General features: G+C 55.6%; 2 protein-coding genes and 1 long non-coding RNA gene across 9 annotated transcripts in view; 2 read left to right on the top strand and 1 right to left on the bottom strand.

Moving 5' to 3' along the window:
• The window catches only part of JPH2 (junctophilin 2), a 60,090-nt gene extending 44,242 nt beyond the window's left edge, over positions 1-15,848 (top strand). Inside the window, exons 3-6 of one of the 2 annotated variants that reach the window (XM_084887556.1) lie at positions 9,160-9,278; positions 10,464-11,095; positions 12,367-12,461; positions 14,262-15,848. In XM_084887556.1, coding sequence (XP_084743682.1) covers positions 9,160-9,278; positions 10,464-11,095; positions 12,367-12,447 — 832 coding nt within the window. In that variant the 3' untranslated portion in view covers positions 12,448-12,461; positions 14,262-15,848. Of the gene's footprint in view, positions 1-9,159; positions 9,279-10,463; positions 11,096-12,366; positions 12,462-14,261 lie in introns of those variants that run through there. The other variant, XR_014795302.1, reaches the window with a different exon arrangement.
• Positions 15,849-26,754: 10,906 nt separating this feature from the next.
• Positions 26,755-130,814, bottom strand: TOX2 (TOX high mobility group box family member 2). Of its 6 annotated transcripts, none has more exons than XM_084887558.1 (9): positions 130,697-130,814; positions 81,558-81,623; positions 58,852-59,097; positions 34,411-34,650; positions 32,284-32,511; positions 31,805-31,885; positions 30,327-30,716; positions 29,251-29,378; positions 26,755-27,686 (listed from the first exon to the last, which is right to left on the bottom strand). In XM_084887558.1, exons 1-9 carry the CDS (start codon positions 130,793-130,795, stop codon positions 27,650-27,652), a joined length of 1,515 nt encoding a protein of 504 aa, XP_084743684.1. In that variant the 5' UTR covers positions 130,796-130,814; the 3' UTR covers positions 26,755-27,649. The 6 variants fall into 6 exon arrangements, with proteins under 6 accessions (XP_084743684.1, XP_084743683.1, XP_084743688.1 ...); XM_084887557.1 differs by having other exon boundaries at positions 26,755-27,519; XM_084887562.1 differs by lacking the exon at positions 130,697-130,814 and adding an exon at positions 113,747-113,853 and having other exon boundaries at positions 26,755-27,519.
• LOC311624407 lies at positions 129,731-132,165 on the top strand. Its single transcript, XR_014795315.1, has 3 exons — positions 129,731-129,829; positions 131,281-131,455; positions 132,034-132,165. It is a non-coding gene; the product is annotated as an uncharacterized lncRNA (long non-coding RNA).
• Positions 132,166-142,008: the final 9,843 nt, after the last annotated feature.

Here is a 142,008-nt window from a genome sequence, read left to right as displayed (position 1 = left end):
CAAAGTGACCTGGCAGCCAAGGGCAGGGAACTGCAAGAGCAGAGAGCTGGCTGTCAAGGTGAGCTTTCCCCAGGAAGGGTTTTGAAGGATGAATAGGAGTTGTTCACCCAAGGAAGAGGTAAAGGATGAGGCTGGGGACAGGAGTTCTGGAGAGGAAAGATCACGTGTAGAAGCCCCAGCGGTGTCAGCAGCGGGGCACACGGGAAGAACTGTTTTCTGACCGTCTGGAGGGCCGGGTTTGGCAGGAGCTGGGTCATGAAGTCGTATGTACCTTTTCATGTTGCCCTTCAGGCACGGGGAAGGACAGAAGATCAAGTTCAGATGTCCTGGGGGTGGCCTCTGGGAAAGGCTTCCGGGACCAGATGGGGGATAAGAGGGAAATGTACATCCAGAGTTAGCATTCAGCGGGACATTCCAGTCTCACCACGCCAGCTGTTAGAAGCCCGAAATACCCCAGTTTGAATCGGTTTGTAGTCAGCAGCTGCCCTGAGCCCCCTCTGCGCTCCAGCCACCCCGTCACCGCCCTGCTCACCGGGCCTCTTGCCCGGGACCTTGACCTCCCCGGGACCCAGCACCTAATGAACCACACGGCCAGCAGGGGGCCTCCACACCATTCCCATTGGTTGGCTGCCCCCCTGCCCCCCAACACCGTAGCAGCTGCTGGAGATATATATATATATATATATATATATATATATATATATATATATATATATATATAATATTTAATATATTTTATTAATTTTTTACAGAGTGGAAGAGAGTGGGATAGAGAGTTAGAAACATCTGTGAGAGAGAATCATTGACCAGTTGCCTCCTGCACACCCCCCATCGGGGATGTGCTTGCAACCAAGGTACATGCCCTTGACCAGAATCGAACCTGGGACCCTTCATTCCGCAGGCCGACGCTCTATCCACTGAGCCAAACCGGTTTTGGCTGCTGGATATTTTCAATATCACCCCAATGCCCACATTTCAGTCCAGCCCTCCAGCTCCAGGAAAGCATTAGAGAACTTCAGACAGAGCAGGACCCGCTCAGGAAATCCTAGTCTTAACCCCGGTCATGCCCTCTCCCTGCAGGGTGGCAGGGGTGAGGCTGGAATGCCCCCTGAGGCCCATTGCATGCCGGGCGGACGTGGGCTTGGGACCAAACCAGGACCTGGGGCCCAGCCCCAGCCCTCACACTGCCTGACATGTGGCCGCCCTTCGGCCATGCTGCCCCTCGGAGCCTGGTTCTCCTGTCTGTTTAGTGACCGTGGTAATACCCTTAGGGTTTGCCCAAGTGCAGCCGACCTCGGTCATAGGTGACGGACTGGCCTTTCTTCAGCGGAGTGAGGCATCAGGGCTGGTGGTCCAGCCCAGGGCCCTCCCGCTCAGGCGGTCGGGACGAAGGCTGGGGATGTAGAGCGAGGCCACACCGCGCCCCAGGCCGGGCCGCGGCCAGTCCCAGCTGACGGGCCTCTGGAAAGCGGCTGGAACCGAAGCAGCCTGGCAAAGGCGTGACTCAGCCGCGGCTTTGGGACCAGACAGGCCTGGCTTTGAGGTCCGGCTGGCTCCGGCACTTCCAGGCTGTGAGCCTCGAGCAGAGGGTTTTCTGAGCCTCCACTCCTCCTCCGTAGAGGGGGCTGTCTTGAGGATGACAGGAGATCCATCCTGTTGTTCCCATAAGCAACGGCCACACATTGGGAGGCTCACGATGACAGAATGTATTATTTCTGCCGGTTCCGGAGGTCAGGAGTCCGAAGTCGGTGTCTCCAGGCTGACATCGAGGTGCTGGCAGGGCTGGTCCTCCGGAGGCTCTGGCAGGAACCAATTCTTTCAGCCCCCGGTCCCTGGCTCACGCCCCCTCCCTCCATCTTCCAAGCTCACCGCCCCAGTCTCTACTTCCATCCTCACCCGCCTTCCCGCAAGCCGTCACACCTCCTTCCACCGCCCTCTTCCAGGGCGCTGTGGGTACCCCGGGCCTGCCCGCGTAATCCAGGCTAATCCCCGCGCCTCCCGATCCTCGCCCAATCACATCTGCCGGCCTCCTCTGCCGTGTAAGGCCGCACTCGCAGGTTCCAGGGGCTGGGGCCTGGGTATCTTCGGGGCCGCACGGGTCAGGTGTGGGCCACGCCCTGGACACTTGGTGAACAGCAGCGCTGCTGCTCTGTGTCCCCCTCTCAGGCAGTTTCCAATAACAGACCATCTTATGAGTGAGGATTTACATGACTATCAGCTACTGTTGTCTCAACTAAACAGTCCAGTGCACAGCTCTGACCTTTGCTAGGGCTCAGGCTCACCAGCATTCAGCTCCTGCTCCACACCTCTCTGCTGGTGAAGACCATGGGCGGCTTCCACGGACCATCATTTGACAATAGACAGGCATGAAGTACTGGTATGTGACACAGGTGGGTGAACCGTGAGACAATGTTTGCATCCGAACTCGTTGGCAGTCCGTAGAATTTTGGAAGGGAATTGCTGGTAAGCGTCGCTATAATAATAACAAACACTGCAATAGTAATGATAGCCAGCATCTGTGAAGTGCTCAGTTTATGCTAAGCGCTTCCGTGTCATCTCATTTCAGGCGCCTAGTGAATTTGTGAAATGGCTGTTATACCCATCTCACAGTTGAGAAAACTGAGGCCAAGAAAGCAAAGGTCAGGTGGTGCCACAATTTGAACTTGAGCTTGTGCCCTTAGCCCTTCTGGGGAGGGCCTTCTGGGCAGGGGCCTAGCACACATTTGCCAAATGGGGCCCAGGGGTGGAGGTGGGGAGGAAGGGCTCTGTCAGGACTCTCTCACTGGGCCCATGCCCGCATCCTTGGGCAGGTAGGTGTTTTCTCCCAGGGAGCTCTGGGCAGGTGGCTAGACACCCCAGCTGTGGCTCCTCCTCGGGTTTACTCTGACCCCGGTTGTTCGGGGAAATGGCTGTGGCCAGCCAGAGCCAGGGCGAGAGGCTATTTTGGGAGAAGGGGGGGCGGGCAGTGGCATCTGAAGCATCCCACCTCAGGAAGACACTTGGCAGCCCTGGCCCTGCCAGGCACCTCTGCAGCCTGCAGATTATCGCCTCCACACCCACCACGGACAGCTTGTCCTGAAGGGCTTTTTTCTAATTTTAAAGCCAGCAAATCAGTGGCATTGAGTCCGTTCAGGATTTTCCTTTAGCCTTCCTTCTCCAAAAACACGTACTGTTATGTGCTTCTTATGTACTTTATTTGCATGCACCTCTGTAGCACATCCTGTCCTGGCCACTGTGCTAAGGGCCATAGGACTGTTCGTTTATTTTTTATAGCATTTTCCCCAGGTGGGTGCTATTATTATCCCCACTTTCCAGACGGAAGGCTGGGGCTCAGGGGACTCAGATGGGCCCGAGGATACTGGAAGCAGAATCAGGTCTCGCACCCAGGCCACCTGGCCAGAGCTGCCCCTTCTTAGCCACTCCACTATGTGGTCCCGAGGCCGGGCTCCATGCCCCTGTTCATCCGTTGATTTTCGGAGAGATTGCATGGCTGGGTCCTAGTCCTCTCCACACATGGTCCCAGGACAGGGAAGACCTGGCCAGAGTTAGTAACTGTGTGACCTGGAGAAAGTGACTCCAGCTCTCTGAGGTCAGATGTGAAAAGGCGGCCATAGCACAGAGCCAGGCAAAGTGCTCCAGGAAGAACAGATAATTATCTATCTATCTATCTATCTATCTTTATCTATCTATATAAAAGCCTAATATGCTGTTGACTAATTAGTCGCTATGATGTGCACTGACCACCAGGGGGCAGATGCTCCAACTGGTAGGTTAGCTTGCTGCTGGGTCCGGCTGATCGGGACTGGGTGAGATGAGAGCAGACACTCCCTGGAGCCAACCCTGGGTCCCTCCTTAGGTCCCTCCCCATCACCGGCCCTGATTGGCCTCAGTCAGGGCTGGGCGAGATGGCCCTGATTGGCCCCAATTGCCGGCCAGGCAAAGGGACCCCACCCATGCACAAACTGGTGCACTGGGCCTCTAGTTAACAATAGAAGAGGAGACAGTCATTGAGTAAATACATGAGAACAGGGGTCGACAAAAGTTTTCTGCAGCCGAAACCGGTTTGGCTCAATGGATAGAGCGTCGGCTTGGGGACTGAGAGGTCCCGGGTTCGATTCCGGTCAAGGGCATGTACCTTGGTTGCGGGCATATCCCCGGTAGGGGGTGTGCAAGAGGCAGCTGATTGATGACTCTCTCTCATCGAAGTTTCTAGCTCTCTATCTCTCTCCCTCCCTCTCTGTACAAAATCAATAAAAATATATTAAAAAAAAAAAAAAGTTTTCTGCAAGGGCCGAACTGTGACTTTTCTTAAACAGGATATTCCCTTCAGATTTTAAAATGCTATTATTGATTTCAGAGAGAGGAATGGAGAGGGAGAGCGAGAGCGAGAGAGAGAGATACATCAATGATGAGAGAGAATTATTGATTGGCTGCCTCCTGCACACTCCCCACTGGGGATCAAACCCAAAACCTGGGTATGTGCCCTGACCAGGAATTGAACTGTGATCTGGTTCATAGATTGATGCTTAACCACTGAGCAACATCAGCTGGGCCAGAGTATAAATATTTTTGAGTTGGCAGGTCATACAGTCTCCATGGCAACTATTTAACTCTAGACAATAGAAAAACAGACGGGTGTGGCTGTGTTCCAGTGAAACTTTATTTATATGGACACTGCAATGTGAACGTCATATGAAATTTTTCACGTGCCAGAAAATATTACCCTCTTGTTTTTTACCCCCAACTGTTTAAAAATATAAAAACCATTACAAGCTCACAGGCGGTATAAAAGCAGGCAGCTGGCTGGATTCAGCCTGCCACTGTGATCTGCACAAGAATGGGAGTTTTACAGGGATTTTTAAAAATATATATTTTATTGATTTTTTACAGAGAGGAAAGGAGAGGGACAGAGAGCTAGAAACATCGATGAGAGAGAATCATCGATCAGCTGCCTCCTGCACAACCCCCACCGGGGATGTGCCCGCAACCAAGGTCCATGCCCTTGACCGGGATCGAACCCAGGACCTTCCACTCCGCAGGCCAACGCCCTATCCATTGAGCCACACCGGCTTTGGCCACAGGGATTTTTCGGTGCCTGGTTGGTTAGTGTGGCCACAGGGCCCAGGTCAGTGCCTGCCACAGGCGGGTTCTTTGTGAAGCTGTATGAAATGAATGAATCCATGCACAGAAGGGTCTTGGGCGGGTCTTTAGGGCTGGGCGTTGGACGGAGGGGAATAGCATTCAAGGAGGAAAGGCGGGGAGTGGGGGTGAGCCCAGAGAAGCCGTCTGTGCCCGGGGGACAGCGGGGCAGCAGGCCAGCTGTGGCCAGGCCGCGAGGGGTCCGGGGTGGGACGGAGGCAGGCGAGGGGGTGGGTGCTCCGGGAGTGGTTCCCTGGGGCTCAGACCCTGCCCCTGTCCCCCAACCGCAGGCCTTATTTTTAACCCTGCTGACGGGAGAGAGGAAAGCTAATCCCGATGAAATCAAGAAGAGTGACTGATCCCTGCCCCTCCCTCTGCCCCAGTTAGGGCTCCGTCCCTGCGCCCCGCGGGGTCAGACACCCTCGTCCAGAGGACTCCTCCCGGACTCCGCGCGTGGTCGCAGCAGAAGAAACGGTTCCTGCCAAAACCGGTGTGGCTCACTGGATAGAGTGTCGGCCTGGGGACCGAAGGGTCCGGGGTTCGATTCCTTTCAGGGGCAGGTGCCTTGGTTGCGGGCACATTCCCAGTAGGGGTGTGCAGGAGGCAGTTGATGGATGATTCTCTCCCATCGATGTTTCTGACTCTCTCTTCCTCTCTGTAAGAAATCAATAAAATATATTTTAAAGAAGAAAAAAAAATGGTTCCTGCATTTGCCCAGCAGGACGGGGAGAGATCCTGGCGCTTAAAGAAACATCCCCCCCACCCCCCCACCCCGCCCGGCTCCTAGGGGGTGAGCAGCTGGAACTGCGGAAAGGAGAGCTGGACTTGGCTCCGTCTGCCCCGCACGTGCCTCTCAGACGTTCGTGAGCAGCGGGAGCGCCTGCGGGGCTTCTCACACACAGCCTCCCGCACATCCGAGCCAGTCGGTCTGGGGTGGAGCCCGAGAATCTGCATTCCCAACCAGCTGCCGGTGCTGGGAGGCTGGGGGCGGGGGCGTGCACCACACTGCGAGGCATTGAACTAGAAGCAGGCTCCTGGGGTGACAGCCTGTGTTTCCACTGTGCGCTGCCAGTCACACTCCATCAAGACTGTCTCTGGCCCAGGGTGCGAGAGCCCGAAGGCCGGATAGGCAATCGGGGCTTTCCGCTGAGCACCACGGGAAGCCTTGCACACATTTGAAGCAGCAGGTGACTGGTTTAAGCCAGCTCACCACGCCCACCGGGGCCTCTGCGTGCAGTCAGTGGGAGGGAGCGAGCCCGGAGCAGGGATGCGGGCTGGGGGTGGGGGTGGGGGGGCGGGTAATGGGGGGAAGAGGGGGGGAGAAGTACTTTGCAGGAGAAGTGACGGAGGAATGGAGAGACAGGCAAATTCAAGAGCCATAGAGACAAGAGGTGGTGACGGATGGCCATGGGTGTTGGGAGGAGAGGGGGAGGGAGGGCGCAGGGCCTCCTGGCTCGGAGGCCGGGCCCTGGGGAGCCACACCAGAGATCGCGGGCATGATGAGGGGGCTGATGGAGGAATCCGCCGGCCAGACTGCGGGACATGGGCAGAGGAGTGTGCAGTGTGGCTGCCCGCTCTGGCTCCGTGGAGGGTCCACAGGTGACCCCTCCCTGTCCTCTCCCCGCTGCCCGCCCTGGGAGTCCTCCAGGGCGCAGTGTGAGGGCTGCCATGGGCCCGAGGAGCCCGCAGCAGAGCCCAGAGCCCCGGAGCCGGCTCACCCAGCTCACTTTACCAAAAAAGGGCATTTTCTCAGTTGGAAGGTTTGCCCAGCGTTCCCTGCTCCCCCCACCTGGGGTTTCAGGTTCCCAGGGACTTACGTGTCTCCGAAAAGTTCAGAACTGTGAATCACACACACCCACGGGCCGGCACGTGCATGTAGCACAGTGAGTTTTGGTGTCACAAATGCCTCCTCCTCCTCCTCCTCCTCCTCCTCCTCCCCTGTACCGTCCTCCTCCTGCACCACCACAACCACCACCGACAACACCACCATCACCATCATCGCCCTCCCTCAGCCCGTCCTGGGCTGTCACACACTCCCATCCGCTGCCTCTCGGTTGCACAGCACCTCCAGGAGAACTATTACCCTACAGTTAAAGAAACTGAGGCACAGAGAGGCAAAGAAGCCACACACCCAGGATCCTCGAGTCCCAGGGGTGCTGGGACAGAGTGAGGAGAGCGAGGGGGATGCGTGCAGGTGCTGGGTCTGACCCGGTCTTTATTTGAATTTGTCCACAGCGTAGTCATCAAGGACTTTTCTTTGCATGGATTTTGACTTTTAAAAATATCTCATTAAAATATTATGTATCTCGATTACCAATTTTTTTTTTTTTTTTGCCTCCCTCTACATTTAGAGCCGTGGTGGATGGCTTTTGGCGTCAGCCTGGCCCCAGCCTTGGCAGAGCCAAACCTGGAGTCCAGGGCTGCTTAGCTGTCCCCTATGCTGCCCACTTGCCTGTGCCTATGTGCATGGCGCATGCATTTGTGTACGCTTTCCCTCGGTAAAACGTGCTCTCCTTCAGTAAGCATCATCCTGGGGAGCGGGGAGGCCAGCGGCTTGGGGGTCAGGTAGCTCTGGGCTTGAACTCCACTACTTACTGGGTTTTTTTGTTTGTTTTTTTTTAATATATATATATATATATATATATATATATATATATATATAGCAAAGGTGGTGATTTACTGAAGAACAAGTACAGGCTCCACGTAGGGAGGGGAGAGGGAGAAAAAAATATATATTTGAGTTAGATAGAGGAAGGGAGAGGGGGTGAGAGAGAAACATCAGTGTGAGAGCAAAACCTTGACCGGCTGCCGGCTGCCTCTTGCAGGCCCCTGCCAGGCATTGAGCTGGAAACTGAGCATGCGCCCTGACCGGGAACCAAGCCTTCGTACATGGGATGATGCTCAACCAACTGAGCCACTCGGCCCGGCCCCACTCCGCACTGCTGAGCGGAAGCACAGCCCGTGGTTCAGGACACAGACTAGCTCCTGGCGCGCCTGGCTCAAACCCTCCCTCTGCCCCCTGCTGGCTGTGGAGGTGTGGGCGAGAGCCGTAAAGCACGGCTGTGCGGATTTCTCCTCTGTAAGGGGGGGAGGGGGTGGTAGTGGTGGTGGTGGTGGTGGTGATGGTGATAACGTCGGCCACAGGCCGTTATTGGGGGACTAAATGAGTGGATTTCTGGGAAGCCCTTGGCATACAGTAAACACTCTGTGTGTGTTCACTGTCATTTTGCATCCTGGGGCAGGATACCCGTCTGAGACTCGGTTTCCCCACCTGCGAAGCAGGGGCAGTAAAGACTACCTCCCAGGCGGTTTTGAGGATCGAAAGGGACACCATAAAGGGCTTGGCACGTGGCAGGAGCTTAGTAAAACTTACCTCCCTCGTCGGGGGCCCCATTCTGTGCTGGGGGCTGCGATTCAGAGACACAGGTGCCTCCTCTGGCGGAGGAATCAACTCGGCTGCACACGCGAGCGCAGATTTGACCGCGCAGATTTGACCGTTCAGCTCCCCAGAGCTCTCACCCCCTCTCAGGCCTCTGCACAGCTCTTCCCTCTCCCTGGCTCGCTGTCCCCGCCGCCCCCCTCGGGGGTCCATAGGTGTGACCGGATACCATAGGGGTCTGGACACAAAAAAAGATCAAGTACCCTGCTCTGGGGCCTGGGCCTCCTCTGCATTTCACCAGCAACAGGAGGAAAAAGATGAAGCAGGGAATCACGGGAGATGTTTCTATGGGCCAGGACAGGAAAGAACATACATCACTCCTTCCCACAATGCACTGGCTAAGACTCAGTCACCTGACCACGCCTAGCTGCAAGGGAGGCTGGGAAATGTCTACCTGTATGCCCGGAAAGCAGAGGAAGTGGCCTGCGGAACGCTCAGGATCGGGCCACAGGGCTCCATCGGTGTTCCTCCCGGCCTGGGTGGATGGATGCCCTGTCCACGGTGTCTCTGTGAGTCGGGGAGAAGGGACAGAGGGCTGGTTCTCGGGAAGGATGCTGAGTTTCCGTCGTGTTGTCTCCTAGGACCAGCCACGCCAAGGCCAAAGCTGAGGCCGCCGAGCAGGCCGCCCTGGCCGCCAACCAGGAGTGCAGTGTTGCCCGCAGTCTGGCCAGGGAGCTGGCGCCGGACTTCTACCAGCCAGGTAGGCCGGCCGAGGCGGGGACCGTCAGGACCGGGTGCCGGAGGTCCCCACGGGCGGACACGGTCCTCTTGCTTCGCTGGAAAGCCGAGGCGCCCGAGTTGTGTCCGCGATAGGCTGTGAGTCCTGGAAGCCGTGGGGCATGACAGGCAGGGGATGGCTGACACAGGCTCCGGCTGAGACTGTGTGGGGTATCAGAGGCCCCAGCTGCCGGCTGGCCCCGCTCCAGGCTGGCTCTTCTCCCTGAAGAGGAAGGAGGACCTCCTGGCTCTGACAGGGACCTTGTACTGAGAGTGACGGGACGGGAGCCCCCTACCCCCCCCCCCCCCCATGGGGTATTGTTGTTCTCTGCATGAAGGGTTTTAAGGTGAGCGGCCTGATCAGATTTGTTTTCTCAGCATTACCCTGGCTGCAGCAAGGAGACCAAGGGTAAACTGAGATAAAAGAGCCGGGAACAGGGGCACTGTGCCTGCGAGGCTAAGCTGCTTCTGGTCCCAGCGCTCCCCCTGCTGGTCCCAGGGAGAGTGACACTGGCTGGTGGTCAGGCCATCGCTGTCCCCGTGGGACAGGCCCTGCATCTAATTAATCCTCTTCCTAGTAATTATGAAATGGGCCTGATTAGGCCAATATTTCAGAGAAGGGGGTGGAAAGAGACCAGTGTGGCCGCAAGAGCACGGAGTCTGGAGCCAGACTTCCGGATGCTCGTCCTGGCTCTGCCCTGTGGCATCTGGTGCCCTTGGGCAAGTGGCGTCACTCCTCCAGGCCCCCCTTTCACAGAGAAGGAGAGAGAGAGAGAGAGAGAGAGAGAGGGGGGTAGAAACATTGAGGAGAGAGAGACGTTGATCAGCTGCCTCCTGCACACCTCCCCACTGGGGATGTGCCCACAACTAAGGCACATGCCCTTGACCGGAATTGAACCTGGGACCCTTCAGTCTGCAGGCCAATGCTCTATCCACTGAGCCAAACCGGTTTCGGCGAAGCCTCCCTTTCTTCCTCTGTAAAACAGGTGAATACATAACATGGACCTACAGGGTCACTGAAACCAGCAGGGGGTTAGTGTTTGGAAATAGGTGGGTGGTGGGTAGGCGCTGGCCGGGCCAGCCAAGGAGGCCCCGGGAGGTGGAGCGGCTCGCCCAGGGCGCCGGGGGAGGGACGGGGACTCGAACCCGTGGCCCTGTCGCCCCGCAGGCCCGGAGTACCAGAAGCGCCGGCTGCTGCAGGAGATCCTGGAGAACTCGGAGAGCCTGCTGGAGCCGCCGCCGGGCCGGGGCCCCCCGGGGCGGCCCCCCGAGGGCGGCGCCCCGTCCCCGGCCGGGACGCCCCCGCCGCCCAAGCGGCCCCGCCCGGGGGCGGCGGCGGCCACGGACGGCCCGGGCCCCGGCGCCTGGAACGGCGAGCGGGACGCGGGGGGCAGCCGGCCCGCCACGCCCGGCCGCCCGCGCCCCGCGCGCCCCGAGCACATGGCCATCGAGGCGCTGCAGGCGCCGCCCGCGCGGGAGCCCGAGCCCGAGGCGGCGCTGTACCGCGGCTACCACAGCTACGCCGTGCGCACCGGGCCCGGGCCGCCCCCCGAGGAGCCCGAGCCCGGGTCCGAGGCCTCGGGGTCCGACTCCGGGCCGCCCTCGCCGGCCGCCGCGCCCGCCGAGCCCGCCGCGCCCGAGCCCGCGCCCGCGCCCCCCGCCAGGCTGGAGCCCAAGCCCATCGTGCCCAAGGGCGAGCCCAAGGCCAAGGCGCGCAGGACGGAGGCCCGCGGGCTGAGCAAGGGGGGCCGGAGGAAGGCCCGGCGGGAGGCGGCCGGGCCCGACGCGGAGGTGGAGGAGGTGAGGCCGCCGCTGCTGCTGCTGCCGGAGGGCTGCGGGCCGGGCGCTCCCTGCGGGTGCTCAGCGCGGGCAGGGTCCCCAGGGTGGCGGCTTGCTGTGTGTGTGTGTGTGTGTGTGTGTGTGTGTGTGTGTGTGTGTGTGTTTTGGGGGGACGGGGAGAGAACACGGGATTGGGCCGGGGAACCCCAGCAGGGATGTGGGCTCAGGCATGGACAGCCTGCTCCCTGTAAGACATGGGAGCCTGGGACACTGCAGAGGCCCCCACGGTGGGACTGGCCTGGCCTTTTATATATATATAAATATATAAATATATAAATATATAAATATATATATATATATATATATATATATATATATATATATATAAAAGAAGGGAGAGGGATAGAGCTAGAAACATGGATGAGAGAGAGAGAGACATCGACCAGCTGCCTCCTGCACCCCCCCACTGGGGATGTGCCCCCAACCAAGGCACATGCCCTTGACCGGAATCAAACCCGGGACCCTTCAGCCCGCAGACGGACGCTCTATCCACTGAGCCACACCGGTTTCGGCTGGCCTGGCCCTTGGACCCTCATCGGATCAGCAGGGGGCAGTTCTTTGGAGCCTGGGGCAGCTGGGAGCCTGAGCAGCTGGCAGGGAGGGAGGGGTGCGGCTGCAGAGCCCTGGGGGGGGGGGGGGGATCCGCTTCTACAGGGTGTAGCAGGGAGGGCTTCCTGGGGGTGGAGGAGGGGCCCCTGGGGCGTGGGTTCTGGCCCCTCTGGCTTGTCGGAGGAGTTAGGTGCCCAGACGTCCTGTTTTGGGCGAGGCAGTCCTGATGTTTAACGATTTGTCCCGCGTCTCCCGGCGTTTTAAAAAAGCCGCGAGACAGATTGTTAAAAATCGGGACTGTCCCGCCAAAAGCGGGACGTCTGGGCACCTTACGGAGGAGGCTGGGATCTGGGTGGGAGCGGCAGGGACAGTGGCGCCAGGCTCCGGGGACGGACGGACGGGTGCAGCCCCCAGGGCTTCGGGGGAGGCCACGAGCCCGGCTCCCAGGCCCAGCACCACCCATCGTGGTTCGGCTCATTGTTTCCGAGAATTCTTCCCGCTCTGAGGGCCTGCCGTCCCGGTGCTGGTGGACACGCCGGGGAGCGGGCGGGGTGCTCTCTGGAGGGCCCCTCGGAGGGCTCCTGCTTTTCTGTCCGCCCCGTAGTGACGGGGAGGGGAGGGAGAGGAGGGAGGGAGGTTCAGAGGCTACGGGGACTCAGGCGGCCTCTCCCCCTGGCTCCCAGGTCCCCAACACCGTCCTCATCTGCATGGTGATCCTGCTGAACATCGGCCTGGCCATCCTGTTTGTCCACCTGCTGACCTGACCCTCGTCCGCCAGGTGAGGCCGGGGGAGGGGCTGGGGGTTCTGGGCGCCAGGGTGTGGGAACTGCTGGGGAAACGGCCTGCTGCCTCCTGGGCCTTCTTCGCCCTGTGGTTCACGGAGGCCCATCTTGATAGATCCTCCCTTCCTCCAGTTGATGGACAGACGTAAACCCCACCTGTGGCCAGACAGCATCTGCCAAATACCCTAAGCCCCCGGTTCCTAAGTCCCTAGGTCCTTAATCACCAGTCAGCGGGTGCTGAGTGCCCTAAGCCCTGCCCCCTATCCTTAAAGGTGCCTGTACCCCGGCCCTCGCTCTCTTCCGCCCCTCTCTGTGGAAGCAGCCGGCAGGCAGGGTACTCTTCCCTCCAATAAAGCCTGTGTCCTGCCATCAGGGTCTCCAGTCTACCTTCTCTATTTCATCTATCACATCCCCCACCAGAGGCAGGGATCTAGAATGTGGATTTGATAGGTCATGCCCTACACGCACGCACACGCGCGCACACACACACACACACACACACACACTCGTGCTCACTTGCTCCCCATGTGTGAGCACCTGGTTTCTGTCAGGTGAGCACTGGGGCTTCTCTCCCGTATCCATCCCTTTGATCAGCATTCACTGAGCGCCTGCTTGGCTGGGATCTCGGGGGGCAGCAGGGGCGCCCTCCTGTCCTGAGACGTGGGTGAGCCCAGTGGGCGTACACCCTTCATGTACAGCTCCTCATGGAAAAGCCTCCCAGCTGTGCCCCTGGCTCCCCAGGTTCTCACAGGCCTGGAGTGAGTTCAGCTGGGATGGCTGGGCCTCTTCTCTCTCACCCCCAGCCCCCAGCCCCCAGCCTTGCTGACACCCTGCTGTCCGTCAGTTGGTCCCGTCCACTGGTTTTCTCCCAGTGACGGAGCTGGGAGGGCGGTCTGGGCACGGTCTGGTGAGAAGGAGGGGACGTGGGCTGGGCTAAAGGCTAGATGGTCCTCACGGGTCTCAGGCTGACGTGTCTAAAAGACAGACAGCATCGCTCTCCTGCTAGGACCAGTCTTTCCAGGGTAAATCCCGTGCCTGGTGACGCTGACAGGGGGCCTCCTGCCTGCCCCCACCAAAGGCCCTCCTCCTCGGTCCTCCTCGGTCCTAGCTTGGTGTGGGCTGGGGGACCCGTCTCAGGCCCCGAGAAGGAGAGGGAACCCCTGTCCTGTCACCAGGTGCACAGCGATGACGGCAGGAGCAGCAGTGCCGCTGCCCGCGGTAAAGGCTGTGTTCCACAGGGGCTGGGAATGAGCCCTGCAGGGACCGGAGGAGGGGGCGGGGGAGCCCGTTGGCAGCCGGGAGGAGAGAGAGGAAGGGAAGCGGGAACCAGCGAAGGGGCCGCACCTGCACGTGAGCGGAGGCGGCATCCGGAGGACAGCGAATTGTGTCTGACCCCATCGAGTCAGGGCTGTGGGCAGGTGTCCTGCCCCAGAGAAGATCAAGCCTGAGGCTTGACCCCTGCCTTGAACCTGGCCCAGCCTCCGTGCAGCCTCCCTCCGACTCTCACCTGATCTTCTTCATCTTCTTCTTTTTTTTTTTTTTTTGAAATGTGTTTAATATATTTTATTGATTTTTTACAGAGAGGAAGAGAGAGCAATAGAGAGTTAGAAACATCGATGAAAGAGAATCATCGATCAGCTGCCTCCTGCACACCTCACACCGGGGATGTGCCCGCAACCACAGTACATGCCCTTGACCGGAATCGAACCCGGGACCTTTCAGTTTGCAGGCCGACACTCTATCCACTGAGCCAAACTGGTTTCGGCCCACCTGACCTTCTCGCTGTCTCTTTGCAGAGCCCGGAGTGCCTGCTGAGGACACAGAGGCCCGCCTCTCTGCAGTGCTGGGCAGGGCGGCCGCGGAGGCCTGGACCCTGGACCCGGAGCCCCGGTCCCAGCTCACAGCCACGCTGCGGACTTTTAAGGAGGCCTCCCGTGGCGCCCCTGCTGGGCGACGGAGGTGCCCGGCCGGATAGAACGTGCTGGAAACCCTCCTGGAGCTTTGCCCCGGGGCAGGGACAGCCCTGACGGCTCCTGTCCCTCATCCTCATCCACCGCCTCACCTGGTCCCTAGGGCACCCCCTCCCCGGGCTCTGTGTGTGTGGGAGGACTCACCAAACCGGAGCACTGATACGAAATCCCCGGCCCTTCTTGCCGCCCCTCCCCCGCTTTAACTTATCCCCCGGCTGCGGGGCTGGCAGCCGCCTGGGTGGCCGGCAGCCAGGGAGCGCTCTCAGGCGGCCCTGACCCAGCACGCACTCTGTCCCCTGCTCACAGGGGCTCGGGAGGGCAGTAGAGGAAGTGGGCATGCTCGGTTTGAATATCCCAGAGCGCAGTGCTCCTGCCTCCTCCCGCCTGTCCAGCTAGCCTCCCTCCGGGCCAGCGGAGGAGGAGGTGGCGGGAGGGACGGGAGCCTCCGGCTAGGCAGCTGCCGGCCCGGGCGGCCAGGGCGCGGGGGCGGGAAGAGGGCCCCTGTGCTCCGTGTGTCAGCCCGAGGCTGGCGTTGCACTTAGCGTTTCTGGCGTGCTCGGAGGTCACCGTGCGGGGCCTGGGCTGGCGAGGTCAGGCCACCGTGGTGCCCGCTGAGTGTGTGTGGCCACTCTCCCCGCCAGGGCCCGCAGCAGGCTCAGGGGACGCTGCGCATGGAAGCTTTTGGAAGCCCGGACAGACTCCCCGGGGCAGACGTGCAGGCAGCGCTGAAGACCGGCTGCTTGTCGGCATGCATCCCCCAGGGGGAGGAGCGGCCTATGCGATGACCGGCCCCCGGCTGGCTTGCGGAGAGGTCTGCATGCAGCTCGTCACGGATGTGTGGTGCCCCCGGGCCTCTGGCCCTGTGCCGGCCGGGATGGGCAGACGCGGAGGGCCGGCAGAAGCTGCCCCCGGGGCGGATGGGGTGAACGTCCCAGGCCCCCAGCAGGAAGGAGGCGACAGTGACATCCAGGAGAGCGGAGGGGCCGCTGCTCTCCTCCCTCTGTGCCTGCGGCCGCTGGCCTGGGCGTGGTGGCCCGGCCCCCCCAGGCCAGCTCTGCGGCCTGAAGTGCCTTCTGATGGGTGTGCTTTTCCTCCCCCCTCAGTGCCTGGGGCCTCTGTCCAGCTTCACTCGTGCTGCTAAGCCCGGGCCCCTCGGCGTGGCTGGGCCGTGGACCGCCTTCCCGCGGAGGCAGCCTCGGACCCGCCATCCTCCGCCCGCCCGCCAGGCCCGTGGCTCCGCCTCTGCGTGGGCTTCTCTGGACTCCGAGGGAGTGCGGGGCGGGCCGGGCGCTGCTGAGGGCGGCCAGGCTCCCGGCCTGGGCTCCGGGTCGTTGTCCAGGTTTCTTGGTGTTTGGGGCGAGGGCTCAGGACGCTGCAATCTGTGCGATAATAAACCTGCATCTGCTCACAGGCTCCGGCGGGCTGCGTGTCTGCTTGTGGGCCTGGGCTGCGGGGCTGCTGCGGGGAGTGTGAGCGGCTGGGGGCCCTGGGCCACGCTGGTCTGGGCTCCATCTCTCAGAGTTCCCACAATACTTCGTGAGGGGCAGCTCAGAGACCTTTGCAGGGCAGACCCTGAATCTCTAAAGCTGAGTTCCAGAAGCTTCCCTGAACAGCAGATGGTGGAAGAAAGAGCCCACCCTTTGAGGTCAGGTCTTCACGGGCTCCAATCTCGCTCACCTACCAATTTTACTTCTCTGAGCCTCAGTTTCCTTATCTGTACAACCGGCCGGAGTGGCTCAGTTGGTTGAGCATCATCCTGTGCACAGAAAGGCAACCTGTTTGATTCTGTCAGGGCATATACCCCTCCATATCTCTCTCTCTCTCTCTCTCTCTCTCTCTCTCTCTCTCTCTCTCTCTCCCTGTCTCTCTCTCTCTCTCTCTCTCTCTCTCTCTCTCTCTCTCTCTCTCTCTCTCTCTCCCTGTCTCTCTCTCTCTCTCTCTCTCTCTCTCTCTCTCTCTCTCTCTCTCTCTCTCTCCCTGTCTCTCTCCCTGTCTCTCTTTCTTTCTCTCTCTCTGTATGTCCTCAGGTAAATGGAAAGGTAATAGAACGGGGTAGCTCCTGGGGTGACGGTAAGGATTGCATTGAGCACTGGAGCTTATGGGAAGCCCAGCTGTAGAGAGCATTGAGAAATGAGGTTACTGAGCTTGGCGTCATCACTGCTGTGGCACTGTGTTGTCATTAGCCCCGGGCGTTTTGACGGATGACCTGGGAGGCCCGAAGGGGTGGGGATGATTCTGCCCAATCAGACGGCCACAGGAGGTTCCAGAGGGGGACCCGGAGGCCATCGTCAGAGGCTCCGCAGAGAGACCTGCCCCAGGTGGCACAGCCAGGCAGTGGCGGGGAGCAGCTGGCCCTTCCCGATAAGTTCCTCCCAGAGACGCAGCCCTGGTGACCTGGGTGTCGGAGAGCGTCCCTCGCCCATGGAGGGGCTGGAGTCCAGGCAGGTCACGCGTGGTCAGTGACCTGGTTCTCGCCCTTGTGCCACCAGTGGCTCGCTGTGTGTCAGTCATTCCATCTGACCGTGCCTCCGTTTCTTGTCAAGTCCGTGCCATCGCCGCGTTCACGGGTAGCACAGTTGTGAGCGTCGCAGGAGGTGTATTGTGGGTGATAAAGACATTTTCAAAACCCCAGGATCACCAGGAAGAAGGATGGACTTGCAGGAGTGGGCTTGGGGGAGTGGAATGAGGAGAGAGTTCTAATCCCCAGGACTTTGAGAATATACTCAACAAGGAAAGGGTGGGCAGTCCGCCCAGCTGGCTGGTCTGTAGACTGGCTATGTGTGTGTGTGTGTGTGTGTGTGTGTGTGTGTAATGGAGAGAGGGGTTGGGGCAGCAGGTTGGCTATATTAAAATCACCTTGGATGGTTTAAAAAGAGGCTCATTCCTGAGCCCCGTGGAACCTGGCAGTCAGGTAAGGTTGGTTGGAGTCGGGCGCCCCCTGGTGGCCCAAAAGCAGCCTGGTTGGCGTCTTTTCCCGTCCAGGCCAGTGGCAGCTCCAGGCAGTTTGGTTTGGGATTGATTTGAGGCATCTTGTGCTGGAGGGAAACCAAAAACCACCTTGTGGGCAATGCCCAGGCCCATGACCACTGACACTGGCGTGGGGCCTCAGCGGGACTGCTCCATGGGAGAGGAAGGGAGGGAGCCCTGGAGCCGTGGGGTTCAGATTTGGGATTTGCGGCAAGAAGGGCATTTTCATAACCTCTGATAGAGCCACAGAGGACCCGGCTGTGCTCGAAGAGGAGCCTTTGGCTGCATGTAACAGAAAACCAGCCAGATTACAACCTTAAACGGGAAAAATGATATAGAGCACCCTCTACCATGCACTACAAACAGTACAAAATGCAAACGATGCCTGAACTGTACGGCACAAAACTTGCTCGTATGTCAACATTAAAATAGGCTCTTAATTTCTTTTTCTTTGTGCCAAGTTCTGACTGTGTCCGTGGAGGCTGACCTTCCCCCCCCCCACCCCCCTGACCCTGCCTTGCTGGCCCCCAGGAGAAGGGAAGGCCCCCATTGGATGGAGGCAGGTGGCTGTGGGTCAAACGCTGCTATCTGGTGGCAGAGCAGCAGTGCGGTTCGGGGCGGTAGCCAGGAAATCACGTCGCTGGGTTAACATCTCAAAGCTTCTGGGTTTTCCTTTCCGAGATGATGAAAACCATTGTTTGTTTGACCCGAAAGCCCAAGTTGGCCCTGAAGCCTGTTAGGCTCGCTGCACTGCGCTGCAGTTCTGAATGATGAGCACGAGGTGGCGCCACTGCTCCAAATGTGAGGGATCTCATGAACTGGCTCAAGAGAAGGGTGCCTACACACACACACACACACACACACACACACACACGCACACACACACACGAGGCCCAATGCACGAAAATTTGTGCAAGGGTAAGCCTTCCTTCCCCTGGCTGCTGGCACTGGCTTCCCTCCACTCCAGCCCCGGGTTCATCTGGAAGGACATCCAGAATGACATCCGGTCTAATTAGCATAGTACCCTTTTTTTTAAAAAAAATATATTTTATTGATTTTCACAGAGAGGAAGAGAGAGGGATAGAGAGTTAGAAACATCGATGAGAGAGAATCATCGATCAGCTGCCTCCTGCACACCCCCCACTGGGGATGTGCCCGCAACCAAGGTACATGCCCTTGCCCAGAATCGAACCGGGGACCCTTCAGTCCGCAGGCCAACGCTCTATCCACTGAGCCAAACCGGTCCCGGCACTAGTACCCTTTTAATATATATAAATCCAACACCATTACTCCTCTCTGATTCACCACAATAATAGCAGCTATTGTAAATTAATTCCTTACTACACGCCAGGTAAGCACTTTACTTGCATTATTTTTTTAAAATTTTAATCTTTTAAAATATATTTTATTGATTTTTTTACAGAGAGGAAGAGAGAGGGATAGAGAGTTAGAAACATCGATGAGAGAGAATCATCGATCAGCTGCCTCCTGCACACCCCCCACTGGGGATGTGCCCGCAACCAAGGTACATGCCCCTGACTGGAATCGAACCTGGGACCTTTCAGTCCTTAAAAAGACGCTCTATCCACTGAGCCAAACGGGTTTCGGCTTTACTTGCATTATTTCATATATTCCTTACAACAGCTCTATGATTTGACAATATTTTACAGAAGCTAAGATTCAAAACCAGGCCAGTCTGCTTGTCTGTCTGTCCTCAAAGCCCATGCTCTTATTTTTAAATCCTCACCTGAGGATATTTTTCTGTTGATTTTTAGAGAGAGTGGAAGGGAGGGAGACACAGAGAGAGAAACGTGGATGTGAGAGGGGCACAGTGATTGGTTGCCTCCTGCACGCATCCTGCGGGCTGCAGATTGAGCCTGCAACCCAGGTACGTGCTCTTGTCCAGAATCGAACCTGAGACCCTTCAATCTGCAGGCCGACCTCTATCCACTGAGCCAAACCGGCCAGGGCAAAGCCCATATTCCTGACAGTGTCTTCAACGGATGGCGCAGACTAGATGCTTGGAGGCTGCATTTGGCTGGCAAACTGGTTTTGGCCAGCATGGTGCCATAAAACGCATTGCACTTACGTGCTCTGGGGCTGGGCAGACCCTCTCCACTTAGCGATAGTCCTCCTCGCCTCATTGGTCTAGGAACGAGACGGAAGCTGGAGGGAGAGCCATCTGTCCCTCCTCAGATTGGAAGGGTCTGCCGTCGGCCTTAGTGAAAAGACCCACCCAAAGGTACCTCACGATGACTTCAGGACTTTACAACGAGAAAACTAGAAGCTCCCGAGACAGGGAGAATGACACAGCCTGCCCGGAAGAGGGGCAGGGCCGCATCAGGTCTCCAGCAGCCATCCCGGAAGCTAGAGGGCAGCGAGGCCTCCGCATCCGCAGAGAGAGTGACTTCCAGCCCAGACATCTTCGCGGGTCAAACCAGCGGCCCCGTATGAGGGGAGAGTGAGCACGCTGGCAGGCCTTCGAGTTCACTCCCCACCTCCCTTTCCGTGGAAAGCCACGGGCGGATGTGCTCCAGCACACAGAGGAGCAAAGCCAGGCAGAGGAGTGGGCGGGATCCAGAGAGAGACCCTCCGGTGGGCGGGAGCAAAGGGATCTGCTCAGTAGCATTGGAGGGAAGTGTTTGGTGATGGCGGGGAGGCTGTGAGAAAGAGGGAACATGGGGGCGTCGGGTGTCTGTCCGTAGGCAGAGTGAGTGCCTAGTCCCGTGAGATGTGGGGACAGAAGAGGGGCATGGGAAGATTACACATGAGAAGAACAAAACCCAGAAATTTACTCAAGAGAAAAATGGCAAAGAACTCAACGTGGCCCATCAGCCAACATCAGTTCACGTAATAATGGCGTCACCCTGGAGTGCTCACTTACCCACACCTGTTACGGAGCTTCCTGAGGAGGGCAGGAGAAGAGGAAGCCAAGAGGGGGGGTATGTGAGCACTAAATCCTCTTTTCTCCACAAAAAGAAGTGAACACATTTAAACTGAGGTGTCAAAAATGAGTGGCCTATGCTGAAACCGGTTTGGCTCAGTGGACAGAGCATTGGCCTGGGGACTCAAGGGTCCCAGGTTCGATTCTGGTCAAGGGCATGTACCTTGGTTGCGGGCACATCCCCAGTAGGGGGTGTGCAGGAGGCAGCTGATCTATGATTCTCTCTCATCGATATTTCTGGCTCTCTATCCCTCTCTCTTTCTCTCTGTAAAAAAAAAAATCAATAAAATATATTTACCAAAAAAAAAAAAAAAAAAAAAAAAAAAACCCATATGCCTACCAGTGACACCAGTAGTGGGGTCTGGAGCAGGCCGGCCTCGTATTTACGGGGTGAGTCAAGGTGCAAAGGGAGGCTCTGCCCAGAGGTCACGACCTCCCTCCCCCTCCGGCCAGTCTCCTGCAGCAGAGGGGCCTTGGGTGCACGCTCCGGCCGCTGGAGAGCTGGCCACAAGCCCACGCAGGCCCTGGGACACGCAGCGTGGCTCAGAAAGGCGGAGTGCCACTGGTGGCATGACTCCTCGGCTCCACGGACCCCTAACCCTGCAGGGAGGGCATGAGACAGGCCGGGACCCCAAAACAGAGTCCTGTTTCCTGGCCTAAGGCAGCCACGGAAAGCCCGGCCGAAGCTTCTGACACATCCGTGGTTCTCGGCTGAGGTGGTGTTTCCCTCTGGAGGCAGCTGGCAGCGTCCGGGAAGATGCTTGGTTGTCACACCGGGGGCACCGGGGGCCACTGTCCGGCACGGAGAGGCCAGCCCAGGAGAGCTTCCTCCAATGCCCAGGAGAGCGCCTCCCGCACCCTCACTCCTCCCCGAAGAATTGCCAGCCCCAGGTGTCGGTCCTGCCGAGCTCGGCTCAGAGACCCGATGGCGCGTGTGTGAATCCGGAGGACCACAGACGTGGGGGTCAGACTCTGGCTGCGCCACTGACTTCTTCTGGGATCAGTCATTCCCTCTCTCTGTGCCTCGGTTTTCTCGTTTGTAAAACGGGGCCAATGGCAACTATTTCACAGGGCTTTTCTATAGCAAACGAAGTGGACTTGATACATAAGCACCTGACACTCAGTAGTGTTATAGGTGTTCCCTCAGATCAGTGGTTCTCAGCCTTCCCAATGCCTTGACCCTTTCATACAGTTCCTCATGCTGGGGTGACCCCCAACCACAAAATTATTTTCGTTGCTACTTCATAACTGTAATTCGGCTGTTGTAATTTTGTCACGACCCACAGGTTGAAAACCACTAGCAGGGTCGCCTCAGACCATCAGAAAACACAGATATTTACATTACGGTTCACAATGGTAGCAAAACCACAACATGAGGAACTGATTAAAGGGTCGCGGCATTAAAAAGGTTGAGAACCACTGCCTTCGATGGAGGATAAAATAGGTGCATAAACAACATGAATAGAAATAGCAGGTGGAGACACTTGGGGTGGGATGGTGAACACACAATACAACAGACAGATGTATTATAGAATTGTACACCGGACACCTATATAACTTTATTAACCGATGTCACCCCAATACATTCGATAAAGAGTAAACAGGCTATGCATCTTTATTTGTTAAATCACCGAGGGACGAGCTGGAAGCGTGGAGTGTGTGGAGGGCTGGTGGGAGTCGGGACACAGAGGACAGCTGTGTGCTGTGCGCTGCGTGGCACGGCGGGCTTTGAAGCTACGTGCGTGTAGTACTGAGGTTTTTAAATGGAAGTCAAGGACCTTGGACTTGACCATTCTCCCTCCCATGTAGATGCTAATTGCTGTTGTAAAACAGCATGAAATTGCTGTGCTGGCATCCCACGGGCACGATTTCACACTGCTGAGCCCGCCGGGTCCTGCCGCTCCGAGCGCCACAGGCCCCGCCTCACTGTCCTGGCCCTCCAGAGCCCTGGCCAGTTCGGAAAGGGGTCATTCAGCTCCCGTGCCATAAAGATGCCGGGACAGGGCCTCCCCCACGGGAACCGCCTCACCGTCTGGAGGCTGGATGGCCGAGAGCGAGGTGCCACGGGTTCCAGTGAGAACTCCGGTGGCAGGTGGCTGTCTCCTCCGTGTCTTCACATGGCAGAGAGGGGGAGAGACTTGTGGGAACCCCTTTCACGTCCTGCGTGGTTCAGGGTTCTGGTTCAGGGTTCGGATTCTGCAGAAGGCCGCCCACAAATGAAAGAGACTAGAAAAGTATTAATTTGGGAACATTGGGGGCCAGGCAGGGACCAGCCCACGTGGGAGGACTGCCGCTAGGCTCTGGCCTTGCTGTCCCTTTTATTGAGACTATAGGATACACCCATAGCTCTTAGGCAGGTAATTCCAGTAGCAGGCAGATGATCTTATCAGTAAGGGTTTACATGATTATTTGGTGGAGAAGTTGCCTCAGTTACCATTGTTTCAATAAGGTTGGCTCTGACCTTTCAGAGCTTCAAGGTTGACCAGCCTTCCACATCTTTCTAATTAGTGAGACAATGATCAGTTTCTGGCAGAGACTGACAGAGAGACAGAGAGACACACAGAGAGAAGCTCTCTGGTGTCTCTTATAAGAGCATCAATGCGTCATGGGAATCCACCGTCATGACCTCATCTAGACCCGATCACCACCCAAAGGCTCCATGTCCGAATCGGGAGACGACCCACAGACAAATCACAGCTGTCCCTTCTCTCTTGACTGGGTCTCCCTCAAAGCGGTTCCTTTAGCTGCTTTGCCATTGAGGCCTCCTGCCCAGTATTTGCTGGACTCCGTCCCTTCTCTTGAAGGCAGCATTCCATTCATGGTACCCTGGGGGCGTCCGGCCAGTGTATTGTGGGCAGAGAGAGCCGGACGTACACTCTGTGTTAAAGTCACTGAGGGGGCAGGGATTGTTACTGCAGCAGACCCTAGCACATCCCGACTAGTACGTAACAGAAGAAACGTTACCTTCGGGGTAGAGGTGCAACAACAACAATCAGAATTATGCTCCAAGAACTCCGTGTGTGTTCACTCATTGCTACAACCACCTTTGAGAAGGAAACTGCTACCCTCCCCCAGCTCCACCCGAGGACACAGAGAGCAAGAAGCTTGCCCGAGATCATACCGCGCGGAGGCAGCAGAGCCGATATTCTCTGGGGCAGGCTGAGCCCTAAGCCTCCCTCCCCCTCTCCCTCCGCACAGCCCTCTTCCCCCCACAGCCCCTTCTCTGTGAAAGGCCGCTCTCCAGCATCTGGTGGGACTGGGATTATCAGTTTCAGGCAATCTGGGGAGCAGAGCTACGTAACAACTGGTGTGCGGGGCATTTTTAAAAAATTCGAACCTGCACTAGCATGTGTCAGATCTTTTCTGCATATGAGTTCTTTTTCTTTTAATATAGTTTATTGATTTTTTTTACAGAGAGGAAGGGAGAGAGATAGAGAGTTAGAAACATCATTGAGAGAGTCATCAATCAGCTGCCTCTTGCACCCCCCCTACTGGGGATGTGCCCGCAACCAAGGTGCATGCCCTTGACCTGAATCGAACCCAGGCCCCTTCAGTCTGTAGGCTGATGCTCTATCCACTGAGCCACACCAGCTTTGGCTGCATATGAGTTCTTTCACCCCTTCTGGTGGGATGTGGAAACCCATCTGGGAGGGATTATGGCTGGGTGGTTTTAGGGTCAGCCGCGCCTCCCTCTCAGGTGGACGGCTTGGCCCGTCGCCCAGCTGTGCCTCCCTTGCGGGTTCCCATGCCCGTGTGGGGGGAGCTGTGAGATGGAGGAATGGAAGCAGGTGCCCTCAGCGGGAAGGGCAAGTGGTTCTGGTCCCCGGACCAGCTCCGTGGACAGTGGGCGGGCTGCAGACAGGGCCTGAGGGGCCCCCCAATGTCAGGGCCCTGTCTAGGGTCCAGGCCGTAGGATGTGGCCTGGAGGTGTGGCGGGCACAGACCACGGCCTCGCCTTGGCCGATGGGGGTGCCACGGCCATGGAGCTCAGGGTGGCAGCTTTGGGAGCACAGGGGCGTGGGTGGGGGCGGGGCATCGCCTGTGGCAGAGGCCTCGGTGCTCTCACGGCGGGTGTGGCACTGGCCGCGGGGCTCCCTGGGTCGTGGCCATCCCCGGGGCCGGATGGCCTGGAGAGGGCGCTGCAGACCCGTCCGGGGGAGAGGACTCTCTGTGAACACGCGGGGCCCGGCCTCCCTCTGCCAGGCCTGGGCTGGTCCCAGGGGCGGGAAGACCCGTGCTCCCTGGTGGGGCCCGAGCCAGTGCGAGCAGAACATTGCCGACCGGCCCCTGTGCGCGGCTGGCAGCACAGGTCCTGTCCCCCGAGGAGGCAGAGCCCCGGTGGGGATGCAGTCAGGTGGCGCATGTATGGGGAGGGGCGTGCAGAAGGGGACGGACGAGGGGAGTGGCCCAGCCGGACCCTGGGGCCCTGGTCACCAGCTGGGGGCAGCTCTGGGGGGGCGGGGGCCCCGAGGACAAGGACCGGACAAAGTGGGTGGCTGAGCGGTGAGCAGCCCACGCTCAGGAGCCGGGGACGGGCCTGCCAGAGAGAGACCTGGGTGGGGGCGGAGCTCACTCCACGGCCCCGAAGTCAGCGCTCCCGGACTTTCCGCGGGCCCCTCGCTCCGTTCCCGTTTTCTCGGGCCACCGGACACCCCGCTCGGCAGCCCCCTGCCCTCTGCAGGCAGGCAGGGCGATCTCCCGCACTGAGGGCGCCTCCGAGCATCCCGGGCATCTGAGGCCGCCGTGCACCTGCCATCTCCTGAGCTCCTGGCGGGGCGCGGGGAGGGCAGGGCTCTGCCTGGGGGGGGGGGGGGGGGTGAGAGGAGGGCAGGGACCCAGAGTCCGGGTCCCACCGTGCGGCTTTGAGCCGTTTTCTGCGGAGCAGGAGTGGGCATTAAACTGTCTCAGCGTGCCCACGTTCCTGACAAGGTCCTCAGAGGAAGGGGACTGTCGCCCCAGGAGACACTGATGCTTCCTGCTGCGAACATGTCACCGCCAGGACAGCGAGCCTCTCTGTCTGCTGGTTAGGCTTTCTTTTTTAATTTTTAATTTCAGAGGCAGAGAGAGAGAAACAAACTTATTTATGCATTCCGGTTGATCCTTGTTTGTTGTTGTAAATCCTCACCAGAGGATGTTTTCCCATTGGTTATTTTGGAGACAGTGGAATTGAGAGGGAGAGACAGAGAGAGGAACATCGATGTGAGAGAGACACATGGATGGGTTGTCTCCCACACGTGCCCCAAAGGGCTGGGGACCGAGCCTGCAACCAAGGTCCGTGCCCTTGACTGGAATGGAACCTGGAGCCCTTCAGTCCGCAGGCCGATGTTCTTCTACCCACTGAGCCACACCGGCTGGGGCCATGGGTTAATTCTGGCGCGTGGCCTGATCTGGGACTGAACCCTAACCCTTGGTGTATCTGGACAACATTCTTTTTCTTCTCTTTCTTTTATTTTTTTATTTTATTGAATTTTTACAGAGAGGAAGGGAGAGAGATAGAGAGCCAGAAACGTCGATGAGAAACATCGACCAGCTGCCTCTTGCACACCCCCTACTGGGGATGTGCCCGCAACCAAGGTACATGCCCTTGACCAGAATCGAACCCGGGACCTTTCAGTCCACAGACCGACGCTCTACCACTGAGCCAAACCGGTTTCGGCGTATCTGGACGACCTTCTAAGCAACTGATCTACCCGGTCAGGGCTCATTCTTCCTTTTCCAACGTGGATTGCAAAACGCCCTCCAGCGAGGAAAAAGCTCACAGAGAAATGGCGCCCCTTTGGGGCTGAAGGCAGGTTACGGGATTGGAGGATGAGCGGCCCCGAGAGCTGCCAGAGGAGTGGGGGGCTCCTCTGTCTAGGTCCCCCCAACATAGCTGTGAGGCCCAGTACCCGCCGCCTCCTCACAGCCTCCATCCCAGGCATTGCTGTCTGTCCCAGACACAGCGAACAGTGACAAAATCACTGCTCTTTCTCTAAGTAGCACCCCCTGTGTGGGCAACACCCCTGCCCACACCCCTTTTATTTTTTATTTTTATTTTATTTTTTAATATATTTTATTGATTTTTTACAGAGAGAAAGAGAGAGGGATAGGGAGTTAGAAACATCGATGAGAGAGAAACATCGATCAGCTGCCTCCTGCACACCTCCTACTGAGGATGTGCCCTCAACCAAGGTACATGCCCTTCACTGGACTCGAACCCGGGACCTTCCAGTCCACAGGCCGAAGCTCTATCCACTGAGCCACACCGGTTTCAGCTGCCCTCACCCCTTTCAATCAGCACAGGAACCCTATGTGCTCCCACCCTGTTATCCTCCTTCCCTGGTGGCCAAACCCCGAGGCCAGAGAGGCCCCGCCATCCGCAGCCCCTCGGGGCAGGCGAACATGAGACTTTCCCCGAACCCGAGGGCACCGGGGGCTCGGTCCCGGCAGAGCCACCCCACACCCGCCCTCCGGGAGGCGGGCCCGGCTGGCGCAGCGCGGACAGACAGACAGGCTCAGCGTTTCGGAGGTTTTATTATAAAGGGTCCGAGAGAAGCACTGGGCGCGGGGCCAGGCGGTGGCCGGGGCCGGGAAACAGCTGCACACACGAGGAACCCCAACCCCAACCAGAGCCCCGACCGCACACAGTCCGGGCCCCCAGCCTCTGTCCTCGGCCTCGCAGACAGAGCGGCGTCGGGGCGATGCTGAGAGGAGAAGCCGGAGCCTCCGGGGGCTGGAGGGCCGCTCGGGGCCGCACGGGCGGTTTGGCGGCTGCTCCGGGCACGTCCCCCTTAAGAGGAAACTTAGAAAACAGGTGCCGGGGGCCATAGAAAAAGGCTCCTGACCGTAAAGGGAACGACTGTCCTCCCCCACAGAGGACCCTCACAGACGTGTGCAGCACACTCTGAACACGTGTCACTACTCACACAAGCGACCGCGCCCGGCGCAGAGCCTCGGCTCAGGCTGGACGCCGTCCGGGCACGTCCACGGCCGGCCCGCCCCGGGCAGCGGGCAGCGGGCATCGGCATCGAGGGGTTTCTGTCGGTAAGCGGCCCTGCAGGGGCGGCCCGGACTCGGGGTGCGCTGTGCAGGGTGAGGAGGGGTCCGCGGCGGCCTGGGGCGGGCGGTCAGGGGGCGGCGGGCTCCTGCGGGGTCTGTGGGCTGGCGGCGGGCGCGGGGCGGCCTCTGCAGAGTCTGTGAGAGGTCGAGGGAGAGACTCAGCCGTGGGGCCTCAGCGTGCCCCCGCTCTCTTCGGGCCCCGCTTCCTGCCCAGGCCTCCTTCCTGCTGCAGCCCCTCGGGTGGCCTCGGGGGGAGAGGGAGTGGTTAGGTGAGGTAGAGAGCCTTATCCCTGGGGAGCAGGCTGTGGGAGAGAGGAGGGCGGTCAGAGCTCGCGGGGCCCCGCCCGGCACCACGGGCTCACGGGGGGGCCTGGACCCTGGGCCAGCTGCTCACCTGCCCTTCCCCCCGGCCCTGGATGCAGCCCCCCTGGGATCCCAGCAGGGCCCCCCCTCTCCCCCGAACCTCCCGCCATCAGTGCTGGAGAGGGGAGGCAGTGTGTCTGTCCTTCTAACACCACCATCACTAGGTGGTTTTCCTAGTCAGTGTTTCTTTTATGAATTTCCAACTGAGTTAAAGGCGAGCAGGTGCTGCCTGTGGTTTTTAAATCCGGCGCTCAGGCCCTGATCGGTGTCAGCTGGTTAGAGCATCGCACAGCTGCACCACGGCTGCGGGTTTGACCCCTCCCCCCCCCCCCCCCCCCCCCCGGTCAGGGCACATATAGGAATCAACCAATATATGAATAAACAAATGAAACAACAAATCAAGGTCTCTCTTTTTGTCTCTCTCTCCCCCTTCCTCTCTTTCTTAAATAAATTTAATAAAAATTTTAAAATTTTAAAAAATATTTTAAGCCAAAACCGGTTTGGCTCAGTGGATAGAGCGTTGGCCTGGGGACTGTGGGCACATCCCCAGTAGGGGGGTGTGCAAGAGGCAGCTGATGGATGATTCTCTCTCATGGACGCTTCTCTCTCTCCCTCTCTCTTCCTCTATGTGAAAAACCAATAAAATATATTAAAAAAATATTTTAAAGTGGGGCACTCCTGTGTGACAACACAGACGCCCCTGGAAGGCACGATCCTCAGTAAAAGCAGTCAGACGGGGAAAGACAAGTGTCTTTTACGTGGAACCTAAAAATAACACCCCCCCCAAAAACCAAAAAAAAGACAAGCTCCTGGAGACCCAGAGCAGGCTGGGTGGCAGAGGCTGGGTGGGTGGCGGAGGGCGGAGGGAGGGGAAAGGCGCTGGGCTGTAAGCCCGGCCGGGGCCCCCGCTAACACGGTGCGGCCTGCGGGAGCCCGCGAAGGCGTGGATCTAACAGCCCTCAGAGGGGAAACCGCATCAGAGCTGTGCGCTGACTGTGTGCACGGACTCACTGAGCACCATGCCACAGCACACACACACACCGAGCCATCCCGCTGTCCGCCTGACACTAACCGTGTTCCTCACCAGTGACACCGCCATGAAAACCAAACATGGACCGGGGCGCCGCTGGGGTCTGGCTCCCTGTGGGGGGGGCCCGGACGTGCTGTGAGGGCCACTCGAGACCCCGCCACCCCCCCCCCCCCCCCGCAGCGCGCTGGCTCCGGTGGGGGGGGGCTCAGTGGGAGGAGCCGCACCTCTCAGGCTGGGGGAGGGCATCACTGCTGAGCCGCTGGCCCGCCAGGCAGACCCCCTCCCCAGGCACGGCAGGAGGGGGGCACATGCCACGGCGGTGTGCCCACCAGAGGGCCTGGCAGGGCGAGGCCCCGGGAGGCCGGCAGCTGGGGCCGCCGCCGAGAGGGCCACCTGCCCCCGTCCCTCCCGGCTCTGTCCCGTCCCGTCCCCACGGCCGAGGGCGGCACCCCGCGGCCGGGGCGAGGACGGACCTACAGGTGCCGATGCCGCACTCCCCGCCGGGGTAGCTGCTGTCCCAGTCGCCGCTGCTCCTGGGGTTGGACGGGCCCGGGGAGCGGGATCCGGACCCGCCGGGGAACTCGGAGATGTGCGGGAAGTCCTGCGAGGAGGGAGGAGGCAGCGGTGAGCGAAGGAGAGAGCCCGGCGGGTCTCAGGCAGCCTGGGGGGTCTGGGGGGGGCAGGGGAGGGAGGATGGGGATGGGCACAGGGCATGCCCTCCGGCTGGCATGCCCCCGCTCTGCCCCGCATGCTTCTCCTTCTCCCAGCGGAGCGCCTTTTACAAAACTCAGCCCTGTCCCAGCTGCACGGAGGGGGGGGAGGGGGGTTTGCTCTCAGGACCTTTCCTTTTTGGGACAGAGTTTCCCAGTCTGTACACTGGAGTTACTGGGCTGAGGGACCTCATGGAAGTCTTGGGCCGAAACCGGTGTGGCTCAGTGGATAGAGCATCGGCCTGTGGACTGAAGGGTCCCGGGTTCGATTCCGGTCAGGGGCATGTACCTTGGTTGCAGGCACATCCCCAGTAGGGGGTGTGCAGGAGGCAGCTGATCCACCATGATTCTCTCTCCTCGATGTTTCTCTCTATCCCTCTCTCTTCCTCTCTGTAAAAAATCAATAAAATATATTTAAATAATAGTAATAATAATAATAAAAACTTTCTTAAAAAAAAAAAAGTCTCGGAACAGTGCCTGTGGCACCATCCGTGGGGTCAGGCCTCGAAGGCTCCGGGGAGGGCCAGGGCCGGGGCTGACCTGGCAGGAGCCGCCGTGGCCGCAGCCCCTCCGGCCAGACAGACAGCAGCAGACAGAGGACGGGAGAAGCAGGGCCTGGACCATCTAAGGGTCTGAGCCATCTGCCCGGCCGCTGGGCAGGGCCCTGCCCCGGCGCGTCCATGTCGGGTAAGGTGACCAGACCCATTTCATGGGCCTGGAGACTGAGGCTCCGCGAGGGACGGTGCCCAGGCCGTGGCCACACAGCTGGCGGGCGGCGGGGCTGGTATCTAAAGTCCCGAGATGCCCCCCGGGAGCGCGTTCCACCCAGCCCTGCTCACCTGCGGGCCCGGCGGGGAGGGGCTCATGGCCAGCTGCACCTGCAGGGCCATGGGGGCGGGCAGCACGGGCGGCTGGGGCGCGGGGGACATGCTGACGGGTGGGCTGAGCAGGGCGCCCTGGGCGTGGGGCGGCAGGGGCAGCTGCTGGTGCAGCGGGGGGCTGAGCGGGAAGGAGGGGGGCGGGGAGGCGCTGAGGCCCGGCAGCAGCGCCTTGGGGCCCAGCGTGCGGGCCAGGCCTGCGGGGGCCGCCCCTCCGCGGAAGGCCTGCAGGTCCGCGGGCGTCAGGAAGGAGGCCAGGCCCGGCATGGCGTACACGGGCTGCTTGGGCGGCAGCATCTTGGCCGGCGGGTTCGCCTGGGTGCTCTTGGCCTCACCGGGGTCCGGGGAGCTCTGCAAGGGGACAGACGGACACCGGTCACTCCGGGGGAGACGGAGAAACCGGGCTCGGGCCGCGAGACCAGGAGGGTCTGCAGCCCACGCGGACATGGGCCCCCGGCTGGCTCTCCGGCCCCTCCGGGGACATCTGGGGGCTCACAGAGATCATTCTGGGTCCTCCCTGCACTGAGCTCTAACCAGCCAGCCAGCCCTGCTTCATTCAACCCTTGGGGCTAATAGATCCTCCCTTCCTCCAGTTGATGGACAGACGTAAACCCCATCTGTGGCCAGACATGCCTGAGCTCTGAACCACCCATCAGCACCTGCCAAATACCCTAAGCCCCCGGTTCCTAAGTCCCTAGGTCCCTAATCACCCATTAGCGGGTGCTGAGTGCCCTAAGCCCCGCCCCCTATCCTTAAAGGTGCCTGTACCCCGGCCCTCGCTCTCTTCCGCCCCTGTCTGTGGAAGCAGCCGGCAGGCAGGGTACTCTTCCCTCCGATAAAGCCTGTGTGTGTCCTGCCATCCCAGTCTCCGGCTCCACTTCTCTATTTCATCTGTCAGGGGCTCTGCCGATGGGGGACCCGTGCTCCCCAGCCTGGCCCCTGAGGCCAGCATCACCCAACGGGGCCGTCCTCTGTTTATGCTCCTGCCCAGCCTCTGTGCACCCGCAGGTGCTGTTCCCTTGCCTTGGAGCAGCCTCTCGGCTCGGCCCTCTGCGGCGTGACCCAGGTGCCATGTCCTCTGTGATAGGCTCTTATCCACCGCCACCTGAGCCTCCTGCCTGCAGCGCTGGGGCTGACCGAGGCCCACAGCGCGGTCAGGGGGGAAGGCCAACTGGGAGGCGTGGCCGGCCTGGGTTTGACTCTCAGTACAGCAACCTGACACACGGTGCCATGTCAGGCAAGATGCTTCCCCGCTCCGAGCCCCGGCTTCTTGCTGGGAGAATTATTAAATGGAAGGAGATCCACGCCAGGTGGCCAGCACAGCACGAGCCCAGCACACAGCAGGCGCGCTGGAGGCGTGACCGCGGTCTCCATCCTCTCCCGTGGGCCTCAGCGCCCGCCCCGCCCCTCCGGGCTGTGCCGAGGACTCTAGGGGTTACCTTGGAGACCAGGCTGGCCCTGTAGGCTGCCAGGGCCTTCAGATACTCCTTCTTCGCCGCCTCGGTCTTCCTCTTGTAGGCCTGAAAGATCCAGGAGTGAGCAGGCAGGGAGAGTTAGGGTTCGCCCGAGGGCACGCTGCTGCCGGCTGGCCTTGGCCTCTCGGCTGTTTCTGCTCCCCGTTTCCTCGGAAGCCCCGGGCGAGGGCCGCAGGCGCGTGGTCAGGGTCCAGGGAAGCTCTGGCCTGACCGCGGACTCTGAGAGCCGGGGGACCCGGCGGACCGGGAGGCCCAGACCAGCGGAGCCGCTCGTGGACGCGGCTGGGAAACAGCAGACGCGTGAGGGACCCGGCTTCCCATCTCACCGATGGCAAACCCGGCCCAGGATCAGCCCCCGGCTCTGGGCCCCTCTCACCTGTCCTTGGCTGGCTCCGGGGGCCCCGAGGCCCGGGGCTGCGGCCCGGAGAGAGAGGGAGACTCACCTGCTTCTGCTCCTCCCCCAGGCTGTCCCACATGGAGGCCACGATCTTGGACACGTCGCCGAAGGTGGCGCTGGGGTTCTGCCCCTTGATGGCGGCCTGCGTGTCCCGGAAGAAGAGGGCGTAGGCGGACACGGGCTTCTGCGGCTCGTTGGGGTCCTTCTTCTTCTTCTTCTTGGGGTTCCTGGCCTTTTTCCCCGGGTCCGCAGGGGGCCGCTTCTCCCCCGACACCTGCCCGGGCGAGAGGAGTCAGAACGAGATGCCAGGGACCCCGCCCCAGGGCCTCCGGAGGGCCGCTTCTCCCCCGACACCTGCCCGGAGAGAGGAGTCAGAACCGGAGATGCCAGGGCCTCCCGCCCCAGCCTCCGGCTCACAGGCCCACTCACAGGCGGCAGCCCCTGTTCTCTCCCTGGTACTGGCCATTCCGGGTTAGAACACGGAAGCTTGGGCCACACTGTCGGGCTAATCACCCCCCAGGTTGGGGGGGGGGGCGGGTAATGGACAGGCAGACAAGACAGACGGACGGACGGACAGACAGACACGCCTTCCGCACAGGAGCCCTGGATTTTTTTTTGTTTAACTCGTTAATGACGGTAGAGTTGACTCAAAGAGATAAAGGGGCCAGTGCCCTGGAGGTGGAGTGGTCAAACGACCACTCCCAGGACTCAGTTTCACCTTCTCTGCGGGGCGGACGACCCTGGCCCCTCCACAGGGAAAAGTGAACCTGCCTTGTCACCAGAACGCGCGGCTGCCTCCACCCCCTTCCCCTCCGGCTAACCTTCACAGCGGATCGACTACCCTAATCGGTAACGAAGACTAAATCAAACTGACGTCGCTTCACTCTCCCGGCCTCAGCCTCCCCATCTGCCGATGGGAGCGCAGCACGGCGCTGCCGCGGAGCGCTGTGAGGAGGGTCCCGTGCCTCAGTGCGTATGTGCCCAGGCCGCTGGCCCGTGGGAATGTGCTAGAAACGCTTTCTCCACACACAGGGAAAGGACAGGTGTGAGAGGCCCGGAGCCGGGCTGCTCCTGGGCTCAGCTCGCCCATCGGTGAGATGGGAAGCTCGCCCCCCCCACGCCTGCTGCTTCCCAGCCGTGTTCCCCGGCGATTCCGCCGTTCTGGGCCTCTGCCTCCTTCTCTGTGAGATACGCCAGAACATCTCCGTCCCTCTTGTCCGCCAGCTCTCAGAGCCCGGGTCCGACCGGAGCTCTCCTGTCCCCCTGACCAGGTGCCCGGCCTGTGGTAGAGAGCACGTTGTCACGGTGATGGAGTGGGACCAGGATCCAGAGGCACCTCCCTCCGCCCGGCCAGGAGGCCAGGGTCTCTGCCAGATGGCGTGGGCACCATGGCTACTGCCCGGGCCTCTGCGGGGCCACCACGCGGACAGGACAAAGTGGCAGGACGTGTGGGACCGGATCTCGATTCTGCCACCGGCTCCCGGGGAGGCGCCCGGCGAGCACGCCCATCGCTGGCCCTGCGGGCCCGTTGGCTGCCCCAGTACAGCAGATGCTCTCTGACAGGGCGGGAGCCATGGGCAGTGGCAAAGCCGGGCCGGGGCCAGAGCCTGAGCAGCTGGGGAGCTCGCATCCTCACGTGTGCTGGGAGAGGCCCAGGGGTCACGTCCCCAGGGGAGGGGTCCCTGTTAGAGCCCCATCCCGAGGTCAGGGCTGCCCGGAGGCGCCCTCTGCTGGACCACACGTTTTTGCCAGAATATGCCACCGAAATGGTCCTCTGGTAAGGTGAGCAGACATCCCGCTTTTGGCGGGACAGTCCTGATTTCTAACAATTTGTCCTCATCCTGCGGCGTGTTAAAAAAGTCCAAAAGATTTAAAAGGTTCTTTCCAAAAATCGGGACTTTTTTTTTTAAAACGCCACGGGACGCGGGTCCAATTGTTAAAAATTGGAACTGTCCCGCCAAAAGCGGGACGTCTGGTCACCTAACCCACAGGCCATTCAGGAGTAAGATTCATTTTCTCCCCAAACCCTCTGCCTCCGTGCTTTCCAGCCAAGGGGACGGTTAGACTCTGCCGTCTTTCCTGTTGGTAAGTGATGCCCGTTTTCATGCAGGACCCGTCCTCCTGCCAACCGGGAGGGGCCCCACGGCTGTGCACGGCCACCCTGCCTGCCTACCTTGAAGTGCGCTTCCGACTCCTCCTCCTGGGTCGAGCTGGAGGGAGAGGGGGTCGCGGACTTGCTTCCCGGGGGCGACGGGGAGCTGTGGGCGATGCCACTTCGGAGGCCCATCTGAGAGATGAGCTGGGACTGGCTGAGGGCGCTCATGTGGCTGGCCAGCATCGCGGGCCGGCCCAGCAGGGGCCCTGGCCGGCCCGAGTCGTAGGCGGCAACCTCGGAGTGGACCATCTCCTGGATCTGAGAGAGGAGGACAGGGCATTCTGAATGAGAAAGGGCCCGTCGTGCCCATCTTCATATCTGAATTGTGGGGACGCCCTGGGGAGGGGCATGTAGGTGAGAAGTAGAGGGTGGTTTCCCGGTGGATCCCTCATTAGGTGAGTGCTGACCACCAGGGGGCGGTGTGGAATGAAGGAAGGCTCTGGCCAGCAGCTGGAAGGCCCTGATTGGCCCCGATCGCCGACCAGACCTAGGAACCCTACCTGTGCACAAATTCTGTGCACTGGGCCTCTAGTTTATTATAAAGATAGAATCATTTGTTCATAGATATTACAGTGTTGTTGATTTTTTTTTTTTTGATTCTTTGAGTTTCCCTCATCTTTCCTTTGTTGATCAAATTTTATCTCGTGGTTTTTCTCTAATTCCTCATGTAAGAAGAAAAAATTAATCTTTTAATTTTTCTCTACATCAGTGGGTTTAGGTTCCAGATGAATTTTTTTTTTTTTTTTTTTTTTGCTTTTCACTAAATATTTCAATCATTATTCTGACAGTTGTATTATGTTTCATACCATGATAACAACAGTGCTTAGACATTAACTTTACATTTTTCTATTTTCATTGCTCACAGCACTGCTTTTTTTATACCACATATTCCTCATATCTGATCTATTTTAATTCATTTCTCAATCAAAGGTAATTGCCTCTCTAAGTAATTTTTTAACCCAAAGCTCCTTTGAAATAAGAAACATTTGCATGAGGCTATTTTTGTATGTAGGCCGAATTTATTTAATTCTGTCTGATGCTTGGTAAGCTCTTTTGAGTTGAATAATTCCCACTTTCTTCAGATAAGTGATATTTCCTATTGTTATTTTTTTTGGATTATTGCCCCTTTTCCATGTGAAAAGAATTTTCCTGTTAAAAATACATTCTGAGTCATCAGGGTCTTTTATCTTTTCAGTCATAATTTTGAGCTCTTTGATGTCCCCCTTGGATTTTGGGAGAAAATCTTGTTATCTGATTATCTGCAGTGGTTTCCACTGCATTTTAAAGCCCAATAATCACACATTTTCTCTAAAAACAATCTTACCTGATTTCACATTTTTCTCCTCATAATGGGAGTTTGTAAATTATGAGCAGTCCCCCCTCCCGTTTCCTGGAGTAGGAGCTTCAGAATGGACCTCCTTTGGAAGTATAATTTCGGTGCGTGTACCTATCTCTATTTCTGATAACTAGATCAGCACCTTGTACACAGAAAATCCAAGTGCGTGTTGGTCCTGCTGAATACAATTAAAGATAGAGGAGCAGAACGGGGTATGATCTGGGAATGACGTCACATCCAGCTCAGCGAGCCCAGGGTCCCCGTGGAGGGCGGGCGGGACTCGGGGCCACCTCCCTCCTGGTTACAAAAACTATTCTCACAAACAAGCACCAGGCCTTCCATGGATGTCTGCTCTGTGAGGGACGTGAGCAGACAGGCGAGCTCTGGAATGAGAGAGTCACTCCTCCCCTCCCCCTTTATCCCCCCACCCCTGCCCCGTCCCCACCCCACACAATGCTCCTCAGGGCCTCACAGTTCATCAGGGAGACAGACCCCTACACAAGAGACTGTGTGGCTGGTTAGTAATAGATACACCCAACAAGACGTGGGCACAGCCATTCCGCATCCTAGGTTTCCTGGGGCATTAAAGATTTCTGTCCTCATCTCCCCGAAGTAAAAAGTGTGCCTCTGAGGTGAGGTCTGAGGACAGCACCGCGTAGGCGCTGGAGGGCCTGGCCCGGATCCTCTCCCCGTGCCGCTGTGCCCGTCCGCAGACAAGTGCCATTGCCCAACGGAGCTGCCTTCCTCCAGAGGCTGACACCCCGCACCCCATGCTCCGCCCTGCAGCGGACCTCAGCCCGCTTCACCGACACAGGGGCACCAAGGCCAGACCCTCCCCTGCGGTGCAGGCCAGCCCCAGGGCAGTCCCTGCGGGCCCTTCCTCTGCAGACCCCGGTCCCTGCAGCCCCTTCTCCTGAGCGCGCTTCCTCGATGAACCAGGTTCACAAGGACCCTCAGCTCAGGCTCCGCTCGAGGGGCCTCATCCCTCACCCTCCACCAGGCCCAGCAGACCCTCCCACTTCGGGGACTGCACCCCATCAGCGTCCAATCCCGCTCACCCCCCTCCCGGCTGTGAGTGGAACTCTCCCTCACTTCCAGGTCTAAAAGCTTCCGTCCCAACTTCCTTCCACGCACAGCCAGCCTTCTCCCGAGAACCATCGTCCTCACGGCCACCAGGACCGCCCCTCCTCCATCAGCCACGCGCCCGGCACCTGCCTTCAGCACTGTCTGACATCGCCCTCCCACCCTCCTCCCGGAGGAGTTGGCATTAAGCGCTTACTCCGTGCAGAAGCAGGGCTCACTCTCTCTCTGACACAGGAATCACCAGCCACCCCAGGAGGTAATCGATCCCCCAGCCGAGGAGGCAAGGCTCAGAGAGGCTGGGCGCCGGCCCACGGCCACACGGCCGCGCCGGGAAGCTGGGCCTCTCCAGGCCATCCCCTCCCTCTCGCAGCCACACTGTCTTCCCCGAGACACCCTCTGGTTCTTGACTCCTGGGCTTGCTGCCTCCCCTCACAGCCCTTTCCCTCTGGCCGGGGCCAGCTCTGGGCTGCTGGCTGCCTCTCTGGCCAGTCCTGCTTGGTCTCCTTCAGGCCACCCTTAAGCACTGGCACCTTTACATGCTGATATCTCACCTAAGAGCGTGTCTCATTCAAAGCCAAGGTCAGGCTTTAAAAGACAGAAAAAGTGAGCTCACAGGATGGATCCACAGACGCGGCCAGGCAATGGCCATCCCTTCGCACATTCTAGAACACCATTAGCTCACAGAGCCCCTTTCCCAGTTAGAACCCACCCTGCTCTGTCCAGCATGTCCAGCAGCCATTGGCTTTTGTCCTCACCGGCGATCGCTGATGCCGTGTAGGTCCTGCCCGTTGACCCTGGAGGAACCCCCATTCCCTGCAGGGGGCGACCGCACCTGTGGACGGCTCCCTGCCTCTCCCCGCCGGGAACGGTGAGCAATGAAGGCCCCGGAGCCGCCCTCCGCCTCCGCCTCCACCCCCTCCACGGGACGGTTCTGAGCTTGTCCCCTCGGCCTCCGGGAGGGGCTGCAGCGGGACTGCATTCCAGGTGCCACGCTGGTCACCACTCACCAGTCCACCCTCTGCTGGCGTTCCTCCCCTCCGATCGCACCTGCCTTCCTCCTTCACGGGCTTCCTGCAGGCTCCCCCCAAGCAGAATGCGTGCCCCAAACCTGTGCGTCAGGGTCTGAGTGAGGGGATCCCAGAGAGACCCAGCCCTCTCTCCGCCTCCTGCCTGGCTCCCTTGAGTCTCGGTGCCATGCTGGCCGCCAGAGAGCCCCTCTGGGGTCCGAAAGGTCTCCGTCCTCTCAGAACCTTTCTGTCGCCCCCCAGCGGCCGCTAGCTTCGTCCTCGGCGTGTGAGACGCCCGCAGAGATCTGTGTACCTCGCTGGCCCTGCCTCTCCACGGCCTTCCCGGAGCTTCCGGGGACAGGCCACTTCTCTCCGGGACGGGCCTTTCCCCTGCGCCCACTGGTCCTTTCCCTGGGGCCACCGTCTGAGACGCCGCCTCCTCAGAGAAGCCTTCTCTGACGCCTCTCTCCTCCCTTCTCTTCCGGCTGCTGCCTCCTCCTGAGCCTTTCCCAGGCTCAGCAGTGCCAAGCATCTGCTGTGTGCAGACACATCCGTGCCTCCCCGCCCCGGGCAGGAGGCCGGGGCACAGCTGGCACTAACGAGATGTCTGGTATCCAACGGCACATGCCTCCTGCTCCCTCCTGGCAGCATATGGCGGCGTCCCAGAGCCCCTGCAGCCTCTTCGGGGAGGGAAACGGGAGAGACGGTAACGAGGAGCCGCTGTGAGCATCGTCAGGCTCGCCGGGCTGAATGGGCGCTCGGGGCTCAGGGACACAGAGTGGCTTCCCACAAGGACCCGTTCACACGCTCTGTGCAGAGCAGCGGCAGGTCTGACGCCTGGTGAGCTCTGCGCCTACAGCAGACTCTCCAGTCCCCTCTCAGGAGGACCTGCGACTGCATCACTGGGCTACCCAGATAGTAATCTCCCCGTCCCGAGAATTTCAACTGTCTCCCCTCTGCCAAACCCCTTGCCCTCTGTAAGGTAACACACAGGCCCAAGGGATTGGGGTGTGGAGGACTCTTGGGGGCTTTATTCAGCCTCCCACCCCCAGGTGCCCCTCCAGGCCAGCCTTCCCGGGGCACACCGCTCTCCGAGGTGTCCTCGGGCTTTCAGAGGCAACTATTCGGAAGCCATTTCCCTTCAGGAAGGAAAATCCCAGCACCAACGAGGAGGAAGGAAAGCCAATGGGAGCCCTCCCTGCGCCCGGAACCCTTGTCAGCGAGTATTTCTAATAAACTTTCATGCTCCGCGAGAGATTCTTCACACGCTGACAAATTTCCCCCAGAGTGCGAGATGTCTTGTTCGGAGTAATAGCTGCAGTGCACAGGTGCCCAGCTGCTCGTGTAAAATCAGGAAGCGTTTAATTGAAACAAACGACGATAATAATGGCACATTATCCCTGCAGGCCACGCGCCATCGCAGTTTTAATTACTGAGTTAAGAGTCAGACTAATTTATCCTCCAACGTGGCAGCCCCACTCCTGGTTACGTGGATCCCCCTGGAAATGTCGGCGCCAGCAGAGAAGGACGTAAACGCGAAGCAGTCTGCCCCTCCTGGCCGGGGTGGTGCTGGGGAGAAGGTCTGCAGACCCTGGGCTCTGAGACACCGGTCTGGGGTTTCCGGCGTCATCGGGGCGAGAGGCTTCTGCTCCGGTTGGGATGGGGCTGTGGCTCTCTGGCACACGGGCCCACGCTCTGCTCGGCGCCGGCACCAGCTCCCTGCTTCTCTCGAGAAGAAGCCCAAGGCCTTATAAGCAACAGACACCTAGAACAACCCTCCCCCCACCCCTTCCCAACCATCACCAATCACCACCACCACCACCACGACCACCACCACCACCCGGTACCTCTCTGGCCTTCTCCCCTCTGTTTCTCTCCCCTCCTCTCCCCACTCCACACCAGCATGCTCACCTCCTCCACCCTTCGAACCATGCATGCTGCCGCCTCAGGACCCTCCTCCAGCTTGGTGTCCTTTTGCCCTCTACGGGGCATTGGGCAATATTTAGAGATCGGTTACAATTTGGAGATGCGACGGGCATATGGTGGGTAGCAGACGAGGGATGTGGCCAAACGCCGTACACTACACAGACAGCCCTGCCATGGAGAGTAACCCGCCCAGATGTCTGCCGGGCCGAAGGTCTGGTTCAGGGGGATCCCTGGGACCCCAGCCCTCGCTCAGCCTCCAGCACTCACTTCTCCTCAGCCTCTGGGCACCGGCCCTGTTCTCCGTAACCACCGATGACAGCTGTCCCGCGCCCCTTCCGTCCAGCCACCTTCCCAGCTCCCACTGAGGATTCAGTAGGAACTTAAGACTTTGGGTTTGTTTTTTAACTGCACAGGGATGTGCATTACAGTCCTCACAGTTAGTGCTCTGGTTACACAATTGTATGGCCCTGCAGAGGCTTGCCCCCACTCCGTTTTCCCCGTAAGCTGTTGTTGTTGGCATTTTGTGGTTTTTCGGGACTGCGTCTGTCTGCACGGTGTGTATTAAGCTGCTGCCTGTGGCGGGCGCTGTGCTGAGCCCTGGGATTCACGGCGAATGATGCAGGCGAGTCCCCATGGAGCTCCCGGTCTCCTGAGGGTGCAGATACCGATCCATTCCCCGCCCACATCCACACAGCGGTGCGGAGTGCCGGGAGGGAAGCTCAGGCCACGGTGAGGGGTCCGATGTGGCTGGGGTCCCAGAAAGGGCAGGGGGTGGGGTGAGGAAAGGAGGACGGATGAGCTTAGAGAAGCAGGCACAAGTCCTGCTCCTTATGGCCATCCACACACCGCGTGCTCCTGCCTCTCTGCCTTTGCCTCTGCTGTTCCTTCTGCCCGGGGGGCCACGCCCGTCCCCACATCTCCTCTCGAACCCGGAAACCTGGACGGCCTGGACCAGCCACTCCATCGCCTGGGCTTTCTCCCTGGAGGGCTCCACCAGGGGCAGGAGGGGCATCAGATTTGCACTCTGGAAGCTACACGGGGAACGAACCAGCTCATGAAGGAGCCAGCGGGTGCTGGAAAACAAACCAGTTTCACTAAAAGAGAGATGTGGACAGGAAGCCAGGAAGGCTGGTCAACAACCTTAATTGCTCTAACCACTCACCCTTTAGTTGAGACATTGTTAGCTGAAGCAGCCTCCACCTTGTTTGCCCCGTGTAAGTTTCTGTTATTTCCTGCCTAAGGGCTACATGTAAATGTCTGTTTATGTCGCCTAAGATGTCTTCCCCAAAGCCTCCATAAAAGGGATGGCAGGGCCAGAGCAGTGAGAAGTTCTCCCACTAGAGTCGGACTACCGCCTGGGCCCCCATATCGCCAAATTGAATTTCTTCAAGTCTCTTTTCATTTGTGTGCGGCCCTTCTTCAGAAGCTGAACCCTGGATTGGAACTCTTTCCACGCGGGCCGTGAAAGAACCCTATAAGCGGGGAAAGACAGAAGCAGAGGAACGGCTCAGACTTCCATACCAGCCGGCCTCGGGATCTGAGCTGGGATGGGCAGGGCTGGATCGGGCGCTGGGCGCGAGGGATTCGGGAGGCAGCTCAGCGGGGCTCAGAGGTTCCTGGCAGGTGTTTGGACGCCGCACGGGAGGGAAACACAAGGAAAGGGGAGGGTTACTTATCTCCTCCTTAACGCTTACTGCTCTCCACTGTGAATTAGCGCACACGCTAATTAAAACCATCTTTCCCAGTAATTTATTACAGGATATTCCAAGCTGATTACAAATCCTCTGCAGCCGGTCCCGAGCAGTTGGCTAATGCGGCACTGAAATCTCTTTGGCCACCCTCGTTTAAATTATTCACAGGCCCTGCAACAGTTGTGAACTGTAATTTAAACAGGCAGCTCATGAATATTCAATCAGCACAACAAACCCTGGTGTGTGTTACTGCCCAGCCACTCAGTATTCTGTATCCTCGCCCGTGTTTACGTGGGTTTACGAACTCCCCAGAAAAGCGCTGCCATGGAAGGCCCTGGTTAAGCGGACACTGAAACGCCCAGGAGAGGCCGGGGCTGCAGGCAGCTCTCCCATATCCCTTCTTAGAAGCGCTGCGGTGGACAGGCCGGAAGGGTCCAGGGCTGGGAGGCCCCAGAGAGGGCAAGGACTGGCCTGAGGTCACACAGTGGACGGGATTCCGAGCTCGGAGGTGGTTCCTGCTGCCCAATCTGCCGCACGTTAATCGGTGCAGAGGCCTGGGCCATCTGTCCCTGAGACAACGTGAGGAGCACAGAGGAAGCCAGGCATCCCATGGAGTCCAGCCACCTCAGGGCAACGGCCGGATGTTGCCAGAGCAGGTACAGCTGCTCTGGGCAACAGGCTGTTTTAGAATCCAGGCTGAGTCCAGCCTTAGAAACAGAGTTCCCACCCCCCCACGGCCAGCGCGGAGGGACATGTGTCCCCTCTCCACTGTTAGCATTAGGACCCCCCGCCCCCCGGCTGTAAATAGTTTCAGAAGCTCCACAAACAGATCCTCACGGACCCCCACCCCCTTCTCTGAGGCGGACAGTGGGACGATCCCCTTTGCTACAAACGGGAAGACTGAGGCTCAGGGGCTAAGACACTTGCCCCAGGCAGAGCGCTCCTCTCCTCCCTCCCCTGACACCACACCCTCAGGAAGTCTTTTCCACAGCTCTTAGGAGTCCGTCTCCCCAAGAGAACTTTATAACAGAGGAAAGTCAAGCAGCCTAACTGTCTGCCAACAGGACATCACTTACATTGACAACGAAACTTCCATTGTGACATCGAGCGTGACCTATAATTACAGACAGGAAAACGCATCCATCACAGACCTGCAGGAAGTGGGCGGGTCTAGGACAGACTAGGGAGCAGAGGAAAAGGCACCAGAACATGTCCCATGTATGTCAGGTGTGTGTGTACGTGTGTAACGCACAAAGGCATGATGGCAAAGATACTCAGCAAATGGGGGGAGGGGGATTTAACCCTGGTTATTGCGGATGGTGCGGTTTTAATGATCTTTTATTTGTCTGTGTTTGATTGTGTTTAATTTTTTTTATTCCATGTGCCATTTTTAGAAAAATCAATAAAGCCATGTTTTTTGGGGGAGAATTCTGTATTCATTTCAAAATTTATAGAATAAAGCCAAAGCCATACTCTAAAAAGATGGACAGCCATAAGTGTTTTATTATTAAACGGTAAACAATAAAAGTGAACTAAAGAATCTAAAATATTGGGTCGGCAGCTAAGTAATTGCGGGTTTCACACATATATGGCTTCAGTTGAATTTTTAGTTTGCAGACGTAGTACAAATGTAAAACACATTTTGTTATTTGATAGTTGGCTATTCAGCTGTTAATCAGTAAAAAAAGTTTTTTGATCTGTTTTGTGGTTTTCGTTTGGCGTTCGTTGAAAAATGGAAAATCAAAAGGAACATTTTCGTCATATTTTGCTTTTTTATTTCCGCAAAGGGAAAACGCATCGCAAGCTCATAAAAAGTTATGTGCTGTTTATGGTGACGAAGCCTTAAAAGAACGGCAGTGTCAAAATTGGTTTGCCAAATTTCGTTCTGGTGATTTTTCACTCAAAGATGAAAAACGCTCTGGTCGTCCAGTTGAAGTTGATGACGCCCTAATCAAAGCAATAATCAATTCAGACTGTCACAGTACAACACGTGAGATTGCAGAGAAGCTTCATGTATCACATACATGCATTGAAAATCACTTAAAACAACTTAGCTATGTTCAAAAACTTGATACATGGGTTCCTCACGAACTGAAAGAATCACAGTTAACGCAACGCATTAGCAGCTGCAATTTGCTAAAGAAACGTAATGAAAATGATCCATTTTTAAAACGACTGATAACTGGCGATGAAAAATGGGTTGTTTACAACAATATGAAGCGGAAAAGATCGTGGAGCAGGCCAGGTGAACCAACTCAAACAACATCAAAAGCTGATATTCATCAAAAGAAGGTTTTGTTATCAGTTTGGTGGGATTACAAAGGAATTGTCTACTTTGAACTCTTACCACCCAACCGAACGATCAATTCTGATGTCTACATTGAACAACTAACGAAATTAAACAATGCAGTTGAAGAAAAGCGGCCCGAATTGACAAATCGAAAAGGTGTTGTATTCCATCATGACAATGCAAGGCCACACACATCTTTGGTCACTCGGCAAAAATTAATGGAGCTTGGTTGGGATGTTTTGCCACATCCACCATATAGTCCTGACCTTGCACCATCTGATTACTTTTTGTTTCAATCTTTACAAAACTCCTTGAATGGTAAAAATTTCAATAATGATGATGATGTCAAATCGTACCTGATTCAGTTTTTTGCTAATAAAAACCAGAAGTTTTTTGAACGTGGGATTATGATGCTGCCTGAAAGATGGCAAAAGGTCATTGATCAAAATGGGCAATACATTACAGAATAAAGTTATTTAGTTCCATGAAAAAATTGTCTTTGATTTTCTTTAAAAAATCCGCAATTACTTACTTGCCGACCCAATAAAACAAACATCTACAGAAAGATTAATAAACATACAAGGAGAAATGAGTAAGTTAAGGAAAAGAGAAAAGTAACAGAATTGAAGCATAACTCTGATGGCTGGTTCCCCAAGTAACATTAATAAAATAAAGTAGATAAGCAGGTAACCTGGATAAAGCTCCAGTGAAAATATACATGAAATAAGAGAGAAATTATAATACACAATTTTAGGGACATGAGAGGGGGATAAACCTATAAAATTATAAGATAATACTTTATATAATTCAATGGTAATAACTATACTAGGTGTACCGGTTAATAATAGCAGATTTTGTAATAAAAGAAAACACAATAATTTCAAGAGAAACATCAAAAGTGCTTTATTCAAAGTAATGTCCATCGATAGCTACACATTTCTCCTCTTCCAGGAAATTTGTGGATACCATCCCAATAGAACTTTTCTTGTTTTGAGGCTAACCATTCAGAGACCCAATTTTCTACTTCTTCGTAGGTTTTGAAGTGCTGCTCAGAAAGTGCGTGTGCCATTGATCGGAACAAGTGGTCATCTGAAGGAGCAAGGTCTGGTGAATACAGCGGGTGGGTTCATACTTCCCAGGCAAAATCTTTTAAGGTGTCTTTAACTGGTTTTGAAGTGTGTGATGGTGTGTTAACATGAAGCAAAATTACTTTGCCATGTCTACTAGCACATTCTGATCGTTTTACAATCAAAGTGTGGTTCAAATTGACTATTTGTTGTTGGTAGCGATCAGTATTAACGGTTTCACCTGGTTTTAGAAGCTCATAAGACACCACACCTCCCTGATCCCACAAAACGCAGAGCATTGTCTTCTTTCCGAAGCGATTTGGCCTTGCATTCGAAGTTGATGGTTGACCTGGATCAACCCATGATTTTGTGCGTTTGGGATTCTCAAAATAAATCCACTTTTCATTGCCAGCCACATTCTACGTAAAAAAGACTATCTTTCATGCCGTTGAAGCAACATTTTACTGATGACTTTTCGGTTTTCCATTTGTCTTTTGTTCAGTTGATGTGGCACCCATTTTCCTTCCTTTAGAATCTTCCCCATTGCTTGTAAATGATAGGAAACTGTTTGCTGAGCAATGTTTAATCTTTCTGCAAGTTGCTTATGAGTTTGACACACATCTTCATTCAATAATGCTTGTAATTGTTGGTCTTCAAACTTTTTCGGTTCACCTGGACGTTCTTCGTCTTTCACACTGAAATCATCACTTTTAAAGCGTTTAAACCAGCGTTCACAAGTATCTTGAGATGGAGCATGTTCACCATAAGCTTCCTGAAGTACACTATAACTTTTTCCTCAAAATAATTAAAACTTTCCGCAAATGCTCTTTTTTTTGCATGATATTCTACTTGGAAGCATAGGTCGCATGCCTGTGGCGGGAACCCCCTAAGGCCCTGAGGGAACTGACCCTGTCCATCAATACATTGGCGGATGAACATCTTGGGGGGAACTAGGAAGGAGACAGGGTTCTCCACGCAAGTTGGCAGGGGAGAAAAACAAAGGCAGCTCATCCACCAAGTGCTTAGAGACAAATAATAGCGTTGCTACCGCTACCATGCTGAGCATTGTGTAAGCATTACAGCATTTAATTTTCAAAACAGCCCCACAAGGATTATTAACATAGCCATGGTACGCATGAGGAAACTGAAGTTCAGAGGGGGTGGATGACGTGCTCAGCACGGCAAGCAGCTGGAGGAGCTCGCTCAAATTCGGGTTTCTCCAAGTCCAACGCCAGGAACAGGAATTCTGGCAAAGTACCGACCCCTCTCAGCAGGGCAGGGACACCACGTGAGTGCCCACATCAAGGGACCACAGTGGCAGTCAAGCCCAAAAGAGTATTGTCTCGTGTCCTTGGCTGGACACAGGTCACCGGTGCTGCTGACACCGGCTCAGCTGCAGCCTTCTGCCCAGTGTTGGGGCCCAGTGAACATGTCCCTACCGTGGGAACCACTTTGGAGGGAGTGACGGGAAGATACAGCTCCTGTGTAGCATGACCAACGTCCCCATGGCGGACAATCGCAGAAGGATGTGGCAAATTTGCTGGCTACCAAGTAAGACTACGCAAGTTCATACACAAGGCAGAGGAGAGAACAGGGAGGAGGGGTCGCAGGTGCAAGGACATGGGGCCAAGGTATTGGTTCCCAAGAGAGAAGAGGAGTCCTGTGGGTGGGGAGTGACCATCTCAGGCTGACCCTTTGGGCCCAGATTCTCGGGTGGGAACCCCAGACCCTGCTGGCATTCAGAGATCCCAGCCATCTCCCCGTCCTGGGCCTTCTTCTCTTCGATTGCACTCTATTTCTTTTCTTTCTTTCTTTCTTTTTTTTTTTTTTTTTTGAAATATTTTTTATTTATTTTATTTATTAATTAAATTATTATCTGTGTACATATCTTACCATTGCCCCCCCTCCCATAGAAGCCCTCCCTTCCCCAGAATTCTGTGTCCATTAGTTGTACTTACATGCAGGTACACAAGTCCTTCGGTTGATCTCTTTTCTGCCCCAGATCTGGCACTCTGTTTCTAATCCTGCCTCGGCCCGTGGTGCCCAGCGGCCCATGGAGCCTCCTAAGGATGAGACGGTCTACAATCCATGGAGATGTGGCCTGGCCCCCTTCTCACCACGGGCTGGGGATGGCCATGCCAGGCTGTCTGTTTCAAAGCCTGTGCCCACAGGGGGCACCGGGGCTGGGAGGAGCCAGGAACCACAGGCAGAGCCGTGGGTCCTCTGATTTCTCCGGAGGAAAGGTTTGCAACTGCAACCGATGTGCTGAAACCCTCGAGGCAAACAGAAGCACAGGGGCAGTTCCGGGTGCCCTGAGAACGCTGGAGAATTCAGGGCGCAGCTGAGGGTGACGGCCGCCCCTGGCGCCCTGCTTAAACGGGGGGCTCGGGTCTAGGGCGGGCGTAAGAAGCTGTGCCAGGCACAGGTCCCAGGTGAGGCGGACCCGCTGGCCTCAGGACCTCATGTTAGAGCAGATGCTGCTGGAGTCCCCCGACCCCCACCCAGATCCACTCCTGGAAGCGCTGGGCTGGCTGGCGGGGCTCACAGCTGCCTCCCCCTCCCAGAGCGGCCCTTGGCCCATGAGCGCCATCCTGCCTGGAGAGCCCTGCAGGAGGCACACTCCCATTCCAGCCTGTCCCCCATGACGGACTCACACCTCACACGGGGGACAAATGCAGGGAATCCTGTGGTCTAACTCGTGCTCGAGAGCTCCCTGTGGGATCAGGCGAGCCTCCCGCTCCTGCACGGATCCGAACACCGTCTGGAATGTCTCACTCACTCCTTGCAGCAGCCCCGGGGGGACACTGGGGCACCGAGAGGGCGGTGGCTTGGCTGAGGTCCCACAGCCGGCCGCACATGCAGCTGTCTGGCCCCGGAGCACCCCCTCCCAGCCCACAGCTCCCTGTCCCAGGGCTCTGAGATGCCGCCCCAGTGACAACCACCCCTGCAGGGCCCGTCCGTGAGATGCTCTAGAGACCGCTCTCCCTTCCTCTCCACAGCTCCCCGTGGCCATCGGGGCTCTGTCCGACCAACAGAGGAAGCAGGTGAGGTTGGGAAGGAAGGGACCTGCCCACACAGTTGTCAGTGATGGCGGACAGGGCGGGAGCCCAGTCTCCCCATCAGCCTCCGGAAGAACCAGCAAGGGCTTACTCAGGACAGACTCCTCAGGACGCCAGCACCCCAGGCCCACGCTCCATCCCACAGACAGGGTCTAACTCCTCACCTCAAGCTCCTCCCCTTTTCCTTTGCCACCGAGACCTTGGCAAACAGCCATCCAGGCTGACGTTTCTGCCCCTCCCGCCTGTCTCAGGGAGAGCTCTGACCACCTCACACCGGACCGACGGACGGAGGGACGGAGGGACAGGGAGACAGTCTCACCGCCCCGCTCAGAGGCCCCGGGGCAGGCTGAGTGCTGCCTCTGCCCCAGGAGGGGGTAACACACTCGAGGACAAGAGAACAAGGTCCTGGCTGTGCGTCTCCGGACCAGCCCCTGGCCCTCTGAGTCCAGAGACACCCCTGGAACCGAGGACAATCCCGTCTCCTCTGAGGTCCGCGGGAGGGGTAGAGGAGAGAAGGCGGATGCTGCCATAAGACAGAAAAGGCCACTGGGACAGTACCCTGCGGTTTCTGACGTGTTCACAGAGGAACCGTTTATATTTCATTCATGCATCCGTGTGCTCCTTCCGTCTGTCTGCCAACAAACCCCTGTCAGGCACCTGCCACACCCCGGACACAAAGCTAAGCAGTATATCAGTAGCACAGCCGCCCTGTGGGTGAGACAGCATCTCACTTCAGGCTCAGAGAGAGAGCAATGCCCCAGAGCAGCCAGCACGGCGGGACAGGAGCCCAGGACTCCGGGCTCCGGCCAGGTGCCAAGGTGTGGACAGCAGGTGCCGCCCTCCCCGCTGGGCCCCGGCCTGACCGGCCGCTGTGCCCGTCCCCCTCCCGGCACCCTTTCCTCGAAAGGCCCTGCCCCGCGGCACGGACCCTCCTCCGGAGCTTCCCCAGGCAGCTGAGCTGTGTCTGCCTCGCTGGCGCTGATGAGACACCAGGCTCCAAAGGCAGAGCTGCAGGGGAGGGAGCCCGGGCCTGGCTCTTATCACCCAGCGGAGCAGGGGAACGAGGCCATAGATCTCCGGGTTATGTGCTCCCGACGCTCCGGGGCCGGCGAGGGTCTCTCGGCGATGCCGGCGGCACATTAAAAGCTCATTCCCCAGCCCGGCACTGCATATGCAGCCGGAGCGAAGAGCCATTTCGCAGGGCGATATCGAAGCTGCAGCTGCCGCGATTCTCCCCGAGTTCTCCCTCATGACTCAGAAGCCAGCTCCCCGCCGAGCCTGGCTCCTCGCCCGGCTCCTCGCCCAGAAGGAACGCTGAATGTGTGGCCTGGGCAGCGTTCCCGGCCACAGGGTCAGGACCCCCGTGGGGGCCTGGCAGGGGCTGAGAGGATGGGCCCGGAGGGCGCCGGAGCGACCACACTCCGTCACCGGCTGCTCTGTGGATCCGGCAGGCAGGGCGGCCCTGGGTCTGAAGGGGAAAGTGGAGGCAGGTGTGACCCCCCTCCTCGCAGGCCTCTGCTGCCGTCCTCTGGTTTCGAAGGCTTGGCCCCGAGGCCACCACCTCCAGGAAGCCTTCCCGGCTGCCATTCACCTCCGAGCTCCTCGGTCCTCATCTGTTTTTCCTTCCTAGCAAGCACCTTAGGCTTCACGCTGTGGTGACTTATGCATTGGAACGGCCTGACTCAGCGTCAGATAAAATGGGTCTCAACCCTGCCCTGACCATTCCCTTGCTCATTCATGCTTTCATTCACTCATTCATCTGAAATCTGCACAGGTGAGCTGTGGGGTACCCAGACTGGGGAGTCAGCGTGCCTGGGTTCGAATTTAGGCGCCACCACGGCAGTTGTGTCATCAGGTGGTTCGCCTCCCCGTGTCTCTGATGTCTCCTCTGTGAAACGGCAACGGTGATCACAGCTCCTCCTCAGGAGGAAGGTTTAGGTGAGATACAGATAAAAAGGACCCAGCTGGATGCCAAGCACCTAATACGTGCCAAATAAATGTCAGCACATGACAGCTGCTGGTAATCCGTCATCCCCTGAGGGAAAGTTCACCGAGAGGATGCGGGGTCACCCGAGGTGGGGTCCTCACCCTCCAGAGACCAGGACACTGTGCCGCCGGGAGCATGGGCAGTGCTCCCAGGCACAGACCTCACGGTTCTATTCCTGGAGACACTCCACGTCCAGGGAGCTGCCAGCTCTCGCCTGGCATGAGGGCTGAGAGGCTGAAGGGAGCCAAGTGCGCACGTGGCTGCCGCTGGCAGTTCCCCTCCCCCAGACTGTGCGTGCCCCAGGACGCCTCTGAGCCCCCTGTGGCTGACGCACCACTCGGCAGGCAGCCTCCACCCACTCGGAACACAGCCGACAGGGTGCCGAGAGCACTGGGCTTGGAGCCAGAGGCCCAGGGGCAAGTCCCAGCTCCACTCTTTTTCTCACTGTGTGACCCCGGACAAGCCACCCCTCTCCTCCCATTCATTCCGTGGATAAGCAGCCGTTGAGGGTTAGCTGTTAGGCAGGCCTGCCTGCGCTGGATGCTGGTGCCAGAGACAGACAGACAGCACAGACCTGGCCTTCCGGCCGTCCCAGGCTGGTGGCTCAGTCAGGAATCTAAATGGACAACTACCAGCTGTCATGAATTCAGGCTGATCCCACCTCTATTCAAATTTTTTGTTTACTGTTCATCATGGCTTTTTATGGTAGTTTTATTTATAAAGTAGTATATGAAAATATTATTTTTTTTTAAAAAATATGTTTTATTGTTTTTTTACAGAGAGGAAGAGAGAGGGATAGAGAGTTAGGAACATCGATGAGAGAGAATCATCGATCAACTGCCTCTTGCACACCCCTTACTGGGGATGTGCCCGTAACCAAGGTACATGCCCACCAGAATCGAACCCAGGACCTTTCAGTCCACAGGCCGATGCTCTATCCACTGAGCCAAACCGGTTTCAGCATGAAAATATTATTTATCTTGATTTCTGAGTGCTTTGGCACTCCCTTAAATTTTGTGACCAAGACCAGTGCCTCACTCTCCTCACCCTCCTCCCAGCCCAGAGCATCCGGACAGCCTCAGAGGGAAGGTGACTTCTGAACTGGGTTCTGACGCAGGAATAGGAGCTTGCCAGGCTGACCAGGGAGAAGAGCCTTCAGGCAGAGGGAGCAGCAGGCAGTGGTTCTCAGCCGGGGGTCACTCTGTCCTCCAGGGACATCTGACAACCCCTGGAGACGTTGTACATTTCTATGCTGACTGGAGGAGTGCTGTCAGAGCCCATGACTAGTGGGCAGAGGCCTAGATGGCCTACAAGGCACAGGACATCCCTCGGCAGAGAACTATCCCACCGTAAACGCTGGTAATGCTAAGCCGAGGCGCCTTATGCCAGAGCACAAAGATGGGAAGGCCACAGCAGGAGGACGCCTTGGCCCCTCGAGGCCTCAGTTTCTGCCTCTGAAGAATGGGGATAATAACCGTTCCTGCTGCAGAGGGTGGCTGGAACGAGGCAGTAATACCACGTCTGTGCACAGCAGGTGCTCAGCAAACGTCCAGGCCCGTCCTGTCCCCCTCTGACACACACGCCAAACTTTACACAGTTCTCCAGGGAGACAGCATCCCTGAGTTCCAGAGGAAACTGGGACACGGGGAAGAACACACTCTGTTCTCCCCCGACCTTTCTCTCCGTGAAAACCGGGCCTTATCTCCCCGCACGCCGAGCCCGCGCACAGAGCCGGCCCGCGCTGGCTTATCGCCGGCCCGGGTTTGCACAGGGAGGGAATTTTTATGACCGAGTTCTAAACCTTTGCAAAAAGCCATTTCTAAACTAAAAAATGCTGACAGGTTCTTAACTACTATAGCTGCTAAATTAAGCATGAGGGCCGGGGTGAGGGGGAGGGGGCGAGGGAAAGAAAACAAAAAGTGCCCTAAAAGGGTTAGTGGAGGTAAAATGATGTTCATTAAAAATAGAAACACACACACACACACACACACACACACACACACACAAAAACCCCCTTTTGTGTTCAACTTCGCACTCGTACATCATAATGTTCCAGTAAAAGGCCATTTCCCCCTGAGATAATAAAAGAATTGAATTTTTCCTTATCGGTCATCTATTTTTCTAGCTGAAGCTATTACTCCCGCTCTGGGGTTGCTAGGCAACAAGAAATATTAATAGCAGCTTTTATTAGCTTAGCTTTTGCAGCCGAGTACCAGAATGAGAAAATGGAAAACATAAATGTGTTACATAAATCTTTCAACCTTTCAGAGCCAGTGTTAGTCTCTGTTTTCATAATGATTTATTGAAGTGATGGTTCATTTATGAGAAAGAGGAGTGCAGGATAAGAAAACGGAGCCGAGCCCTGGAGGAGTGTTTGGAAATAAATAATTATAGCAGGGGAGCAAAAGCTGTTTAAAGTCATTTCTCTGAGTTTTATACAATGTAAAAAGACATATTTCTTTCGCTTACTGCCTCTGGAACGCGGGCGGGGGAGGGGGGGGGCCCGTTTCACGCGGACGCTGCTGAGCATAAAGAAGCCCCGGGCCTCGGCTTACCGGCCCCCCCGCCCCGGGGTCCTCAGAGGCCCTTTGGGAGGGGAGCACTCCCAGTCCCACTCCCAGAGGGGAAGGAGACAAACGCATGGCACCCAGGAAGAGGCCAAGCAGGAAGTGCCCTGGGGGCCCACCCCTGCCTTCGCCGAGGGGTCCTGCCCTTCGGTCAGGAAGCAGGAAGAATTGGGGCCTGGACCGTCTCCTCTTGGGAAGCAAAGGGGACTATCGTTCTGCTGCTGCTCTCACGCTCCGCGCCCTGACCGAGGTCCTGGTGCACTTCATATGCCCTTTCCCCCCACCCCTGCCCCCCAGATGGTACCCTCTCCCCAACTCCAACCGCCTCAGCGTCTGATCCACCCCTACACCCACCTCTCCGACCAGCCCCCCACTGGGGAGCCAGCCTGACTCCTGCCCCAGCAAAAGCCGACCCCAGCAGGTCAAACTGGACAAACAAGACTGAAGCCACCCAAACCCCGTCAGTAACATGAACACACAGAGCAGTTCACACTGATTGAGCGCCTGCTGCGCGCCAGGCACTGGGCTGAGAGCTCTTCCTGCATCTGATGACGGAACCTTCCTGCCTTCCTATGAGGCAATAGTACTGCCCCCATTTTACAGAGGAAGAAACTGAGCCCAGGAAGAGAGGGTAGCAGACGGAGGAGCTGGGTGTGAACTTGGGTTGGCCTAACCCCAAAGCCCACGTCCCTAACTACTAGGTGATGCCATACCCCAGAAAGACAAAAACACACAAAGAAGCAAAACTTTATCACAGTGGACTACAAGAACATCCCTGCCTCCCTGCCGTGCCTTTCTGTTCTGTGACTCTTCCCTTTCTCCTTTAAGAGGTGGGGTCCAGCCCTGACTAGTTTGGCTCAGTGGATGGATCTTCCGCCTGTGGAATGAGGGGTCCTGGGTTCGATTCCAGTAAAGGGCACATGCCTGGATTGCGGGCTCCATCCCCAGTGGAGGGTGTGCAGGAGGCAGACGATCCAGGGTTCTCTCTCATCATTTATGTTTCTCTCTCTCTCTGTCTCTCTCTCTCTTTCTCTCTTTCTCTCTCTCTCTCTCTCTCTCTCTCTCTCTCTCTCTCTCTCTCTCTCTCTCTCCTCTTTGAAATAAATAAAAATATATATTTAAAAAAAGAGGTGTGGTCCATTTCTCTCTCCCTTGACTCTGGCTAGACATGAGACTGGCTAATGGGACAACAGCAAGCACAGATGTGAAAAGTGCTTGCATATGGGGCCTCCCCTTACCTGATGCTCTTGGAAACCCTGCGGTCACAGCCCTGTGAACGAGCCCAGGCCGCTACGGGTGACAGACCTGCCTCCATGTCATCCCCACGGCCCAGCTGACATCGGGCCGATCGCTGAGATGTGAATGAGGCCGTCCCAGACTACACAGTCCCCGCCGAGCTGTCAGCTGACACAGAAATCAGCCGAGCCAATCCAAGTCAAAAGAACTGTCTTGCCCTAGCCAGTGTGGCTCAGTAGATGGAGCACTGGCCCTTGGACTGAAGGGACCCGGACTCTATTCCTGTCAAGGGCACGTACCTCGGTTGCAGGCTCAATCTCTGATCCTGGGGGGCGTGCATGCAGGAGGCAACCAATTGCTGCGTCTGTCTCACATCAGTGTTTCTCTCTGTCTAGCCCCCTCCCTACCACTCTAAAGACAGACAGATAGATAGATAGATAGATAAATGGAAAAATATACTAGCGTGAGGATTAACAAAACAAAACAAAAGAGCTACCTTGCGGACCCACAGAATCACAAGAAACAGTCAAAGTTCATGGTTTGCTTTAAGCCACTAAGTGTTGAGGCGGTTTAGATACACAGCAAAAACTGATACAGCCCTAAATCAAAACAGAAACATTGAGCATTCAGGGCTAAGATGGCAGTGGGCTGAGTGCTCTTCCTGCACTGATGATGGAATCCAGGTGTGACGGGGCGGGGGTGGGGGATCTCAGCTACCTCCGAGCCCTGAGGGTCTCTGCTCTCTTTCCTCAGACTTGGGAGGGGTTCCTCCTGCAGCTCAGCCTGTGAGAACCAGAGGCAGATCAAGCGTTCTGTGGGGAGGGGGGAGGAGGAGGAGGGGGAAAGAGGAGAGATTGGAGGGGAAATGCAGAGCACAGGAAGTGAGGAGGGTAGGTATTAGGGGGGATTTAAAGGAGCTCCCAGCGTCAGCACCCAGGCTGTGGCTCTGAGCCCTGCCCCCTGCCCCCAGGCGCCACGCCCGGACCAGGCTCGCTCACGGGAACCATCTCTAAAGCAAGGGGTGAAGTGAAGTGGCAACTCAGGTACTGCCAGGCCTGTCTCCCACAGTCTGCCCCAGGAGACCAGCCTGGAGAGACCTCTCGCTGGGCATGCAGGTCCCTGGGCCATGGCCCTGCCCTCTCCACAAGACCGGTCCTGCACCATGCTTTAGGACAGGGACCCAGAGCACAAAGCATCTACCAGGCTTTGTCCCTTCCCAGGATAATTCCTCTAGCCTGCAGGGTTTTGATCCAAGTTAATACGATCTAACCTCCCGGGTCAGTAACGTGTGCCATGATGCCAGCGGAAGGTTATCGGACCTCACACCCATACACTCGTCCAGCGTGTCCGCTGACAAAGCCACTCTTCCCCTTTTCCTACGTGTGAATTCGCCAGAGTCGGAATCCCAATTCCCATTCCATAGATAGCAAAACGCGGGCCGGGAGAGAAGTGATTTGTCTAAGATCCCAGGGGAAGCAGACGGAGCTGGAGGAGAGATTTGAATGACAGCTGGGACTGTCCCCTATATTAATCCAGGCCGGAGACGGGACCACACCGATCCCGTGACCCTGGGGCTCCGCCTTGGGAAACCCATACTTCCGAATCACCAGCACCCACACCGGTACCGGGAGAGCTTCGCCAGCTCATCAGGCCCCGCCTCCACCTGCCCCAGGCTCTCCCAGGGTGTCCCAGGTCCTGCCCGAGGTGCGAGGTCCCTGAGGGACTGGGCTGGGAGCACCGTGCTTTGTCCCTCCCCAGGATAATCCCTCTCCCGGGCACACCAGGACTATCAGCTCGAACATTTCCCAAGGACAACTCCAAAATAAATTATCTCAGACTTACCCGAGGCTCCTTAATAAATTCCCCCCTTCTGGTTTCTTTGGGTGTTTTAGAAGCTGATTTATACATACAATATCTCTCTCAAAATGAGACAATCAACACGGGATAAAATTATTGAGTTATGAAAATAGGGGTCAGATGGAGGTGCAGTGCTTTAAATTAAACCGGCAAAACATATCTTTCATACGAAATTGACTCTTTTTGTCTTGGAAATGAATGTTTAATCAGTTAAGACGCAGAAGTCGAGGGAGAAGCCCTAGCAGATTTAACTCTGTCGAGGGGCCCTGCTCCACCACCGTACAGGATCCCCGCCCGCAGCCGTGCGGTAACGCAGAACCGACTCCGGTGCCGGTCAGGAGGCCGCCGGGGCCAGTGCAGCCTCCGGGCCAGAGCCTCGGGGACTCGGCACTCACGAGATGGGTGTCACACACCTTAGCCCCACCCCCCTCTCCAGGGACAACATGCCTTGCAGCCTGTGCCAACAGGGTCTGTGGCATCCTGCCCATCGGGGCACCTCGGTGCCACCTGTGTCCCCCCAGCCCAGCGGCCCCAGCCCTCAAACACCTGGTAAAACTGAGGGGTGCAGGGTAGGGGACAGAGCTGGACTGGACATGCTGTTGGTTTTTGAGTTTTTTGTTTTTGTTTTTTTCACTTCATAGTTGTGTGACCTTCATTCATTTACTCAGAGAGCCTACTCTGTGGCAGGCCGTCCCTTCCTCAAGGTGCCCCTTCTGGTGCACAGCGCACCGTACGCCAATCCCATCAGAGTGTTTACTACGTTTTCAGAACCGGAGTTTTCACGCCTGCAGGAGGAGTCCTTCAAGGGCTTCTCACAGGCCCAGGCTCAGAACAAGGCAGGGCCCTAGGAGGGTTCAGTGAAGGCTGCTGCACAGCTGGTCACCGGGAGGCTGAAAAACGGCCCCCTACGCACCTCAGGTCCTCATTCCTGGAGCCTGTACGTGTTCCTGTATTCGAGGGGGGAAACCCAATAGTCTTTGTGGGTGTGATTAAGTGAAGGCTCCAGCGCTAAGGAGATGCTCCTGAATTATCCCCAATGTCATCACAAGCGTCCTTCTGAGAAAGGCAGAGGGAGGTTTCACTGACAAGAGAAGGGGACAGTGAGTGAGGGCAGGTGAGACGGGTGCGGCCACAAGCCAAGAACAGTGGCCACCGCCAGAAGCTAGACGCAGCGAGGACTACGTTTGCCCCAGGGATTCCGAAAGAAGCTCACCCTCTGACACCCGACCTGGGCCCGGTCAGACCGAGTCCAACTTCCAGCCGCCAGAGCTACGAGAAAGTCTGTTTCTGGTTGTTTTAGGCCATTGAGCAGGTGGCTTCTGTTTGTTAGTGCAGCCACAGGACACTGAGACCTGCTCTGAGCCTCCATCTCCTCATGACAGTAATGCCTGCCTCACTCGGGGCTGGGAGCATTGTGGGAGAAGATGTTTGCAAAGCCCTCGGCATGGCGCTTGAATCCTAACAGGGGGTGGTGACACACATTCCAGCATCACCCACACAGAACGCACATCCGTCCTCACACAGACACACACCTGCTGCCTGCAGCTCAGACACATTTAAGAATTTGTCTTCGCCCTGGCCGGCTTGGCTCAGTGAATGGAGCGTCAGTCTTCGGACTGAGGGGTCTCGGGTTCGATTCTGGTCAAAGGTACATGCCTGGGTTGCAGGCTTGATCCCCAGGAGGGGGCATGCAGGAGGCAGCCAATCAATGATTCTCTCTCATCATTGATGCTTCTATCTCTCCTTCTCCTTCCCTCTCTGAAATCAATAAAGAAATATATATATGTTAAAGAATTTGTCTTTACAGTGCTGGTCTCTCTGCCCGAGTCCCGATGGATGGGCATCCTCTTACCTGGTTTTCTGACTGGCCCAGTGGCCCTTCCCTGGGTGGAAGACTTCGGCTTATCTTTCATGACTTAACAAGGGAATATAAAACCCAATGGGCCCTTGAAAACTCTGCCTAATGGAAGAATTAGAGCGATCTGAATTTGTGAAGCGTCTCTAACAGGAGCTTGTTTGAAAGAAATCTGGAAAACGACTGCAAAGTGGCTATTTGGACCGGGCCCAACAGAAGCATTTCCTGGGAGGAGCCATCAGGGGGTCATCTTCGATAAACAGATAACGTCTTCTGTAATTATCAGCGCTATACTAACCAGGGGACCCTGCCGAGGCACCTGCGAGCCTGTTCCTTTAGCTGAATGCGACCGGCAGGCACACAGTGCCATTTGGCTACCGTGGGAATTCACCTTTATTGATACTGCTACGAATAGCAAACATCCCCGATGGTTTGCTCAGCGGCAGACACTGGCTGAGTCTTTGCCTACCTTATCTCAGGTGCGCTTTACGGCAGCCAGGAGGTGGGCCCTGGGATGATTCCGAGACCAGGGAAGTGAAGTGGGAGAGAGGAGCAGAGATCTCAGGCAAGTCTGCGGGACGCCGGAGCCCGCACACGGCTCCCCATGCTCGCCATCGAGCACCAAAGGCCAGTGACTCCGCGGCCCCGAACCACAGCCATCCTCACCCTGCACTCACAGCCCTGCCCTGGCTCGTGTTTGCATAAATCCCGAACTGGGACCGTCTAAAGGCGGCGGGGGGCGGGGGAGGGGGGAGCTTTTGTTAGGAAATGGGCTGCCAAGCAGCTCAGGTATAAGCATTCCAGCACAGTGGAATGAAAACCACACACGCGGCTGTGGTCTCTTCAGTTCTCCTAGAGAGAGCAGCGGAAGCTGGGCCCTGCATTATTGATGGGCCCGCAGAAAACGGTTCCTCAAGAAATGGAGCATCCATTTCCCCCGAGCTCTCTGGCCAGCCCTCCAGCATTATGAAATGTGGATCTTGAGTGGTTGGCTTCTTCCCTCCTCACTCCTTTCTTCCCTCCCCACTCCTTTCCCTCCTTTTATTTCTCACCCAGATATATATATATATATATATATATATATATATATATATATATATATATATATATATTTTAAAAGCGGATTGTATTGATAGTGACACAACTTGAATATACTAAAAGCTACTGAACGGTACACTTTAAAGTGGTGAATGACATGGGATATGAATTAGATACCAATAAAGCTGTTAAAAATAAAAATTTAGGTGATTTATACTATTGCAGAGAATGCTACACCAAGGGTTACAAACAGAGTTCCAGAAGTGAGCAGTGTGAAGACATACGCTTTCCTCCGTGCCCATCCCCATCGTCAGCAGATGCCCATGCAGGCAACCCGGAGCCCAGACCCTGCACACGGGCACAGGGTCCTCATCACTGCACTACCGCTCTGCCCCCCACTCCAGCCCACTTCCCTTCCCTGCTGGAACTTGGCGGGAGCTATGGCGAAACAGCCACTCACCGTGGGCAGCTGGCCCGACAGCAGGTGGCTGTCCTGGGCCAGCATGTTGGACACCATGATGGCCGGCAGGTCCATGGCCTGGTAGGAGTAGGCCGGGAGCAGTCCGTTGGGCGCGAGGCCGTGGCACAGTGAGTGGTAGCCGGCCTCGTGGTCCCCCAGGTGCAGGAGGGACGGCTCCGGGAGGTTGGGCGGGGTTATCGGGGGGATCTCATAGTCCTCGTTGCTCTCGTTCTGGCTGCTGTAGGTCTGAAACATCAAAAGGGCACGTTGTCAAGGGCCAGTGGCTTACACCTGCAGGACATGCTCGACAGCACCAATAACAATGGTGGTGACAAGTGTTTGGCAACGGAGAGAAGAGAAGATCAGACGGTCAGGATGGCTGCCTGACCTGGTCAGGCTCCTGCCCCATCCCCGTGGGTGCGTCCTCCTACTAGAAGGTCTGCTACAAACACCTGCCCTCCTGGTGGGGCCAGCTCCTGTCCACCTGCTCTCCGTTTCCCACCAGATCTGCCCATGATAGCCCACCATGAGTCCACTGCCGCACACCCACCCATTTTACAGACGGGAGAACTACTCAGCTCCAGGAAGGACAGGGATCACCCAGGTTACAGCAGAGCCGGAGACAGAGCTAACGTATCCTGACTCCAGGCCTGAGGTTTTCCAGGGCAGCAGGACGGCTTTCTCTGTGTGCTCCCAATGCCGGCCCAGCGGGGCTCTCTCCTGGTCTTTCTCACCTTGGTGAGCAGTACAACCTTTCTCCTAGGAGCACAAGCCAGGAGCATACTAGAAAGCTTCCTTTCTGATCCTGATTTGTTCATTTCCCCCCCCCACCCCCACCCCAATCGCTGCTCAGACCAAGATGTCCCGATACAACGCTGGAAAGAAATGATGAGCATTCCCTCTACGGGAATTCTCTGCCCCATCCTCTGGTCCCCCTCGATCTGGCTCGTTCTTCCTCACGCCTCAGCAGCCTTGCTGTAAATGTCTTCTCTAATACCCTCTAGCGTAGGTCAGATCTCCCTGTACACCCCCAGGCTGCCCTGCATTTCTTCTAGGAAGCACTCATGGAGCTTGTCGCTAACTAACTTATTGTATAATTATCTGTTTAACTAGATGCCTGATGCATGAAGATCCGTGCAAGAATAGGCCTTCCTTCCCCTGGCTGCTGGTACTGCCTTCACTCCAGCTGGAGCAGCCTTTCTGCCTTCCCACACTGCCCAGAGGCCCGGAGCAGCTGGGCCGGGGTGCAATGCCTGCTTTGCCGCCATGACAACGCAAGCATCCCACCCAGCCCCTGGCTGCTGGGTGCCAGCATATGCAAATGAAACCCATCATCTTTGTTGGGTTAATTTGCATAGTCACTCCTGATTGGCTGGTGGGTGTTGTGAAGGTACGGTCGATTTGCATCTTGCTCTTTTATTAGTGTAGATGGTTAATGTGAGTTCTGCGAGGACAGTCCTTGTATGTCCTGTTTTCCAGAACCTGGCACAAAGCAAAGGCTCAAAACAAATTAGTTGAATGGATGAATGAGCCAGCTCCTAGGGCAGATGCCGTAAGCATGCATGTCAGCATTCCACTTCACCTTCATGAGGCCCCAGAGATGGGCGTTACTGTCCACGTTGTTCAGGAGGCAGCATAGTGCAAGTGGTTAAGAGCCAGAGAGCCTGGCCTGAATTCTGGTTTTTCTGTGTACTAGCTGTGTGACTTTGGGCAAGTCAGTTAACCTCTCTATGCCTGTTTCTTCGTATGTGAAAAGAGGGTAATAATAGTACATACCTCAGACTTGCAATAAAGGACTATGTTCCAGTGTCCTGAGCAATACGTGCAAATTACTCAGGACACTGAAACATAGCCGGCTCTCTGAGTTGGTTGTTAGTGCTGCCGTTGTTGAGTTTGCCTGGAGTTTCAGAGATGTTAAGAAACTTCTCCAAAGACACAGAGCGAGCACACAGCAGCCATGCACTCAGTATCCTCACTTGTCTCCCCCGCTGTGAGTGTTCCTAACTCCTCACCACACCGGTCTGTGCACCGAAAGGTGGTCTGTCTTCATCTAATCACAGAGATGGGCTGGGGCTGATTTTCTTCAGATGGGACTCAGCCACTGGCATCATATCACTCAGGAAACAAGAGTTCCAGGAAGCCCTCCCCAGCCCCCTGCCCATCCCACAATAAGACTCCCTCCTCCCTTCCTCCCTCGCAGCCCGGTGTATGTGCTCCCTATAGTACCATTGCCTCCTGAAATTGTTTCTAATTCTTGACTTACCCTTTGCTGCCTCAAACCTCTGGCTCCAAGGGGCAGGGGCTAAGGCTGTCTTGTCCCCGGTGTGCCTGGCACTCAGTAGGTGCTCAATTAGAAGGCGCTAAATGAGCACATGAAACGGGGGAGCGCACCAGGCTTTAGGCTTAGACCTAACCCACGTGTTTTCAAACCTACCCCTCCGGACAGATCCTAAGTCCCTACATGACCTATTGTTCACGTCTGACAAGGTCCACCTTCCACTCTGCCCACCAGCACCCAGAACAGGTGCTGGCTCACAGCACATGACCAGCGGATACTAAATGACCACACAAGTCCATTCCCTTCACTTCAAAACCTACCCCTCAGCACACTGGAATCGGCCCAAACAGCCAGAAGCCTTTTGCAAATGTGAGCATATGTTGTATCAAAATATTGGAATAACACAGTTATGACAACTCATTTAAAGAGGCAATTAGCACACACTTAAAAATAATTAGACATGCAAACACGTGCATGCCTCCTTCGAATTTGTGTCACCTGAAAACCAACCCCTTCTGCTACAGACTCACACTGAGCGCCTGCTGTGTGCCAGGCACCCGGCCCGGCTCTTCTACACACACTGTCCATGTAATCCGAATGAGTTCTGCAAAGAAGTGGCGGTTCTTTCCATTTTGCAGACAAAGATGAAGCTTAAGGCGTGGAGGTGTCACAGAGCTAGTGAGTCTTGGGTGGGATTCAAACCCAGGTCCGTGACTCTGAATCCAGCAGTTCCCACTCCCAGATTCCCATTTCTCACTTCCCCTGAGCCAGTATGTACATCTGAATCCTTGTTTTCAATCCTTTTGGGTATATAACTAGGAGTGAATTTGCTGGGTCATATGGTAATTGTATGTTTAACTTTTTGAGAGTTAAACATACTCATTATATTAAACTTTTTAAAAAACTAATCGTATTAAACTTTTGATATCCAACCAGCAATTCAGGAAAGGTTGCAATTTCTCCACATCCTCACAGACAACACTTAGGGCCCACTGTTTTCATTACGGCCATCCCAGTGTGTGTGAGGTGGTATCCTGCTGTAGCTTTGACTTTAGTTCCCTAATGACTAATGATGCTGAGCATCTTTTCATGTGTGTCTTGGCCATTTGCATGTCTTCTTTGGAGAAATATCTATTGAGGTTTTTCATCCATTTTTAAATTAGGTTGTTTGTCTTTCTGTTGTTGTATTGTAAGGTGCTTCTTTATGTATTATAGGTACTAAGACCCTTACACTAGTAAGATATAAAATTTGCAAATATTCCTCTCCCATTCTGTAGGCTGTCTTTTTACTTTCTTTGTAATGTCCTTTAATGCACAAAAGTTTTTTAATTCTGATAAAGTCCAGTTCACCCATTTTTTCTTTCATTGTTCATGCTTTGATGTCATAGCTAAGATCCACAGCCAAAGCCAAGGTCATGAGGAATTACTCCTATGATTTCTTCTAAGAATTTTGTGACTGTAGCCCTGAGACTTAGGTCATGGGCCCATGTATATGGCATGAGGTAGAGCCCAACTTTATTATTTTGCATGTTGCTAACCAGTTGTCCTAGCACTGTGTGATGAAGAGCCTGTTCAATGGTCTTGGCATCCTAGATGAAGTTCAATTGACTACAGATATTCTCTCTTTAAAAAAAAAATATATTTTATTGATTTCTTACAGAGAGGAAGGGAGAGGGATAGAGAGCCAGAAACATGGATGAGAGAGAAACATCAACCAGCCATCTCCTGCACACCCCCCACCGGGGATGTGCCCACAACCAAGGTACATGCCCCTGACCAGAATCAAACCTGGGACCTTTCAGTCCGCAGGCTGACACTCTATCCACTGAGCCAAACCGGTTTCGGCTGACCACAGATATTGGGGTTTACTATTTCTGGACTCTTAATTCTGTTCCATTGTTATATATGTTTATCCTTATGTCAGTACCACACTGTTTGGAATACTGTAGCTCTGCAAAAGTGTAAGCCATTCAACTTTGTTCTTCTTTTTAAAGATCGTTGTGGCTATTCAGGGTCCCTTGCAATTCATATGAATTTGAGGATCAGTTATTCCATTTCTGCCCCCTACAGGCTGGTGGAAATCTGATAGGAAATGCATTGAATCTGTAGATCACTTGGGTAGCATCACCATCTTAACAATAGTAAGTCTTTCAATCAGCAAACACGGGATGCCTACCATTTATCTAGGTCTTCTTTACTTTATTTCAGCAATGTTTTATGGTTTTCAGTGTTCAAATTTCCCACTTTGTTGGTCAAATTTATTCCTACAGATTTTATTCTTTTGGATGCTATTATGTATGAAATTGTTTGCATAGTTGCCTTGGGGGATTATTCATTGCTGATGTATAGTAGCACAGCTGATTTTTGTGTGTTGATCTTACATTGCAAACTTTGCTGAATTTGTTTATTAGTGATTTATTGCAATTTTAAGGGGAAAAAAGAAATTCCACACCATTAGAAAAACAAACAGCAAACAGAAAGGGGAAAAAATAGAACCTAATCAATTTAAAAATCTGAAAAGAAATAAAAGTAGGAATGAACTATGAAACATGATAATATAGAACCTTCATAAAATGACAGAACTAACACTAAATATTAGCAATAACAATAGATATTGATATTTTAATTCCCTTATTAAAAGATAAAAATTAATATTTTGATTAAAATAAATAAGTCTATCATATGAAATTTATAATAGCCACATATAAAATAAAGTGACACAAAAGGTTAAAAATTAGCAAATATTTCAGGCAAATAAAAAGCAAAAATGGAAAATTTAATAACAAATTAAGTACAAATTAGGGCAAAAAGCATTACAGAGACCAAGAGGAATACTTAAGTTGACAAATGATATAATCCACTAAGAAGAACTGAAAGAAAAAAAATTTTATGTTCACTAATAAACCAAAGGAATATAAAATATAAAATACTTTTAGAAGTGCAAAGAGGATTTAATAAAACCACTAATGCATCTCTGCAAAAATGGACAAATTAATCAGATAAAAATGAGGAAGGCACTAATCGGTTTGGCTCAGTGGATAGAGCATCGGCCTTTGGACTCAAGGGTTCCAGGTTCGATTCCGGTCAAGGGCATGTACCTTGGTTGCAGGCACATCCCCAGTAGGGAGTGTGCTGGAGGCAGCTGATTGATGTTTCTCTCTCATCAATGTTTCTAACTCTCTATCCTTCTCCCTTCCTCTCTGTAAAAAAAAAAAATCAATAAAATATATTTTTAAAAATGAGTAAGGATAGAAGACTTGCGTAACACAATTCCTCCAATATTTAAAGAATACATATTATTTTCAAATATCCATGGAACAGTTAAAACACATGATCATGTACTAGACTCACAGATCATCTCGAATTTTTCAAAAGATTGAAATGATATAGACCACACTCTAGGATCTAAACGCACTAATCTAGTTTTTAACAAAAAAAACAAAGAAGGTAGAGAACAAAGGAGCAGAACAAAAATGGAGAGAGGCAGATGCTCTTAAATACTTAGGTGCTTTAAGAGCAATCTTCTAAATAGCTTTGGGTTACAGAGGAAATCACAACTGATATTACAGATAATGAAAACACTGCCTGGCAAACCTGTGAGAGATGAACAATGGAAAGTTTATAACTTTTTACCTGAATCCATTTACTAGACGATAAGAAATACAAAATAAATGAGCTCAGCACTCATCTCAAGAAGCTAGAAATGGAATAACAAAGTAAACAAAATGTCAGTTGAAAAAAGAGTAATAAAACAAAACAAATCTTAGATACTATAAGGAAGAGCTGTTTTTTGGAAAAAGCTAACAAAATAGTAAGCCACTCAGAAGAAAAAAAAAATGGCTCTTTCATTCCTCTTTAGATACCCTAAAAGGAATTAAAAATATATTGATTCTTTGAAAATCATTGAGAAATTCTTTTGTAACACAGTGTAAGGCTAGTTTGCATAAATGTTTATTATTTCCAGCTTAATTCTGTTGTTTAAATCTTCTAATGACTATGGATTTTCGTTTTCTGCTTGATCCATTTCTGAAAGAGGTATGTTAAAAATGTCCACCATGATTGTAACTTTATCAATTGCTTCTTGTATTTCTGTCCAATTTTTTTTTGCTTCATTTACTTCAGATCTACAGTATGTTGTTAAGTATTTATAAATTAATGATCATCATATCTTCTTGGGGAAGTAAAACTTTCATTATTCCATGGCTTCCTACTTTATCCCCATTAATGGTTACTACAAGGCTCTCTGAGGGACACTTGGACTATCCTTTTCCATCACCCACTCCAACGCTGTATAAGAGAAAGGCAGACGATTCACAAGGGAACTGTAGGAGGGTGATTTGACTTTTCTCCCATCCTGCCCCCCTCTTTCAAGGGCGAAAGGCCCCAGTAGCACAGCTTGTGGGGACTCCAAGGACAGCACAGGGGAAATGGCACCGCATTCCCTGGCGGAGTCTGGTGAGAGGGAGCTCTCAGGAGAAGAGAGAGCTTGGGTCCCCAGAGTTGAGAGGCTCAGGAGGACACCGCCACAGGGAGGTTTTAGAAGACGGGAGGATAACAGGAGCTGCCTGAAACGAAGAGATTGAGAGAGAGAGAGAGAGAGGCAGAGAGCAATCTGCACGGACATGGGTTGCCAAGCAGAGGTGGGAGCTGCTAAGGGGCAAGTGAAAGCTAAGGAAGACAGCCAGCTGAAGTCGATTAGAGGCCCCACTCAAGACAGCAGCCTGATAGGGTTGGGCACCTCAGCAGGAGGAGGCATGTCAGCAGGTGTGCTAGCTGCAGAGTGAATCCCCAGTCCAGCGTGCCTCATGGAAAAGAGCCTCCTATGACAGCGGGCACCAGTGGCGGGCCATCAGCGGCAGGCCATCCGCAGTGCCAGTCAGCACAATGGCTGGCCCTGGTCCTTCAGTGACACTGCACCCTGTCCTGGCCCCAGGGTCTCCAGCAGCCGTAGAGGACCACCCCGGTCCTCACTGTGGATTTCAGAGACCGGGAGCTGGGGAAGGAGGAGGAGGAGGTGGACCTCTGCTTTCTTGTGCCCCGTGGAGTCCAGCCCGCTGGACAACCAGCAGTGACCGCAGCAATGCCTTCTGCTCACACACACAGGACTGAGGGGTCCACGTGCTTTTAAGTATTTCAGCTATTTTCCCCCCCAAAAGCTTGAGGATTCTTAGAATTCATAATCAGTGAGTACTATTTTTTTGTATCCACACAAAGAAAGGAGGACCTGACACTTACTTGCGGAGGGACTTTTGGCAAGTTCTCCCACCTGCGGACTCCTGACAGCTGAGAGAAAACGGATGTGAAGACACATGACAGACAGTCACCACGGTCCCTTCCTCCCTACGCAGGGAAGGGGAAAGAAGACCCGAGGTGCAGGCAGACGTGTTAAACATCCTTTCCACTTTGGAAAGTGAGGTCCAAACAGGCAAAGTGGCTTAACCAACGTCACATGGATAGCATGTATGGAAACAGGGACCAGAGGCCCTGACTACCCAAAGCCAGCGTGTGCCCCACCACTGTTCACTCACACCAGTCCTCACCACGCCTGGGGTTGGCCTCTTGCCCCAAGGTATTTTTGAAAAATATATGTTTTTATTTATTTGAGAGAGAGAAAGAGAGAGAGAGGGGGGGGGGAGAGGGAGAGGAAGGAGTGAGAGAAACACAAATGCGCGAGCAAAACATTGATTAGCTGCCTCCTGCACACCCCCTACTGGGGATCGAGCCCGCAAGCTGGGCATGTGTCCTAACCGGGAATCTAACCGGCAACCTCTCCGTCCATGGGATGATGCCCAACCAACTGATCCACACTGGGCGGGGCCTAGGGTAATTTTTAATGAATAATTCAAATCCATGCCTACTTTCACTTTAAAATCGTCCTGGTTTGGACAACAAATAATATGGCCACCCTACCATCCTACCATTTGAACACACAAATCCTATGCCCTACCTGTGAACATCTCAGCTAAAAGCCCTTCCATTCAGTGTTTTCCGACTCTGTCTCAAAACAAGGAAAAGGTACCTCGTCCAAACCCGAAACCCAGCCCAGCGGAGCGGGCGCCTGCTCTGTAACACGGTGTGCACAGAGATTTTACAGTCAGTGGGGAACGAAAGGCAATTCTGTCAGGCTCGTCCGAGTCCGTAATAACCGAGGAGAATTAATCATCCTGGATAACGCCCCGGTGTCACCCGTCCCAGGATGCTTAATAGAATCTGATTCAAGCCTTGCTGTGCATCAGATTGCAGCATCGCCACACTTCTGAAAATCGGTACAGCCACATGCCTTCTTGTGGGGCTGTCATTTTCCGGGTCTAAAAATGCTTCTTAAAAAAATACACACAAAAAAAAACAAAACAAAAAAACAGAAGTCCTTGCCATACCTAAATGAAACAGGAGTGAGGACGCCTTCCTGTTAGAATCATATGGATTCTGGAAGAGGAGATCCACTCTGGGGGCGGAGATCTGGTAGCTTTTTAAGCCTCTGTTTCCAGGCAGAGCCTCCCAGCGGGGGCGACATGGGTGAAGGAGGCTGGATAACGCCCTCCCGTTGCCGAGAGGATCCTGACAGGCTGGCATCAGAGCGGACAGAGGCATCAGGCCGGGACAATGACAGTCCCATTAGACATGCGTGCTGTTTACAAAAACTGAATCTGGAACAAATGTGATAATCCCTGTGTGTTCTTGCTCAGAAAATAATCCGAGTCATTTTAAGTTTCTCAGATGGACTGATGCACTGTGGAGGGGGCAGGTCTAGAGAAAATGAGCGGCTGGCAGTGGGTCTCCTTCTTCAGGAGGAAATCCCAGCAGAACCCAAGGAGCGAGGCTGGGGAGACCTGGGGCCTGAGCACCGGGCAGTCGCACCCTGTTTTACAGAAAAAGAAGCTCCCTTTTCCAACTGCCTCTCTGACTCTTTCCCTTAGAGCCCCAGAGGAGAGAACTTTTCTGCAAAGGTCAGAATAATAAACACTTGTCAGCTTTGTGGGTCATACAGCTATTCAACTCTGCCTTGTAGCGTGAAAGCAGCCGTAGTCATTTAAAAAAAATATGTTTTTATTGATTTCAGAGAAGAAGAGAGAGATAGAAACATCAATGGTGAGAGAGAATTATTATTTTAAAAAAATATATTTTATTGATTTTCAGAGAGGAAGGGAGAGAGACAGAGAGCTAGAAACGTCAATGAGAGAGAAATATCGACCAGCTGCCTCTTGCACACCCCCCACCGGGGATGTGTCCACAACCAAGGTACATGCCCCTAACCGGAATCGAACCCGGGACCTTTCAGTCCGCAGACCAATGCTCCACCACTGAGCCAAACTGGCTTCGGCATGAGAAAGAATTATTGATCAGCTGCCTCCTGCACACCCCACACTGGAGATTGAGCCTGCAACCCAGGCACGTGCCCTTGACCGGAATTGAACATGGGACCTTTCAGTCCACAGGCCGATGCTCTAGCCACCAAGACAAACCAGCTAGGGCCATAGTCAATATTTAAACTAACAAGTGCCGCTGCGTTCCAATAAAGCTTTATTAACAAACATCGAGCAGAGGGCCAGATTTTGGCCCATGGGCCCTAGTTTGCTGATCTCTTCCTAGGGGTACTTTTGCGTCTCCATATAATTTTTACCATCTAAAAGGAAATAGACTTGATTTTTAAAATTCCCATATTGCCTGTTCCCTTTAGTGGAATATAAACTCACTGTTTGGTCGGTGACTATCCCAAGGGACAAAGACAGGACCTTGCACAGAAGAGGCCCTCAAGAAACATTTGCTAAATAAAATAATACATGAATGACTAACAGAGGCTTTGGACCACTGTGCTCACAGTTATATCCAAGCACCCTGAGCACTGCCCAGCGCACTGTGAGGACTCAGCAAATATGTTTCGAATGAATGAATGAATGAGTGAATGAGTGAAGAGTGAATGCACAAGTTGGTTTATTGATGCTGCCGGGGACACAGGGCCGGGTAGGCTCAGCACCACCTTCCCTGTAAGCTCTAAGAGGTCAGAGAAGGTCTGGAAGGGCCTTCCCCTCAGAGATGCTGCTCAGTACAAAGATATCCTAACTTGAGCTGAAACCAGTTTGGCTCAGTGGATAGAGCGTCAGCCTGCGGACTGAGGGGTCCCAGGTTCGATTCCGGTCAAGGGCATGTACCTTGGTTGCGGGCACATCCCCAGTAGTAAGTGTGCAGGAGGCAGCTGATCGATGTTTCTCTCTCATGGATGTTTCTGACTCTCTATCCCTCTCCCTTTCTCTCTGTAAAAAAATCAACAAAATATATATTTAAAAAAATACATCCTAACCTGACTCCTGAGGGTCTCCTGGCTCCTCACAGAAACCATCGCCCCATGATGGTCCGAGTCCCAGCGAGGCCCTTGACGGTCCGTGACCTTGGGCAGTCAGCGCCCCGTCTGGGCTCAGTGATACCACCTGTGGAGGAGGGAGTGGGCCGAGGGCCTTTAGCCCATGTCTGTACCGCTGGTTTGCAGGTAAGCAGCCAGACACGAGGCAGCGCTGACGTTAAAAGCTTTTTAAAATGATGAGTAGGCTCTCCGGTTGTTTCCGTGCTGAAATAGCTTCTGGGGGAAATTATGTCTATTTGCAGCTTTTCTTTTTTTCTTTTCCATTTCCACCTTTTGAAAACTACAGAAGTAGCATCGCCTAAAAATATGCCAGCCAGCTGCCTGGGGATGAAGGTGCTGAGGTCCTCAGAGGCGGGCCTTTGTGCAATCCTGTGAGTCTGCCCTGAGCACGGGAGCCCCCGAGCCATGCTGCTCTGGGGACACTGGCCTGCTCAGACCCTCCCGAGGCCCGCCGCCTTCAGAGCCATGTTCCGGTGACCTGGAGCCACAAACAGAACCTTGTGCTATTCTGACTTCCAGTCCAGAGCCTCGAAACTGCAGCTAACCCACCCTCCTCTCCTGAGTTTCTAGGCCTGCTGCGTGTTGGGTGTGTGTGCGCATGTATATCCCCATACATGTCTATACCTGTGAGTGGATGTGCCTGCAAACAGGTACAAACACGTGTACCAATGTGTATGTGAATGTGTGTGAATGCCAGCACGTGTGCCAGTGGATTTGCAAGAGTTGTTCATTCATTCATTCACTCACTCCCTTTTCCCTCACCAGGTATTAGTTCAGCTCCTTCAATATGCCAGTCCCTGCACCTGTGAAACCAACAGTCTAAGAGCGAGGCAGCCATTAAAAACTTCACACGAATAAAAATCTTACCTGTGTGTGTGTGTGTGTGTGTGTGTGTGTGTGTGTGTGTGCGTGCGTACGTACACTGCTCACAATAGCACGGATCCAGATGCCATCATTATCTGCATTTCACTGAGGAAACCGAGGCCCCGAGTAACTCACCCAGAGTCACAGAGATGCTGAACGTGTGAAAAGGAACACCAGCAAGCATGCCTGTGTAAGCATGCTCACAGGTGTGCATGAACGTGTTTGCGTACAAGCTTGGGTATGTGTGTGGGTATGTGCGCGCCTGGAGGCACTTTTCCAGAGACGCCTTCAAATATTCCAAAATCAAGATACTTTGGCGCCACGCTATTGTGTCACACACACCCAGGCACAGCGCCTTTAGATTTTAGGTGTTCGTGTTTTCAGACCTTTCTGAAACCTCAGAGCTGAGCAAACCTGGGGAACCCCATGTCCCCTCTTTCCCTGGGGCATGCCGAGGCTGGAGGAATCTCAGCTCTTCCTCCCTCCCAGCAGCTCCATCCACTGCTCGGCTGCCAAGGGCTAGCCATCCACACCTGGAGTGGGAGCCGCTGACTGACACCGGATGCACATGAGCTGATCCGGCGAGGCTCCCTTCCCCAGCCCGCCACCTCTCAAAGCACAGACATCTGTGCAAATACCTTGATGGCGTTTTTTACTCTTCATTGAAGCAGAGTATGCCGATAGAAAATGCACGAGTCCTAAGTGCACAGCTCCATGATGAATCTCGCCCAGGCAAACAGACTTGTGTAGCCAGCGCCCAAAGGAAGAGAGAAACCCCTTCCAGCATCTCCGAGGCTCCGCTAGGTGCCCATCCCACTGGCAGAGCCACAGTCAGAGGTCTATCCCCGTGGCTCCGCTTTGCCTCTCGGTGAACGGAACCATAGAATGTGCTGCGCTGGTGCCAGCTCCTTCCGTTCAGCCTGTGTCTGTGAGACTCGTCCCTGTGGTTGCCTGTTAGAACTCCCTCATTCTCATCGCTGTATAGTATTCGGTGGGGTCAGAATACTTTGCAATCCTTTACCTAATCGACCGCTGATGGGCACTGGGCTTTTGCGGTTCTGTGCTTTATAAGAAGCGCTGCCGTGAACATTCTTACACACTCTGGCGGGCAGATGACTGCGTTTCTGTTGAGGGAACCCCTAGGAGCCGAATTACTGGGTCTCAGAGCCTGAGGCAGCTTTTCAAAGTGGCCGTACAAACTCACCCAGCAGAGTATGGGGGCGTCAGCCGCTCCACACCCTTGCCACGTGGTGATTCTGCTCTGTCCCATTTCCTGCATTAGGGGAGGGAGGTAATTCCAGAAATCAAAGTGCTCCCCACCCTCTGCTGCTCGCCCCTCCATGGCTGCCTCTGCGGACTGCTGACCGAGTCCAGCAGCAGGAGTAACATCACAGCTGCTCCGTGTGTGCGGATCGCACAGATACACCGCCAGCCCCGAGGGCCACCCAGCAGGGAGCCGCCAGAGGGCACAGCCGCGCCCCCCCCCCCCCCCCAGAGGCCCTGAGCTGTCACACAGAGCAGTAAGGTTTCCATGAGGGGACTCGGATGAGGACAAGCCCAGCTCAGTGCAAAGCAGGACTTCCGCCAGGCCCTCCTTCCCCGTCTCCCTCCCACCAGGCGTTCCCTGGTCCCTAACCCTGTCCCTTTCTGGCTGGCAAACCTCCGCTCCAGCCGGCCCGGCACCCAGCTCTCCTGGTACACCCAGCTCAGTGCCCCCCGGGGGGTGGTTCAGAATCAGCCGCCAGGTGAGACCCCGGCACTTGGGAGCTGGCTCCTGGGCTGGGTTTCTGTTTCCCTGAGAAGCAAGCCCGACCTCACGCCCGCCGCCCCAATGCTGGAGGAAAAACGGCACGGAAAGCAGGAGCCGCCGTCACTGTCCGCGCTCCTCATGCATGCGCTTCTCTTCTCTAAACTGCACATTGTAGCCACAAAAACTTTACCAAGGTCCTGTCATCAGCAGCACTGGCGGAACTGGTTATGTAATGCCCACTTAACCAGTCCTCTTAGGGAACCTACACTCACCTAACTAGTCTAACTGCACTACACTTCTTAATTAGACCGCGCCCACTTATGGCTTTCCTAGCTCACCTGCAAGGGAGGCAGTAACCCTCCCGTTTCAGAGGTGGGAAGTGAGGCCAAGGAGGTTAAGTACTTTATTTTATTGATTTTTTACGGAGAGGAAGGGAGAGGGATAGAGAGTTAGGAATATTGATGAGAGAAACATCGACCAGCTGCCTCCTGCACGCCCCCTACTGGGGATGTGCCCGCCACCAAGGTACATGCCCTTGACAGGAATCGAACCTGGGACCTTTCAGCAGACTGACGCTCTATCCATTGAGCCAAACCGGTTTCGGCTCCTCTCTACTTCCTGATCACGTGTGTAGTGCTGAGTAAATGTGTTCAGTCGGGGACCCTCCACCCGCCCTGGCGAAGACCCAGGCCCGGCAGAAGAGATGGCTGGGAATGGGAGAGGCACGCGGTTTTAAAGAAAATCCTTGAAATCCCATTTCCACCTCGCTGCTGCTCCCTCCCCCACCCCGTAAACTTCCTGCGCCATTCTCATTGTTTCCATGCCATTTAGAGAGAGTGAATGTTTCCAGGGATTCAATTTCTCTCATAATAGTTGGAAGGAAACAAAACTATAGGCTGTAAACATGCACCGCATTGTATGAGAAATGTCCGTACTGCGGGGGAGGTGCAATACGTGCAGACAAAGGCCCCCTCCCCCACACCTGCCCCCTCACGCCTGCGTGCCCGCGCCCCCCGCCAGGAGTCGGGGGCTTTACAATAAATGTATTTTCAGCCACTGGAATGCAAAATTAGGATTGGTGAGGTGCGGGCACCAGCTCCCTCTCAGCGGCTGAGAGCCAGGGCGGCGATTCCATTTCTCCGAGCCCGCCTGTGAGGGCGGATGCGGGGCAGCTCATTAGTTCAGTCTGACATCCACTCAGTTCTTCCCACTGACAGGGGACGGGGTTTCCCCCTCCTCGAGTCTCGTTCTCCAGCTGAGCGACGATATTACATTTCATCAGATCTGAGCAAAATCTATGGTCCTGAAACCGTTTCCTCTTAAGGCCCCTCCTCGTATTTATTCAGAATTCATGAATCACGCTCCGAACGCACAGCCGTAATTATGATTAAAGTGTGATGTTTGCGCTCTAACAGGGGAGGCTCGCAGAGGGCCTTCTCGGTGTGATTGTTTGTAATCTCAGCAGTAACCGCTGCCGCTCCCTCCCTGCGCCACGGCGGGCGGAACACAATCTCGTTTTAATAGGCGGCGAGCCCTTCGCCCGGGTTTTAATTAAAGCCACCGAAGCCGCGAGGTCTCTGCCCTTTGGAGGTACACGGGCTCAGAGGCCAGAGCCACCGGGCCTAGAATCTGAGATTTCCACCACGCTCATGCAGGGGCGCCTCCCGCCCGCCTCTCAGTGCATTCAATGGGAAATGTTTTTGTTTGCTTAAAAAAAATACTCCACCACCAATCTTGTCTTTCCTCATCTGTAAAATGGGAGAGCAACAGCATTTACCCGATGGAGTTCACAGGATGACATGAGACCCGCGATGGCAAACACGCAGCCCCAGTGCCTGAGCCCAAGACATTGCACTGTGCATGTCATTGTGGTCAGCATCATGACTGTTAAGGGTTGGAAAAAGCCAACAGGCCACCTACCCTCATTATTCACATCAGGAAGCGGAGGCCCAGAGAGATACCAGCACCGGAAGAGGGTGTGGAGTAGGACTGAACCTGAACTCAGCATGCCTGGCTCTTTCCCCAGGCTGGGCATCTGACACCACTGCCCCCTGCTGGAAGGAGGATGTGCCTTCAAGGCCGTAAGGACAGTGCCCAGGGCCTGGAGGTCTAACGCTGATTATGGCCGCATGACTATGCCACGGACCCACTCCAGGTCTACACCTTGGCCTCTATGGTACGGTGACTCTGCTCCAGGACCTGCTCTGCTGGTATGTCTAGGAAGGGCCTGTGCTGGGCACCGCTCACACCTGGCAGAGCTCCTAATGGTGGTGTTCACCGCTCCGTGGGCCCTAGGATTGCCCAAGGAGCCCCCTGAACCTTCTACTCTGCTGTGCGGTACCTCTCCCCCAGCACACAACCACCGGGGCCACCGGGACTCCCACGCTAAGAACCACAAAGTCTCTCCAGATGCTTCTCAGCACACACCTTCCCCTCCACCTCCGGCCACAGCGGGAACCTGTCTCCTCCACATGGTCTGGGGGGAGCTGCCCATTCCCCGGCTGCCCACGTGTCTCCGGTTGGAAGGCAGGACTGATCTCCTCCTCCCTCCCCACTGCCCCAACCAGCCCACTATCACCCTCCCCTACAAACCCACCTGCCCCACTCTGCTCCCTCAGCATCCAGCCACGCACGCTGCCCACACACACAGCTCCTGCGTGTCCCCTTTCCCCATCGTGCTTCCAGCCATCAGCTCTGGGCTCCGCTTCTCACCCACCCCACGCCAGCACCATCCTGGGTCCCTTCAGCAGCCACCATGCCGCTGCTGGGCCCTGGGCTCCGCGGCTCCCCTCTGTCGGCTCCCTCTGCCTGGACACACCCAGGAGCCCACCAACCCCCAGCCACAGCTGCTCACCTTTGACTCACCTCCCCACTTCTCCTCTGTGACTAACGTGTCCCCGCCCACAGCTCCTCCCTCTCCTTCTCTCCTTGCCCAGCCTAGATTCCCTGAAGCTTGTGTCCTTTTGGTACCGTGCCTGGCAAGTTCTTCCCTGCCCCTGATTCACCCAACTGTCAGCACCCATAGCCCTGCACCCACAGCTCAGCCTCTCGAGTGCACCACAACCAATATCCCAGACCTCCCCCGCCCCTCAGGCCTCCAGCGTCAGCCCACCACCCCCTCGGAGGAGACCTGCTTTCAGGTGCAGCGGCCCTCTGCTCTGAGCCATCCGTCTGCAAAGCTCCTCTGCCCAGCTCTGAGCAGCGCCCACCCACTCCGCCTTCTCCCAAAACGTAAACCATCCATTAACCCTTCCCTCTCCTGGACCCTGAGCGTTACCCTCTCTTCTGGACTCCTTCTATCAACGATTAAACATCCTAAAGACCTTCTTGTCCTTCAAAAACATATGTCTCCTAAGGAGTCCTCATCTCATTGCGCTAAGGCCCTCGGCCATGTCCCCACAGCCACACTCTCACAGGTTGTCCGTACTTACCGGTTACACCCTTACCTCCCTCTCCTCCCCCCACACAACATCCCTGGGGCCTACACATCCCCTGCCCATCACAATTGCCTTTTCTCTGGGGGCTCTCTTTCTAGAGCATACCCACGCCTTTCCCCCGTAGGCATGTATCTCTGCTCTCCTTCTAAACTCTCAGGGTCCCCACAAGACTTGCAACGAGGGGAGCAGTGGGCAGAGGCAGCTCGTCCCAGACGAACCCCCGAACCTGTCTCCCAGGACCCCTTTTCTCTGACGTGGAAGTCAGCTAACAGCAACCCCGGCTTGGATCCCTTCTGCCACAGTGACTTTTATTTCTCAGTGAGTTCTCGCAGCTCATGTGGCCTTCGCTTCTTTCTTACAAGGTTTCTAAAAAGCTAAAGTAATCCACCTAGGCTCTCAACTGTTGATTTTTCTATCCTAAACCCTTCCTTCATTTCACTTGCCCAGCTGTCATAATCATACTCCCAAAATCAGCTAGCTGGAAGAGTGCTTGTGCTGGGAAACCTTTCCTGCCTGAAGTCAAGAACTCACACCAGGGCCCCAGGCCCATCTGGTAATATTTCTAGCATTAGAAAATAATTCGAAAGTAAGTTTTAATTTTTTAAAATTGAAAATAAGTTTTAATTTAAAAAAAAAAAAAGAACAAACAAAAATAACCTGCTTTTTCTGTGATCCTGGGCAGCTTCCTTTTCCTAAAACTATCAGACACATTTTGACTCTTGTCTCAGCTAATCCCTCAGAAGCATTTGAGCCTCTCCTTCTTGTTTAAATTTTACATAACTTTTTGAAATTATAGCAAATCTCTATGATTTAAAACTCCCAAAGTGTAAAAAGGTACAGTGAAAAAGTCTCTTTTCTACCCTGTCCCCCTGCCCGATTTCCATATCATGCACATACAACATGCACATGTACACAAGTACACACACACACACACACACACACACAATGTACAAAGCCAATGTTACTAGTTTCATGTGTCCTTCCAGAGTTGCTTTAACCAAACATGAGCAGGTAAGAAACATACATTCTTATTGCCCTTTTCCTACACAAGTGGTAGCATACTGTACTTATTGTCCTCAGCCTTGCTTTTCTCAGCAAATAATGTATCTAAGCAACTTCCATTTCCTCCTTCTTCCTGACAGCCACACAGCATTCCACTTGACAGATGTACGTAATTTCTTTAATTAGTCCCATATTTATTGCAAATTGGGTTGTTTCCAATCTTTTGCCATAATTAACAATACCAAAATGAATAATCTTGAATATGTCATTCCTCATGTGTGCAAAGATATCTGTAGGATATGTTTCCAAGAAGGGAATTGCTGGGTGAAAGGTTAATGCATTTGCAATTTTGATAGATGTTGCCAATGTGCCCTGCGTAGGGGTCACACCATCTACTTCCCTTGCGTTATGTGGAAAGTGCCTGATTCCCCACAAGGGGCTCCAGCAGAATGAGTGTGTTATGTTATCAAACTTCTGGGTTTTTGCCACTCTGATGGGGAAAAAAAATTAATTTGTTTCCCTTATAAATTGTTTTCAGCATCTTCTCATATATTTAAGATCCATTTGTATTTCTTTTTCTATAAATACTTGGTTCATAGCTCTTGCCTGTTTTTCTACTGGGTTTTTTAATTGATTTCTAAGGACTTTTTACATATTAGGGAAATTAGTTCTCTGATTATATTGTGAGTTGAAAATATTCTTGCCCAATTTTTCATTTGTCTTTTGATTTACATATGCTGTGTAGGCCATGCAAAAGTTGTTTTTCATTAATTTATGGTCACATTTTAAAGTATTTTTTCTAAGACTTGGAGGCATAAAAATGTCTTTCCCATGGTGCCAGGTGGGTACTGGAAATAACAGTATTTTCTTTACAATATACTTTGTAAAGTATTGGACTGTCCAACCACTAGACTGTACACTTGAAACTAATGCACAATAACAGAAATGTAAACTGTAATTGAAAAAAAACACATTTTAATGAAAAAATAATAAAATCACATCCTCAAATAATTAAAAACGACAGCAAATCAAGTTACAAATAAAATAAAACACAATAGAATAAGTCCTCTCTAGCGCTATGGAACACGGGCACTATACATACTGCCTCCGGTAGAGTCCCTGGACGCGGGGCCTGAGACGGGAACTGCTGTGACAGTGACTCACTGAGAAGTGACTCAGAAGAAAGGAAGGGAGAGAGCAGCGGGGGGCAGGGAAGGAGCTGAGCCAGGACGTTCTCAGCGGGAGTTCCATGGAGGGTTATAGAGTTCGTCTCCCCTTGAGACAAGGGGCCAGGTTTCCAGACTGTCCCACAGCCCACGCAGCAGAGGCCAGTTCTCTAGAGAGCGGGCAGCTGGGAAGAGCTGCCCTGGCTGGTGAAGGCACACCAGAATCACCACACACACCTCACGGATCTCACAGCAGCCTCGGGCGGGTGTGGCTCTTACCATGGCACAGGAAGCTGGCTAACTTACTGAGGGCTCCTGGCTGGGCGGTGGGGGAGCTGGATTTCTGGGATGCTGAGATCCCAGGCCACTTCCTTTCCTCTTTCTAAGCCTCCCAGGTCACATAACCAGGAAATAGGAACCCCCGTAACTCCGGCCGGGTCTGCTCCCAGCTGGGGAAGAGCTGACCTCTGCCAGGCCCTCTCCGCGCCCAGAAGATGCTGACGGGCCAGAACCCGTGCCTGACAACAGCAGCAGGTCCCAGACCACCCAGGCAAGTCCAGGACAAAAGAAATGCAAGCTCTAGGGAGGAGGAAAAAGTGATAATATATAAACGCTCAAGCTGCTAGGCAGGAATTTTGTGGAGACTTGCAAAATCCAGACAATGGAGCATGAATTTGCAAAAGAAACTTCAAGCCCAGAAGAGCTGGTTTGAACGTTGTTAAAGGAGGGTACAGTTGGCTGATGTATATCCTGTCAGAACCTCTGTCTCAGCTGCAGTTTCTAAATAAAGAAGATGGGGTTTCAGGAAAGAGCAGGTTTTCAAATGATGAAAATGGATGTTCTAAAAGCAAACATCTCCCCGAAATGGCTTCCAGCTTATGTCCAGAATTTTGCACATAATAGCTGCCCAATAAACATTTGCTAAATGGGTAAACATTGCATTTAACTGTGTTTATAAACTGCATTTTATGCCATTTAGAGTGTTTATCTTCTGGATCCTCTATTGGCTACAAGGCCTCCATTCTGCCACATGTTTATGTCAGTCCTTCAGTAGCAGGGAGAACACATTTCCTGCAGCGGATGAGGCAACACACTGTGACCGCATGTTTGTGTGCAAATGTCATGTGTGAGCTCAAGCAAGCACTCCAGGGGAAACACTGGAGAGATATACACAGAATCTTTGCCATTAAGAACTAGAGGCCAGTGGAGCACAGCCAAGCCACCGGGAGCTGTAGGTCCCAGAAGGGCCCATTATTCTTCAGCAAAACGGCATGAATCACATGCCACATGTTTCCCACGTGCTAGTTTGTGAAAAGACCACAATACTTTGCAGCGCCTCCCATTACAGGTGGAGTCCGTTTCCCCATTCCTTGAATTTAGACTGGCCCTGTGACTTGCTTTGACCAATCGAATGCGCTGGAGGTAGTCATGTGCCCGTTCTATGCCCAGACTTCAAGAGATCCTGCAGCTTCTGGGAGCCCTTCTCCCACTGCATGAACCGATAGGTCCTCCCTTCCCCCAACTGATGGACGGGGAATGACGTAAATTCCACCTGCAGTCCGAACATTCCTGAGCACCTAACCAGGCACCTTATATGGACTGCACACTGAACCACTAATCGGCACCTGCCAAATACCCTAAGCCCCTGATTCCTAAGTCCCCAGGTCCCTAATCATGTGCCTTACATGAAACCACCAATCAGTGTGTGCTGAGTGCCCTAAGCCCCGTCCCTTCCTTTTCCTCCCCTTAAAAGGCATGTTCACCCCGGCATGTGTGCTCTTTCTCCTTGGAAGGCAGCCCAGCAGCGGTATTCTCCACCAATAAAGCCTGCGTCCTGGCATCCCAGTCTCCGACCCCTCTGTCTCATCTTTCATGAACAACCTCAGGCTACCCTGCCAGAGGACAAGAGACGGTCTGAGTAGAAGTGAGTCCCTCATACTAATCAGCTTATAGCTCTGACCTGGCAGCTTCCTGCTGTCACTCAAATGATCCTAGCCATGACCAGAAGAGCCACCTTGCTGAACCCAACCAAACTGCCAACTCATGAACTTATGAGGTAGGTAAATATTCATTGTTTTAAGAAACTAAGTTTTGGGGTGCTTGTTATGCAGCAAAAGCTAACTGGTACACTACAAGAAGTCTATATTACAATCACCAAATCTGTTCCCAACAAGGCTGCTCATGCCACCAGGTGGACTTAGTCAGTTTCAGGGGACACTGGTGTCTTCTTTACAAAGTTCTAAGTTAAGGAGAATCTCTGAGTGATGGCTCAGGAGACTTGGGAAGACCCTTGTGAGTCCAACCACCTCATTCCACTGTTGGGAAAACCGAAGTCAGATCAAAGAAGGAGCCACATTCACTCATTATGCAGATCTCTCTTGAGGGTCTTCTATATGCCAGGCTTTGTGCTGCACTGGAGGGCACAGCAGTGAAAAAGAGAGACCAGATCCTGCCCTCCTGGAGGTCACAGTCTGGAGTGGAAATTGGATGCTAGCCACGTCATTACACAAGTAAGCAGACAACCACAAATGGCGGCAGACATTGTGAGTTAAAAGGACACGGTGCCATGAGAGAGTATCGTGGGGAGGGGACCTGATCTGGACTTTGGGGTCAACAAGAGCTCTGCAAAGAGTGACAGTTAGGCTGAAACAAGCTGGTGGCAGCCTTGAAGTGGGACTGGAGCTCTGCACGTACACAGCAAGGTAATGTGTGCAGCGCTGAGTTCCAGCCCTGCAGGTTCAAACGCCAGCTTCTCTGCTCCCAGAATGAGTCAGCAACCAACCCTGAGCCTCAGTTGCCTGATCTATAGAACAGGGTTAATAACAATGTCTACTCCTCCTCAAGATAGTCAGCAGTGAGGCCCCTCCCCGGAGTCCCAGCCTGCGGGGAGGAAACTCCCGGCATTAGAGTGGATGAGGATGCTCCCAGCGGGAAAAACCCTTAGTTTTCGGAGACCAGGCTCTCCGTGGAAAACCGGCTTCCAGCAGGAGAAGCCTACATGCCTTTGCAGGAGGTGTTCGCCTCCACACCAACGTGTGCCCCATGGGTGCCGTGTGGTGGCACGGGGCCGGCAGCACCGGGGCACATGTGACATCTCTGTTCCCTGCTGCTGACATTTCCCCCTCTGTGCATGGGGAATATGGACAACACGTTTTGAGTTTTATCCAATCTATACAAATAAAAGAGGAATATGCAAATTGGTCAGGGTGCCCTCACAGTAACGGCTGAACAGCAGCCTGCATGGGGTGACCAGACCAGCAGGGGGGTTAGTGAGGGATGACCAAACAACTGAACAGCAGGCTGTGTGTGGAGACCAGGCCAACAGGGGGCAGTGAAGGATGGCCAAATAGTAGGCTGGCAGGGGGGCAGTGAGGGGCAATCAGGCCAGCAGGGGGGGCAGTTGGGAGTGACCAGGCCAGCAGGGAGGGCAGTTGGGGGTGACCAGGCTAGTAGGGGGCAGTTGGGGGCAACCAGGCCAACAGGGGCAGCAGTTAGGGGCGACCAGGCCAGCAGGCAGGGAGCAGTTAGGAGCCAGTGGTCCCAGATTGTGAGAGGGATGTCCCAGATTAGAAAGGGTACAGGCTGGGCTGAGTGGACCCTCCCCTCCTTGCACAAATTTCATGCATCAGGCCTCTAGTTTTTAATAATAGTAGGTGATTTACAGAAAACTCTATAGTCCTGGTTTGATCATCCCTTCTAATGGAATCCAACTGATATTCTTAATTATTCTGAAAGAGGACAGTGGCGGGCCATGGCCCCCCCTCTGTACCCCTCCCACCCCAGAAGCAGCTTGGCTCCAGCCAGCCCAAGGCTACACCCCCACCCAACTCAGAAAGGACGGGGCACCCACCTGGCTGGTTGATAGAAGCTCTGGGTTTCCGTCACTCATCCCCACGTAGGCACTGTCACCATCAAACTGGAACACAGAGAGAGAAGCAGCTCTGAATAAAATGTTCTCAAGAAGGCCCAGGAGAAGAAGCCAGAGGGGATCGGGGACTGACTGCATGGAGGGGGAAGGAGCAAAGACTGAGCCCGGCTTCCATGTCGGCAGGGATCCCTCCAGGGTGGAGGAGCAGCCCCAGCTCCTGAGGGTCAGCATCACTCCACACACGAAGGATGAAGTGAGGAGAACCTCTCTGCTCCTCATGCCTGGTCCACAGACGTGGCAGCTGCCTTGCCTGATGCTGAGCTCCCCATCTCTGGAAGTATGGGAATCTCTCTCTTGGCCAAGATGACCTCGGGCTACCAGCGGGAGTTGGAATTCCACATGACGGAGGGAGGCTGAGCTTTGGTGTCAGGACAGCCTGCCCCGGACGTGCCCTCCAAGTCCTACCGTCCTAAAGTGCTCTGCCCCCTCTCATTTGCCCCCTAGGCCACCGCTGGTTGAGGCAGTGAGGACCGTGGTAGGCACCACGTATAGGAACTACAGTCCTGTGTTCTGAGCAGCTGCCAGGTCTGCATTCAGGAGGAGCTCTGAGCGTGAGGGAGCCGGTGCAGTGGGAGAACCGTGGGTTCTGGGGCTGTCCTTTTCCCTGCAGTGTCACCTTGAGCTGGTGACAGACTTCTGAGGGTCCTCACTCAGCGAACAGGGATAACGAGAGCCCCTCTTCTTGGGACGCCGCACTGACACCCGCAGCGCACGTGGCTCAGTTCCAAGAGGTAGTTCCCTTCCCTTAAGACAGGTGCCTTGGACCCTGTTCCCGAGAAGCAGAGCCTGGGTCAAACATTCAGATGCATGTGGTCTGGGAGAAGTATCCTTTAGGAATAACCATAGAGGGAGGGAGGGAGGGAGGACAGGGCAGTACAAGGAGCAAAGCAAAGGATGTGGTCTCCACCAGAGACTTGCTGCAGCCTGGTCCCATGGGGAGCTCTGCCCATGAAATGCACCATCGAGCTAGTCCCGGCAGGAAGCGAGGGGCTGGCCTCTTGTAGCTCCGCGGGCTGCGGGCTGCCCTCGGCAGACAGGGGGAGGCAGAGCCTTCCGAGTAGGGCGGCCCCGTGTGACTGAGCACCACTCTCCAGAGACCTGGGCCAGCTGCGAGCCATTTGCAGCCAGCGCTCACGACAGATGGGGGCTGGCTGTGCCAGCTAGTGACGTTTCTGGGCGGGGCACCAACAGCAGCTGGCCATTTTCATTGAGCATTTTATTTTATTTCTTAGGTGATAGGCACGTGGTTCAGAATTCCCAAAGGACAAAAGCATCAGAGTGAGAACGCTCTTCCCACCCCTCCGCCCGGCCACCATTGCCCCTCTCCAGGGGCATCGCCGCATCGACCGGCTTCCTTTCTGTCCTCCCGGAGATGGCGCGTGTCTGCATTTCACAGTCGCTTCCTTCACACACAACAGCATGTTATACACACTGTTCTGCACCTTATGTTTCTCCTAGCAACACATCTGGGAAGCCTTCTTTTTCTTTTGGAATATGTTTTTATTGATTTTTTTTTTTTTTAGGAGAGAGAGAGGAAAGGGGAGGATAGAGAGACAGAAACATCAACGCTGAGACTCACTGACCGGCCGCCTCCTGCACGCCCCCCAGTGGGGATCAAGCCCACAACCCAGGCATGTGCCCTGACCAAGAATCAAACCAGCAACCTCCTGGTTCATAAGCTGACGCTCCATCACTGAGCCACGCTGGCTAGGCTGGGAAGCTTTATATATCAGCACAGAACTCTGTCTTCTGGTACCTAGTATGCACAGGACGGACATAAAATAGACATGGACCTAGCTGAGCACATGGGCAGTTGAGTTGTTTCTATGAATAGTCTGTGCATCCATCGCTCCGCAGGGGTGTGAGTGCACGGCAGGCTTAGTCTGAGGAACCGCTGTGTCCAGCTGTGTGCGCGTTTGTAACGGCGATAGGCATTGCCAAGCAGCTCTCATGGAGGCAGTGAAAGCCCACGCCCACCCTCAGGCACAGGATGTCCGTTCATCCTGACCCACTTCAGTCAGAGAGGTTTTCCTCACAGCTGGCTCAGAGGCCAGCCTCCTCCACCACCACCACCACCACCACCAGCCCTGCTCTTCCTTGTTCTTTGCTCCATAGCCCCATTGTCTTCTAGCATCTGCATAATTTACCAAGTTCACTGCTTATAGCTGCCCCCCCCACACACACACACACACATATACTAAAATAGAGGCTCCCAGACACCTAAAACAGTGCCTAGCACACAGGAGATACTCAATAAATGCTGATGGATGGGTGGATGGGTGGATGGATGGGTGGGTGGGTGGATGGATGGGTGGATGGATGGATGGGTGGATGGTTGGATGTATGGGTGGGTGGGTGAGTGGATGGATGGGTGGATGGATGGATGGGTGGTGGAAGGGTGGATGGATGTATGGGTGGGTGGGTGAGTGGATGGATGGGTGGATGGATGGATGGGTGGTGGATGGTTGGATGTATGGGTGGGTGGGTGAGTGGATGGATGGGTGGATGGATGGATGGGTGGTGGATGGGTGGATGGATGGGTGGGTGGGTAGATGAGTGGATTGATGGATGGGGAGTGGATGGGTGGATGGATGGAGCACATTATCTTTACTAGGATAGTCCTCCCATCAAAGGCAGTGGAATTGGTGGATACACCCAAATGCCTGCCAGCAGAGGGACAGGCAGAGATCCTTCCGTGGCTGCTGAATTAGCTGAAAAAAAGGCCATGCCATGCCTAGGATCTGGGCACTGACTCCAAATGCACGGTTCCGTCTACACATTGGACATAGAGCTCATGCTTCAAGGCCCGCTCAGAGACCACCTCCTCCAGGCGGTCTGCCATGCTGCCACCTCCCCCGTGGGGGGAGCAGCATCGAGTGTTCCGGTCATCTCCGAGTCCCCCAGCACCCGCCACGGGCTGGCGACAGGAATGGGGCTGTGAAACGGGCAGGGCAGGGAGCTTCCAACCAAAGCCCCAGGGTGTCACCGGGGCCATCTATTACTTTGACAAAAGTGAGACTTCAAAGGCCCGTGCTGTGGCCCATTTGTTAAATGCCATCATGAAGGGAGGGGCCCTGTGTGCCTTCTCCCTCGATGCACACAGTGGGCACTCAACAAATGCCAAGTGGACCCACCACCGAAAATACTTTCTGTCAAAGGTCTCATTCAAACCTTGCAACAACCTGGAGCCACAGGCACTACTTTCCCTGTTGAAAACCAAGGCAGCGGGCTGAGAAGATAAGCAGCTGCCGATGACACAGGTGGGGACAGGCTGGACTCCCGAGGGTCTGTTTGCCTCTTCGGCTCCCTCTCTGGGCTGGGAGCTCCTTGGCAGCGGGGACCCGCTTTGCCGCACCCGCACTGAGTACCCGATGATCAGCTTGGCCCTGGCACACGCTGGGTGTTTGAGGAGGATGCATTAGTGGTTCTGGAGGGAGGACTTCTCCGCAGTAGCAGAGGGGAACGGCCTGGGGACGTGAGCAGGAGAGACCTGGTTTGTGATGTGTGTGCTGGGCGCAGGAAGGCGGCCGGGCAGTGGGTCCCCAACATCACCAGAGTCTGTCCCCCGTGGGCTTACTCACTCGCTGGTCCCCTCCACATGTGGGAGTTGAGCCTGCTTCCTGCTTTTACGGGGGCCTGAGGAGTTGGTGGTGGTTCTCAAGGCAGGGCCTGGGTCAGCCCCCATTTGGTTACCCCAGTGCCTGGTAGGGGCGCTGGGAGCACACTGGGCTTCGGACCTGGCTACTGAGCGGCCATGAGCAGAGCCCTGAGGTGGGGGGACATCTGTTCTCTGTCCACCTCTGCCTAGGGTGGAGCGGGGAGGAAAGGGGAGAGAAAGAGAGGGAGGCCCCAAGGGCTTCCAGGCACTGAGGCCTGGCTTGCCCCTCAGCCTTCCTCCTGAAGGGTCCTTTCTGAAAGAAAGAACTTACAGGCCACGGGGAGATGTCACTCAGCCAGCCTCTGTGCTCACAGGCACCCCCACCACACAGCGAATGCTCAGTGTGTGTGTGACCACAAAGGCACACAACGTGTACAGCGTGCCCAAGCATGGTGACCACATATGCACCACAAACCAGGGGGGGCCCATGTCACACAGAATACAGAGTTCAACACAATACTTAGTCACATGTGTACCACATCCGTGGGTTACACAACCCAACACAGAAAGGTGTGTCCACAGCACAAGCATGAGTGTGCACATAGAGACCATTTACGGGCCTGAGTACGCAATACACAGCACGCACACATGGGAAGGAGGGGAGGCCCAGGGGTGTGCAAACACACCATGTGCAGCCGTGTAGATATAACGCACACGGATGTGCACCAAAACACGTACGGCTTGAGCAGGTAGAGGCATACGAAGCAAAGAGGCCCATGAAGTTAAATTCTGTGCATAGCTCACCACTCATCAGCCCCTCCGTCAAAAACCTCTTTTCACATCACCAGCCTTCTGTACGCTTTCAAATATGAAAAGAAAAAATGTAGAGGGGAAGATCGGTCTAAGAATTTCCATGAAGCACCAGAACATCCTCTTAGCACCGGCTGGAATAGATTAATTTTCCCCATTTCATATTCTAATTATAATTCCCTTTCCCATCGCCATCTTCAGTCCTCATTACAGCTGGAAGATTGTTCTGCAAAAGCCAGGCCTTCGTCTTCTCTTCCCAAGAGTTTTGTCATGGAAATGAGTTTTGGAATCTGAAAGAACCCACATTTCTGCAAACATCGAATGTGTGGGATAACCCTTTCGTGACGGCCACCAGGCACCCAGTTCCCAGAGGCTTCTAAGGGGGTTTTCTCTCCCCACGCTGTGCAGTCCCCTTGGCCAGAGGGGCTCCTGGGTCCCTATTCCAACAGCCCCCACCCAAGATAGATACTTTAAAAAAAAATCTTTAAGGAAACGGAGCAAATAGGCAGCCAAAGTGAAAGGCGAGAAGCCCTGATATTAGTCAAATGATGCTGGCTCTCCCTGAGCCACAGCGGGCAAGCTCCTTAACTGTCTGCAGCCTCAGTTTCCTCATTCTTATGGCTACAGAGCCACTTTTTCATAATAGGTATAAATTAAATATCTGTGGGATAAACAAATATGGTTAGTGGGTGGATGAATAGATGGAAGGAAGGGAGGATGGGTGGATAAATAGATGGATGGGTGTGGATGGTATAAATCAGCAGTAGAAATACAACTCAAGCCACATGTCATTTTAAATGTAGCCACAGTGCTCAGAAGTCACATGTGGCTGGTGGTTGCCATAGGCAGGAAATAATCGTAACTGATAAAATGAGTGAATGCATGGTCAGTAGGTGTATGGGTGGCTGGATGGATGAATGGGCAGATGGGTGGTAGGGGAAGGTGAATGGTTTGGGTAGTGAATGGGAGAGATGGGCCAGGAGGTGGATAAAGAGATGACACACGGCTGGGTAGATGGCATCAGAAGATGAGACGGGTAGGTGGAATAATGGATGGATAAGCAGAAGGGTAGTTTGGATGTGTGGACTGGATAGTTGGGATCGGAGGGATTATCGGGTGGGTAGTGGATGAGATGGAATGGCTGGGTGAATACGAAGAAATAGTGGATGGGAAGAAGATTGAGATGGCGGGTGGGATAAACAAATAGATGGTTGGGATGTGTGTGGTGGGGTTGGGGGATGGCTGGGTAGATGCCTGAGATGGCTGGGTGAATGAAATGGGTTGAATGGGCGGGTGGGATGAATCATGGGTAGATAAGTAGGTGTGATATTTCCTCCTCACTCTATTCACGCTTTTCCTGGACAATGTCATGGATTCTCAGGGCTATGACATGTCACTGACTCCAATGTTCATCTTTAGCTGAGTTCATTCCAGATTCTAAGACACAGTTTCCCCCTGGACATCCACCCCATATGGTCCATAAACATCCTAAATTCAACACACACACCCGACACTGAACTCATGACATTTGTGTAGACCTGCTCATTCTCCGCCATCATAAGAGAAGGTGTCACCTTCACACAGCACCACAGGGTGACTCTAGACCTCCTCCATCCTACATCCTCCTGATCCAATCGCCTGCAGAAGACTTCTGCTCAGCTTCTCCCCTCAACCCCACCCTCAACACCCAATCCATCGTCCACCCTGGCTATCACGAGGGATCTCCTGGCAATCACCCCACTGCTCAGATCAAAACCCTGCGGTGCTCCACATCATGAACCCTGGCATCCAGGAAGCTCCATGACAACCGGCCCCGAGTCTCAGCTCCTACCGCATCCTCAGTGTTGCGGGAGCCTCCAGCCCCTCGCCTCCCCCCGCCCCCTATCCCCGCCCCCTGCCTTTACATTGTCCCATCATTTCTTTTTTCTGGCAACGCACTCCAACTTTAACAGTCTTGCTTGCTTCTATAAACCCATATTTTTGGACCCAACCTGAAAGCTTCCATCTCAAGTCAGCTTTGAACTTAATTCAACTCCCTGGTCTGGTGTGACATACTGGGCAGCACCACTGATTGCTGAATCAGAGTATGGATTGGCTCCACGACTTACTAGCTGTGTGGGACCATCTCGTTGCCTTAGTTTCCTCACCTGGAACATGGAGGACACCCAGGAGTCGGCCAGGTGAAGGGCAGGGAACATGACATCCAAGGCTGATGAGAGCGTCTCCTGAACACCAGACCTTATGCCAGAGCCATGACTGGCTGTCTCACTGGAGCCCTCCCAGATCCCAAGGTTGCATGACCAGCCCTTTGTAGAGACGAGCAAGGTGATGATGCTCAGGGAGGTTGGGGGACTTGCCCCAAGTCACACAGTCTGTTATGAACTTGGCCTTGACCCCACGTATGAAAGCAACAGTTGTTCTGTAGACGTTGCCGCCCCTCCCCTCTGCACAGACACACAGATCAAAGACCAAGGATGCACAGCCCTCAGCCCAGCGGGCCACAGACACGGAGAGAGGAGCCTCACGGAGATCTGAAGAGGAAACAATCAAAGCCGCATGCACAGCTCCCTCCAGCCCCCGCACGGGGCCACGAGAACACGCCTGCTGCTCAGATAAAGCACGTTCAAAAGACAGGCAGCGGCCGTGCAGCTGCACGCTGGGCCCCGCCGAGAGTGCGGTTTGGGGTGGGAATCTCACAGAGATGCACATCAGGACCAGGAGAGGTTGGGGACGGGGGCAGAGAGGCGCTGCACGGATGGAGTGGGGCAGGGACAGAGCCCCCGGCTCACACCCGGACCAGGCCCTGCGTGCTTCCCTCCCGGCCCACGAGCACCTGGAGAAGGATGTAGCACAGTGGTTACACACACGGGCTCTGCTGCCAGGCTGCTTGGTTTAAATACCTGGCTTGCTTTTCCAGCTATGAGGCTTTTTAGCTAAGCCACTGTGTCTCTGTTTCCTCATCTAGAAAATGGGTATAACTATCCTTTAGCTTAAACACATTAACATACAGAAAGTGCTTAGAACGTTGCCAGGTGCAGAGAAGCACTTAGTAATTACTCGCTGTTACTTACATCATTATTGGATTCTCAGAACAACCCTATCAGGACGGCTGTAACTGCCCCTCTACAGTAGATGAAGAAACTTTGTGGGGCTTCACGCAAATTTTTAAGGTTCTGAGCATGGAATAGACCTCTGATCCTACATATAGGATTTGAAATAAATTTCATAAATTGAAATCTTCAAAGAGAGTCCAACTGAGGCCTGATTTTTCCCATGATGATGACTTCATGCTTCAAATATCAATTTCTTTCAACAAAAAAAAAAAGCAGTTTTCTCTTTACTGGTGGTCCTGCTTTGTCAGACATAACACACTGTCTTGTTCTGCCTGGTGAGAACTACAATCCAGTGTGATGACCGAGGCCCAGGGAAGCTGGGGACCTGCCCAAGGCCACTCAGCCAGGCCTGCCCGCGCTGAGTCCGCAGTCCGGGCCGCTGGCCCCTCAGCAGCCCACGCTGGCTTACACTCCCATTTGCAAGCCGGTGACCTCACCACGCTGGGCCGGGGGCTCTGTGCGCCTGTGAGGGGCCAGCCTCCTGGGCTGGGAGCCCGCCTCCTGGGCAAGCCCAGCGCGTGGCCACGCAGGACCCCCTCCCATTGCCGAGAACAGTCTCCTCGAAAGGTGCCTCTTGTTTTAGTCAAGAAAAAGCATTGAGAGGGTGTAAACGCCACTGATCACCACCGCTCCGGTGGCAGATGGCCGCCAGGAGGCTCCTCCAGGATGGGGGAGCCCCATCCCCAGAGCCCTCCCCCCTGGCTCCAACCACATCGCGCTCCTCTAGACCTGCGCTGTCCAGAATGGCGGCCACCAGACACGTGTGGCTCTGAGCACTCAGAACGTGGCTTGTCCAAACTGAGATGTGTGTAAGTGTAATCTATACATCGGGCTCAGAGACGTACCATAACAAAAGTGTTAAAAAGAATGCAGAATTCCTCGCCAATATATTTCTATTGACTATATGCTGGAATGATAAGATTTTGGGTAGCTGCGGTTCACTAAAATATATTATTAAAATGAATTTCACCTATTTCTTTTTTCCTGTTTTGAACGTGGCTGCTAGAGAGTTGTCAGGTCCACATGCCATTTGCGTGATATTTCTACCAGACAGGGCTGATCTAGATGCCGCCCCACCCACCCTCCGCTCCACCCCCAGAGCCTTGGAGATGGGAGAGTCCACACCAGCAGGAGCTGAATCCAAATCACCGGAGACAGACACGGGGAAGCTGAGGCCACAAACGGAGAGGAACCTGTTTAAGGCAGGAGTCTGGTACAAGGCATTCACGCATTCAACAAATGCTCACTGAGTCTAAGTGCTGGGACCCAGCGGAGAACAAAACAGGGGCCACAGCCCAGGGCGGGGGTGACACGGTGATGGTTCCAGCTTCCTCGCCTGGCCAAGTCCCCCCCCCCCCCCCCATCCCCCGGGACCAGAGCAGCCGGATGGCACCAACTCCCCTCACCCCAGAGCTCACAGACTGCAGACCGGGGCTCCAGCCCCAGATACACCTCAAAGACCGTCATCCAGCTGCAGCCGCCAAGAGGGCCAGCTGGTAGGACTGCCCAGTGGGCACCGCACGGCCGCCGGCGTCTCTGTCTGCCGTCCACGTTACCGCAGATTTATGGCCAAAATTACCCTCTCTCCCGGTTCCATTTACAGCCATTTGGAGCGCGCTCCCGTCCCCGATTATAAATCTAATTGCACATTCCAAACAGACAAGCGCTCATTAAGCTTTAATTATGCACATGTTGTTTTCAACAAACATTTTCGCTTGGCCGCTCGGAGGGGGACCGGTTCCAGCGGGGCTGCCTGCACAGCCGGGAGCCGGGCCTGCGAAGTGGGTCAGGGCGCGGCGGACGAGGCCACCGGGGGGCAGGGCCGGGACCCCTTCCGGTCTGGTTCTCGGCTTTAGTGACCCTGCCCCACCCGCTTCTGCTGCAAGAGGTGCCAGTGTGTCTTCTCAGCCTGTCCCACCTGTGCCGAGTCTCGCCTCAGCTGGTGCCAAAGGGCCTCTAAGGGGTGGGGAGGAGAGAGGACGGGGACCTCACTCCCAGCTCTGACCCATCAGCCCATTCCCACTGGGAGCTGCTTCTTCAAGGCCTTCTCCCTGCTCCCACTGCCCCTCCTCCCCTGCAGCTGAAGCCATCTTCCCTCAGAGCAGTCTTCCATCCCCCTCCAGGCAGTCAGCCATTCATCCACCACTATCCGATGAGCATAGACCTGGTCAGGCAGTGAGGAGCCAGCGAGGATCATGGCAGAGAAGGCAAGGCCCCTTCTGGCTCTGCCCATGTCTCTCTCCTTCAAGCCCCAACTCTCCCCCTCTCCCCCCGTGGAAAAGTCCCAATTCCTTATTGTAGCACTCAATGCGTGTGGGAGCCTGCCCCTGCCGCCTGGCCGTCCAGGCTGGCCTCCATGCCTCTCTGAGATGTCCTGGGATCGCCGCATGGACCACAAGTCCCACAGTCCGGGCCTCCACAGCTCTGTGCCCCCCCCCCCCCCCCCGTACCGCCTTCTCTCTCCTTTCCTGGCAGCTCCGCTCGCTCCCCTGCTGCCCCCACCAGGAAGCCACTGCCACGCCCGTCCCAGGCCAAGGGGTGCCCCTCTGCTGGGACCAGCTACGGAAGCACTGCCTGCACCAAAACACCATAACCAGCTGCCCAGCGTCGGCTCTAAGCCCACCGCACCCGCTATTTCCCCGAAGGACATCCCCCAAAGCTGGAGAGAGGCACTCGCTCGCCGTGTGGCCTTGAACAGGGCCTTCCTCTCTCTGTGTCCTCATTTGTGTGAGCGGGTTGACTGGGCAAGGCTCTGGGCCCCGGGCCGTTCGGTGAGTTTAGACTTCTGTGTGTTTTCCGGAGCCGGACCTTCCTCTTCCCGTTTGAACAGAGAGTGCCCGAAAACCTGCCTTCCAGCGTGCAGCCAGCCCCCCAAGCACAGCGAGCTGGCCAGGGCCGGTCTGTCACCGCACATGGCACAGGCCCAGAGATGGGCCCAGGGACCGTGCGGGACCCTAAGGCTACTCCCCAAAGGGCTTCTGGAAGTACAAGCAAGTGAGAGGAACGTGTCTTTTCAGTGGATATCAAGATCCATTCAGCCCCGGCTGGTGTGGCTCAGTGGATAGAGAGTTGGTCTGCAGAATGAAGGGCCCCGGGTTTGCTTCAGGTCAAGGGCACATGCCCGGGTTGTGGGCTTGATCCCAGTTGGGGGTGTGCGGGAGGCAGCCGATCCATGATTCTTTGTCTTCATGGATGTTTCCATCTCTCTCTTCCTCTCCCTTCCTCTCTGAAACCATATATAAAGATCCACTCAGCATCTATGGTCACCTGAGGCTGTAGGGCGCGGTCCAGGAGACACGCTGAGACGGGGGGAAGTTCAGGGGGGAGCCGGCAGGCAGTGAGGAGGACGGGGCAGAGGGACAAGCTGGACTGTGAGGAGCACACAGTAGAAGCCTCCACCCGCACGGAGTCTGGGGCTGGTCTGGTCTGCAGAGATGTCCTGTGGAGGCAGAAAGCCGAGCTGCTGCGTTCCCAGCGGGCAGTCCCCGGTCCAGGCCGCCCGGCGGAGGGTGACTGACGACCTGGGGCATGCCCCCTCCTTCCGCCACAGGCAATGCCCAGAGAGGCTCAGCCGTGAGCCAGCCACGGCCAGTGTCCTCGCCGGCTGGCCAAGTGAGTGTCTCCGTCAGGCAGAGATCTGGGTGACTTAGGACAGCACCCCCTGCAGCGGTCATCATTTATTCCCATTTACATAGCACCTACCAAAAGCCAGGCGCTCGCTCTCTCTCTTTTTTAAAAAAATATATTTTATTGATTTTTTGCAGAGAGGAAGAGGGATAGAGAGTTAGAAACATCGATGAGAGAGACATCGATCAGCTGCCTCTTGCACACTCCTACTGGGGAGGTGCCTGCAGCCAACGTACATGCCCCTGACCGGAATCGAACCTGAAACCTTTCAGTCTGGAGACTGACGCTCGATCCACTGAGCCAATCCGGTTTCTGCCCAGGTGCTCTTTTAATTGGCTTACAAAAATCAGCTCCTGTAATCCTCCCAACAACAGCCCCCATGAGGTAAGGTACACTCCCAAGGCTCCCATTACACAGAGGAGGAAACTGAGGGCACACGAGGTTAGGCGGCTTGCCCAAGGTCACACAGCGGATGACCTTGTCCAAATGGATGGAGTCGGGATTCAAACCCAGGAGCTGGGACTCCAGAGCCCAGGCCATGCCGCTCCTGCGGTCTCGCCAAGACACAGAGCTGTCCGCGTGCAGCCTCCTCCCCAGGGGCCGAGCTGTGGTCAGCGGTCAGCGGTCCAGAGCCTCAGGCCACCCGGCGCTGCCAGAGTCTGTGCCTGACGGTGATCTATCCTCTGAGCAGCTGGGAATACATCCCCAAAGGGCTCCTTGCCGAAGACAATGAACTCACGGCCACAGGGGCGTGCGTCGGTGGGACTGTGGCACGGGTTGGGGGTGGGGCGGGGGAAGGGAGTTGGGGAGGAGCGTGTGGCTGCGACAATGAGAAAAGCAGATGAGCTGGGAGATATTGTCTCCCCGGCGCTACACAACAAGCCGCAATCATGCCACAAAGGGCTTGTATTGTTGGGAGGGAAATATGTCAACGACAGCGTTCACTGGTGGGGCGGTTAAAAAAAGAAGGGGAAGAAAAAAAAAACCTTTTGAAAGTGCAATCTGACCTAGATAGGCTTTCTAGGTCATCTGAACTTGAACCCCAAAACCTAACGCAGACAGCCCCACGCTCACTTCCTCTTGGCAGCCCGGAGGGCACAGGAAACGGTGTTTGTAAACACAGCGCTGTGCCTGTCAGCGCTGCTAACCCCGGCCTGGGCCCTGAGAGCACCAGGCGGCCCAGAGAGCACCGAGCACCGGGCGGCCACAGAGCACCGGGCGGCCCAGAGAGCACCGAGCACCGGGCGGCCACAGAGCACCGGGCGGCCACAGAGCACCGGGCGGCCACAGAGCACCGGGCGGCCCACAGAGCACCGAGCACCGGGCGGCCACAGAGCACCGGGCGGCCACAGAGCACCAGGCGGCCCACAGAGCACCGAGCACCGGGCGGCCACAGAGCACCGGGCGGCCCGGGTCTGGAGCCCGTGGCCCTGCGCTCACGCCCGGCTCCGCACCCAGAGCCGCTGTGTGGCGCGGGGTCCCACCTCGCCGATGCTCAGACTCCGCTCCTGTAAGAAGGGACTGGAGCAGAAATCCGTTTGGCTCAGTGGATAGAGCGTCAGCCTGAGTACTGAAGGGTCCCGGGTTCAATTCCGGTCAAGGTTGCGGGCACATCCCCAGTGCGGGGTGTGCAGGAGGCAGCTGATCGATGATTCTCTCTCATCAATGTTTCTAACTCTCTATCCCTCTCTCTTCCTCTCTGTAAAAAAAATCAATAAAATATATTTCTTTTTAAAAAAAGAAGAAGAAGAAGGGACTGGAGCTGGTGGGGTGTCCATACCGCCTGGCAGGGTGTGGGCACATTGAGAGGTGCTCTAGAGAGGCGGGACCCTCCTATCACCCCAGCTGCCCTCTGGTCTTGACTGTCGAACCCCCTGCCCCAGGTCTGGGCTCTCCTTGGGAACCTGCCCCACAGGAGCCGGGAGGGCATTGGGGGGGGGAGCCCGGTACTGACCGACCTTTTCTCTCCAGAAAACAGACAGAGAGCAAACCTCACCCCAAGGCACATCAGATGCCGACTCGCTCTGTTACTTCATCTTCACCACCAAGTGTAGGATACGTCATCGGACCCAGGCACACAAGGCCTCAGAGACCTCCTCGTGATCCCACTGGGGAAACTGAGGCAAGGGCTGGTCGATGGCCCGCAGATACCGGCAATAGCATGGCAAGGGTGTAAGCCGCCACATTATCAGGTCCCCAGGCCGTGTGTCCAGAAGCAGCCAGATTCAGCTCAAGGATGTGGGGCCACCCACGATGTACCCCGCCCCCTGCAGTCTCTGAGGGACCGGGGGCGCGTGGGGTCCACGGGGAGCAGAGGCATTAGCACGGATGACGCCGGGGGTGCAGGAGCCAGGCCGGGGGACAGGAGTCGATGGACCCCTCTCAGATGGAGGACCAGAGTGAGCCAAGGCTCGGCAGCTGGGAGGAGGATAAGCGGGGTGTATGCTGGGGGGAGGGCTGTCTAGAAATCAGGGAAGTGGGGCTACAGTGCATAGCAGATGGGGAATCAGCATTCACTGGGGGGAAAGTGAGCGTTGGAAGCAATATTTCTAAAAGACGACTCCCGCCGGGGTGCCCAGTGCGGCCAGAGAGCACAGTGCTCTGCGCAGCCCTGGAGTCATCGAAGCCGTGTGGCCGTGCCGCTGACGGAGAACGTTAAGCCAGGGGAACAGGGGAGGAAGTGCAGATGGAGGCACTGGATGGAGGCACACTGCGGTGAAGGGGGCGCTAGCTGTGCCCGTTCCCACGCACAGAGCTTCCATCCGCACTGCACGCCGTCGGCAGGCCCGTGAGGCGGCATGAGGGCCCGGTTAACGGAGAGGAAGAGCCGAGCGGAAGCAGCGGGCTCCAGGGTCACGGCCAGAGAGGGCAGAGCCACCCTCTGCACGGTTCGAGTACCCCCTCACACCACCACCCTATTGTCTCTCCTCCGGAAAACAGAGGGACCAAGACCCATTATTTCACAAACAGAATGGGGCTAACGGGCTGACAGACTGTCCCTGCTTCGGAACCCGGAACTAGATACCCACCGAAACGCTCTCGAAACAGTCGAAAGAGTTAAACGTGAAAAGCGTGTTTTAGGGGAATATCAGAAAACAGAGCGGAATGTTTATCAGATGCGCGGCGGCGGGATCACTTCCCCAGCCCTCGAAGCAATCACGGAGGGAAGGGAGATTGACAGATTCAAATACACACGCGTTAATATCTCCTGCAGGAGGAAGCGTAATAAAGCCAAACAGCAAAAGGACATCAGACTAAGAAAATAGCACCAACGAGGAGACAGTTAATACATACACAGTGCAGCAATGGCTCCGTCAAACTAAAGAGACGGCGAGATGCCAAAGGACAGAGACACGGCAGGAGAGCCACGCAGGAGCCAATCCACCCACACACACACACACACACACACACACACACACACACACGGAGGAAAACATGCACTTGATTCGATGATGGGGGGGAGGGGACCGTACATAAAACACAGAGATTACAGTGACCCGGAGCCTCCCCACCTCCGCCACCGGGAAAACACTCCAGTCTACTGGGAAGCAATAGGGTGGCCACCCCCCCACCCCATCCCCCATTCCCCACGCCCCCACCCCATCCCCCATTCCCCACCCCCCACCCCATCCCCCATTCCCCACCCCCCACCCCATCCCCCACTCCCCACCCCCCCACCCCATCCCCCACTCCCCACCCCCCCACCCCATCCCCCATTCCCCACCCCCCACCCCATCCCCCATTCCCCACCCCCCACCCCATCCCCCACTCCCCACCCCCCCACCCCATCCCCCACTCCCCACCCCCCACCCCATCCCCCATTCCCCACCCCCCACCCCATCCCCCATTCCCCACCCCCCACCCCATCCCCCATTCCCCACCCCCCACCCCATCCCCCATTCCCCACCCCCCCGCCCCATCCCCCATTCCCCACCCCCCGCCCCATCCCCCATTCCCCACCCCCCACCCCATCCCCCATTCCCCACCCCCCCGCCCCATCCCCCATTCCCCACCCCCCCGCCCCATCCCCCATTCCCCACCCCCCCATCCCCCATTCCCCACCCCCCCGCCCCATCCCCCATTCCCCACCCCCCCGCCCCATCCCCCATTCCCCACCCCCCACCCCATCCCCCATTCCCCACCCCCCCGCCCCATCCCCCATTCCCCACCCCCCCGCCCCATCCCCCATTCCCCACCCCCTCGCCCCATCCCCCATTCCCCACCCCCCCGCCCCATCCCCCATTCCCCACCCCCCACCCCATCCCCCATTCCCCACCCCCCACCCCATCCCCCATTCCCCACCCCCCCGCCCCATCCCCCATTCCCCACCCCCCCGCCCCATCCCCCATTCCCCACCCCCCCGCCCCATCCCCCATTCCCCACCCCCCCGCCCCATCCCCCATTCCCCACCCCCCCGCCCCATCCCCCATTCCCCACCCCCCCGCCCCATCCCCCATTCCCCACCCCCCACCCCATCCCCCATTCCCCACCCCCCACCCCATCCCCCATTCCCCACCCCCCCACCCCATCCCCCATTCCCCACCCCCCACCCCATCCCCCATTCCCCACCCCCCACCCCATCCCCCATTCCCCACCCCCCACCCCATCCCCCATTCCCCACCCCCCCACCCCATCCCCCATTCCCCACCCCCCACCCCATCCCCCATTCCCCACCCCCCACCCCATCCCCCATTCCCCACCCCCCCATCCCCCATTCCCCACCCCCCACCCCATCCCCCATTCCCCACCCCCCCCACCCCATCCCCCATTCCCCACCCCCCCCGCCCCATCCCCCATTCCCCACCCCCCGCCCCATCCCCCATTCCCCACCCCCCACCCCATCCCCCATTTCCCACCCCCCCACCCCATCCCCCATTCCCCACCCCCCGCCCCATCCCCCATTCCCCACCCCCCACCCCATCCCCCATTCCCCACCCCCCACCCCATCCCCCATTCCCCACCCCCCACCCCATCCCCCATTCCCCACCCCCCCACCCCATCCCCCATTCCCCACCCCCCACCCCATCCCCCATTCCCCACCCCCCACCCCATCCCCCATTCCCCACCCCCCACCCCATCCCCCATTCCCCACCCCCCCACCCCATCCCCCATTCCCCACCCCCCACCCCATCCCCCATTCCCCACCCCCCCGCCCCATCCCCATTCCCCACCCCCCCCACCCCATCCCCCATTCCCCACCCCCCACCCCATCCCCCATTCCCCACCCCCCCACCCCATCCCCCATTCCCCACCCCCCACCCCATCCCCCATTCCCCACCCCCCCCCACCCCATCCCCCATTCCCCACCCCCCGCCCCATCCCCCATTCCCCACCCCGCCCCCCAGGCACAGAGCAGGGCGGACGAGGACCCAAGACCCCTGCCCACCGCCTCAGAGGCACCCGCACCACCGTGCCCACGAAGCGGACTGCCCACTCGGTCCTGCTTAGAGCCCTTCTGTCCTGCGTGCCGGAGGGGAGGGCGGTGGTGACGGAGGGACACAGCCTCTGTCCTCCGGAAGCTGCGGCGTGGGGAGGGGAACAGACTGAGATACAGGCGATAAGGATCCTGGGGACCAGAGGACACGGGAGCCCACAGCCCGCTCAGAGGAGGCGGGTGGCTTCCAGGCAGATCTACCTGCCGGCGAACAGAATTGGCCAGGCGAGGGCGGCAAGCACCAAATGGGAGGGAGAGGGCAGTGGGGACGGCCTCTGCCAAGGCCCAGAGCCAGCCGGAGAGGAGGCTCCTGCGCTGGAGAGGAAGGCGGAGAGGGCCGAGATGCAGAGCAAACAGGACCTTATCCTGAGAACCCTCAGGGCCACCCTGGGGAGCTGCGTTTTAGGAACCGGCCTCTGGCTCCGGGACGGAGGAGAAGGGGTTGGGGAGGGCGAGGCTGCAGCATGACCAGGAAGCCAAGCAGAAGGTGCTGTGATCATCCGGCTGGGACTGGGAAGCGGGACCTGAGCAGAGCCTGGGCAGGGAAGAAACATTCGAAAGAGCAGTAAGAATGGAAACAGCGTGGCCGTGGCTCAGAGAGAGAGATCTGCATCGGTGGTAGGAAGGGAGCCAGAATAAAACCAGGAGCCAAAACCGGTGTGGCTCAGTGGATAGAGCCTTGGCCTGCGGGCTGAAAGGTCCCAGGTTCGATTCTGGTCAAGGGCATGTACCTTGGTTGCGGGCACATCCCCAGTAGGGGGTGTGCAGGAGGCAGCTGGTCAATGATTCTCTCTCATTGATGTTTATAATTCTCTATCCCTCTCTCTTCCTCTCTGTAAAGAATCAAATATATATATATTTTTTTAATTTTTTTTTAATGTTTTAAAAACCAGGACAGCCCCCAGTGTGTTTTCCAAAATGCAGAACCCAGCGTCTCAGAGATGAATGAAAAGTGCCAAGAGCAAGCGATCCCGGGGAGTCAGAAAGGGGGTGACTCATGCCGCTCGCAAACCCTAATTTCCTCTCCTTGGTCACACACTTCCTTCTGATTGCTTTTTCTGATGATTCATAAAAAAGATTTTTTTTTTTTTTTTTTTTTTGCCTTTTAAATCAAACCAGAAATGCTCGCACACCTGGGCTCATTCTGCCCAAGCTTTAACCTCTGCTCCTGAGCCAACAAAACCCAACGTAACCCCAGGCGACTAAGAAGACATTGGTTGCTGAGAACCCGAGAGGAAGCGAGGTGTTTGGCTCTGCCCCGGGCCCCACGAGGCCCTCAGGGGCAGCACACAGACCCACAGACCATGAGTCAGAACCCAGACTTCGGATTTCAGAGGAGGGTGTTTAAGTGCTGAATCAAGCAGTGGGCACACATGTCGGGAGACCATCCTTCTAGATCCCCATTTTACAGATGAGGAAACTGAGGCTGAGGAAGGTAAAGGAAACGGCCCGAGATCTTCTGTCTATCAGGTGGCAGATCTGGGATTCGAACCCAGATCTGATGTCTTCCCACAGGGACACGTGGGCCCTTCGGGCTGCTCAAACGCCAGGCAGAGTTTCCCCGTTACGGTGATTACGGGCTGCACTAGGACCGGACCGAGAGCAGGTGTAACAGGAATCGGGCTTCTCCTCTTCAGGCGCTTGTCTCCTCAGACAGACCCAGGAGCATCTAGCCCCCCGCACAGGCCCAGAGCTCCCTGTGTCCTCCACGGACACGGCCCCGGCCCCCACAGGCCTCAGAGTCCACTGCGGGAGGCAGGCAACAAACAAGCAAAAGGTGACTCAGGCTGCCACCTGAAGGATGGGTCTGTGATACTCCATTCTGTCTCCATTTTCTCATCTATGGAATGGGTTCATAAGAAACCGTGTGGCCCTAGCCGGTTTGGCTCAGAAACTGAAGGGTCCCTGGTTTTATTCCGGCCAAAGGCACAGGCCTGGCTTGTGGGCTGGATCCCCAATACGGAGCGTGCAGGAGGCAGCCAGTCAATGATTCTCTCTCATCATGGATGTTTCCATCTCTCTCTTCCTCTCCCTCCCTCTCTGAAATCAATTTTTAAAAAGACAAGAGAAGCCTTGTGAAAAGCACTGCCAAGAGGTTCTTGGCACAGAGTTGACGCTGAGAGGGTGGAAGAATAAGGACTGGGTCTTTGCACCTAATGACAGACCAGGAGAGGTCCATCCTAAATCATCTCTAACCCACTCCTCTGCTTACAACCCTCCAGAGGCCCTGCTGTCAGGACGGAGGCCCACGTTCTCCCCTGGGTGCCCAGGCCCTGCCGAGGTCTCCCGCCCCATCCCTCCCGCACCTCCCGTTGGAGTGCTACTCTCCTGCCAGCCGGGCCAGGCCTGGATGTGCTAGGGCACTGGGCCTGGAGCACAGGTCTCCTGTACACTGGCACTGCTGCCCACCTCCCCTCCCCTCCCTTCCTCCAAACACCGATGACCATCAGCCCCAGGCCAGCCCCGTCCTGAACTCTCAGAGGCTCCCAATGGCTGAGGGCATGTGAGTGAGTGTGTACGTGTGCCCGTGTGTGTACGTGCACATGAAATAACACAAACCCGGCCTGACCCTCTTCTGCTGGGCTGGCTCTTCTCCCTTCACTCCTGCATCCCTATCCTAAAGGAACATGTATGGAGCATTTGCTGGGTGCCAGGCCTGTTCCCGGCCTCTTAAAGGAACATGTATGGAGCATTTGCTGGGTGCCAGGCCTGTTCCCGGCCTCTGGACACAGCGGGGACTAGAGGTCCCTGGAGCTTCCCTCTTGCATTGCAGACAGAAAACAAACAAAAAGCACGGCCAGTAAGTCGCTTGCACAGCATGGCAGAAGGTTCCAAGAGCAACAGAGGTGCCAGAATGGGGGATCTGACAGTGAAACAGGGGGTCCAGGCGGGCCTCCCTGAGAAAGTGACAGTTGAGCGAAGCCTAGGAGGTGAGAGAGCGGGCCAGGCAGGGAGGTGGGGGAGGAGCGGCCCCCGCTGAGGCCCTGGGGCAGGAGGGTGCCCGTGGAGATCAGTAGGGTGGGCAGAGCAAGCCGGGAGCGAGGGGAGGAGAAGGCGGAGAGGCAGGAGGGGAGGGAGCGTGCCCCGCAGATGGCACTAGATTACCCCTCCCCGGCGCTTTTTCCGAGGCCTTATCTGATGCTGCGGTCGGAGGAGCAGGCAAGGGCAGGGCTGAGGCTGCAGAGCCGCCGCACACATCGCACACACGGGAGGAACCTCAGCGGGGCCTCCGAGCAGCTGACATCCGCTCGGCCTGCGGCTTCTTCCTGTGGCTTCCGCGCCTCCGTGGCCCCGGGGCTGCTATTTTTGCTCCCGCGGGGGTTCTGGGCAGGGCTCTGCTGCGGACAGTCACCGGGGGCCTCTGGGCTGGGCCCCTGCTCAGGGCAAATGTCCTAAGTGCCTTCGGGGACAAGTGGGAAAGGCGGAGGGGCCGGTTGTCGGTGTCGGTGTCATCTCGTCCCTCCTCCTGGCCCTCCGCGCTCAGAAAGGTTAGGCGGCTTGTCCGAGACCACACAGCCGGGTCAGACCGCAGGCTGGGATCAGTCCAGTCTGTTGAGGTCGGAAGACACTTCATTTGCAAGGATCTCCGCCGTTTCTGCCCAAAGGAATGTTCCCAAGCAACTAACTGGGTGCTCTCCGGGCCCCCCGAGGCGGAGGACAGAGATGCATCATCGCAGGCCCGCCGGGGGGCCTCACGGGGTGGGCACCGGAAAGGAAGGTGACCAGACGTCCGCTTTGGGCGGGCCAGTCCCGATTTTCAACAATTTGTCCCGATTTAGTTTTAACAATTTGTCCCGCGTCCTGCGGCGTTTTAAAAAAGTCTTTTTTAAAATGCCCCGGGACGCGGGACAAATTGTTAAAAAGCGGGACTGTCCCGCCAAAAGAGGGACATCTGGTCACCTTAGGAAAGGGTCCCCGGCCCAGACCGTGGGAGGTGGGACAGGGGTGATCGGAGAAGGCTTGGGGAAGCAGCGATGCCACACTGTCTACAGGAATAAGCAGGAGTTTGCAGGATGGGGGACATCCTGCTTCTAGACAAAGGGGCTGCACGTACAAAATCGAGAAGCATGGCAGCTTGGTCAGCGGGAAGGGGGCTTTCGGAGGGAGGAAGCAGCCTGCCGACCTCAGACGCTGAAATCAGACCTGTGCCCAGGTGGGCATAGAGAGGGCATCCAAACAGGTCCCACAGGCCACACCATCCAAGGCTGCAGGCAGGGGCGTGGTTCACAAAGACGCCCCTGGCTGCTGTGAGGAGGGGTGGGGGGGGGTCAGGAGGCCCCCGTAGGGACCCAGGTGCCCAGGAGGAAAGGGCTGTGCCCTGCAGGTGGAGCTAGCAGGGAGGGAGGCACCTGCAGGGAGTGGGACAGAGAGGGAGGCCGAGGCTGCCTGAAGCCACGGAGGGGACAGCCACGGCCCTCATCAAAAAGGCGTGATGGCGGAGGGCATGTCCGGGGCAGGGGGTGCGCGCGGAGACAAGGGACCCCTTCACACCACATCTCCTGCAGACGAGCCCTCGTGGGTGAGGATGTGCAGATCAGAGCGGCCTCTCTAGACGCTCCCCTTCCTCAAGGGGCTGAGGCTCCTGCGGCTCCAGGCTCTGCCCAGGAGGTGAGACCCGAGGAGGTGAGTGAGCACGCTGCCTACGGTCTCAGAGCCAGAAGACAAGAGAGCGGAGCCTGCCGACCCAGGCCCACCGATCCCGCGCCAGGGCTCAGCCCGCACACACGGCAGGAGGAGACCCCGTGCCCTCCCTGGGAATGGGCTCCGGGCCTGGGGGGAGCTGGAATCCACGCCCGGTCCCTGACATGCCAGGGCCTCGCTGGCGATTGTCCACACATGGGAACACTGGCCAGACTGCACAGAGGGAGACGGGGCCTCCCAGGACAGCCTGGGGTCCCGCCCAGGCCATCGGGCCGCTGAGGGCTGCCCCCTGGGGCCCCCAATGTCATTAATGACTGGCTTTGAACGCACAGGACAGCAGGGAGAAGAGTCCACTCACCGAGGAAGGAAATGAATTTCAGACATGACGCTCACTCACAGCCCCGATTTCCAGCGTGGAGCAGACCAGCCGGGGCTGGTGGGGACAACCCGCATTGCTTTTCTGAGAGAATCAGAGATCAGGCGAAGGACTTGCCCGAGATCACAGAGCAGGTACAGAGCAGGACACACGCCCATAACCCCAGCCTCCCACTTTCTGGGTCCTTCATTCTCTCCATAAATGCCCCGTGGGTGCCTCCTGTGGGCAAGATCTGTGCCCGCCGACACCCTGGGCCCCTCCCAAAGGCTCCCCAGGGCCCCCTCACCGGGAGGGGAGCACAGCTTTACTTACTAAACACCAACCATGTGTCTTCTATATCTTATCCCATCCAGTCCACCCATTCAATCCACCCAACAACCCGCCATTTTGTGGGCAAGGAAAACCCAGCTCAGAGAGGTAAGGTGACCTGCCAAGGTCACACAGCAAGCCAGGAGCAGAGCCGGGGCTCAGAGCCACGTCTTAAGCGTGGGTTCGGCGTCTGCTCCCCATGTTCGGGGGTGGGAGGGTGGATGCTCCAGCCACACCCTCCCTTCCAGAATCACCGCCCTGGCAAGGCCGTCCTCCCCAGCCAGCCCCGAGCTCACAGCACGCACCGGCCCTGTGCCCAGCTGTTCTCCCGAGACCCCAGAGACGCAACGCCGCTGACTGGTATTCAGCAAGCTAGTCAGAGAGTGTCCAAAGTAAGAGTCCGTTCTGTTTCCAGACAGCCAGTACGTCCCTGTCAATCCCTCTCCCAGCCAAGAGCCCGTGAAAGTAACCGGAGAAAGTCGTATCCGCCAGACGGGGACCCGTACTGTTGCCTTACAGTCGTGCTCCCCAAAGAAGAACAGAACAGGGGGTCTCTGGCTGTAAGCACGAGAGGAAAGCTCTTCAGGGGACACACACACACACACACACAGACACACACAGACAGACACAGACACACACACACACACACACAGACAGACACACACACACACAGACACACACACACACACAGACACACACACAGACACACACACAGACACAGACACACACACACACACAGAGACACACACACACAGAGAGACACAGACACACACACACAGAGACACACACACACACACACACAGAGACAGACACAGACACACACACACAGACACACAGACACACACACTGACAGACACACACACACACACAGATACACACACACACACACACAGTGTGAGCCACGACATCCTCTTCCGAAGCACAGCTGGGTGTTCTGGTCATTCATTCCTTCATTCCTTCATTCATTCATTCACATTTAGGGAGGTCCTACCACGTAGCATGCACAGTGTCAGGCTGTGTGTATGTGTGCACACAAGCACACACACACACACACACACACACCATCGTCCTCACAGAGGGAAGCAGGTGTCCGTGTGCCCTTTGTATGGATGAGGTGAGTTAAGTCTTGCAGAGCTCAAGAAGTTTATGCTACGTCATTCATCGTACCTGGGGCCCAGCTGGGATTTGAAAGCTGTCCCAGACCCTGGTACCCGGTGGACACGCCACCGCCATTTCTTCAATGGCTGGCTGGCTGGCTCTGACGCCTCCCTGCGGACCTGGAGGTGGGGGTCTTTGCTCTCAGGCCCAGGGGGGGGAAAGTGGAGCACAGAGGTCCAGTTTCCGGTCTCTCTCAGTCTGCCCGGGGTCTTCCGGGCGAGGAGGAGCAGGCCTGACTGGGTGGCTTCCATCCTGGGACGCCCGTGCGTGACTCGGATGCTCGGCCAGGGCTGTGGGAGGTCAGCCCCGAAGAGGCCAGGCTCCCGCGCGCTGGTGCAGCCTGTCAGCGCGCCAGGCCCGCCCCCGGCCCGGACAACGCCCACCGCCAAGGCAGGCTCTGGCTGGGGACAGAGCTTTAACGTGAGGTTCCTGCATCCAAAAGCTGCCGCCTCTTAGGGGCGGATGCGTTTGCCCTCAGATCTGTGAGGAAGTCCTTCCTCGTTTTCTTGCTGTCCTTTCCTCCACAAAAATGACAGCCGGTGACCTCAACTGGCTCTTTTCCGATAGCCTCAGTGGACAGAAGAAAAGGGCGGCCCCCGCCAAATTTGGGGAGGAACTCATATGGGCTCCACACATTCCAACACCCAATGGGAGAGGCCGTTGGAGCTTCATTCCTGGTGACGTCCCCAGCCCCTCCTCACCCTGCCTTCCGTACAGGGCCCTTCCCACGCCTCACCCGGTATTGTCTGGGCTCCTGTCACATGCTGTCCCGATCATTGCCTCTGAGTGGGCTGGAGGCCCTACCTCCTCTTGGCCAGGCCCACTGCAAGGAATGCTGAATGAGTGAGTGAGTGAATGAATGAATGAATGAACAACCACATGCTTTCTGAGCACTCCAGGTACCTATTACACTCTGGCCACCAACGCCCTGCTGTCCAGGGGCAACTGCAGGCCTCCTGGGCCTTTAAAACATCTCCATTCTGCAACGTGACAAGCACCAGTCCAGCTCCCCGCCTGTCCCGTTTCCCCCCTCCATCCCCCCGCCCCCCCAAGCATCATCACCTATCTCTTCATCCTACAGCGATCATCTGACCCCCTCCACCCCAGGAGACGGCAGGCCCCCCGATTACCTTCTGCTGGAACAGCCCGCAGTGCCCCGTGTCTCCCAAGCAGGAGCCCGAGCCTCCTTCCACAGAAGCCCAGACAGCGAGAGCGCGCGCCCCTGGCAGCCTCCGTGCAATTCTGCTGCATAATCAGCGGAGAAGGAGAAAAAGGCTGCCAGAAATAGCAAGCTTTGTGAGCCTCCTGACAACGCTTGGTCCTCTATTGGCTGAAGGCCCAGCACCCCCACCCCCATCCCATTCCTGTAAGGTGAAATGGAAAAACCTGTTATTTAACCTCTCTTATCAAAATCCATCTTCTATCCCCAATTTGGGCCGGTGCTCAGAGCTCCGGCGGCAGCAGAGGAGGCAGCCGGCACGCACGGCCGGCATCGCCGGTGGCCTGAGCCGTCTCCACGCCCCGCCGCCGGGAGCAGGGCCGGGGGTGCCGAACGGGAGAGGCTGCCGGAAGGCCTGTCCGTGTGTGGGAACCGTGCGCCTTTTCATTCAGCAATGAGGCTCTGAGCACCCTCCCCGCAGAGACACCCGTACGCGTGTGCTCCATGCACGCCCACAGACATCGGCACGGAGAAAGAGAGGCAGGGAACCGTCTGAAACCGGCTCGGGAATGGACTGGAACACATCTGTGCTGTGGAAAATGACGGAAGGACGCGGGTCTGTAGCTGCCGGCTTGGAATCCGTGGGGAGAAAGCCAAGGGCACGCCCCCGTTTGTACAAAAACAGTAGTGGGGGGTGTGTTTGGCGATGCGCCGTGAAAATCCCAAGCTGTTAATAGTGGCTCCCCGCGGGGAGCGGGCGGAGGAGGTGTTTTCGGTTGCTTTTTTCCTTTCTTGTTTCCTTTTCTTTTTAATTTTCCCACAAGCACGTGTTACGTTTGTAACTTTAAGTAAACACGCAGAGCCTCCCCTGGCTGCTCCCCGCTCCTCTGAAGGCCAAGGGCCAAGGTCACCCGCCACAGCCCGGATCGAGCGTGGGACAGCGCCGGCACCAGGGATGCCCCTGCCGTGTCCTTAGCGTCCACACCAGAGCGGTGACACTGGGGATCCAAAAAGAAGGCGGGTTTTTTAAATAAAAACAGGGCTGGGCTTCATCCCGGCTCTGCCTGCCGGACCTGTTAACTTCCCTGCGTCTCAGTTTCTTCATCTGTGAAACGTGCATGATAGGACCTCTGCCGTGTCGTGTGCTGTGCTGGGCACTCCTGAACCGGTTTTAATTTTTTTTAAATATGTTTCAGAAGCACCTGGGGCAGCCGAGGCAGCATCGTGGACGAGAGAGCACCCGGGACTGACTAAGAGGAGTTCTGGGGAAACGCCTCACTACTGAGCACTTGTAACAATAGTAAATGAGGTGGCTCAGTGGATAGAGCGTCGGCCTGCGGACTGAAGGGTCCCAGGTTCGATTCCGGTCAAGGGCATGTACCTTGGTTGCGGGCACATCCCCAGTAAGGGGTGTGCAAGAGGCAGCTGATCGATGACTCTCTCTCATCGATGTTTCTAACTACCTCTTTCCCTTCCTCTCTGTAAAAAACCAATAAAATATAAAAAGACTTCCTTTTAAATAAATGAATACATGAGGTGCAGAGAGAAGGGCCTGGGAGACGGCCAGCACCACGTGACAAGAGGCTGACTCCGTGTGTCAGTGTGAGGGGCCGTGGGAGGTCAGGAACGGCTCCAGGGAGGAAGCAGTTTTGCTTTCATCCCTGCCTCTGTGCTTTCCCCATGCTGTTCCCTCTGCCTGGAGCCCGCCTGCCCAGACCTTCCCAAAACTGACTCTTCACCCTTGGTTCCTGCTCATCTACCTCCTCCCTCCCAGAGAGGGCGCCTCTGATTTCACCCGCACCAGGTTTATCCTCGTGGCACGCTCGCCCGGCTGATGGCTTCTGGCTGTTCTGGCTGTCTGTGTGGATGGCTTTTATTTCTGTCTATTGCTCATTTCCTCGCGGTGCTGTGAACTCTGTGATGGCCAGGACGACCTGTCTGGTTCATCTCCAGGCCCCACCTCCTCCCACAGAGCCTAACGCACAACAGACACATAACAAAGAGGAAGCACACGTAATCCCTAAGTCCGAGGCCAGGAGCCACACACAGGGAGCTTGTCTGAAGGAAAGGGAGCTGCGGGTTTGCACTGTGATAGAAAGGTGGATGGAAGCCTCAGACATACTGAAGACTTGGAAAACACACACACAAAGCTGGACGGGTGAGAGAAGAAACCACCCCTGACTGCATATGTAAGCTTAGGGTGGGAAAAGATGCTGTAGGCCCAAATTCATAGCAATAAGGACATTTATTTTTTCATTGCAGCATCCTATATAATGAAGAGGTAATATGCAAGTTAACCCTCACACCCTCACAAGATGGCTGCCTACGACCAGGCTGGCAGGGGAGTTAGTGAGGGTCAACCAAATGACTGAACAGTAGGCTGCGTGGGACGACCAGGCCGGCAGGAGGGGGGCAGATGGGGGCGACCAGGCCAGCAGGGGGGTCAGGGGTGGGCAGTTAGGGGCGACCAGGCAAGCAGACAGGTGAGCAATTAGGAGCCAGCAATCCAGGATTGTGAGAGGGATGTCTGACTGGCTGTTTAAGCCTGATACCCAATTGAACATCCCCTGAGGGGGTCCCAGATTGAAGAGGGTGCAGGTTGGGCATGAATTTCATGCACTGGGCCTCTAGTCTATATATATATATATTTATACCCTAATATGCAAATAGACCGAACTTCAGAACAACCGAACAACCGGTCACTATGACGTGCGCTGACCACCAGGGGGCGCGCTCAGAACATGGCGTGTGTCGGCAGCAAGCGGCAGAGCACAGAACATGGAGGACATTGGCCATGGCAGGATGGTGGAGCAGGTTAGTGGGGGTGCCAGACAAAGGCAGGGCACTAGTCGCTGTCATCGGGGTGAGCCTCTGGTAGTTACTGAAAATCCTTTGCTCCCCTGAACCAAGGTCCCACGAGTGCTCACACCGGTTGCCAGCGCCGGCCCCACTCACACCCGCTGCCACTGCCAGAGCCACTGCTCACACCCACTGCGGGCACCCAGCACAGCCCCGATCACTCAGCACCATCAGCGGATGCCCTGACTGCCCCTGAGGACTTCTCCACCTCCCTCTGCTCCTGAGGGGCCATCAGGGCAGCAACCACTGCTAATGGCACCAACCCTACTCACACCTACTGCTGGAGCTGGCCCCAATCGCTCTGCACTGTCCGGGGTGCGAGGGGGCCGGTTCTGTCAGCACTGGGAGCAGCAGCGGGACCGGGGCTGCCAGCAGAGAGAGGATTAGGGGCCACAGCAGGAGGGGCGGAGCAAGGGTACAGAGGAAGAGCCGAGGCCTGCCCTGGGCCCACCCCAGCCTCGTGGCCCACAGCTCCTTTCAAGGTGCACGAATTTGTGCACTGGGCCCCTCGTTATGTATAAGAAAACGGAAATGACAGTAAAACCCATTGACGGACGGGGACCGGTTAAATAAATCACAGCTCCCTGCACAGTTGAATGCTAGGCAGCCATGGAAAAGGACCGGCGTTGACTGAGATAGAAAGAAGCCCGTATTGCTTGTGGAATAATGAACTTGCTCATTGTAAACCAGAAACTCTGAGAAGCAAAAGACATAACGAACTGTTACAGAGAAAGCACAAAGGTAAAATTACTTCCATCATCACTTATTCATTCAATCAACAAACATCTTCTGTTCCCGCTGCCTACTCCCTGTTCCATATAGGGCCACGTGGAAACTGGCCCTGCCCTACGAGACATGCTTCCCAGCGCACGTGAGTGAGAAATTATGATGTGAGGGAGCCCGTGCTCACAGCGACAGCCCCGGGGCCGCCCGCTGACTGAGGACTTCCTGCAGAAGGTGCCACTCCAGCTGGGATGCGGGCGGAGTCTGAGAGAGAGCAGGGAGGAAGCACGGTCAGAGGCAGAGGTGGGACCCTAAGGGACAGGTCCCTGCGCGCTCATCACTTCCTAAATGCCGGCGAGGACAGGAGACGGGTCCGTGGGAGCCGAGCCTGGTGACAGGAGTCTGGCCGGACGGAGGCGCTCCGGGCTGTGGCCGGGCTGTCGCGGGGGTGCAGTGACAGAGCGGGGTCCTGACCTGGGGCACTCCCTCTGGGAGGGCTCCCCCCGCCCCTGGGGCAGGCAGGGCCGGGCCGGTGCGCCCGCCTGGCGGCTGAGGCAGCAGGGCGAACCCCGTGTGCGGGTCTCTCCCTCCTGCACCATGTGGGCCCCAGGCGCCCAGTGCTGGGCGGAGGGGTCCCCGCCCCACAGACCCTCAGCTCGGCCCCTTCTGGGGAGAAGCCAGGCAGGGGCCGCCCACCCTGACGGAACTCAGCACCTTTCAGTTTTCGTTTTAGTGTTTGGATGTGCAGGCAGTGCGGTGGCTCAGAGCAGAGAGAGATGACTCAGCTTCCTGCGGAGGAGCAGGCCTTCGGAGGAGAGATTTCTGTGCGAATGCTCCTCTCCTCGGGCCACAGAGGCGGCTCAGCCAGGCCGCCTGCTTTCCCGGCCAGCTGGTCCCGGGGGAGGGGCAGGGACAGCGGCCAGGCCCGGGGTGCCGGACCCCCGCGTTGGAATCCTGGCCCTGGTCCCACTCTCTAGAGGACCTGGACCGAGGGACACCTTCTCTGAGCCTGCGCTGGCCTGAGACCTCCTCCTGGGCTCTCTGTGCGCAGCAGCCCTGCCTTCGGAGAGAGCCTGGCACAGCGCCTGGCGCAGAGCAGACAGACAGTAAACGTCCCTCTTCCCAACCACAGCCGCTGTGCCGAGGCCCGGCTGCGCCTTGACGAGCTCACTCAATCCTCGCTCTGCCCCGCACAAGCTCCCGTTTTACAGATGAGGAAGCTGAGGCTCAAAGCCGCGAGGTGACTTGAGTTTCTGTCTCCCCATTCGCGACGGTCCATGCACACCCCCCAGGCCGGCTTAGAACCGACTCTGCGCCAGCGCCACCTGCCTGGCCGGCTCTCCCCGCCCCGGCGGCCATGGGCCCCGGCCTCTCGCCGTCTCTGTCTGCAAAGCGGGCGCCGTGACTGGCGCTGCTGGAGCAGTCTGGGCGAGGCTGGATGAGAATAACCCCATGGAGGGCACAGAGTCCGTCAGCCTCCTCCCAGCACTGCTCCCTGGGACCCGGAGGGCAGCCAGAGCTCCTTCCTCACGGCCCCGTCCTCAGGCGGGGGCGGGCAGGGCGCTGCTTGGAAACCCGCTCACGGGTCCGGAGCAGACCCAAAAGCTGGGCAGAGGGTGCGCCCACTCCCGGCCAGAAGAAAAGGACTTGAAACGGAGCCATCGCTCAGAGGGCCGCCCCGCACCACGATGGCATCACGGAGCCGTTCACACCTCCATCGGGCACCTGGTGTCATGTGTTGTGTTTTTTTAAAACAACTTCCATTGACTTTTTACAGAGAGGAAGGGAGAGGGACAGAGAGCCAGAAACATCGATGAGAGAGAAAGATCCACCAGCCGCCTCCTGCACAGCTCCCACCAGGGATGTGCCCACAACCAAGGTCCATGCCCTTGACCGGAATCGAACCTGGGACCCTTCAGTCCGCAGGCCGACGCTCTATCCACTGAGCCACACCGGTTTCGGCTGTCCTATTTTTTTTTTTTTTTTTTTTTTTAACTTGGTGCAGGTGAACAGAGGGGAATCTGAGACAGTCAGAACCCAGGTTCCCAGCCCTCTCCCCGCCCACCCTGAAGCGTGTGCTGACAGAGCACCCTGAAGAGAACTGACTAATTTTAGACCCTGTGATTACAGGCTGATTTCCGCGGAACCTTCCCTTCCCAGGCCCAGCACGTCCCGGGCGGTAATCGCCAGGCTCAGTGTCAGCTCTGCCATCCCAGCCGCCGTGCTCACGGAGGAGGCTGCCTCCTTGCTGGAAACAACGCCGGCTTTGCTGCCTCATTTCACAATATTGTGCGGCCCGTCAGCACCTGTGAGTGCTGAGAAGCCACAGCTCCCATTAAACAATCCCCCCCGAGGGAGGCGACGGAAGCCTCTGTGCGTCCCTCAGGGCCCGCCGGGACCCGCTGCCCACGGGGACGGGTGCTGAGTGCCAGGGCCTCCGCACTGACAAAGCCCACACCCCAGGGCCACGCTGCACGCCTGGGCTCAGAGCCTGCCCCCCCCGCCTCTGTGATCCCCCCTCCGCCCCGCAGCCCTCTCAATTCACACAGACGTCACACCAAAGGGCCTCATCCACCCCCCACCCCCTGCTCTGTGGGGCTGATGCACAATGCGTGAGCCGGCCTCAGTTTGTCCAACTGCCCACCGGCCTGGGCATCTATCCTATTATTAAGCAGCTTCCAACACCCACACCCCAATACACCCCCCACCCCCAACACACACACACACACTCACACTCACACATTCACTCACACACACTCACACACACACTCACACACACTCACACACTCACACACACTCACACACACACTTACACACACACTCACACTCTCACACACACACCCAACACACACACTCACACACACATTCACTCTCACACACTCACACTCACACACACACGCTCACACTCACACACCCAACACACACACACACCTCACACACACACACAACACACACACACTCACACACACACTCACACATTCACTCACACATACTCACACACTCACACACACACAAACACATGCTCACACTTACACACACTCACTCACACACACACTCACACGCTCACGCTCACACTCACACGCTCACGCTCACACTCACACTCACACACTCACAGTCACACGCACTCTCCCCTGCCTGGGTCCTGACAGCAGGACTGTACTTGGGGCCTGGCCGGTGTGTTCGGGCTGACCTTGTGCTGCCTTCAGTTTTCCCCAGACACGGACAGGAATGGGGCTGTCAGTGATGGGGCCGAGGGATGAGAACTCTGCCCTCGGGGGCCCACGATACAACAGGAGCGCACCAGGCACTGTCTGCCCACGCCGTCCCCAGGGTCAGCCAGGGAGGCCAGGGGCAGGGTCTCGCCCCCCGTTTTACATGTGGGAGACGGAGGTCTGAGACCCTCCACGAGGCTGGGGAGAGACAGTTCTTCTCTCAAACGCTAGGGGGGGCTGTGCTTCCTGCAGGAGGCGCCACGCCTCCTCTCCCAGGTGGAGAGGTCACGGAGCAAACCCATTTCCCTTTTCCCTTGGCCGCCGGGAAGCCCAGAGCCGGGCCTGCAGGCCAGGTGCAGGAGCTGAGAAGCCGGAGCCGACAGAGCTGCGTGCATTTCCCACCTGGAATTTGATTTTATCTCTCCTTTGGCTCTGACTTTGTAAGGTACCACATATACTTTTATACCTCATACGCATTCTTACGAGTAAGTGACCAGAAATAAACAAGCGAACCAAAGGCGAGGCTGGGAGAAGTGGGGAAGGAGAACAGAGGGAAATCTGTGATAGTCAGACCCAGCTGGCCCGGGGGTCTGTCTACCTGGTCCCCCATGCCCTCCCCTCCTCAGCCAGAATGCACTCCTTCCCGCCACGGTGGCCTGAGCCCCAGAGCGCCAAAGGCGTGTGGAAGGAGTTCTGTAGCAGGAAGACCCGGTTCAGATCCCGGCTCGGCCACCTACCCACCGTGCCCGCGGTAAGGGTGAGTGTCCTGTAACGTGGGCTGTGAATGCCACGCCCTCCCTGCGTGTCTGTGAAGACTGCAGAGCCCACCGGCCCGTGCTCTCCCTCCCACAGGTGTCCAGCCCGCCTCCAGCATCGTCCTGGCAGCTCCTTCCCTCTGTCATCCAACAAGAGATGACAGAGAGAGGGGGAGAGCAGGTGGGGGGGAGGGACGGGGAGGACATTGCTCCAATTTATCTCATTCCAGACAGGCTTTCTGGGATAGGACTGAAAAGTAAAATTAAGTAATAAAATTTGAAGTTGACTAGAAACCCAAAATAAGTATGTCATCTTCCCAGAACTTCTCAGTTCTACCTCAGGCAGGGCGGGAGGGCCGAGGGGGTCCCGTGGGCAGGTCCACTGCCCAGTAGGCGTCCGGTTCAGGCCCTTCTCCCAGCGGGTGGGATGGGCTGCGGGCCCCACATGGTGCATCCCAGTTGCCATGGTTTCTGCTTATTCTGAGGACGGCGGCTCCTGGAACATCAGGGCCTGGTAAAGAGGAGCACTGGCTGCACCCTGACTGTCCAGCCACTGAGGTCCCCACGCCACCTCGACCGCACACAGGCCCCGCGTCCCTGGGGCCTTGTGAGACACGCAGGCTCTCTGGCCCCACCCCATTCCTACCGAATCAGAGTCCACATTTTAACAAGACCTCATGCCATTCACGGGCATATTGAAGTTTGACGGTCTCCAGCTTAAGGTCGGTAATGACCAGCCCACTGGGAAGGTCACCTAACCCGGATGGCACGAACCTGCCCATCACAGCTCACGTGGGTGTCACCCAACCCCGACCACCGACGGTGGAGGTGAGCCAGCTGATACGGACGTAACCACCTGACCACCAGCGGCCTCCAGGGCCCGCTCCGGGGGAGTGTGAGTCCCCAGTCACCGAGGCGGGAGCTCTGTGTCCTTCTGGTTTGAGCTCCAACCCACACACTTCACTCAGTCAACAGACTCTCTCTCTCTCCCTCTCTCTCCCTCTCTCTCTCTCTCTCTCTCTCTCTTTTATTTTTTTAAAATATATTTTATTGATTTTTTTAACAGAGAGGAAGGGAGAGGGATAGAGAGTTAGAAACATCAATGGGAGAGAAACATCGATCAGCCGCCTCCTCGCACACCTGCTACTGGGGATGTGCCCACAACCAAGGTACATGCCCTTGACCAGAATCGAACTTGGGACCCTTCAGTCCGCAGGCTGACACTCTATCCACTGAGCCAAACCGGTTTCGGTCCTATTTCTCTCTGATGCCACCGAAACCGGTCCCAGTGTTTGCATTCATTCATTAAAGCCTTTACCTCTGCCTCATTCTTTTTAAAACACATTTTTTGTTGATTTCAGAGAGGAAGAGAGAAGGAGAGAGACAAACACCGATGAAAGAGACACACGATGGGCTGCTTCCCGCACACCCTCTGCTGGGGATCGAGCCTGCAACCCGGGCATGCGCCCTGACTGGGAATGGAGACACGACCTCTTGGTCCACGGGATGACACTCAGTCCACTGAGCCACACCAGCCAGGCCTCTGCCTTCCTCTGAAAGGCCTCCGCCCCCAACCCCAGACGGCTGGGTAGATGGGAAAGGTTCCCCAAGAGCATCCCTGGGGAAGGTGCTGGAAGGAGGGGTGGGAGGGGTCCTCAGGGCCCCGCGGGAAGGAGGGAGGGGGAGCGAGGCCGCTGGTGTTCCCACCTGGAGGCCCCGGCCGCCCTGAGTCAGACACCCCTCTTCCAGAGGCCCCACTCCCGCCCACCCCGGGCGTGAGCCCCGGAGCCCCCTCCGAGGGAATGTCCGTGACCTTTGCAAACCAAACGCAATAACCAGGTCCTATGTGCGGAGCAGGCCCCAGGGCCACTCCGCGTCGGCAATAACCCAGCCGTGTGTTTGGACAGGAGGCGCCCTGCAAGCTCCGCCAACTCCGCCTGTCGCCGCGGAGGGAAGCGGCTCACCTTCTGCTAATCGCCCTAATTCATTTTTTATTATGAGCTTCCCTGGGTTCTGTTTGCCATCTGATTGGAGATATTACCAAAGGCATTTCAACGGCATCGGCCTGTGCCACAACGGCAAACAGAACTCTTTTTTTATTGAAATCTGCATCCATGGACATGTGACTCCCTGATCGCAGAGACCTGGCCCACAGGTTAGACCTGAAGGGAAGGCAGACTTGGCAAGAGGTGTATACACAGTGGGAGGTTTTTCCAAAGGTGGTAAGCCAGCCGGAGGGTGCCATAGATCGGGCGCTTTCTCATGCTGTTGCTGAACAGGCAGGGCCCCTGGGAAGGTGGCATGACACCCTTACCAAGAGCCACAAAAATGCTCGCTCCTCTGACAAGGAGCTGTACTTCGGCACCAAGCCCACAGCCTGATTCTTACCCTGGACATCCCATCTCTGTGACACCCCACATCCAACCCACCCCAAATCTCAGACGTTCTCCCTCCCAATGGCTCCCACGCTCCTCCATGACCCTCCATTCCCACCCTCCACTGCGTGCCAAGCTGGAAGGGGCCCAGCAAGCTTTCCATGGCGATGGGAGAGCTCTGTATCTCCACGGCCCCCGAGGGGCCAGCCTGGAGACAAGCGTGTCAAACTCAGAGGCCAACGCGGGCCAAATAAACAAGGTGTAAGGTCCATGCCCTTGACCGGAATCGAACCCGGGACCCTTCAGTCCACAGGCCGACGCTCTATCCACTGAGCCACACCGGTTTCTGTGTAAACACTGTTCTTGAGTCTGCCTGGGGGGGTAGTGACAGGTCCCTTCTCCCCATTTCCTACTCGTAGTCTTCGTCGTTGACAGCTTACTGAAAAGGAAGGGTGATCGTTTTCTAGGAGAGAAGTCCCCCAAAAGTCCTGCTTGCTCACCAGAAACATCCTCACGGACTAGCGAGAGGTGTGCTATCTCTGAAGGCCGCTCTGGCTGTGCCCCAGACACCCCAACCCGAGCAACCGGGAGCGATGCCCTCCCCCTGCCAACGGCAAGGTCATGGCCTCAGGGAGACGGGAGGTGGGCCAACAGGGCGGCTGCGCTGAGGCCCCCCAGCCCTGGCCCTGGGGTCAAGCATTAAGAACCACAATGAGCCAAAACCGGTTTGGCTCAGTGGTAGAGCGTCGGTCTGCGGACTGAAAGGTCCCGGGTTTGATTCCGGTCAGGGGCATGTATGTTGGTTGCGGTCACATCCCCGGTAGGGGGTGTGCAAGAGGCAGCTGGTCGATGTTTCTCTCTCATCGACGTTTCTAGCTCTCTCTCTCTCTCTCTCTCTCTCTCTCTCTCTCTCTCCCTTCCTCTCTGTAAAAAATCAATAAAATATATTAAAAAAGAGCCACAATGATGAGGGTTTCGAACATCGACCCTCTTGGAGGTGAGGCATGGCGTTTCCGTGCGGATTCACACGTACCAGCACCTGCAGCCCCCTGGCACCACACCTCTCACACAGACGTGTTTATCCTCCTGGCAACGATGCCCAATAAGAAAGGCCCAGAGAGGGTGAGGGGATGGTTCCTGAACACACAGCCTGGGGTAGGTGACAGTGGCCATCCCTGGAAATTATAACCACCACGTTGATCCCTTCATTCTGTCAACAGCTTTTTTTTTTTTTTTTTAATATATTTTATTGATATTTTACAGAGAGGAAGAGAGAGGGATAGAGAGTCAGAAACATTGATGAGAGAGAAACATTGATCAGCTGCCTCCTGCACACCTCCCACTGGGGATGTGCCCGCAACCAAGGTACATGCCCTTGACCGGAATCGAACCCGGGACCCGTCAGTCCGCAGGCTGACGCTCTATCCACTGAACCACCCCGGTTTCGGCCTGTCAACAGCTTTTAACCGAGCACCCGCCACAAACGGACACCGTGCTAAGGTGCCGGGAGTCAGGGAGGCAGCCAACACAGACGATTCCAGCGGCTTGAAAGCTCACTGTCCTCGAGGCGGAGCAGACACTGAAGTAACCTCACAGCAATGGGAGGGAAACACTCTGGAGGCTGTGATAGAGAATAGAGGGGTAGCTGCACCGATTGGGGGGTCAGAGTGTCTGAGGAAGTGAGGATAAGGCTTAGACAGCCGTGCCCACCAAGGGAAGAGCAGGTGCTGGCCCTCGGGCAATAGAGAGAGGGAGGGGGTATCTGGAACACCACCCGGCCCGGGAGCTGGACTGGCATCAGCAGCGGGGAGGCTGGCTTCGCCCAGCATGGCGTCCCCAGCACAGAGCCTGGTGTGCTGGACAGGCTGGAGGGCAGGCAGGCGCCAGATCACACAGGAATCCAGAGGCAGGAAAGGCCTCTGGTGTCAGCCGCACACGAGGGGAAACCGCCGGAGGCTTTAGGCAGAGGGCTGATAGGCGGGTACGAGTTCACCGAGCCACACGGGAGACCCACGGGGCGGAACTGCCCGGAGAAATGACAGGATCCGATTTACACATCAGAAGGATCTCCATCGTGGCCGGGACAGCTCCTCGGCTCCTCCTGATGTGTGACTCGTGGCCACCGGAGAGTCAGTGCCCCGAAGCTGAGCCTCTCCCGCCGGAAGGTGGGAGGTGGCGGCCACCGCTGAGAAAAGCAGGACGCGGTGACAGGGCGTCGGACAGATGCGTGGCTGCCAGCAGACGGGAAGCCTCCGGGGGACGCCTCGGCGGGGTCACGGCGTATTGTGAATGTCGAGCCATTGGGAAAACACAATCGTGTGCTCCGCTGGCACTGAGAGACATAAGCCAACTAGCGTGCCGGCACGTAGTGCTCCATCCAGGAGAGACGAGGCCGCTCGCGGGAGAGCCACGGGTGGAAATGCTTGCATGGCACAGGCGGGTGGCCAGGGCCTTCAGGGTTAAAACCAAAGCCTGGCCCGTAGGCATCCATAGACATACTTTGAAAGGAAATTAAAATTAACTACCCCGGGTGCTTAAACATGCATTGTTATCTCATTTAGTTTCGTAAGCAGGAGAAAGCACTGCTAACCCCATTTTGCAGACGAGGAAGCAGAGGTCCAGCGTTATAAAGCAGCTTTCTGAATGCCTGTGCTGCCCCCTCCAGCCTCATCACTGGACACCGTCCTCTCTTCCTGTGCCTCTGCACACGCCGTTCCTTCCACCTGGAATGCTTTCCTCTACCTTCTTCACGTGGCAAATTCACCTTCCAAACAGGCCCCGTGTCCCCTCCTCTGAGGAGACCTCCCTGACTACTCCCGGCCCGGTGTGATGGCCCCACACCCAGTGGGAACTGTTTAGCTTTGCCTGTCTCTCTATTAGGACACTGGCTCCTCAGGAGCTAGGACCAGGTGTCAGTCACGTTCCCACGCCTGGCATCTACCACACAGCCCTGCAGACGGCGGGCAGGGGATGCTCTTTGGGTAGCTGAGCAAATGACTGAACCAAAGAAGCCAGGATTGGATCTGAGGCCAATGATCGCAAAGCATAGCTCTTGGCCAGAATGTGTGTGTATCTCCTATGGGTCAGCCGGAAGCTGTACAGAAACATTGGATATAAGACAAAACACCCCGAGGGATTCGTTCCTCCCCAATAGATGCCCCAAATCACCTCCCGTCGGGGAGAAATAGAATGGAAATCTGAGTGAAAAGCTAACCAAGCCCTTTTCCCTTTTGCACAAGAATCTCACCTTTGTTATTGCCTAGCATAATTCCCCGGGAAATCTGGTGAAGCTGGGATGTTAATGATGTTACTAGGCAACTCTGTTTATGCACAAATGACCCCTGATTGATGAGTGGCATATAGACGGGAAGAAACTATAAATAAATTATAAATATCTGACAGAGAAGACATCCTGTAGGTTCTCCTGAGCACAGTGACTCTTTAAAAAAAAAATAATAAAAAAAAAAATAAAATAAAATAAAAAAAAAAAATATATATATATATATATATATATATATATATATATATATATATATAATTGATTTTTTACAGAGAGGAAATGAGAGGGATAGAGAGTTAGAAACATTGATGAGAGAGAATCATCGATCAGCTGCCTCTTGCACACCTCCTACTGGGGATGTGCCTGCCACCCAGGTACATGCCCTTGACTGGAATCGAACCTGGGACCCTTCAGTCCACAGGCTGATGCTCTATCCACTGAGCCAAACCGGTTTCGGCCACAGTGACTCTTGAAACCGGCACACCCCTTGCAGGGACCCTTCCAGTAACGAGTGTGAAACGGGAACACACAGTATGAGTCCTCTGGGGAAACTGGCTTCTCAGCCAGGGTGGCTTCCAAGCTCACCCTCTGTGAGTCTCCTTCCCTTGGCCCTGAACTAAAACCTGGGGCAGGGGTGGGGAGCCTGGCAAAGATGCCCCCTCGGTGGGCTACCACAGAAACCGGGGAACGGATCGTGTGCCCCGCTGGCAGGCGGTGACTCCTGCCCAGCTCCTTGGAGGAGACAGGTACCAAGTGTCACCTGGGTGAGTCCTGTGAGCCTGAACGTTTACCAGAACCTTAAAGGGTCCCTGTGGGAGCTGCAATGAGACCAAGGGAACCGATACAGGAGAGAAGAGACCTTCCCCGCCAGGAGCACCACACCTGTTAGCTCAGAACAGGTGTGGTGCTCCTTGGACTCTATTGTTTATTTAAAAAAAAAAAAAAAAAAAAAAAACTGGGCTGGACCCACGCTCGCTGCCCCACGAGGGGCCTGGATGGCCTGCACAGCACCTGGCAGCAGGAGGGAGGGAGAGGACCACTCACTCCATGTCCCAGAGGCCTCACCACAATCCGAGGTGCCAGTGGAGGTCACGTGAGCAAACGGGGGCTCCGTGAACTTAAGTGCCAGGTCGGAAGCCACACAGTCTGCAAGTGCCAGGATGGAACCCGGGCGCTTCCCCTGAATGGGAAAGGCACGTTGGGATCCACTATCTGGCTTTGCATAGAAACTAGCTTACAGCTCAGGGGGGACTTATAGGACACAGAGAGCATGGGGGTGGCGGGTGGAGGGACCTTTTTAAAGAATGTGGGCAGCACCCAATAGGCCCTCGATACATTTGCAGAATAAATAAGCAACGAAAGGCCCAGAGTCCATCTTCCACGTGATCCAGTTCAGTTCAAAACCCAGCACCACGGAGCAGCGCAGAGCATGCCTGAGATTGATCCCGGGCGATGCTCCCGAGTCGGATTCACTTCTAACAAGTCTTTAAATCATCCCTGCAAATTAGGCCCCGCTTGGAGATAAGCACGTATTAATTAGCGCTAATGTGGAGGCACTCTATTAGCAAATGATGTTTGTAGTGGAACACCAGGGTGGGAGGCCTCACTGGAAACCCCCGGGCCCCCGGAAGAGCCAACGCACCAAAAGCAAAACAAGGGCAAGCCACCCCCCCTCCTCTCCCTGCAGAGGGTGGCACTCCGGACACCGGGCCAGAGGGGCAGAGCGCACAGGCCGAGCCGGCTCTGCTGACCACTCCTCAGCCGCCTGTGTAACCTGACCCCTCTGGAGCTCACCCACAGAACGGGGGCACGTGTGCCTGCCACCGTTCCTATGAAGACTTAATGAGGTAATGTGAGTGAGCGTACCTGAGATGCGGTGAGAGCCCGGAGAATAATCTGTGCTTATTTCTATCCCGCTTTTCTCCATAAAATAGAACACATTTTAAAAATTAAAATCCATTAGCGGGGACTTTGAGTTCACGATGCAGATGCAGCACATACATTTTACCTCGCCTCTCTTCCAGACCCCCACTCTCCCCCTGGATGGTCTAATGTCTTTTTGCTGTGTATCTCATGGAGAACAAAACACAATTTTTGTTGTTGCTAATCCTCACGTGAGGATATTTTTTCCATTGATATTTTTAAAGAGACTGTTGAGGGAGAGAGAGAGAGAAACACGGATGTGAGAGAAACACATATACCGGTTGCCTCCCACACACACCCTGACCTAGGGCTGGGGATCAAGCCTGCAACCCAGGTACATGCCCTTGAGCTGGAATCGTACCCACGACCCTTTGGTCTGCAGGCCGGCACTCTAACCACTGAGAAAACCAGCCAGGGCCAAAAATAATCTTTAAAATAAAGAATGGGGGTACTCCGGACAAAAGGGGAAATGATAGAAGAATGAAATGCAATCAGGAGTGAGTAATGAGCAAAAGAAGTGCCATGATACCCTGTAATTATGGCTCCAACGGGCCCACTCACTTGCCTCTGACCTTCCTGGGAGCTCAGAGATGGGGAAGGGCAAAGCCATGGACACGGACCTACATGAAGGCGGAGGCAGGCCCAGAGCCTCTGGTGGAAGAACGTGACAGGACTTCGGCCCCAGAGAAAGCCATGGTCCCCTGCCCGGAGGTGACCCCCGGGGGCATGTCCTAGGAGCTCCTCAGAAACCAGCCTGGCGTCCTGTGTGACATCACAGCCCAAGAACCTAGAACCCTACCACGGAGCATTAGGAGAATCTCCTCAGGCCCCAGAAAATTCCACTGTGATCTTTTTCACTCCGCGGACCCGAGAAGCAGTTACCCTGCAGCTCTCACACCGTGAAATAAAGACAACCCTCAGTGAGTGACTCGTCGTTCTTGGGAACAAGAGGAAGGTACGTTTTCTCCCCAAGATGCCTCCCCTTTACATGGCGATGCTCCCCTTTCTATGCATTCACCCCCCAACTGCTGGGAGTGCTATTGCTGGGCTCAGAGCTACAGCTTCCCCTGGGCTCTGCTCCCTGCCCCAGGAGCCACCGCAGCCACTGACGGGGGAGGGTAAGAATCTAAGGCCTGGGCAGCCCCCGGCCTCCATCGGGGACCACTCTGAAGAGCTGGCCTAGCTCCAGAGCTCCTGCGAGATGCCTTCATCAGCAACCCCATCCTGGGCCAGTTACGCTTTCCTCACTCCCTTCGAGATGCGCCTCTAAGAACATCCCCCCAAGGACCCTCCCACAGCAGCTCTCCTACTGAGTCTGTGTCCGGGGAACCCAAGGTCAGAGTCTCTCCGGGTGATGGAGACCCCCCATAACCCGCAGGGGCCTGAGGAAGGCAGGAGTGTCCGGGATGCCGGACCGTGTCCCCGCCAGAGCTACCTGCCAAACCAGCAGCTACATCCAGCCACCTGTCAAACCAGCAGTCCTCCCCATGGCCCTGAGGCAAGGAGGGACTACCCTCCCACACTCCAGTCTGAGCCGAGCAATCTCCGTGTGCCTCCCGGACCAGCAGTGACATCATCGGCTTGTTCGCAGAGCGCATGTTCAGCCCTCCCGAGAGTTCTGAGGGTGTGCCCGGCAGTCTGTTTAACTGCCCTCCGGTGCCCTCTGTCACACTCAGCAGAGCATCCCTGGCTGCTGGGGAGAGTCAAACACAAGTCACTGAGCTTTCCCACCAGCAGGAGACCCAGGCGCAGTGGCTGACGACAGTCTGAACACAGCAGCAGCCAACACGCCACACCTGCACCTCACTGCGGGCTCCAAGGCACTCTGCTACCTAAACCACCCGTCTGCCTGAGACACGCCTCATGGTGGTCTCCGCTCCCTGCAGGCCGGCCCCCCCGGCCTGGGCTGACAGCAGCCCCACACCACCCCCCACGCCACCTTGGGACAGCTGCTCCCTCTGCCTAGAACGCCTTCCCACCACTCTACCCCCGCCCCCCTGTGGCCTCCTGGCCTTTCCTATAAGACTCTGCCCTGTGATGCCTTCCCACACCCCTGGCACTGGCACTTCCCCAGACAAGTACATGTTTAATGACGAATTACATTTTGCGTTACATGTAAAATGAAATACAATTACAGATCAACACAGCCTTGCATCCAGGAAGGACGTGTCCCCTTGAGCCGCTGAGCCTTCAGGACATGGCTGGAACCCCCAGCACACAGTAGGCACTCAATAAAAACCTGCTGGACACTTGTAAGCCAGCAGCCAACGGGTAACTGCATATCAAAAAATCGCACCATTGCTCACTCCAGCAGACACCAGCAATCACAATTGTACGGCAGCAAGTTCAAGCTTCAGGGTAATTGGTGAGAATTTACTATCCTGTGTTGCACGCCATGTTTTCATAAGATGTAAAATTATAATTTACCACGACTCATTAAGTTAATAATGACGTACCGTATGTTTTCACTGCTGCTCCTAACCATGCTGAAAAACCCCTGAGTAGGTTTGGGGTCCATGTAAATAAGAGGACTGTCAAGCACACGGAGACTTTACGGACAGGGAGACACGGAACTAAAATATTGGAGAGAAGCTCTGGCACGCTCATCGCCTTCGCTGTCTGCTTCCCGACGGCACGCTGCCTAGCTCTGTGGTTCAGGCCATCTTCTTCCCCAGGGGGTACTGGGCAAAGTCCGGGGACATTGTTTCCATCACTAGAGAGGGGCTGCGACTGGCCTCCAGCTGACCGAGACCAGGACTGCTGTAAAACATCCCATAAAGCGTGAGGTGACCGCCACCACAAGGAGCTATCAGGTCTAAGAGGTCCATGTGCTGAGGCTGAGAAACACTGGTCCAAGTTAAAGGGAACTGCCCTGGCCGGGGTGGCCCAGTGGATAGAGCATCAGCCTGTGAACTGAAAGGTCCCGGGTTTGATCCCAGTCAAGGGCATGTACCTTGGCTGCAGGCACATCCCCTGTGGGAGGTGTGCAGGAGGCAGCTGGTCGATGTCTCTCTCCCATCGATGTTTCTAACTCTCTATCCCTCTCCCTTCCTCTCTGTAAAAAAAAAAAAAAAAAAATCAATAAAATATATATTTTAAAAAAATATTAAATGGAACTCCCATATCTGTTATTTCAACCTGCACTGCCTAGCGATACAATGAAAAAGGCATCAGGTCCTCGGGTGCAGGTGAGGAAGCCGAGACCCGGAGCGGCTACATGATGTGCACAGGCCACCACCCACCGGTCCGCGCCAGGGAGCGGGGCAGCTGTGCGGTGCGCCCGCCGGCCCTGCCTCCGCTCCCACACAGGCTCACGAAGGAAATGGAAAGACGCAGAGGACGTGAGCAGCTCCCTGTCAGCACATCGTCCCGAGCAGCCCCACAGGAGACCTCTCCAACCGGAGGCTCGGGGAAATCCAATCCGCAGACCAAGACACGGAGACCCCTGGCCTCCGGAGGGGGTGGCCGGTCCTCCGCAGCCCGAACGTTCCTCGTCTGGAACGAGGGCCCCGGCATCGTAACGTACGGCTGGGCCGCTCTTTGTGAACAGGAACGAACGCGTTCCCTGCTGGGCGACCTGCTGGACGTGCCTGATCTCCAGCCCCCTTAGTGGGCGACCCTGCAGGGGGCGAGGGTGGGCGTGCCCATTCTGCAGAGGAGGAGACTGAGCCCGGGGAGCTTATTCACGTGCCTGTGCCGGCCACGGGAAGGTGGCACGCAAACCCAGTCTGCCGGGCTCCAGAATATACGCTGCCTTCCTGTCCTGGGACCAGTGCTAGTGAATCAGAGAAGCAAAGCGGATGGCCCCACGAGTCCCACGGAGCTGACAGTCACATCGTCGGAGAGTCCTCGGGTCAAGGCTGTAACGTAGGGCCCTGTCCTGCATGCACAGACCCCAGTCTGCTCATCCGGCCTCGCTGGCCGCTCCCTGTGCCGGGCTCTGCCCCCCGGCCTCCTCCGTCAGGGACGGCCCTCTGGGAATGCCAGGTCAGCCAAAGACAGCGGCCCTGCCCTGCTGTGGACCCGCTGTGCTCACCACAAAGTCTTCCGAGTCTGAGCCCAACAGATGCTAAGTTCCTCAAGCCACAGGGTACAACAGGCTACCCCGAATTCATTCATCCGTTCATCCATTCATTCATTCCATACGGGGTGCGACAGAAGTGGGTTTACAGTTGTGAGTATGGGGAACCGAGTTTATTCTTTTGTTATTACTGATTAATTATGAACCTACTTTTGCCCACCCTGTACGTAGGGAGCACCTATGTGCCAGCCCAGCCCTGGGGATACGAAAGGTAAGGCAGAGATAGTGGTGACTGCCCTGGGAGGACTCGGCATCCTCCTCCTCCTCGCTGGGTGCACTACCCTCTGCGGTTGTAAAGGACATGCCCAGCCTTTGTGTCCTTCTATTTCCGCACCACAGCTCCCGTCTCACTAGGCTCCTAGTCACCGATTTGCTCAAAGAAGGCCACTGCCATGCTCAAGGTCACCCAGTAGCCAGTACCGGCCTGGGCTACCCCTCCTGAGATAGGTAAGGGACAGAAATGTGATCCTAGAGGACCCTTTAGGACAGGCTGGGGCGGGGCTGTAGATGGAAAGTAAAAAAGAACTGCCTAACAGAGATGCAGGAGTCCTCCCGGGATTCCCTGGGACCAGCTCAGAGCTCCCCCGGCCCAGGGCTCTTTCCACATCTTCCCACGTCCCCCTGCGCCCCTGCGGGAAGCAGCTGCGGGGACCTCACCCCGCAGGGACACTGAGCAGGCCCCACGGGGCTCAAGTCCAGATAAGGTGGGAACAGCAATGCCGACTCCGTGGATTGTTATCACCAGGAGACGCCAATCATTCGTGGCCAGACGCGTGTGGCTCCCGCCCAGGTACCAGAGGCTGTCTCCAGAGCCGTGTGTGTGGGTGGGTGAAGCATTGACTCATTCACACACCGGCACACGTTTCCTGAATAATTCTGGGTCAGGCGCTGTGCCAGGCGCTGGCCATGGTTCCTGCCTGCTGGGAGCCCACAGACAACCACACCACCACTGACTCACCGGGAGCTCATTAAACATGCATGTTCTCAGGGCTCCGGCCAACGAATCAGAATCTCTGGGTGGAGCCCAGAAACCTGTTTTTAAAATCTTGCCAGATGATTTTTTTTAATGAGAGAGGGAGAGAGAGAGAGAGAGAGAGAGAGAGGAGAGAGAGAGAGAGAATATGGATGTGAAAGAGAAACATCAATCAGCTGCTTCCTGCACACCCCCTACCAGGGATCAAGCCAGCAACCTGGGCACATGCCGACTGGAAATGGAGCTGGCAGCCTTTTGGTGCATGTGATGATGCCCAATCTATTGAACCACACCAGCAGCCAGGTCCACATGATTCTTAACGTGTACAGACGTTTGAGAACCGCTGGCTGAGACCACAAGGTTTTCCCCAACCTCCAACGTGCAAACCAGCACCTGGCCTCGGCACCCCCGACCCTCTCCCTGGCTTCATTTCCCCCATAACTGGATTGCCATTGGTCACAATACCATATAGTTCACCCATGTACTTATTGACTTCCATGCTACATATCGGCTCCTGAGGGCAGCAATCTGGGTTATATTTGTTCAGTGCTATAGCATCGATTGCCCGGTACAGTGCCTCGCACAAAGAGATGCTCCGTAACTGTTGAACATCCATCCGGTGCAGTACCAGTCTGGGGCGGCATGGGGGAGGAAGGAAGGTGGGTGGCCATGGAGCGCTGCATGGAAAAAGCCATCCCCAGGCCGGGCATGGAGGATGTCTGCATCGGTGAGGAGAGATGCCTGAAATGCAGGAATGCTAAGCCTCTCACCAGGATAGCTTCCAGGTGGTTGGTACCATCATTAGGTAATTCATAGCTGGCATGTCCCAAGGACTAGCCTAGCCTACATCCTCATGTAACCCTCCCAAACCTCTGAGAGAACAATGAAGCTCGGAGATACTAAATCACTTGTCCCACCCACAAAAATACTCGGATAAGAATGTCCACTGCAGCTTTATGTGTAATAGCTCAGACTGGAGACAAACCTGATATCTAGCATCAGGTGAGTGATAAAGCCATTGTGCTTTAGCATCCAATGTAGTGTAACTCAGCAATAAAATGGGACAAACACCATGGATATACACAATACAATGAATCCTAAAGACACGGAGTTGAGCAAAAAGAAGCCAGACGAAAATGTATCTGCTGCATAGGAAGTTCTGAAACTTAAACATCCTTAGTGCACATGAACCGAGCTTGGACAAAGCTCGATAACAGCATCAGATACGCAGTTTCTTCCTGAGGAGGAGGAAGGGGTGTAGACTAGAAAGGAGTACGAGGGGACTTTCTGGGGTGATGGAAATGCTTCTGTATCCGGAATGGGATGGTGGTGCCATCAAAACTGCTGTCCACTTACACTTTTCATTTTATAGTAGGAGCATCACATCCCAACAACAAAAAATGAGCTAAGAAATCATTGCCCTGGGCTCACAGAGACACAATGGGGATGTGGACCCAGGTGTGCCCAAGCCAAGGGCCAGTTTACACACGTCTGCCCCAGGCAATGCCATGTGGTCAAGTGCCCTGCCGAAATCTGAAGGAAGGGTGCTCACAGTTACCCTAGGAAGGCTGTCACAGCCCCCGGGTCCCCCAACCACAGCAGAGGCTTGTGGGAAGGCCAGATGCCTGTCAAGCTGGGAGTCAAGAAATTTGGGTTCAGGCCTCTGCTCTGTTCTCTTCTTGCTCTGTAACCTCTGAGTACACGACTCCCTGACTCAGTTTCCCCTTCTGTGAAGCAAGGAAGGAGGGGATCAGCGGTTCCCAGAATGGTGCCCCAGGATCCGAGGGGCCACAGGAACACAAGCACCTCCGCTCGCCAAGCACCGTTATCACGTGCCTGCCTCGTAGCCGGTACAATTTTTTAAACGCATGCTAATATTACCGATGAACAAAACACACATCTAAAGCAAAATTAAAAGCCATAGCGCGCTTTGCCATTGTGTGTTTCCTCAAACAAGAGACACCAGAGGAACAGCCGCTGCTCCCGGCTTCGGTCTGAAGAGGCTGGAATCCCTGTGCAGAGAGGATCGCTAAGGGGACAGTCGCCAAGGGAACAGTCACCAAGGGCCCTTCCAGGTCAGCTGCGCAGCGACTGTCCGGTATCGCCTGGGCAAATGCTTGCCCTCATGTTTCTCAGGCCCGGGTCCCTTGGGGACAAGCCTCTTGTCCGGACACCGAGGACCCGGCCCCCAGCGTGCAGCCTGTGTCCCTGTTCTGCAGCCCCATCTACGGGCCCTGCGTGTGGCCGCGGCCGCACCGTGGTTCCTCCTCCGGTTCTGACGGTGACCGGTGACCGGCTTCAGGATGGAGCCCCGGCATTCCCCTCCGCAACCCCTCACCCTCAGCTTCTGGTCATAACGAACAGATAATGCAATTGTGCTATAGCATACAATGTAATACAACTTAGCAATAAAATGGAACAAACTATGGATATACACAATACAGTGAATACACCACCACCACTGCGGAGGCCACCGCGTGGGATCTGCTGTCACAGGCCTCTGGCCCACCCCTCGCTGAGCCAAGGGGCTCGCCACGTCACAAGCCCGAAGGACCGAGAAGCTTGTCTCACGTCCAAGGGCAAGGTCAGACCTTGCTTTCACCCATCCCCGTGGCTCCGCTGGCCACCTCCCTCCAGCTGGACACACCCTCCCTCCACCTGGACACACCCTCCGCCCTGGGCCAGGCGGGGCCCCAGACCACACACACAGAAGCCGATTCCCTGTGTCTTTCCCTCCCGCGGGGTTTCCGCACCGGCTCCCGGTGCTGAGTCAGAGCTTTAGGACATCAGGACAGAGCAGGGCCCTTCGCCGATGCCGCCTCCCGAAGGCTCCCATCTGGGACCGCCTGCTCTGGAGAGGCTCACACACACACCAGCCCCCAGAGGAGGGCTCCCTGAGACACACCCCACACCCACCGAGACTGGGGGCACAAATCCCAGCACCCAGGCGCATCCCCAAACCAGAGGCTGGAGCCTTGCCCACTTCGTGTTTTAAAAAATAACAAAACCAAGGGCAGGCGACAGACCTGCTGCCCCCACACCCAACTGTCCTCTCCTCCCTGAAGACTCCACTCCTCCACTCGCTACTTTTAGTCCATGTTTCCTCCATCAGCTTGGACAGCCAGAGAGCCAGCCTGCTCCCCGGGACACACACACACACACACACACACACACACACACACCACACTCACACCCCTCTTCGGCTTCTAACTTTGCCGGTCACCGGACAAAAAGACAATCACCGCCATCCCGGAGAGACCTCACTGGCCGCCCACCCCCACCTCCAGGCCGCCCCCAGGCCGCCCCAGGCCCTGAGGCCCCAGCCCCGCGCCCCGCCAGCGGCAAACAGCGGGGGGGCTCTGCAGGCCGCTCCAGCCTCTCCCCGGGGCTTCGGGGCCACGCAGAGGCCCGCCGCGGGGAGCCCGGCCCCACAGCACCCACAGCCAGGGAGCACCCCACAGCCAGGGAGCACCCCACAGCCCGGGAGCACCCCACAGCCGGGGACCACCCCACAGCCGGGGCGGAGGAAAAGCCGGGGCTGGGGTGGAGCTGAGACCCCGGGAAGCTGCGATCCACCGCCCGGCGCGCCCGCACTCACCCCGCAGCGCCTCCGCCTCCGCCCGGGGCCGCCGGAGCCCCACGCGCCGCCCAATCCGGGCTCCGCTTGACCCGCAGCCGCTCGGCCCGGCCTCCCGGCCCCGCGGACACGGACAGCCCGGCTCCTAACTAAGTTGTGAAGTTTCCTCCCGGCGGGCGGGCGGCGGGCAAGGCCAGAGGCGGGGGCGCAGGTGCACCTAACGGGCCGGCTGCGGGGCGGGCAGCGCCGCGGGGCCTGCGGGGTGGGGGCGGCGGTCCGGGGCTGGAGGGGAGCCGGTGGGGAGGGCGGGGGCCCCCTGCACCCGGCCTGGGGGCGCCGCCAGCGCTCAGGCCCGGCCGGCCAGCACGGACCATCGCACCCGGAGCCCGCGGCCCGCGGTCCCATCAGCGAGCGGCCCGGTGAGCGCCCGGAGCCGGACAAGTGGGACCTGGACAGGCCGAGTGCGGCTGGGCCGGGGGGCGGGGGCCGTGTGTGGCCGCGGCCCGCGGGAGCCGCCGTCCGGAGCGCGCGGGCGGCTGTCGGGCGCCTTCTCTGTGCGCCCCCGGCCGTGCCCGGGTGACCGCTGCCGCGCGGAGCAGGTGCGGGTGCGGGGTGCGGGGCCGGGTGCGGGGTGCGGGGTGCGGGTGCGAGGGCGCGGGTCCCGGTGCGTGGCTGCCAGGGCGGCCGTGGGGGCGGCGGGGCTGCGGGCGGGCGCGGGGCTGTCGGGCGACAGCGGGTCCGCCGGACAGTGAATGAATGAATGAATGAATGAATGAATGGATGGATGGATGGAGGAAGGAGAGGCTGTCGGGGCCGTGGCTGAGGGTGCGCGTCCCTGTCGCCGCGGAGGGAGCGCCTGTCGGGGTGACTTCTGCCGGCGATGAGCGCGGCTCGGGGCGCGCGTGGGAGCGGGTCCGGGCAGCGGCGGTGCCCGTCGGCGGGCGGCGGGGCGCGTGTCCCCGCGCCGGGGCCGCCGGCACCCCCTCCCCGGGGTCCCCCGGAGGACGCCCGCCGGTGCCCCGCCGCTCCGGCCGGGGTGCTGGGCTGCGGGCTCGGGTCCGAAGGGCGCACCGCCTACCTTGCCGCAGGCGAAGGGGTCCAGCGGCGCCAGGCCGGCCGGCTCGGGCCCGGGCCGCGCGCCCAGCGGGGGCGCCGAGGGGTACAGGCGGACGTCCATGGCGGGCAGTGCGGGCGGCGGCGCGGGGAGCGGGGAGCGGGGAGCGGGGGGCGGGCCGGGGGCGGCGCCGGAGGAGGGCCCGCCCGCCGCCCGCGCCCGCCCCGCCGCCGCCGCCGCTATTGTTCCGCCGCGGGCGCAGCGGGGGCAGGGGGGCCCGGGGCGGGCCCGGCGGGAGCCCCTCTGGCCCGGCCGCCGCGGGGTCCGGCCGGCCGTGCGCCTGTCCCGCCCCGGGACCCTGCGCGCCCGCCTGTGGCCCCCGGGGGCGGGAGGACAGACCCCGCCACCCCCTCTCCCCTCAATAGCAAAGGCGACGCTGAGCCCCCGCGGCTCGGGTGCGAGAGAGGGAGGAGGCGGGACACGGGGAGGAAGGCCTTCGGAGATGGGAGATCAGTGCTGTCTGTCCTCTGGTGGGACCAGGGGCTCCCTGCTTGTCCCCCAATCGGAGTCCCTGCGAATGGATTTATATTATTCTCACCTCCCATCAGAGCGGACCGAGGCGAGGACTTGTGTGTCAGCGATGGAGCTCCGGGTGCACCGGCCCCGCTGCCCCCAGAGTGTCCAAGACGGAACCCCTGGGAGAAGGAGAAGGATGCGGTCCCCTTCCCTGCCTGGGGGAGCGGGGCCACGGGAGTGGTCTGGAAAAGGGAGTTCTGAGGAGGGGTCCGGAATCTGCCCCCTCATGGTGTCCTGGACAGACATGGGATGGCCCCCATGGCAGGGCCAGAGGGGTCTGAGACAGGGCCCGCTCCCGCACCCCCCACTCCTCACATCACCTGTCAGAGCTGCTCTGTCGCTCCTCCCCTTCCATCCAAGAAGTGTTTGCACTGCGGTCTGCACGCCTGACCTCCCCTGGACTCTCCCCAGGAGGCGGGAGTGGGTCAGGATGGAGCAGGGGTGCTATCTGGAGAGAAGGAAGGGAGCCTTAGTTGTGACTTGAGCCATGCTGGCCCTCTGATGGCGATGTGAAGGTGAAAGGTGCTCCATGGCAGACCTGACAGGCGACGTGGGAGTGGGCCGTGGGAGGGCACGCACAAGACAAGCCTAACCAACTCAGTGCTGGCCAGTGACCACACAGGCTGATGTGATCGTACATTCCTGATGATATCATGGTGGGTGTGCACATTCCAGGCCCATCGCTTCTTCAGCAAGGTCCGTTGTTACCTTAAGCAAGCTCTGTCCGATATTGTGCATGGAGGGTAACGTACCTTTGAAATGTCAGAGTTAGTTTTCTCTTCCAGATCCCTCAGAGACACAACCACCAGCACTGGAGCACAAAACCAGTGGAGAGCCCGCATTGTCATCTGGTGGCCTACACACCCTCTCTAATGGCTCTCATTGTTTCACGTACGGTATCCCGTACCCAGCGATGTGAAAAAAGTATGTCTCTCCATTTAATTTTTCCCAGTCCTAGAGATTTCCCCACTCTGCTTCCTTCCACCTCCTTAAGCTACTACCCAATGGACTTCATGTGACTTCCCTTACACTCTCTCCTTTCGTTCTAAATGCATAAAAAGAACTGCAAAGCAGCCATTCTTCACAGCATTTTCTTCATGCTTTGAGATTTTGCTTCTGGGTCAGGCCTCAGATTTGACTCAAATAAACTCTTATAAAGTTTTTATGTAGATTTGGACTTTATTTTGTCGACAGTGGCCATAAGGATCCATTAATACAAGATACGTGTGAGAAACGTTTTCACCAAAAGCTAGGGAACAACATAGGGAAATTACAGCCCCGAAAGGAAAAAACGTGTGAATAAATGTCAGCAGTCATTGTTTCTAGAAACACGCTGCCATATCTCATCAGAGGGAATTTCCCACTGGCTCCTTTCCTTTTTTTTTTTTTTTTCATCTGAACATCCAACGGACCCCGCATTATGCGTTGAAAAGATCACCCCCCCCCCCCCCGCCACTTCTCTGCAGTGTTAACTTTGGCATAAATCAAGTATTCCATGTGTGCATGGGACTGTTTCTGAATTCTGTAGTCTGATCCATTCACCTATTTTTCTCTCCTAGTGCCATTCCCACACTGTCTGGATTGCTATCACCTTTGAGTGTCTTACTGCCCTATAGAAAAGTCTACCCACTTTTTTCCTTTAAGACTGTCTTGGCTATTCCTGACCTTTGCACTTCCATATAAGTTTTAAAATCAACTTGTCTGGCCTGGCGGCGTGACTCAGTGGTTGAATGTCGACTTATGAACCAGGAGGTCATAGTTCAATTCCCAATCAGGGCACCAACCCCTTCCAAATCCCTTCTCTGTATTCCCGCTCCACCTTGTCCTCACCTCTTCTGTGTTTACTGCTCTGTATTTCGTTGATTATTTACTTGCCTGTCTCCCCAATTCAGCTGTGAGCTCCTTGGAAGCACAAATTATGTCTTGATCATAGTTGAATCTCTAGTCTCTGATATGTGCTCAAAAATATTTTTTAGATATCAATTTAACCAATATTTGACAGGTACTTCTAAGTACCAGGTACTTTATATAGATTTTCTTTGTTTTTTGTTTTTTACACATAAGTCAGTCAGAGAAAGATAAGTATCACATGATCTCACTCATTTGTGGATTATAATAACAGAAACTGATGAACAAAACAGATCTAGAGACAGAGAAGCATCGATCAGATGCTCAAACCTCAGAGGGAAAGGTAGGGGGGGGTGGAGGTAAGGGGTAGAGGTCAGCCAAAGGACTTGTAGGCATGCACATAAGCCTGACCAATGGACACAGACACCAGGGGAGTGATGGCATGTACAGGAGTGGGGTGGGTGGCGTTGGGGAAATAAGGACACATATGTAATACCTTACTCAATAAAAAAAGTTAATTATTTCTATTTTAGCTAATTAGTCACTGCAGAAAATTTGGAAAACCATGGAAATATAGAATATAGAAAAATATAATCTAATGAAATAGAAAAACTGTGAGTTAATTAAGAAAAAAAGAGAAAAGTCTTAGGAAATAGATACAGGAGAGTTTTAAAACTATAAGATAATACTATAAATATATTTACATGAATATATTTGAAAGGTAGCGGGAATAAGCAACTTTCTAGAAAACTATAATTTATCAAAATGTGCTTAAGAAAAACATGATGTAATGATCCAATTATAATTTAAGAAGTTGAAACAATTATAAAAATTTTCTTCCCCAACTCAGACAAAATCAGTATAACCTTGACACATAAAATTTGGCAACAGCAGCACAAAAAATTCAAGACCAATTTCAATTATTAACATAGAGGCAAAATAATTCTTAATGAAATAACTGCAAATGGAATTTTCAGCATATTAAAAAATAAATTACAACCCATTAGAAGTTCTGACAATTATCTCAGGAATTCAAGGATGGTTTAACATGAATAATACCTACTAATATAATACATGATATCAATAGGTTAGAAGATAAAATCCAGATCATTTCAATAGATGCTAAGAAAGCATTGTAAACTATAACCAAATTGTGCCAATAAACTTTATTAATTGATGAAGAATATTACCAAAAATGTATAATAAGTATCCTACTTAGTGACTTAATGATGAAACATAAGCTGTGTGTTTATTGAAGTTAAAATCAATATAAGAATGACTGACTTTAACATTTCTATTTTACATCCATTCTCAGGAGTGCTGGACATCGCGATAAGAAAAGACAAGGAAAGAAATAGTAAGATGATTGGAAAGGAAGAGCACAATCAATATCTCTTCTCTCTTTCCTCTCTCTCCCTCTCTCTCTCTAAAGATAACATGATAATCTATAGAGAAAATCCAAAAGACTCTTCAGAAAAACTATTTTAAAAATAGGAGTGTTTAATAAGTTTCCCGTATATAAGATAAACATTCAAAACTGTAATAGTATTCCTACATATTGAGAAATATATATAGTACATAATATATTCACATAATGTATAAGTATTAATATATCTCAGAAAAATATATAACCTCAATGGATATATATACAAATATATATAAAGGAACACAGAAAAAGGTATTTTGCGGGGGCAATGGTAAGATATGTACACACATAATACCTTAATTAAAAAAATGAGGAAAAAAGAAAAGAAAAAGTGTTTTGCTGTAATGGTAAGTGAAAAGCAAATGACAAAATGATGATGGTGTGTGTGTGTGTGTGTGTGTGTGTGTGTGTGTGTCAGGGATTGCCTGGGAAGGATGAGGGACTTTCTAGAGTGACCCTAACGTTCTATATGTTGATAAAGTTTTGAGTTACACAGGCAGATGGAGTTATCAAACTCAGCAAATGTTCATTTAAAATGTGTACGTTTCATTGCATATAAATTTCAAGTCAAAAGAAAACATGTAAACAAATATTGGACTAATTAATGATATGTGGTCGGGTGTATTTTAGGGGGAGTTAAAGGATGTCTGTGAGTGAAATTCATTTTAACAGCAACACCAGCAGAAACGATGGGTTGATGGATGGGTAGAGAAATGGCTAAGTGGATAATTATGTGATAAAGGCAGGAGAGCAAAATGCTGATGGCCGGCATCTGGGTGGTGGATATGCAGGCACTCGCTGTAAGATATTCTATGATTGTTTATTCAACCATCATAATAGAGCATTAAAAGAAAGTTGTATGTTGTGGTTGGCGATTGTGTGCAAACACATATGTCTGAATGTGTATGATGTCATCCTGTTTCCCCGAAAATAAGACAGTGTCTTATATTAATTTTTTCTCCCAAAGTTGCGCCAGGTCTTATTTTCAGGGGATGTCTTAGCTTTCCATGCGCTAGGTCTTATTTTTGGAGGATGTCTTATTTTCAGGGAAACACGGTATATACGATGTTTTCCCTTTTAAAACAGCCCTTCTTTCCTTCTCTGCCTTTCTCCCTCGTTTCACCCAGCAAATAGCAACAACGTCGAATGCTGGCCTGGCAGCAAATCCCTTCTCAGGTTCCACAGCGGCCCATCCAGCCCTGCTCAGCCCCTTCCCCCTGCAGGATCAGTTACTCCTGCCGATGGGCAGCCGCTTAGACCACACCCAAAAGCACATGGGATTATAAGGAGGTCACGTGCACACAGGAACCCCGTTACCGGCAGCCTCGGACAGCAAGCACTGGATTTGCCTGTGTCCCCCACCCCAGCCCCTGGCCTGGCGGGCAGGGGACCTGCGAGCATTGTTTAGGGAAAGCACAGACGGAGAGGGAAAGGGTCCTGTGTCCGGCAGGTGGAATTCCAGATTTCCCCCCCAACTTTCTGGAATGGTGTCCAATTGCCTTTTGGAAAACCAGAGCCCACCGCTCACCCAGGGGCCTCAGCCGTGGACGCCCTGGGCGAGGCTTTTCACCAAGTTTTCCATCCGGGGAGGAGGAACTGATAGGCTGGCTTGCAATGATGATGTTTGTTTGCTTGGCTCTGTGTTTATTGTTGGATTTTTTTTTCCTCCTTTGTCTGCTGTATGGTTCCTTTAAAAAAAAAAAAAAAATCCAGAGAAGGAAACCTTTATACATAAAGAAATTTGAAAATTTTGAATGCCCGCTTTCCCCATCTGAAATGTCACTCGCACGTTAAGCCTGTGTCCCTGAGTTGCTGTGGCAACCTGTGCAGCACTCCGCCAGGGGACAAAGGGGCCCTTTGTTCCCGGGAGGCCAGGTCCGGGCGCGGGGACATCCTATTCAGCCCGTCCAACAAAGGAGCACACGTCCCACTCCGAGCGGGGCAGCCGCCCGCCCCATTATGCCTGCGCGGTTGACAACCTTCCGCAGGGGAACGGGGAAAGAAACCCCTATTATGGGCATCTTTAAGTTGTTGTTTTTCTCTCTTCTCTTTCTGTGCTGCTTGCCATACAAAAACCCCTGCAAAGGAGCCCCACTCGTGCTCCCGAAAAGAAGAACACCGACTGAGAATCTCCTAAACGTGGTTATTAAAAATGGCAACTCCAGCAGCAGTGGTGAGGAGACGGGCTGTTCACAGTTAGCAAGCAGCCTGGCCCTGGCCCTAAGAGCGGTCCTGACAGCCCCTGGCTCTGGAATAGGCTCTAGACACACAAGCCGGGGGCTAGCACTCGGGTGGTTACCTCTGATCCTCACTTAGGTCAGGGAGGGGAGCTCATCCGCTCATTATTCTTTTTAAAATATTATAATTACAGCCAACACCGGTTTGGCTCAGTGGATAGAACGTCAGCCTTCAGACTGAAAGGTCCCAGGTTCAATTCCGGTCAAGGGCATGTACCTTGGTTGTGGGCACATCTCCAGTAGGAGGGCTATGCAGGAGGCAGCTGATCGATGTTTCTCTCTCATCGATGTTTCTAACTGTCTATAAAAAAAATCAATAAAATATATTTTTAAAATATATTATTGTTACATGTATTGGGATAACATTGTTTGTAACATTATAAAATTTTCAGGTGTATAAAAATTAATGACCCTAAGGTTGGCTTCAGAGAGAGTGCCCTAAGCAACGTCAAGCAGCAGGAGCCAGAACTGGAACCCGGGCACCTGTGGAGCCCCTCTGACCCACGGCCTCCGACGTAACTGACACTGGCAGCCAGCCTGCCCATCCCGCTCTGCCCCACGCGGGAAGGGGAGCAGGCAGCCTCGGGACTCTCCATCTCCTTTCCCCAGCAGCTGGGAGGAGGGGCCTTGGTCCCCCAGCCCCGCGGGCGGGGCTTGGCCAGCTCCCCCTGCTGTGTCAGGCATTCTTCCATCATAGCTCAGCAACTGGCTACATAGTACAGATCTCTGGACACGTGTTCGAACACTATCAGCGCTGTCCCTGTGCTCCTGGCACTCCCCTTTGTCCTGGAGGTGGGCCAGACATCCTTTCCGTCAGAAATCCAATGGGCCCTTCCCAAGTGACAGTGGTTAAACACCAGCATCTACGGTGAGATTTCCCCCACACCCTCTTCTCTTTTTCTTTTTCTTATTTTTTTGGGGGGGGCCGGCACAAAAAACCAAAGGCCAAAAGGGCACCCGATCTCAGCTGCTCTGACACAGGCTGTGCCAGTCAGAGGCTGTCTCCCTGTGGACACTGCCTTCGGGCCCCCCCCCTCCCCCCGTTAGATGAACAGCCCCATGGGGGTCACGGGCTGCAATGCCACCGCTCCGCCCCGCGTCTGGCACCAGCAGGCCTGGTCCACCGAGGAGGCAAAGCCACATGGCGGAGCCCTCTGAGAGGCGGTGGATGCGAGCGGGCCGAGAAGACTGTGATTTGTAATGTTCCCATTTGTTTTTTTAATGTATCCTTGTTGTTGAAAGTATGACAGATGTCCCCTTTTCTCTCCCCCTGGCCCCCACCTCCCCTCGCCACCCCCTCCCCAGGCCTTCACCACACACATGTCTGGGTCCGTGGGTTATACATATACCAGGGTGCGTGCAAGTTCTTTGGTTCCTATCTCCCTCCCCCCACATGTTCTGAATCTATTTTGTCCGCTTATTTTGTTCATTAGATTCCACAAGTAAGTGAACGCATGTGGTATTTATCTTCCTCTGGCTGGCTTCTTTCGCGGAGCACAACGCTCTCCAGGTGCCTCCATGCTGTCTCAGAGGGTAAGAGATCCTTTTGGACAGCTGCGTAGTGCTCCATGGTGTGGATGGACCACAGCTTTTTCTACCCACCCGTCTACTGATGGGCACTCGGCCGTTTCCACATCTTAGCTATTGTAAATTATTATAATAAATTATGAACATAGGGGTGCATATAGTCTCAGAGATGGGTTTTAACAAACCATGTCTATTGGGGGCCTGCAGAGCCTTCTCCAAATGCCCACCCCTGAGTTAGTTTTTCCCTCATCGATTCCAGCTCAGCGGACCTGGGTCTTTATTCTGTAAAAGTGTCCCCGATGGCTTTGGTGGGCACCCCAAGCATATCCATTGGTCAGAATCCTAAATGCTAAACTCTTCCTGCCAAGAACATTGTAAAAGAGGGACAAAAGTGGAAACAAGCTGAATATCCAACAGACAGAGGGGGGTGTTCTCATCCTCATATAGACGAGGGATCTGCAGCTAGGAGATTAGACAATGTTCCAAACACACATAGATGGTGACTGGCAACCAGGATTTGACACGTTTCAGGACCAATTGTACGGGTTTTTTTTAAGAGAGAGAGAGAGAGAGAGAGAGAGAGGGAGAGAGATTTTTGTTCTACTTATTTATGCATACATTGATTGATTCTTATATGTGCCCTGACTGGGGATTGAACCCACAACCTTGGCCTATGGGAATGATGCTCTAACCAACTGAGCTACCCAGAGGGGGCTCCAAATGTGTCAGAAGTCAGTCCCCTGCCCCTTAGCCAGCTTTTCAGCTTGAAAGAGGTGAGGCTTTAGCCAGTGAGCTCCAATCCTGGAAGACCCAAGAGCAGTGGTTGGCAAACTGTGGCTCGAGAGCCACATGCGGCTCTCTGGCCCCTTGAGTTTTTAGCAGAGGCCAGCTTAGGAGTACGCTAATAAAGTTAATGACAATGTACCTACCAATTTAGTTTATGTTTAAAAAATGTGGCTCTCAAAAGAAATGCCAGTCGTTGTCCTGTTGATATTTGGCTCTGCTGACTGTGTTTGCCGACCACTGCCCAAGAGGCTGCCCAGCCTCAGCCCCCACAGGTGCGCTTCGTTAGTTCTGAGTGAGATTTAGCCTCAGAGGCCACAGGCTAGCTGCCCCCAGTGCTCCGTCATCCAGGGTCTCTCCCCCACTCCCCCGGGAGCCCAGCCCAGATCCTGACCCTCCCCCACCTCAGCGCCAGTCCTCAGGGTCCTGGCAGGAGAGGGTTAACGTGCTGAGAACTCAGGGCTCTTCTCTCATGAGAATGGAATGTGGAGGGGAGTGAGCGGAGCGGGATGTGGCTGCCGGGGCTGAGCACCGCCATTGTCACAGAACAATCAGCCCTGGGAGCAGGACAGCAGACACTAATTACAGGACCCTTGTGTGGTCGTGTAATTAGGAGGCCTCGGTGGCCAGCAGCACCAGAAGCTGAGCTCACTTTCTCCAGCTACTCCGCTCAGGAGTTGCAAGAACTAAAGCTGCTAACTCGGGGCATCGTAAAAGACAGCCCTGGCCAGGACTAGAGTGGTGGCCCTGAGGATGGCAAGCTTTCTGGCAAACCCTCGGACGCTCAGGCCCCAATTCCAGACACGTGGTGGGACTGAGCGGAAACGAAGGTGGTCCATGGAGATAAATAGACGTTTTGATGAGGGAGAAGTATTGATTGAGCCCACAACCAGCCCTCCTCGGGAGCTGTCAGAAATCCCCGCAGCCTTCTTGGAGCTGCTAAGAATCCTCGCCCCTTAGCGAGGACTGGGATGCCCTGCGGATGTGGCCTGAGCCTTGTGAGTCCATCAACAGATCCTCTAACATTGCTGGAACTGCAAGCCAGCTCACCAGGAAGACCATGTCTGGTGCCTGCTTCTCTGCTCGCACAGAGCCGCGGACCTGATGGGAAGATGTCATGGAGAGGACAGGACCACACACCTGGAGGGCTGAGGAGGGGACGGAATGCAGGCGGCAAAAGCCTTCACTGAGGGTTCCCCACCCGCTGAGCCCTGGATTGATGCAGGAGTCGGGACCCTAAGGTGACCCACCCTGGGCAAACAGGCCCACCGAAGGCTACATGTGCTGATGGAGGAGAGAGTTGCCTCAGAAATAACCAGAACCCAACGTTCAGTGGCGCCAGGACTATCCTCACTTCATTCTTCCACACTGGCTTTCCCGGCCACCGATACACCAATCCCCTCCCCCACATCTCCAAGCTATCCCATCGGAAAGATGTCCCCCTCTTCCCTGACATCCAACGTGAAAATTCCCAGGAAGGCTTCTGATGCCCCCGCAGGATCTCTGTCCCGGGCTGGGGTCCAGTTGGGAAGTAAGCTACAGTGATTGACAGCCCACAGAGCCAAAGGGGAACTGGCATGGAGAGCCTCTCCCCCAACCACGGGAATGTGGGGGCGGGTAAACTTCATTCCCTAGCTTTCACATACCTTATTCCATTAAAACCTCACAACCACTGAGTGTGAGAGGTAGGACTAGTCCCCATTTTGACAGATTAAAAAAAAAAAATTTAAAACCACCCAGCTGGTGGGACGCAGTGGTTGAGTGTTGACCCATGAACCAAGAGGATGCTGGTTAGATTCTCTGTCGGGCCACATGCTCGGGTTGTGGGCTCAATCAATGTCTCTCTCTCATCAATGCTTCGATCTCTCTATCCCCCTCTCTTTTTCTCTCTAAAATCAATAAAAATATATTTTTTTAAAAATCTAAACTAATAAGACTTGAGAAGTTGAAGTGGCCAGGTCTCCCTGTATCCCACGCCCACACTGTCTGCTGTGTTGTGTTGAATGCTCATTGGAAGCACGAGGGAGGAGTCCGGGCTCACAGACTGGCTGTCCGGGTGTACCAGAGAAGGATGGGCGATGCTGGCGGACACTGTGCAGGAGAATGGACGGGTGAGCTGTGATCATATCCCAGGGAGATGTGAATGTTAGACTACACTTTGCCTCCTGTTTAGAAGCCAGCGAGGTTCTCTGAGCCAGGGTGTAATGATGGATTTGGGGTGCTAACCTCCATCTCTAAATGCGGAGACTATGCCAGTCACTGCGGAGAGAGGGCAGGTTCTCGGGGACCACACGCTGTTCCCAGAACTGTAGATCTCAGCTCCTCCAGCTCAGCAGCGTCAGTCCCCCTCGCCTGGACATCCACAGTCCCTGGGTGGCCAGCTTCTGACTCCATATCTGTGTGTCACATCTTAACCTGATAACAATGAAGAAAATGGTGTGACAGCCTTTTCATGGGACCCTGGTGGGAATGTAAAGAATAGCCCGGTTGGCATGAGCATCAACCTATGAACCAGGAGGTCAGGGTTCGAATCCTGGTCAGGATACATGCCCAGGTTGCAGGCTCGCTCCCCAGAGTGGGGTGTGCCAGAGGCAGCCAGTCAATAATTCTCTCCCTCATCTTTGATGTTTCTCTCTCTCTCCCTCTCCCTTCCTCTATCAAACCAATAAAAATGTATATGTACTTTTTAAATAGAGCTCCCAAAGGAGGCAGAAGAAGGAAGGTGGGGTCAAAGACGGTCAACCAGACCGGCGTTCCGGGCCGGACTCTGGGCTCGGAGGAGACCATGCTCTCAATTTCTTTATCTTGGACAAAAATCCTGTTTGGGGAAGAAACATCAACCTGCAATGACCTCAATCAGCTGTGGTTTGGGATGATTCGGGATGGCACCTGACAGAATCAGTAAATAAGGAAGGCAGAGACACTTGACAGAGATTTAG

The sequence above is a fragment of the Pipistrellus hanaki genome (assembly GCF_964339955.1).
Source record: "Pipistrellus hanaki genome assembly, chromosome: 6".
In the NCBI taxonomy this organism is placed as follows: Eukaryota; Metazoa; Chordata; class Mammalia; order Chiroptera; family Vespertilionidae; genus Pipistrellus; species Pipistrellus hanaki.
This window is presented reverse-complemented; position numbering and strand designations above follow the sequence as displayed.

Excerpts from the sequence above, each read along its gene's own strand:
- TOX2 (XM_084887557.1), bottom strand. The coding sequence starts at position 130,795 with ATGGACGTCCGCCTGTACCCCTCGGCGCCCCCGCTGGGCGCGCGGCCC. Across the intron at positions 34,651-58,851 it reads TGTCGGGCCAGCTGCCCACG|ATCCAGGAGATGGTCCACTC; the intron begins GTGAGTGGCTGT and ends CTCCTCTCTCAG. Across the intron at positions 30,717-31,804 it reads GGGCCAGCCTGGTCTCCAAG|AGCTCCCCGGACCCCGGTGA; the intron begins GTAACCCCTAGA and ends GTCCCCTTGCAG.